The sequence below is a fragment of the Mirounga angustirostris genome, unplaced genomic scaffold, assembly GCF_029215605.1.
Source record: "Mirounga angustirostris isolate CCGP_5_RB_7025 unplaced genomic scaffold, mMirAng1.0.hap1 SCAF_5, whole genome shotgun sequence".
Taxonomy (NCBI): Eukaryota; Metazoa; Chordata; class Mammalia; order Carnivora; family Phocidae; genus Mirounga; species Mirounga angustirostris.
The window spans coordinates 164,021,045-164,134,900 of record NW_026991713.1 but is presented as its reverse complement, the minus strand read 5'-3'; the positions used below and the strand labels follow the sequence as shown (position 1 = coordinate 164,134,900).

The window sequence follows — 113,856 nt, the reverse complement described above, 5'->3', positions numbered from 1 at the left end:
TGATAGACACTGGGGAGGGTATGTGCTCTGGTAAGCGCTGTGAATTGTGCAAGACTGTTGAATCTCAGCTCTGTACCTCTGAAACAATTAATGCAATATATGTTAAGAAAAAAAAGAAGAAGAAGGTAGCGGAAGGGGAAGAATGAAGCGGGGGAAATTGGAGGGGTAGACGAACCATGAGAGATGATGGACTCTGAAAAACAAACTGAGGGTTCTAGAGGGGAGGGGGGTGGGAGGATGGGTTAGCCTGGTGGTGGGTATTGAGGAGGGCACATTCTGCATGGAGCACTGGGTGTTATGCACAAACAATGAATCATGGAACACTTCATCTAAAACTAATGACGTAATGTATGGGGATTAACATAAGAATAAAAAAATTTTTTTAATTAAAAAAAAAGGGGTGCCTGGGTGGCTCAGTCGGTTAAGCGACTGCCTTCGGCTCAGGTCATGATCCCGGAGTCCCGGGATCGAGTCCCGCATCGGGCTCCCTCCACGGCAGGGAGTCTGCTTCTCCCTCTGACCCTCCTCCCTCTCATGCTCTCTGTCGCTCATTCTCTCTGTCTCAAAGAAATAAATAATTTAAAAAAATAAAATAAAATAAAATAAAAAAAGAACTAGGTGCCCATTATAAAAGGTGGTTGCAAATTAAAAAAAAAAATGGTCCAGAACATTCTTTAGAGTGGCCATTGCCTTGGGTCTGGTTTCCTAGCAGCAGTCTGAGATGGGAATTTGGGGGCTAATGATTATTGAAGGAGGCTCTTAAGAGAAGGGGATGAGGGAAGCAAGATATAGCAGAGAAAAAAGCTAAATGATAATGAGACTGGAATCTAGCTTCAGCCTGATCCCAGGGGAAGCTCTGGAACAGGAATTGCATCCCAGAATGGGCCCCACTTTGAGACCAAGGTCTGGTCTGTGGTACTTGCTGTGTCCATTAGTCATTGACCACTGGCCATTCTTCCACCTTCTCCCCACACCCAGGGATAGAAACTGCTCCTGTTCAGCCAAGGATGATTCTCCAGAGAATGGGGCAGCTGTGAAACTAGCAGCCAACACATTCAACATAGAGAAATTGTTCTTGATCATTGTAGAGGAATGTGGGAGGGGAACATACAGCATCTAGTGATTATAGAATCATTTAATCTCAATTTCCTTTTAGGGCAAAATGAAAGAGCAAGGTGTCCTAGGAAGGTAGGGTGGGAGCACAGAACAGCAGGCATCTACTGTCTTGGAGAGAACATGGGCCAAGAGGGACTACACCTGGGAGAGGCTAGGCTGGAGACTCTTGTGGGAATTAGGGGAGGGAGAATTCCAGAGAGTAGGAGTAAGGCTGGGTCTTCAGGCTCAACTTCTATATCTTGGTCTTGGCTTGGTAGCTGGATTATTCTCAACAGGCAAATGTACATATGGCAGAAACTGGCAATCTATGCATTCAATTTTTGTTTACTCAGAGGGGCCTGGAACTTCAATGGACAGCAAGGGATGAGGGCAGATTAGGGGACTGATTTCAGCAATTGTTCAAAGTCTGTGCCAAAATGGGAATGCCCACAGAGAAACTGGAAAGGAGATGGCTGTGTTTATTTTTCTTTTTATCACAGTAACCGGACCAGGGGATTGTGGAAATAAATGAAAACTAATAAAATGCCTGTTCAGTCAAAGACTATTTATTCAGAACTTGCTCTAGCAAGAAAGTCACTTGCTAGACTATCACTTGCATTTTGACGGATACCCAAAGACAGGCAAAGAGGAATGGATAAGCTTTATCATATAAAAGAGGAAGTCTTTAGGTGTGCCTTGCCTGGAGGCTGTAGGCTCAGGGAAGCTGGAAGCTGGTTAACTAGAAGCAGGACATCCTGTGATTGGTTACGGGAGCATATTTGGCTTTCTCTGGTTGGTCCTAAGTTGGATCCAAGGACAAAGATTAGTTATTAATCAAGGCCAGTGGCTCATTTTGAGCTAATTATTACAGGTGTTATTGTTTGGCTTCCTGGACCACTTGCTGAAGATGTGACTTCCTACAAGTCTGACTTACAGGTGGCAGGCTGGCTTCTTGGTCTGAATATTGTAGTTAATGGGTGGGTTTCTTGGGCTGGTTACTGCAGATTGTGGGTCAGAGTTCTGTTTCAATGATGGACTGTCCATTACCCATTTGTATATTCATTCTCTCAAGATATAGAAAATGTGAAGTACTTGTTATGATGAGCACTGGGAATTATATGTGATGAATCACTAAATAATATTTCCCACAGGTGGGAAATAAAGAAAATGTGAAGTAGTTACATATAGCCAGATACTATATAGTACTGAAGAAATGTTTTGTACCACAGGGAAACAGATTTCTTTTTATTATGTTATGTTAGTCACCATACAGTAGGTCATTAGTTTTTGATGTAGTGTTCCATGATTCATTGTTTGCATATAATACTCAATGCTCCAAGCAATACCTGCCCTCCTTAATACCCATCAAAGAGCAAACCCATCCCGCCACACCCTCCCCTCCAAAACCCTCAGTTTGTTTATCAGAGTCCACAGTCTCTCATGGTTCATCTCCACCTCTGATTTCCCCCACTTCATTTTTCCCTTCCTTCTCCTAATGTCTTTCATGCTATTCCTTATGTTCCACAAATAAGTGAAACCATATGATAGTTGACTTTTTCTGCTTGACTTATTTCACTTAGCATAATCTCCTCCAGTCCCACCCATGTTGATGCAAAAGTTGGGTATTCATCCTTTCTGATGACTGAGTAATATTCCATTGTATATATGGACCACATCTTCTTTATCCATTCATCTGTTGAAGGGCATCTCAGCTCTTTCCACAGTTTGGTTATTGTGGACAGTGCTGCTATGAACATTGGGGTGCATATGGCCCTTCTTTTCACTACATCTGTATCTTTGGGGTAAATACCCAGGAGTGCAATTGCTGGGTCATAGGGTAGCTCTATTTTTTTTCCAAAGTGGCTGTACCAACTTGCATTCCCACCAACAGTGTAAGAGGGTTCCCCTTTCTGCACAACCTCTCCAACATTTGTTGTTTCTTCCCTTGTCCATTTTTGCCATTCTAACTGGTGTAAGGTGATATCTCAATGTGGTTTTGATTTGAATTTCCCTGATGGCTAATGATGATGAACATTTTTTTTAATTTTTTTAAAAGATTTTATTTATTTATTTGACAGAGAGAGAGTTAGTGAGCGCTAACACAAGCAGGGGGAGTGGGAGAGGGAGAAGCAGACTTCCCACTGAGCAGGGAGCCTGATGCGGGGCTTAATCCCAGGACCCTGGGATCATGACCTGAGCCAAAGGCAGATGCTTAATGACTGACCCACCGAGATGCCCCATTTTTTTAAAGATTTTATTGATGATGAACATTTTTTCATGTTATCTGTTAGCCATTTGTATGTCTTCAAACAGTCAACAAAACAAAGAGGCAACCCACGGAATGGGAGAAGATATTTGCAAATGACACTACAGACAAAGGGCTGACATCCAAGATCTATAAAGAATATCTCAAACTCAACACCCAAAAAACAAATAATCAAGTCAAAAAATGGGCAGAAGACATGAACAATTTATTATTTCTCACAGTTCTGGGCAGTTCTTTTGTTGGGCTTGCCTGTGGCTGCAGTCATCAGATGGTGGACTGGGATGGAACTCCCATGATGGCCTCAAGCATGCAGTTGTGCTGGCTGTCAATTGAGAGCCTTAGTCATCTCCCCACTGTGGCTGCTCTTTCTCTAATGAACTAGATGGGTCTCAGGATGGTGGTCTCAGGATTCTGAGAAGGTGAAAGCAGAAGCTGTAGTGCTTCTAAGCCTAGGCTCTAGAACTCCCATACATTCCTTAATCCACCACATTCTATTGGACAAACCAAGACACAAGACCAGCTCATATTCCAGGTGGTAGAGATAGGCCCCTCCACTTGACGGAAAGAGCAGCAATGTCCCATTGCAAATGAGTGGGACACAAGGAGACCAATTCACTGGGGGTCATAACTCTTTTTTTTATGTTGAGTTAGTAAGCATATCATTAGTTTTTGATGTAGTGTTCAACAGTTCATTAGTTGTGTATAACACCCAGTGCTCATCACAACACGTGCCCTCCTTAATACCCATCACCTGGCTACCCCATCCCCCTACCCCCCTCCCCTCTGTAACCCTCAGTTGTTTCCCAGAGTCCAGAGTCTCTCATGGTTTGTCTGCCTCTCTGATTTCTTCGGCATGGGGGTCATAATTCTAATGATCTTCCATGGTGGCCCAGATAAGAACCCTATTCCTAAATAAGAAAATGAGGATAGAGACTGAAGGGATCTATTTATTCTGAAGCAAGGGACCCCAAAAAGTAAAAACAAGAGCAAATTTTCCTGGGTTTGACTGCTTATCATGAGAGATTTATGGCCCTGTTTATTAGTAACTTTGTGGTCATGCTAGGGTAATTTGTCACTAGAAATTATTTATTTTCAAACCCATCATAAAACTCCTATCTGGCTGAATTCAGCACAAGCTTCCAACTCAATGATGTAAATGTGGACTCTGAGCCCACAGGACCTTAACTGTCCATTCAAAGACAGGCCCCTGCAAATACAGAGGCCCTCCCCTTTCCTGGGTCAGTTAAGAACTTCGGAGACATTAAGGTCTTTTATCTTTCAACTTAAGGAAGTAGAAAAACATTTTTCACAAATTTTGAAGTCAGAAGAGGAAATTGTGTAGACTCATCCAGAGGTGACATGCGCTATGGCACCCCCAAGGATACAAAGGACCATTGTCTTATTAGTCACCCTTTAATAACATCATATTGCACTTTGAGTAAAATTGAAACTCCTCACTCTGGCTTACTAAGTACATCTGCCCAAGCTCCTGCCCACACTTTAGCCCTGTCTGTGCTGCCTCTGACTGGAACAGTCCTGCCCCTACTTGAGTTAGGTGTTGCCTCCCCTAGGGACCCTTCCCACACCTTCCCAAGCAGGATAAGCCCTCCCTCCTTCCTATCATCTCTGTTCTTATCCTGGAACAGATGTCTATCTAAGCCATGATTGTCTATATTTTGATGAGCCCCATGAAATTGCCATTTTTGTCAACAAACATGTTGGCAATTTCATATGGTTCACCTAATATTATAACATCTAAATAACAGCCACTGTCTCCCCACACCTCCCTTGTGCCTGCCCCTGCCACAGGGCCATTCCTCAAAAGCCATCAGGACAGTAAAAGAGAAAAGCTTTGGAAGCAGACAGAGCCAGATTTGAATCCCAGCTCCATTCTATTCTTATCTGTATGACCTCAGGCAATTGGGGTGATCTCTCTAAGCCTCAGTTTTCTCATAAGTGAAATTTAGGTATTATTAAATAGCAAGTGGTGGCTACTTAGCAGGACTGGGGTGAAAATTACACTGTGCACTAAGGCCAGAGTCATGGTTACTGCATTGGCAAAGGTATGGGAGAATGGGCACCGGATGTGCTCCCCTGAGGAGGGAAGGCTATCTAGAAACAGCTATCTAAACTTTACACACCCTTGGTAGCAAGTGCTGCCAGTGCCGGGCCTGGATCCCTGTGGACCTTGCCAAAGGAGCATAGGCTCATCTGTCAGACTTACAACTAGCAGAACCTGTTATCTCTTTGGCCACCAGACCCCATTCTGTCCTCATTCAGGTGAGGTCAGAAGTGCCAGGGAATTGGTGTACAGTTGACTCTTGAACAACACAAGTTTGAACTGCACAGGTCCATTTATATGTGGATTTTTTTCAGTAACTATACATAGAGTACTACAAATGTATTTTCTCTTCTTTATGATTTTCTTAATAACATTTTCTTTTCTCCAGCTTATTTTATTATAAGAATACATAATATAATACATACAACATGCAAATTAGGTATTGACTGTTTATGTTATCAGTAATGCTTAGTTCTTGGGGAGTCAAAAGTCATACATGGATTTACAACTGCATGATGGATCAGTGCCCCTAATCCCAGCATTGTTCAAGGGTCAACTGTATACATACTCCAGTTCCTTCTGTCTTTGAGTGGGACAATGCTGAGGTTTGCATTCTACTCTGTCTCCCAGAACTCCCAATGGGGTTATGCTCCAGGGGCTCACAGTAGTGTCTCTTGAAAATACAGCCTTTTCTGGATGACTTTCCTTCCTAGCTTACATCTTTCCCCTATTTCTTGGGGCCAGTCTTACATAAACTTCTTTGACTCAAATTCTTATCTTGGGTTTGCTTCTGGGAGAACTCAAACTTCTGAGAATATATCCTATAAATTATCTTTACACATATGCAAAAATGACATATATTCAATTTATTAATTCACCATTGTTTATAATTGCTAGAGGTTGGAAATAACATATCAAAAGGAAACTGGTTAAATACATTATGATCCACCCACACAAAGGGATACTATGCAGCCGTATAAAAGAATGAAAAAATATTTTGTCTGATATAAAACATCTGAGCTATATTAATGAATAAAGCAAGATGCCGAACAGTATAAATAATATATCCGTTACCATTTGTGTAAAAAAGCTTGTATTTGTGATTGTGTTTGCATATGCCTAGAATCTTTGTGAAAGAGACCCCAAAACACACAACCTTGACAGCCCCTTATGAGGGACTTGAATGGCTGGGGGGACCATAATGGAAGGGAAACTTCACCACACATGCTTGCACATCTTTTGATTTTTGTACTATGGACAGGTTTATCTATCCAAAAATAAAAATAAAAATAACTTTAAAATAATAAGTAAATGCATAGATAAAGGGAGGTGCACCATTGCTCCTTGGACTTATATAGCTCAAGTGTAGAATGGGTGGACAGGCTCCTGGTGGCTGACCAGATCCTGGCTCCACCATGGTTCTTCCAATGTGGTCTCCATCCAGCTGCACAGGCTCCTGCACGTCTGTGTCCTCACCCATGAAAGGAAGTCTCTCTTCCCTCAGCAGGAGCAGAATCTGTTGCATTCCCTTTATGTTCACCCACAAAAGCTGCCGTCACCTCTGTCAGGAGGAAGGTCCAATGGCACCTTAACCCACACATGAGGAAACCCAAGCACTTCCCTTCTGCCTGAGAAGTTGTACTGAAGGCACTCAACCCCATCCAAGAGACATCTGAGTCATGAACACAACTCATGCACATGCTTGCACACACACTTATACAAACATACACAAACATGAATGGAAGTCCAAGCTGTTCTTTCCTGAATAAGATGCTACCACCCCACTCTCCTAATAGATGAATCTGTCCAACAGCCTGGGGACCTGCATGTTGGTCTAACCAATGTCCTAATTGCTGCAGGAGAGGCCACTCAATGGGGAAGGAGCTGTTACTGGGTCTGGGCAGCATCGGGACCAGCTTCACTCATCATGTCCTTGTACTGCCGTTTGAAGAAGCCGAGCTGTGGAGGCAGAGACAAAGTAGTAAGGACTACCAAAGCCAGGGAATTGGTGAAGGCCATGCAGACCAGGAGGGGAGACAGAAGGACCAGGAGGCACAAAGAATAATGTGGCAGAGTGTAAAGAGACCTGGGGAACATGGGGCAGGGAAAGAGATGGCATTGATGTTAGAGACAGGAAAGAGAGAAAATAAATAAAACACAGAAGAAGGAGAAGAAGAATTAATACCTATATAGTGGTCATTCTATACCAGGGGCCATTCTAAGTGCATTACATATATTGGGTTAATACCTGATTACCGTCACAAAAATGGTATTGATACTCTCATTTTATAGCTGAAGAAACAGACTCTGTGACTTGGTGGGAGTCAAAGCCAGTAATGAGCTGCTGGGTAAGAAGCAGTAATGGAGAAGGGAGCAGACAGGAAAAGGGGATACCTTGTACAGTCCAGCGGTGATGAGGGCCAGAAGCACCAGCCCCCCCACTGAGCTGCCCACTATAAGTGGTACAGGGTTGTGCACTTCATTTGGCTCCACTTTGGTTTCTGTCTGTGGCAGGGGGAGGGAGGGTACATCAGGGGAGATGATGAACTTCAGATTTCTGGGGGTTCCCCAGTCAGACCTTGTGAACTCCCTGAACCCAATGACTAACTCCTCCCTCTGCCCTCACTCCTCCTTCCTCTCCTCTTCCTCCTCCTTTGTCTCTTTCTATCTCTTTACCTAGAGATCTCCACAAGCCCAGCCTCCCTTCCTCCCTCCAATAGTCCCTCTGGGTCAGAGACAGATACCTGGGCCCTCAGAAATGCCTCCTGTCCTGGAAGCAGGGCAAACTTCGAATTATCAAATAAGATCTCTGCCGTGCTCACAACCTGAAGGTAGTTTGTTGAAGTCTATGGGAGAGAGAGGATGGAAGCTGGACACGTGGGCCCCTGAAGTATCATGTCTGTGCCCAGCTGAGCCTTGGCCCTCACATACTTTGATATACCAATCAAACGAAAGTTTGCCTTGGAGAGTGATATTGACTTTTTCCTGGATGCCAAAGGACAGGATGTCACACTGGATTCTCTGGCAGAGAGCAATGGAGCAGTTCTGGGGGAGGGAGCAGAGGGGAGAAATGACTAAGCTGGATACAGAAAACGTCCATGCACCCAGCCCACTCAGTTGACAGATGGTACTCAGCACCAACAAGGGAACAGTGCTGAGTATGCACATGGTCCTAAAGCTGGGTTAGGTTTATTCTCACCACAACCGGAGTCTTCTTCAGCTCCACCAGGAAGTCAGAGAGAGGAGGGTCCCTCTCCTTGGTGTGGCATGTGCTGGAGAGGTTCTAAGGAAAGAGAAACACTGTGAGAAGGGAGGGAATTGAGGGCTCATGGGTCCACCCTCAAGGAGATTGAAATGGCCAAGGTCCAGGAAAGGGTCAAAATGGCTCCAAAATCTAACAGAGGAAACAGAGATTTTAGGAAAGACCAGGGCTGTGGTGGTAGGAACTGGGTCACTCCTCAAGGCCAGCTAGACTTACCTTGGAAAAGGTGACCTGGGGGTTGTCCCACACAGTCAGTTGGTTCAGCTTGATAGGCACCCAGAAGACCACACTGATGGGGAGGCTCCTCTGCCCCAAGTTGTTGAACTGCACAGTGGGAGGAGGGTGGTAGATATCAGAGCTCTGGCCTTTCTGCTCCCACCAGCAACTAGAATCAGGCTCCCCACTCCTGACAGCCCAATACAACTAAATAAGGCTCAAAGACCCTAGCAGCCTGCCTCTTGATGCTTTCTGGGAGGCAGAAGAGTGTAGGTGTTAAACACACATTCCAGAGCCAGACTGGTACTAAGTAGTGGCTCTTCCACTACTAGTGCTGAGACCATGGCCATGTTCTGTTAACTTCTCTGATCCTCAGTTGTTCCATCTGTGAACTGGAAATAATGATAGTCCCTCCTTCAAAGAGTCATTGTAATGATAAAATGAGTTAATTTTGTGTGTGTGTGCGCTTGTGTGTGTACAGGGTGAGAGTGAGCTTGGAACAGAGCCCAGCACATAGAAGGCATCTGATGCATGTCTCCCATCATTATTTCCCATTATTGCATTCCCCTCACATTGATTTCCCTCTCTGGTCTCCTTCTCAGCTACCCACCTCATACTTATGCTCTATAGTGTGGCTGGTCTTCTCCGCAGCTATGAAGTTGAGATATTTGGTGGAGACCTCATGGCTGATGGGAGAAAGAAGAAAGTACAGGAGGTGTCAGGACTTCAGAGGTGTCCTGGGAGGGGTCTTGGGCTAAGTGTGTTAGGGAATAAACAGACACATGGGTAATGCTGCCCTGAGAGGGTGACAGTGGGATGGTGTGTAAGGGGCCATGTGTGTCAGACACACAGGATGTGCTAGCTTGGGTCATGCACACACACACACGTGCATACATGCACAAATACACACCCATGCACACATATGCTAGACACACATACACACAAATACACAATGGGCCGCCCATTGGTAAAGGCAGAGCTAAAGCCCTAGAAGCCAGCACCTGGTGACTACCATGAAGACTGTGTATTTCACAGGCAGCTCCAGCTGGAATTCAGTTTTGTTGGTCCTTGTTGTGTTGTTCTCACTGAAGGGAAACAGAGAGCTTTCTTGTATATCTTTTCCACTAAATTATAATCTCTGTAAGGGCAGGAACCACAGATGTCTTGTCCATTGCTGTCCCACCAGCAGCATTGGGTACAATGCCTGGCATATGGTGGATGCTTAGTCAGTATTTATTGAATGAATGAATAAATAAATAAGTGAGCTGAAGGGAGAACCAGTGGGGAGAGGGCAGTGGTCCACACTGGGCAGGGGTTTGGAACCTCAAAGCGGGGAAGCTGGGCATAGCACACCTCGTCACATTGGCCTTGAGGAGTAGTCTGTTTCCAAAGGAAGCATCAGATTCCACACCAAATGTGATATTAAAAGTGACCTGGAGTTAAAGAAAAGAGAGACAGTCGGGGCACCTGGGTGGCTGTCATTAAGCGTCTGGCTTCGGCCCAGGTCATGATCCCAGGGTCCTGGGATGGAGCCCCGCATCGGGCTCCCCACTCTGCAGGGAGCCTGCTTCTCCCTTGCCCACTCCCCCTGCTTGTGTTCCCTCTCTCACTGTGTCTCTGTCAAATAAATAAAAATCTTTAAAAAAAAAAAGAAAAGAGAGACAGTCAAAAGAATAGAAGAAACAACTCAAATGTCTATCAACTAGAGAATGGATAAATAAAATGGGGTGCATCCATATAACAGACTACTTTCAGCAGTAAAAAGAAATGAAGTATTGATACATGCTGCAAACATGGATGATCCTGGAAAACATGACCACATACTGTATAATCCCATTTCTATGAAATATCCAGAATAGGTGAATCTAGACACAGAAAATAGATTACTGGTTGCCTAGAGCTTGAAGAAATGAGAGGACTGGAGCTGATGGCTTAAGAGAGCATGGTCTTTTCTTGAGGTAATAAAATATTCTAAAATGATCATGATGATGAATGTGTAACTCTGTGAACATACTAAAAGCCATTGAATTGTGTACCTGAAATGGGTGAATTCTTTGGTATATGAATTATATCTCAATAAAACTATTTAAAAAAAAAAAAAGGAGCCTCTACCTTAAAAAAAGAGAGAGAGAGAGAAGAATTCAGAAGAAAACAAAAGAGAAAACAGGAGGACAGCAGCCTGACCTCTGAGGAGTTTGGGAAGATGGGGTGGTTTATGCTGCAGCTGCTATTCTTCAAGCGCTCAGGCCCATTGATGGAGTCATCAGCCTCACAAGTCAGGCGCCAACGTTGCCATGAGAGCTGCTTCTGGAAGGCAAGGGAGACAAAGGTAGTGATATCAAGCCCCCCCTGCAGGGACAGGGAAAGCAAAGTCAGACAGAGCCTGAGAAGAATTTGGCTACCTGGGCCACTGACACCCTCCGATAGGACAAGCCAGGTGGGTAGAAGACAGTGACCTGAGTCCTGTAGGAGTCCTCGCCCTGGTTTCTCACAGTCAGTGTCACATTGAGGTCTCGGGGACCACCCACTACCAGGGTGTCCAGGCTGTGGGAAGAACAAGCCAGGCCATGAGATGCTGAGGGCTTCCATGTGGCAAGTCTGCCGTGGTGGGAAGGAGGCACAGACACTTGGAGAGAGAAGACAGTGGATGGGGCAGCCACACAAACACCCTGAAGCAGCTGCTCTGTGCCAGGCTCCCTCAGGGGCCAGGGGAAGAACAGAGCACCAGGTTGTAGTGCAGATTTGCAGGTAGCATGAGGAAAAGAAACTCACCCCATAAAAGTGAAGGTGATGCTGAGGTCATCATGGCAAATGCCGTCACTGCCACAATTCTGCTCAAAGGGAAACTACAAAAAAAAGAAAAAAAGAATATGATGAAAGGAAAGGAAAGAATGAAATGATGTGAAATGAAACAATAAAATAAAATATTGAAATAAAATTATGTGAAATGAAATAAAATGTGCTTCAGTGATCTTGGCCTCTGGTCCCTTCCATGCCCCTGCAGGACCCCAACTTGAGGACTCACCAAAGCTGTGAAGTGTCTCTGAGCATCCACAGCCAGCACTGGCTGGAGGTTCTTGAATAAGGGCATGGGCTCCCCCACCAGAGAGAAGTTGAAGTGCAGGATGATGGGGGTCACTGAGTCCTCTATACAATACTGAGAGATAGTAGGGGTTTAAGGGTGTGCCCTCCTCAGCTTCCCAAGCCCACACCATGCTTGGAGGACCCAGAAGTGTGGCCAACCCTTGCTCACCACTAACAGTAGCTTTAGGGTTTCACATTCTCGATTCAGCTTCAAGATCCTTGTCCGTCTGCGTGTGCTGTTCTTTGTCTCATCAAAGACAACTCGGGGATGTGGGAGACGTGGGTCCAGAGCCAAGTCATATGTAACATTGCTCTGGATCTCTCCTGAGGAGACAGGGCAGCATGGTGGTGAGGAGCCCAGCTTTGGAGTCAAACAAGCATGAGTTTGAGGCCCAGCTCTATTGCTCTCCAGCCATATGACTTTGGACATGTTATATGACCTCTTTGAGTCTCCATTCCTTATTTTTAAATTGAGAATAGTAATTGTACCTTCCCAGTGGTGAAAATTAAATGAAATAGTATCCATAAAGCATTTAGCACAGTGCCTGCCACATAGCAAGTGCTCAATAAATGGTAGCTATTCTGTCACATACTAGAAAATTATATTTTCCTGGCTGCTCTTAACTTTTTTAACTTTGGTCTTCATCAGTTTATGCTTTGGTATGGTACAATGTATAATGTTTTATACATTGGTATAATATACTATGGTATGGTTTCCTTTATATGTATCCTGCTTTGATTTGGCAGAGAATCTTGATGTCTCTACTCTCCACACTGGCTGCCCCAAACTGATTGCTGTCTCCTCAGCCCAGTAAGATTACTGCTAGAAACCTAATTTTATTTCCTCCCCTTTTCTCTCTAGTACCACCATTACTATTCCTCACACCAAGCACAATGTTATTTTTTCAGAATAGAGATAAGGAGGAAGTCAAGTTAGTTGTGATAAAATGCATGTCTGAATGTTTTATGAATCTGTGTTTAGCTTCATCAATTCAACTGCCCCTTTAAATGAGTTATCTCTTGAGCTTAAAAAAAAATCCTGGTTGGTTCATAGGTGTGGGGCCATTGCTGCTCTGGAGAACTGAGAGAGTAAGGGAGTGCCACATACTCACTTTTTGGTGGGGGCCTCTCCACCCAGCCAGGAAAGTGACTGCACTCCAGCCAAGCTTGGAAAAGACTGTCAGAGCCTGTCTGGAAGTTTGCTCTGAACTGCCAGAAGGCTGGGAAGACTGAAGTGGGCCACCCATCAATGCCGCTAGTCATTTAACCCTTTCAGGCTTACCTACCCAGCCTCACCTTCTCTTAGTCGGTCCCGTGTGTTCTTGCGGACATGGAGGCAAACTCTGACCTCTCCAGCAGTCTGACCTCTCTCCACCTTTTCATGACACTCAAACACATTCCTTGCCACTTCCTTGGGTGTGAACTCCATGGTCACCTCAAGTCTCAGCACAGGCTGGGATCTGTAGGGACACCAGAGGGCTATTAAGGGCCTTCAGGCAAGAAAGCCATTCCTTAAAGGGAAGATATTTGGTGTGCTCTAAAAGAAGTTCTCACCTGAGCAGCAGCACCTGCCCATGGGCCCCCACAGCCAGGTCCACCAGTCCATCCATTGTGAGGTCCTGGCCCCCACTTAGTGACTGCCCAAAATACTGGAGCCCAGGGGAGACCTGGGAGGCTTGAATCCGCTGAGAGCAGAAAAGGGGAGAGAAAGGGTGTGGGAAAGAATATGGAAGTGTGTAACTCACTTGCCCAGAGTGACCCAAGGACATATTGTCTGGGCTCCACTCAAGTCTCATCTCCTACAACTTCTCAAGGAATTAGGGCAACTATGCAGCTTTAGACCACAGCTTTGAGATGACATTCAAAGTTTCCATCAATTACCTAGGTTTTCCAGGAAAAACAAAGTTTTACAGGAAAGAAGTGACATAGCGTGCTATTTGACTCAGCTGAATCTCATTTACATGGTCAAGATAATGCAAACACTGAATATTGATCTTACCAAAATTCTCATATAATATAAGGAGTGGAGCAAGAGGGCAAAAGTTCCTAGGTGGCAAGCTCTCTGAAAGAGAACTCAGTCCCCCATAATGGGGAGTCAATGCTAAAACAATAATGAAAAAGCAACAAAATAATCATGTCATTGGGAATTATGGAGAATGATTGAAAGAGCTGCAAGAAAGTTTCAAGAGAAAATGAAGAGGAAGTCACAGTGTGAGTGTGGTGATTGTTATTTTCATAATGATACTTTAAGAATAATTTTAACTCTTGGGGCGCCTGGGTGACTCAGTCGGTTGAGCATCTGCCTTCGGCTCAGGTCATGATCCCAGGTTCTGGGATCGAGCCCCACATAGGGCTCTCTGCTCCTCAGGAAGCCTGCTTCTCCCTCTCCCACTCCCCCTGCTTGTGTTCCCTCTCTCGCTGTGTCTCTGTCAAATAAATAAATAAAATCTTTAAAAAATAATAATAATTTTAACTCTTTATATGCAAGAATAACACTGTAACATTAAGGAGGGCACGTGATGTGATGAGCACTGGGTGTTATATGCAATTGATGAATTACTGAACACTACATCTGAAACTAATGATGTACTATATGTTGGCTAATTGAATTTAAATTTTAAAAAAAGAATAACACTGTGAGAATAACAGCCAAATAAATTAAAAAGAAATTTTAAAAGTGATTTTTGTCATGCACTTAATGCCACTGAATTGCACACCTAAAAATGGTTAAGATGGTGAATTTTATGTCATGTATATTTTATCACAATTTTTTAAAAAGTGACTGTCAACTAAAAGGAAGGATGAGGAAGCATGAGATGCTGGGAATGTGCTAAGCCTTAATCTAGATGGTGCTTACTCAGCTTCACAGATATGTGAAAATTCATCACTTAAGATTTGTGTGTTTATTGAATGTACATTATACCTCAAAGTTTTTTGAGAAAAATGTATGGTATTCTGTTGGGAGGAAGTTCTGTTTTGTAATTAGGTATAATGTTGGGAGATCCACAATATGCTTACTTATCCAAACACTGACCACTCTCATCCCTAATCATAGAGAAAAAGCAAGAAAAAATACAAACAACGGAACAGGATAGGATAGTAGAACAGTAGAAAATGATAGAATGATCTTTTTTGCATTTGTTTTTTGTTTTGTTTTGTTTTGTTTTTTAAAGATTTTATTTATTTATTTGAGAGAGAATGAGAGAGAGCACATGAGAGGGGGGAGGGTCAGAGGGAGAAGCAGACTCCCTGCCGAGCAGGGAGCCCGATCGGGACTCGATCCCGGGACTCCAGGATCATGACCTGAGCCGAAGGCAGTCGCTTAACCAACTGAGCCACCCAGGTGCCCCTGCATTTGTTTTTGATCCCTGGGTCTGGGGTGTGTGTGTGTGTGTGTGTGTGTGTGTGTGTGTGTGTACATAAAAAGCACACTCCCCTTACCCTTGTTTTCCTTTGCAGGATGAGTTATGATGCAAATAAGGGGAGGGAACTAGGGCTTTCACTGCTTACTTTAGATTGATAAATTTATACAAGTATGTCAAGTTTTTGTAATAAAATAAAGTAAAACCAGAGCCTTCACACCCCATTTACACAGAGAAGCAACAGGTGTCAGTGAAAAAAGGCCTAATTATAATATTCACACAATGGTGGAAAGAGGCTTTATGATGCAGAGAGAAGTAAGACAGTGGTTCTTAGCCCTGGCAGCAACTAGCAAGTGTCTTTAAAATACTGGAGTGGGTGTTGTATGTAAGTGATGAATCACTGAATTCTACTCCTGAAACCAATATTGCACTGTATGTTAACTAACTAGAATTTAAATAAAAATTTGAAGAAAAAAATAATAAAATAATAAAGATACAAAATGTTAAATAAATAAATAAATAAATTTAATAAATAAATAAAATACTGGAGCCTACATGGTATACTATTTCATTTATATGAAGTTCTAGAATGGGCAAAACTAATCTATGGTGGAAAATAATCAGAACAGTTTCCTCTGGAATAGAGCAGGGTCAGAAATTGACTGGATAGGAGCAGGAGGGAACTTTCTGGAGTGGTAATTATGTTCTATATCTTGATAGGAATGTGGGTTACACAGGTGTATGCATTTGTCAAAATCATTGGATGGCAAAGGATTTGTGCATTTCCTGTCTGTAAATGTTATCTTAAAAACAACAGTAAGCAAATATTGAATTCTAGTTAGTGATATTCTAACTAGATATATCTAACTAGAAAATCCAACTAAATATTCTAACTAGTGAATTCTAGTTAACTGCTTAAGTAGTTAAGGGTATTGTAACTTTGAAATGCATTAAAAACAAGATGGACTCATGGATGGATAGAAATAGGATGAATAAAAGGATGGATCTGTGATAACATAAATGTAGTCAAATGTTCATTATAGATTCTAGGTTGCAAATATATGGGTGTTCGTTGTACAATTCCTTCAACTTTGCTGTAAATTTGAAATTTTTCTAAATAAAATGCTGGAAAACTCTACTGATACCTGGGACACCAACCCCAGACCAATTAAATTGGAACCCTTACTAGCAGGGCCTAAGTATCTGTGTTTTTTTAAAACCTTCAGGTGCTTTCAGTGTGTTGATAGGATTGAACCTCTGGCATGAGGGATTTGGCAGGAGCTATGGAGGGACAGAGAGAAAAAAGACTTAAGAAAAATGTGAAGCTGGAAAAAAGCCAGAGACCCAAGGGCAGAAGACCAGATGGCCTCAGCTGTCAGTGATGGGAAAGAACCAGACTGTGGGAGTCCCTCCCAACAGTGGACTCCATCTAGCAGGTAACAGGGAGGCATTTTAGAGAGGAAACCAGTTGTAGTGACCAAGATTTCAAGTGACCAACCATCAAGATGGGCTACATAATTTGCAGGATCCAGTACCCCCCCCCCCAAAAAAGTGCAGAACACCTTGTTCAAAAATTAAGAATTTCAAGAGAGCAAGAGCAAAACATTAAACTAAGAGCAAGGTTCTTCTTATTTTCGGTACTAAAACCAGGACAACAGATCTGAACAAACCAGGACTATTGGTCTCCCTACCAAGACTGACTGAGATTCAGAAGAAAGGAATGCCTACATCCCAACACTTCCAGCTGGCCATTTACCACCTCTGAGCCTTAATCTCCTCATCTGTAAAGTGGGGATGGTGATGCCCCATGCACCTCCTATAGTTGTGGTAAGAATTTCTATGAAGTGTGTTATTACTTTTGAAGGTGCTGAAAAGTAGTACTGGGAGAACTGATCTGGCAGCTGTGGGGATGTTGAATGAGAAAGGGACAGATCAACAAAGAGGTTACTGTCATGATGGGGACAGTGACCCGACCTCACCTGGCTGTGAGACAGACTGATGCCCGGTCCTGAGGTTCCATGAAATAGGTAGACAGCACCCTTGTTCTCCTGCTCTCCTGGGGACCCGATGGCCACATCTGTCAGCTTGTCCCCATTGACATCTCCCAGCACTGTCATGGCTGCCCCAAAGCGGCCCCAGGGGTGGCCCTGCTCCCCGTGGAGAACAGCCCCACACTGCCACCTAGCCCTCTGCTGAATAAAAAGAGTGTCAAGTCCCAACCAGGGCAACTCCCCCACCCCACACCCAGGCCCCACTCTGCCCAGGCTCCAATAATCACTCACCCCTCGAGGCAAGGGGCACACAGACACCTGGCCTCCCCTTGTCTGCTTGTAGTAATGGGGGGCCCCGATGAGGACCAGGTCAGAGTTGCCATCATTATCAATGTCCACAGAGCAGAGGGAGGCTCCAAAGTAGGAGCCAATCTGAAAGAGATGAGTCCAGGATCACATCTCTTGCCACCAAAATCAAAGTGTGAGTGTTTTCTCTCTGTGAGGAAAAATCGTACCAGCTGGGGAAAGCACTTGGAAGCAGATGTGATTTTCTGTATGATTCAGATTCTCATTTGAATGTACTGCCATTCAATATGTACTACAATAAAGAATGTACTACAATAAAGAAAAATATTATAGAGTTGATGGGCAGTGGCTGAGGATTTACCAACAATGGTGTTCCAGAGAGATGATTAGTATAGCAAAGAATTTGAATTGGAAACTACACAGAAAAGCCTGTAAGAGCATACAGAATACCTTTGCAATATATTGTTAAGTCTTTAGGGGGGTAAAAAATACAAAGTTGACAGTCTGGCTAGTAAGGAAACAACTGGCTTAGGTAAAAATAACTATTGCTACAGGAATTTTTTTGCATAATATTGAGAGGTATTGTCTACCTTTTAAAATAATTTTTAAAAAATAAAAAATAAATAAAATAATTTTTAAGTATGTTCCAAAAAACAAAAATATGTTCGATGTCAATGTGTAGAATTCATCCACAAGACTCATCCATTTAGTCATTCATTCATTCATTCATTCATTCAACAAAGGTTTGCTATTTGCTAAGCATGAGGCTGGGTAGTGGAAACACAGTGCTTTCCAGGGCTCTCCATGGAGCAGGGTAGAGCAGAGGGAAACAGTAACAGACAAATAGGGAGACGTATTTGGCAATTTCAAAGTGGGCCAAGTTCTAGGAATGAAAAGTGCAGGAAATGTCAAGACATGATTCACTACAATCTGATTTCTGCCCCACACACCATTTAAAAAGGCCTCACTCATTGTCCAATAAAGGTATTTAAACCTTGAAATTGGGCAACATGATGCCCCCAGCTTTGTTTTTCCTTTTGAACATTTCCTTGGTGATTCGGGGTCTTTTCTGATTCCATACAAATCTTAGGATTGTTTGTTCCAGCATTTTGAAAAATGTGATTGGAATTTTGATCAGGATGGCATTGAAGGTATAGATTGCTCTGTGTGCCATAGACATTTTTTTTTAGGTTTTTTTTTTTTTTTAATTTTATTATGTTATGTTAGTCACCATATAATACATCATTAGTTTTTGACGTGGTGATCCACGATCCATTGTTTTCGTATAACACCAGTGCTCCATGAAGTACGTGCCCTCCTTAACACCCATCACCCCGCTAACCAATCCCCCCTCCCCCCTCCCCTCTAAAACCCTGTTTGTTTCTCAGAGTCCATAGTCTCTCATGGTTCATCTCTCCCTCCGATTTCCCTCCCTTCATTTTTTCCTTCCTTCTCCTAATGTCCTTCATGCTATTCCTTATGTTCCACAAATAAGTGAAACCATATGATAATTGACTTTCTCTGCTTATTTCACTTAGCATAATCTCCTCCAGTCCCATCCATGTTGATGTAAAAGTTGGGTATTCATCCTTTCTGATGGCTGAGTAATACTCCATTGTATATATGGACCACATCTTCTTTATCCACTCATCTGTTGAAGGGCATCTCTGCTCTTTCCACAGTTTGGCTATTGCGGACATTGCTGCTATGAACATTGGGGAGCAGATGGCCCTTCTTTTCACTACATCTGCGTCTTTGGGGTAAATACCCAGGAGTGCAATTGCTGGGTCATAGCGTAGCTCTATTGTTAACTTTTTGAGGAACCTCCACACTGTTTTCCAAAGTGGCTGTACCAACTGGCATTCCCACCAACAGTGTAAGAGGGTTCCCCTTTCTGCACAACCTCTCCAACATTTGTTGTTTCTTTCCCTGACCATTTTTGTCATTCTAACTGGTGTAAGGTGATATCTCAATGTGGTTTTGATTTGAATTTCCCTGATGGCTAATGATGATGAGCATTTTTTCACATGTCTGTTAGCCATTTGTATGTCTTCTTCGGAGAAGTGTCTGTTCATATCTTCTGCCCACTTTTGGACTTGATTATTTGTTTTTTGGGTGTTGAGTTTGACAAGTTCTTTATAGATCTTGGATACCAGCCCTTTATCTGTAGTGTCATTTGCAAATATCTTCTCCCATTCTGTGGGTTGCCTCTTTGTTTTGTTGACTGTTTCCTTTGCTGTGCAGAAGCTTTTTATCTTGATGAAGTCCCAAAAGTTCATTTTTGCTTTTGTTTCACTAGTCTTTGGAGATGTATCTTGAAAGAAGTTGCTGTGGGCGATGTCAAAGAGGTTACTGCCTATGTTCTCCTCTAGGATTTTGATGGATTCCTGTCTCACATTGAGATCTTTCATACATTTTGAGTTTATCTTTGTGTATGATGTTAGAGAATGGTCAAGTTTCATTCTTCTGCATGTGGCTGTCCAATTTTCCCAGCACCATTCATTGAACAGACTGTCTTTTTTCCATTGCATATTTCTTCCTGCTTTGTCAAAGATTATTTGACCATAGAGTTGAGGGTCCATATCTGGGTTCTCTCTTCTGTTCCATTGGTCTATATGTCTGTTTTTGTGCCAGTACCATGCTGCCTTGGTGATCACAGCTTTGTAAAATAGCTTGAAATTGGGCAACGTGATGCCCCCAGCTTTGTTTTTCTTTTTCAACATTTCCTTGGCAATTCGGGGTCTTTTCTGATTCCATACAAATTTTAGGATTGTTTGTTCCAGCACTTTGAAAAATGTCATTAGAATTTTGATCGGAATGGCGTTGAAGGTATAAATTGCTCTGGGTAGCATAGACATTTTAACAATGTTTATTCTTCCAATCCATGAGCATGGAATGTTTTTCCACCTTTTTGTGTATTCTTCAATATCTTTCATTGAGTGTTCTGTAGTTCCTAGAGTATAGATCTTTTACCTCTTTGGTTAGGTTTATTCCGAGGTATCTTATGGTTTTGGTGCTATTGTAAATGGAATCATTTCTCTAATTTCTCTTTCTACAGTTGCATTGTTAGTGTATAAGAAAGCAACTGATTTCTGTGCATCGATTTTGTATCCTGCCACATTACTGAATTGCTGTATGAGTTCTAGTAATTTGGGGGTGGAATCTTTTGAGTTTTCCACATAAAGTATCATGTCATCTGCAAAAAAGAGTTTGACTTCTTTGCCAATTTGAATATATTTTCTTTTTGTTGTCTGATTGCTGTTGCTAGGACTTCTAGTACTATGTTGAACAATAGTGGCGAGAGTGAGCATCCTTGACGTGTTCCTGATCTTAAGGGAAAGGCTCTCAGCTTTTCCCCATTGAGGATGATATTCGCTGTGGGTTTTTCATAGATGGATTTTATGAACTTGAGGAATGTTCCCTCTATCCCTATACTCTGAAGCATTTAATCAGGAAAGGATGCTGTATTTTGTCAAATGCTTTTTCTGCATCAATTGAGAGGACCATATGGTTCTTCTCTCTCCTCTTATTAATGTGTTCTACTACACTGATTGATTTGTGAATGTTGAACCACCCTTGCATCCCAGGGATAAATCCTACTTGGTCATGGTGGATGATCCTTTTAATGTATTGTTGGCTCCTATTAGCTAGGATTTTGTTGAGGATTTTGGAATCCATATTCATCAGGGATATCTGTCTGATATTCTCCTTTTTGATGGGGTCTTTGCCTGGTTTGGGGATTAAGGTAATGCTGGCCTCATAGAATGAGTCTGGAAGCTTTCCTTCCGTTTCTATTTTTTGAAACAGCTTCAGGAAAACAGGTATTATTTCTTCTTTGAATGTTTGGTAGAATTCCCCAGGGAATGCATCAGGCCCTGGACTCTTGTTTTTTGGGAGGTTTTTGATCACTGCTTCAATCTCGTTACTGGTTATTGGCCTATTCAGGTTGTCAATATCTTCCTCTTTCAGTCTTGGTATTTTATAGGTTTCCAGGAAGGCATCCATTTCTTCCAGGTTGCTCAGTTTATTGGCATATAGTTGTTGATAATAATTTCTAATAATTTTTTCTATTTCCTTGGTTGTAGTCGAACGATTATTACAAAGGAGTGATCACCAAGACAGCATGGTACTGGCACAAAAACAGACATATAGACCAATGGAACAGAATAGAGAGCCCAGATATGGACCCTCAAGTCTATGGTCAAATAATCTTCGACAAAGCAGGAAAAAATATGCAATGGAAAAAAGACAGTCTGTTCAATGAATGGTGCTGGGAAAATTGGACAGCCACATGCAGAAGAATGAAACTTGACCATTCTCTAACATCATACACAAAGATAAACTCAAAATGTATGAAAGATCTCAATGTGAGACAGGAATCCATCAAAATCCTAGAGGAGAACATAGGCAGTAACCTCTTTGACATCGCCCACAGCAACTTCTTTCAAGATACATCTCCAAAGGCTAGTGAAACAAAAGCAAAAATGAACTTTTGGGACTTCATCAAGATAAAAAGCTTCTGCATAGCAAAGGAAACAGTCAACAAAACAAAGAGGCAACCCACAGAATGGGAGAAGATATTTGCAAATGACACTACAGATAAAGGGCTGGTATCCACAATCTATAAAGAACTTGTCAAACTCAACACCCAAAAAACAAATAATCAACTCAAAAAGTGGGCAGAAGATATGAACAGACACTTCTCTGAAGAAGACATACAAATGGCTAACAGACACGTGAAAAAATGCTCATCATCATTAGCCATCAGGGAAATTCAAATCAAAACCACATTGAGATATCACCTTACACCAGTTAGAATGGCAAAAATGGACAGGGAAAGAAACAACAAATGTTGGAGAGGTGCAGAGGCCAGCATTACCTTAATCCCCAAACCAGGCAAAGACCCCATCAAAAAGGAGAATCGTGCAGAAAGGGGAACCCTCTTACACTGTTGGTGGGAATGCAAGTTGGTACAGCCACTTTGGAAAACAGTGTGGAGGTTCCTCAAAAAGTTAACAATAGAGCTACGCTATGACCCAGCAATTGCACTCCTGGGTATTTACTCCAAAGACACAGATGTAGTGAAAAGAAGAGACATATGCTCCCCAATGTTCATAGCAGCAATGTCCGCAATAGCCAAACTGTGGAAAGAGCAGAGATGCCCTTCAACAGATGAGTGGATAAAGAACATGTGGTCCATATATACAATGGAGTATTACTCAGCCATCAGAAAGGATGAATACCCAACTTTTACATCAACATGGATGGGACTGGAGGAGATTATGCTAAGTGAAATAAGCAGAGAAAGTCAATTATCATATGGTTTCACTTATTTGTGGAACATAAGGAATAGCATGAAGGACATTAGGAGAAGGAAGGGAAAAATGAAGGGGGGGGGAATCGGAGGGAGAGATGAACCATGAGAGACTATGGACTCTGAGAAACAAACTGAGGGTTTTAGAGGGGAGGGGGTGGAGGGATGGGTTAGCCCGGTGATGGGTATTAAGAAGGGCATGTACTGCATGGAGCACTGGGTATTATACAAAAACAATGAATCGTGGATCACTACATCAAAAACTAATGATGTATTGTATGGTGACTAACATAACATAATAAAATAAAAATTTTTTAAAAAGGAGGGCATGTACTGCATGGAGCACTGGGTGTTATATGAAAACAATGAATCGTGGATCACTACATCTAAAACTAATGATGTATTGTATGGTGACTAACATAACATAATAAAATAAAAATTTTTTTTAAAAAGACATTTAAGCCTTAACCTAAAGTCAGTAGAATTTTTTTATCTTTAGGTCAAGTTGATTAGGGTATAATTTACATACAATAAAATTCAGCCTTTTTAGTACAGTTTTGTGTTTTGACAAACACACAAAGTTATGTAACCACCACCAATGATCAAGATATAAGTTTCATCATTCCCAAAATATTCCCTTATGCCCTGATGTAATCAACCTCTTCCCTCAAACACCAAGCCCTGGCAACCACTGATCTGTTTTCTGTCCCTATATTTTTTCTTTTTCCGGAATCTTATATAAATGGGATTATATAGTATGTAGCCTTTCATGTCTGGCTCCTTTCATCCAGAATAATGCATTTAAGATTCAGTCAGGTTGTTATGTATATAAGTAGTCCATTCCTTTTTATTTCCAATATTTCTGATATTCCACTGTATGGATGTACCACAGTTTGTTTATTCATTCCCCAGTTGAGGGACACTTGGATTGTTTCTAGTTTTTAGCAATTATGAATAGAACCACTAGAAATAGTCACATGAAGGTTTTCAATGTGAACATCTGTTTTTGTTTCTCCTAAGTAAATACCTAAAAGTGGGATTGCTGGAATGGCAACTGCATATTGAATTTCATAAGATATTGACAAACTGTTTCCAAAGTAGGCATGCCATTTTTCATTCAGACAGCAATGTATGAGAGTTTTAGTTGTCACACATCCTTGCCAGTACTTGATATTACCACTTTATTTCTTTATGTTAATCATTCTAATAGCTATGTAGTAGTATCTAGTAGTGGTTTTAATTTGCCTTTCTGTAATGATTAATGACATGGAGGATGTTTTCATGTGCTTATTTGCCATCCGTGTATCTTCTTTGGTGAAGTGTCTGTTAAAATATTTAGCTTACTTCTTAAATGGATTGTTTCTTGTTGAGTTTTTAAGAATCCTTTATATATTCTGGGTATAAGTCTTTTGTCGGCTATATACTTTTTAAAAAGGAGGAAAATTTGCAAATATTTTGTCCCAATCTGTAGCTTGTCTGTTCATTCTCTCAATAGTGTCTTTCATAGAGCAAAAACTTTTCATTTTGATGAAGTCTTATTTATCAGTTTTTCCCTTATGGACCATGCTTTTAGTGTTATAGCTAAGAACGCTTTGCCTAACACAAGGTCACAGAGATTTTTCTCGGATGTTTTCTTCCACAAGTATTGTATTTTAGACTTTACATTCAGCTCCATGGTCTATTTTGAATTAATCTTAATATGATACAAGATATGGGTAGAGGTTTTGTTTTGTTTTGTTTTTTACTATGGATGTCTAATTGTTCCATTGAAGTCTCCACTGAAAGGTCTTTATACATAAACAATGAATCATGGAACACTACATCAAAAACTAATGATGTACTGTATGGTGACTAACATAACATAATAAAAAAGTATTCAGGAAAGAAAAAAATTAAATAAATAAAAGAAAATAAATTGACTATGTATGTCAGTCTGTTCCAGACCTATTCTGTTCCACTGATCTTCATGTCTATCTTTTTGCCAAAACCACACTGTCCTGATTACTATAACTTTATAGTAAGTCTAAAATCAGGTAGTGTATGAATTCTCCACTAAATACCTAATGATATTTGTTTAGCTTCTTTTCAAACTGTTGGATATGCAACTTTCTTTGATTTTCCATATAAATCTTAGAATCAACTTGCCAATTCTACAAAATAAACATCTAGGATTTTGACTGGGATTATGTTGAATATATAGATCAGCCTGGGGAGAATTGACATCTTTTTTTTTTATGTTAGTCACCATACAGTACATCATTAGTTTTTGATATAGTGTTCCATGATTCATTATTCTCAACAATACTGAGTCTTCCAGTCCATGAACACAGTATATCTCTCAATTTATTTAGGGCTCTGATTTCTCTAACTGGTGTTTTCATAGCTTTCAGCATACAGAAATCATACACATTTTGTTAAATTATATCTAAGTATTTCATCGTCTTTGGTGCTATTGTAAATGATATTTGTTTTCCTCTTTTTCCCTTCTTTCTTCTTTTTTTTAATTTTTATTTAAATTCAATTTAGTTAACATATAGTGTATTATTAGTTTCAGGGGTAGAATTTAGTGATTCATCAGTTGCATATAACACCCAGTGCTCATTACATCAAGTGCCCTCCTTTTTTTTTTTTTTAAGATTTTATTTATTTATTTGACAGAGACAGACAGCAAGAGAGGGAACACAAGCAGGTGGGGTGGGAGAGGGAGAAGAAGACCTCCCACTGAGCAGGTAGCCTGATGCGGGGCTCAATCCCAGGACCCGGGACCATGACCTGAGCCGAAGGCAGACGCTTAACAACTGAGCCACCCAGGCGCCCCCCTCCTTTTTTTTTTTTTTAAGATTTTTATTTATTTATTTGACAGAGAGAGACACAGGGAGAGAGGGAACACAAGCAGGGGGAGTGGGAGAGGGAGAAGCAGGCTTCCCACTGAGCAGGGACCCCGATGCAGGGCTCAATCCCAGGATCATGACCTGAGCCGAAGGCAGACACTTAACCATCTGAGCCACCCAGGAGCCCCACCAAGTGCCCTCCTTAATGCCCATCACCCAGTTATCCCATCCCCCCACCCACCTCCCCTCCAGCAACTCATTTGTTTCCTAGAGTTAAGGGTCTCTTAAGATTTCCCTTGCTCTCTGTTTTCATCTTATTTTTCCTTTCCTTCCCCTGTGTACATCTCGTTTGTTTCTTAAATTCTTTTTTTTTTTTTAAGATTTTATTTATTTGACAGAGAGAGAGACGAGGAGAGAGGGAACACAAGCAGGGGGAAGAGGAGAGGGAGAAGCAGGCTTCCCACCGAGCAGGGAGCCCAATGTGGGGCTCGATCCCAGGACCCTGGGATCATGACCTGAGCCGAAGGCAGACGCTTAACAACTGAGCCACCCAGGCGCCCTGTTTCTTAAATTCTATATGTGAGTGAAATCATATGGTATTTGTCTTTCTCTGACTGACTTATTTTGCTTAGCATGATAACTTCTAGTTCCATCCATGTCATTACAAATGGCAAGATTTCATTCTTTTTGATGGCTCAGTAATATTCCATATTGTGTGTGTGTGTGCCACATCTTTATCTATTCATCTGTCACTGGACATCTGGGCTCTTTCCATATTTTGGCTATTGTAGACTTCTTTCATTTAAATTTCCAAATGTTCATTGCTAGTATAGAAATACAACTGATTTTTATATATTGAGCTTGTATCCTGAGAACTTACTGAAATAGCTTATTGGTTATAATAGCTTTCTTGTAGATTCTTTGAGATTTTCCATGCAACATGTAATCTGCAAATGAGACAGTTTTATCTCTTCCTTTCCACTCTATGCTTTTCTCCCTCTTTTTCTTGACTTACTGCACTGGCTACATCTTCCAGTATGATGTTAAATAGGAGTGGTGAAAGTGAATATTATTTTTTTTCTCTCATTCTCATTTTTCTATTTAAAATCAATTAATTAACATATAGTGCATTATTAGTTTCAGAGGTAGAGTTTAGTGATTCATCAGTTGCATATAACACCCAGTGCTCATTACATCAAGTGACCTCCTTAATGCCCATCACCCAGTTACCCAACCCCCCACCCACCTCCCCTTCAGCAACCCTGTTTGTTTCCTATACTTAAGAGTCACTTATGGTCTGTTTCCCCTAAAAAAAAAAAAAAAAAAGAGTCACTTATGGTTTGTCTCCCTCTGATTTAGTCTTATTTTATATTCTTTTTCTTTTCTGTTATTTTTCTTCTTTTCTTTCTTTCTTTATGAAAGTGAATATTCTTGTTTTATTTCCAATTTTAGGGGGGAAATTCTCTTGTTTTTTAGTGTGATGTTAGCTAGACTTTTTTTTAGGTTTTATTTATTTATTTATTTATTTATTTATTTATTTGAGAGACAGAGTGAGTGAGAGCACGAGTGGGTGGAGGGGGGAGGCAGAGGGAGAAGCAGACTCCCTGCTGAGCAGGGAGCCTGACATGGGGCTCAATCCCAGGACTCTGAGATCATGACCTGAGCTGAAGGCAGATGCTTAACCAACTGAGCCACCCAGGTGCCCCCTGGACCTTTTTTTTTTTATTTAAAAAAAAAATCCCTCCTTCTGTGCCCCTGTCCCCCCACTCACACTCTCTCTCTAAAAAAAGAAAAGTGAGGACACAACATTCTCAAATGCAAAGCTTATTCCTGTGACTTTCCAGCTCAAAGCCCTCTGAAACCTCCTTTACAAAACTCTGACACACATGGCACCTGGTGATGTCCATCCTGGAATCTCAGCCCCCAGGGTGCCTCTGTTTGCACATTTGTGCTCCACATTCTCTGCACTTACCTGGCTGCCCTTGATAACAGTGTTGGTCTCCCAGGTACCAGCATTCTCTCTGAACATCACCACCAGGCCAGTGTGCTGATATCGAGGTGCCCCAAGAACGAGGTTTTGTACCCTGCTCCTCAAGATGACTTCAGCAGCATAACCTGAAGATGGTGATCTGAGAAGGTAAGTGCTTTCCTTCACAGGCCCTGCCCCCTCTGAGAGACCTATCCCTTGAGTAGGGGCAATGCAGTGGCCCCATGCTTAGTAGGTGGGGATAACTGGACCCTGTACAATATTCCCCTTTGTTAACATAATTAAATGGAAATTTTGAAATTTCTGTCTTTAAAGTTATTCCAAGGGCCCACGAAAAATCCAATGATATATACGTTTTGAGTTATAGCATATCCTGACCCCTTCTTAAAGTTACCCTACCCTTTCCACTTACCCAAGTAAGCATCGTTCATGTCTGAATCTACCCTGGTTGTGTTGATGAAGGTAAATTTATTCTTTGACACATGAAGAAAGGCTCCACCAGCCCAGTCAAAGCTCCCCACAGCACCTAGCAAGAGACCATTCTGGAAAACAGGGTAGAACAAGATTGAGCAGCCTGCAACTTCAGTGCAATCTTTATCAAAATTCCAATAGTGTTCTTCACGGAAATATAACAAACAATCCTAAAATTTGTATGGAACTACAAAAGACCCCAAATAGCCAAAGAAATTTGGGCAGCCACTGTGGAAAACAGAATGAGGTTCCTCAAAAATTTTAAAATAGAATTACCATTATTATCCAACAATCCTACTTCTGAGGATTTATCCAAATTAAATGAAAACACTAACTCAAAAGATATCTACACTCCCAAGTTCATGAAGCATTATTTACAATAGCCACAACATAAGGGCACCTGGGTGGCTCAGTCAGTTGGTCATCCAACTCTTGATTTCAGCTCAGGTCATGGTCTTGAGGTTGTGGGATTGAGCCCCATGTTTGGCTCCATGCTGAGCATGGAGTTTGCTTGAGATTCTCTCTCTCCCTCTGGCTCTGCCCCTCCCCCCACTCACACCCACTCGCTCTCACTCTCTGTTTCAAAATAAAACGATGAAAAAAAAATTTTTTTAACAATAGCCAAGATATGGAAATAATCTAAGTGGAAACATCAATGCATGAATAAAGAAAATGTGATATATAACACAATGGAATATTATTTGGCCATAAAAAAGAAGGAAATCCTAAAAAAAAAAAAAAAAAAAAAGAAGGAAATCCTGCCATTTGTGACAACATGTATGGACCGACTTTGAAGGCATTTTGCTAAGCGAAATAAGTCAGAGAAAGACAAATAGGGTATGATCTCACTTATATGTGGAATTTAAAAACAAAACAAAACTGAATTATATAGATGCAGAGAACAGATTGGTGGTTGCAAAAGTCAATGAATGGGTTGGGAAGGTAGGCAAAATGGGTGATGGTAGTCAACAGGTACAAATTTCCAGTTATTAAATAAATAAATGCAGGGAGGGATGTAATATAAAGCATAGTGAGTATAGTTAATAAAACTGTAATGTATATTTGAAAGTTGCTAAGAAAATAAATATTACCAAGAAGCAGTCCCAAAAGGAGGCTATAAAAATGAGAATGAATGAGGCAGAAGAGCAACTCAGTGATATAGAAGATAAAATGATGGAAAATAAGGAAACTGAAAAGAACATAGAAAGAGGGTGCGTGGATGTCTCAGTCGGTTAAGCATCTGCCTTCGGTTCAGATCATGATCCCAGGGTCCTGGGATTAAGTCCCGCATTGGGCTCCCTGCTCAGCAGGGAGCCTGCTCTCCCTCTGCCTGTTGCCCTCCCCCCCCCGCTTGTACTCTCTCTCTCTCTCTCTCTGTCAAATAAATAAATAAAATCTTTAAAGAGAGAGTGAGAACTACTGAATAACAAAGGGGGACTTAGAGAACTCAGCAGTTCCATAAAGTGAAGTAATAGCTGGATAATAGGGGTCCCAGAAGATGAGCAGGAGAGAGGGGCAGAAGGTTTATTTGAACAAATTACAGCTGATAACTCCCCTAATCTGGAGAAGGAAACAGGCATTCAAGTCCAGGAGGCACAGAGAACCCCCTTAAAATCAATAAAAATAGGTCAACACCTCGGCATATAATAATGAAGCTTGCAAATTTCAGAGATAGACAGAAAATCCTGAAAGCAGCTCGGAACAAGAGGTCCCTAACCTCCAAGGGTAGAAACATCAGGCTGTCATCAGATGTGTCCAGAGACATACAGGGCAGGCCAAAAAGGACTGGCATGACATATTCAACGTGTTAAATGGGAAAAATATGTAGCCAAGAATACTTTATCTAGCAAGGCTGTCATTCAGAATGGAAGGAGAAATAAAGAGTTTCAGAACAAACAAAAACTAAAGGAATTTGTGAACACTAAACCAATCCTGCAAGAAATATTAAAGGGGATCCTCTGAGTGAAGAGAGAGCCCAATAGTAACAAAGACCAGAAAGGAACAGAGACAATCTACAGAAACAGCAACTTTACAGGTAATACAACAGCACTAAATGCATATCTTTCAATAATTAATCTGAATGTAAATTGACTAAATGCTCCAATCAAAAGACACAGGGTATCACACTGGATTAAAGAAAACAAGACCCGGGCGCCTGGGTGGCTCAGTTGGTTAAGCAACTGCCTTCGGCTCAGGTCATGATCCTGGAGTCCCAGGATCGAGTCCCGCATCGGGCTCCCTGCTCGGCAGGGAGTCTGCTTCTCCCTCTGACCCTCCCCCCTCTCATGTGCTCTTTCTCTCTCATTCTCTCTCTCAAATAAATAAATAAAATCTTTAAAAAAAATTTTTTTTAAAGAAAAAAAAAAAAGAAAACAAGACCCATCGATATGCCACTTACAAAAGACTCATTTTAAACCCAAAGACACCTCCAGATTGAAAGTGAGGGGTAGAGAAGCATCTATTATCCAAATGGACATCAAAAGAAAACTGGGGTAGCAATCCTTATATCAGACAAACTAGATTTTAAACCAAAGACTGTAATAAGAGATGAAGAAGGACACTGTTCCATAATAAAAGGGTCTATACAACAGGAATATCTAACAACTGTAAATATTTATGCTCTGAACTTGGGATCAGCCAACTATATACACCAATTAATAACAAAATTAAAGAAACACATTGATAATAATACAGTAATAGTAGCAGATGTTAATACCCCACTGACAGCAATGGATAGATCATCTAAGCAGAAGATCAACAAGTAAACAAGGGCTTTGAATGACACACTGGACCAGATGGACTTCACAGATATATTCAGAGCATTGCATCCTAAAGCAGCAGAATACACATTCTTCTTGAGTGCACATGAAACTTTCTCCAGAATAGATCACATCCTGGGTCACAAATCTGGTCTCAACTGGTACAAAAAGACTGAGATTATACCATGTATATTTTCAGAGCACAATGCTTTAAAATTTGAAGTAAACCACAAGAAAAACTTGGGAAGGAACACAAATATATGGAGATTAAAAAATCATCATACTAAAGAATGAATGGATCAACAAGGAAATTAAAGAATTTTGAAAAAATGCATGGAACTAAGTGAAAATGAAAACATGACAGTTCAGAAGCTTTGGGATGCAGTATCTATCAATAGAGACCTTCCTCATGAAACAAGAAAAGTCTCAAATACACAAGCTAACATTACACCTAAAGGAGTTGGGAAAAGAACAGCAAATAAAGCCTAAATCCAGCAGAAGAAGAGAAATAATAAAAATTAGAGCAAAAATCAATGATATAATTAAAAAAAAAAAGGAGTAGAACCAATCCACTAGGAGCTAGTTCTTTGAAAGAATTAAGATTGATAAACCCCTAGCCAACTTATCAAAAAGAAAAGAGAAAAGACCCAAATAAATAAAATCATTAATGAAAGAGGAAAGATCACAACCAACACCGAAGAAACACAAACAGTTATAAGAACATATTATGAGCAACTATTGCCAACAAATTAGGCAATTTGGAAGAAATGGATGCATTCCTAGAAACATAAACTACCAAAACTGAAACAGGAAGAAATGGAAAATGTGAAGAGACCCATAATCAGCAAGGAAGTTGAAGCAATAATCAAAAATCTCCCAACAAACAAGAGTCCAGGGCCAGATGGCTTCCCAGGGGAATTCTACCAAATATTTAAAGAAGAATTAATACCTTTTCTTCTGAAGCTCTTTCATAAAATAGAAAAGGAAGGAAAACTTCAAACCCATTTTATGAGGCCAGCATTACCTTCATCCCAAAACCAGACAAAGATCCCACCAAAAAGGAGAATTACAGACCAAAATCCCTGATGAACATGGATGCAAAAATTCTCACCAAGATACTAGCTAATAGGATCCAACAGTACATTAAAAGGATTATTCACGGGGTGCCTGGGTGGCTCAATTGGTTAAGTGGCTGCCTTTGGTTCAGGTATGATCCCAGGGTCCTGGGATCAAGTCCTGCATCAGGCTCCCTGCTCCCCAGGAAGCCTGCTTCTCCCTCTCCATCTCCCCCTACTTGTGTTCCCTCTCTCGTTGTCTCTCTCTCTGTCAAATGAATAAATAAAATCTTTTAAAAATAAAATAAAAGGATTATTCACTATGACCAAGTGGGATTTATTACTGAGCTGCAAGGGTGGTTCAACATCCACAAATCAATCAATGTGATACACCACAATAATAAAAGAAAGGACAAGAACCATAAGATCCTCTCAACTGATGCAAAAAACCTTTGATAAAATTCAGCATCCTTTCTTGATTAAAATTCTCCACCCTTTAGGGATAAAGGGAACATTCCTCAATATCATAAAAGCCATATGTGAAAGATCCACAGTGAATATCATCCTCAACAAGGAAAAACTGAGAGCTTTTTCCCTAAGGTCAGGAACATGACAGGCATGACCACTCTCACCACTGTTGTTCAACATAGTACTGGAAGACCTAGTCTCAGTGATCAGATAACAAAAAGAAATAAAAAGCATCCGAATCAGCAAAGAAGTCAAAATTTCACTCCTCACAGACAACATGATATTCTATGCAGAAAACCCAAAAGACTCCACCAAAAAGTGCTAGAACTGATATAGGAATTCAGCAAAGTTGCAGGATATAAAATCAATGCACAGCAGTAATTTGCATTTCTATACACTAACAATGAGGCAGAAGAAAAAGAAATCAAGGAATCAGTCCCATTTACAATTGCACCAAAAACCATAAGATACTTCAGAATAAACCTAACCAAAGAGGTAAAGGATCTGTACTTTGGAAAAACTAGAACATTTATGAAAGAAATTGAAGAAGGCACAAAGAAGTGGAAAAACATTCCATGCTCATGGATCAGGAAAACAAATATTGTTAAAATGTTCATGCTACCTAGAGCAATCTACACATTTAATGCAATCACTATCAAAATACCATCAACTTTTTTCACAGAGCTGGAACAAATGACCCAAAAATTTGTATGGAACCAGAAAAGACCCTGAATAGCCAAAGAAATACTGAAAAAGAAAACCAAAGCTAGAGGCATCACAATCCAGACTCCCAGCTATATTACAAAGCTGTAATCATCAAGACAGTATGGTACTGGTACAAAAACAGACACATAGATCAATGGAACAGAATAGAGAACCCAGAAATGGACCCTCAAGGTCAAATAATCTTTGACAAAGCAGGAAAGAATATCCAATGGAAAGAGACAGTGTCTTCTACAAATGGTATTGGGAAAACTGGACAGTAACATGCAGAAGAATGAAACTGAACCACTTTCCTATACCATACACAAAAATAAATTCAAAATGGATGAAAGACCTAAATGTGAAACAGGAATGCATCAAAATCCTAGAGGAGAACACAGGCAGCAACCTCTTTGACCTCAGTCACAGCAACTTCCTGTTAGACATGTCTCCAAAGGCAAGAGAAACAAAAGCAAAGATGAACTCTTGGGACCTCATCAAAATGAAAAGCTTTTGCACAGCAAAGGAAACAATCAACAAAACTAAAAGGCAACCTATGGAATGGGAGAAGATATTTGCAAATATCTTATCAAATAAAGGGCTAATATCCAAGATCTATAAAGAACTTATGAAATTCAACACCCAAAAAACAAAAAATCCAATCAAGAAATGGGCAGAAGGCATGAATAGACACTTTTCCAAAGAAGACATCCAGATGGCTAACAGAACATGAAAAAATGCTCAACATCACTGGGCATCAGGGAAATACAAATCAAAACCACAACGAGATATCACCTCACACCAGTCAGAATGGCTAAAATGAACAACTCAGGAAACAACAAATATTGGCAAGGATGTGGAGAAAGAGTGTGGGTGGGAATGCAAACTGGTGCAGCCACTCTGGAAAACAGTATGGGAATTCCTCAAAAAGTGAAAAATAAAGCTACCCTACAACCCAGCAACTGCACTACTTGGTATTTACCCAAAGGATACAAACATCGTGATTCGAAAGGGCACATGCACCCCAATGTTTATAGCAGCAATGTCCACAATAGCCAAAATATGGAAAGAGCCCAGATGTCCATCCACAGATGAATGGATAAAGAAGATGTGGTATACATATACAATGGAATATTACTCAGCCATAAAAAAGAATGAAATCTTACCATTTGCAATGATGCGGATGGAACTAGTGGGGAATTATGCTAAGCGAAATAAGTCAGAGAAAGATAAATACCATATGATTTCACTCACATGTGGAGTTTAAGAAATAAAACAGATGAACATAGGGGAAAGGAAGGAGGGAAGGAAAAATTAAATAAGATGAAAATAGGGAGGCAAAGCATAAGAGATACTGAACTTAAGGAAACAAACTGAGGGTTGCTGGGGGGCAGGTGGGGGGGAAGGGGTAATTGAGTGATGGGCATTAGGAGGGCACTTGATGTAATGAGCACTGGGTGTTATATGTAACTGATGAATCACTAAATTCTTCCTCTGAAACTAATAATACAGTATATGTTAACTAAATTGAATTTAAATAAAGAGATTTTTAATTTTTTTAATTTAAAAAAGAAAATAAATCTTAAAGTTTTCATCACAAGAAAAAAAATTTTGTAACATATGTAGGGATGAATATTAATTAGACTTATTGTAGTGATCATTTCACAATATATACATGTATCAAATCATTATGTTGTATACCTGTATGATATCATACCATATACCCATATCCATATCATATATCCTCAACAATAACAACAAAAAAACAGGATTGATAAGGAAAAGAAAAGCGACCACTGCTCCCCATCAAAGAAGTGCCTCCCAACAAGTACTCATTGCAGATAAAAGCCCCCAAACCCTTGCACGTCTTCTCCTTCCTCTTGCCCAATCCCAATTTAATGAAGGACCACTTACAGCGGTAATGGCAGCACTGAAGCCTTCCTGAGACATCTCATGCTCAAAGGAGCTGGTACTTCCTGTCTGAGTACCTGTGAGGAGGAGAGCCTTCTACATTAAAGAAAGCAGAAGAACTGGAACTCAAATGCTATGGTGACCAGACAAAAGGAGGTTCAGATGGCAGCTATTTGAATTAGAAAGCATATACCCCTTTTAAAGAGATGGTGGCTATTTGGCTCCAACTGGTTTTTGCCACATGGGAATGCAGTCTAATCTTCCAACTTTTTAAGACAAACCATAAATCCAGATTGTATTTGACCCTTCCCCCAGTGTTTTAAATTCTTTTAATCAGTAAACATTTATTGAGCACCCTCTATGTACCAGGCACTATTCTAGACACTGGAGATACAGCAGTGAATCAAACAGACAAATGCTGGCAACATATCCAAATTCTTGGAGAAATACTGTCTGAGGTTTGGCTCCCCTACCCTCCAATTTTCCAGCCTACAGCCAAGGCTTGCAAAGTAAAGATAAAGTCTAGATCCTTTGATTTCAAAGGAAATGACCAAGTGAGGCCAGAGCTGCTGGGAACTAGAGGAAGTAGAGAAGGAGTTGAATTGATCCTGAGAGTCAGGATACCAAGGGTTAGGAGGGTCTAGTTTCTAGAAGGGAAATGCATGTTGGAGGGTAAGGGGCTGCCTCTGGAGCTGCTGCGGGAATGCAGAACCTTAGCTTACCCTCAATTGCAAAGATCTTTTCCTGAAGCTGGTTTTGAATGGTCTTCAGAGCTTCAAAGTTATTCACCCGGAACACATGATCACGAGGAGGCTTGGATGCAATGGTACTAAGCTCTTCACGATTTTTTGGAGTGTTGAAAGCATCACCCACCTGTTACCAAGGAATAGTGGCCAAATCAGACACCATCTGGGGTTAGCAGTCTCATCCAGCAAAGAAAATTCTGCAGGAAAAGAATCTGAAACAGTATCTGTCAAATGAGGGAATGCACCAGAAGGCCCCTGGGACAGGGCCACCAAGTATAATAAAACAGGTTGTGCACTGCATGAGGCATTCTGTCAAGGGAGTAATTAGCAGCTAAAATCCAGCTTTTGGTCCTTTTGCTGTGCCATGCCCAGCACATGTGTGGGGCTGACCTTTCCCCAGAGTAAAGGGAGTCTTTTCCTCTATATGAAGCAGTTTCCTACTTGTCAAGCCATGCACCAATGACGATACCTTTCTCTATGTCATACAAGGTACTGTGGTAGTTTGATTACACTGATGATCCCAATTCTTTACCCTTTCCTGTATCCAAGCCCTTTCCCCCAAAACTTTGCTGTATCCTCTTACTCATAGCAGAGTAATCTGCCCTGCTTATGTCTCTGGGTGCAGCCATGTGTCTTGATAATATCCATTAGCATAATATCCATGATGCAGAAAGAGGTTTCAAAAAGTGCTTGCAACATTTCCATTTGCTCTTTTGTTCCTCTGCCTTCACCATGAGGATATGCCCAGGCTGGCCCATGGGAGGATAACACAGGGAGCAGAAGAACCAAGTTACCCCACTTGTTCCAGCCATTCCAGTCCAGCAAACAGACATAACTGGCAACCCTCAGAAATGGAGAGAGTTCAGCCAAGATCAGCAGAGCTGCCAACCAACCTTCAAATGAATACAGATGTACGAGTGAGCCAGTCAAAACCAGAAAAATTGCCCCGCAGAACTACAGACTCATTTAGTGTTTTAAAGACTGAATTCTGAGATAATTAGTTACACAGCATCATTGTAACAATAGTTAACTGATACAGGCCCATATGGGCTAGCAATGACCCTTGGCCCACCCTGGTTTTAGGGATATTTTCAAACTGAAGGAAGGGTGTATCCAAACAGAAATGCTCCACAGAAGCATCAGGCCAGAGAGCCACATTTCCTACCCCAATGACATAGCGAATGATCCCCTCTCTGTCTGCTTCAGGGATGACATCCTTGTATTCCAAGGGATCGCCAAACTTTTCTCCATCTGTGATGACAACTAGGATCTTAAGGGCATTCTCCCGGGCTCCACTACTGCTATGAAACAGTTCTCTTCTGTCCAGGGAAGAGGAAAGAAAAGTCAACTGTGAATAGACAGAGATACTCTTAATGCTAGGGAGGGAATGTCAGCAGTCACAGACACAGATGCAGCTAAGAGGAGTTCAGGCTCCCCTGGAATGAACACTGAGATGTGGCTGCCCCAAGACCTGGAAAGGCAGCAAGAGAAAGGAGAAGCGTGGAAGGAAAGGAAATCCTCACTGCCTTTATATACTTTTGCATAGACTGATTTTTATTTAGCTATTATTCCTCTTAAATTAAAACAAAATTTACGGGCGCCTGGGTGGCTCAGTTGGTTAAGCGACTGCCTTCGGCTCAGGTCATGATCCTGGAGTCCCGGGATCGAGTCCCGCATCGGGCTCCCTGCTCGGCGGGGAGCCTGCTTCTGCCTCTGACCCTCCCCCCTCTCATGTGCTCTCTCTCTCTCATTCTCTCTGTCTCAAATAAATAAATAAAATCTTTAAAAAAAAAAAAATTAAAACAAAATTTAAGCTTAATGCACCCTCACAAACCTTTCCTGGTTTGATGCAAAAGCTCTCTAGCTCATCTTCCTGAACTTTTGTCCCAACCTCCACCCTCACCTCTGCACACACACACACACACACACACACCAGAGTGAACTTCCAAAACAAGATATGGTGACATCTTCTCACTGCTTAAAACATTCAGTGGATCCCCACTCACTTTCCAGTTGCCTTACGTGACCTGGCCTCAAATGATCTCTGTAGCTTCCCTCTAACCTTACCCTCACATCTCCCCTTCACTCCTACCTTTACTCACAACTTGTATTTCATGAGTGTACCATGAAAAGTCCCTCCTCCACCTTTACTCATGGCCTTCACCCCAACCCTGTCTGAACAATCCCCTTCATTCTTTGAATCCCAGCAAAAAAATATCACCTCCTCCTTCCATCCTAAGCAGAGAGCTTACACTACTTTGCGGATTCCTGTGGCAGTGTGTGTCCTCCCGTACAGCTGTCTTATTGATTTCACCAGAAATTCTGGGTCAGGGTTTTCCTTGAACTGATTGAAGGTGAAATGAGTCTGGAAGTCTTCAGAGAACTGCATCAAAGAAAACTGGGAACAGGCATCTGGCATTACATTGGAGAAGGTGACCCTCCTCACACTTACCCATCTCCCAGGAAGCCCTACATAAATCTTGAAACATTCCAGTCTCCAAGTCCCTCCAAATTCTACACTGTCCCCAGTCCTTCTGCCTCACCAGGACAGAGATCTGCCATCAGCTCCCACTTCTAAGTATTAGAACTCAGCCCGAGATGATATGTTTTATCTCCCATACCAACCCTTATCAATTAGTCAGAGCTGCTTGCTTTACAGAGGGCTGGAAGAAGCTGAGGCTGCATCCAGACAGAGCAGGAAAGAGAATCATGAAAGAAAACCATGATCAATTGGCAATTTGACAATGTCTGCAATAGAAGTAAAAGGGGAAAGTGGCGGCCTCGTTGCCATGTATTTGCCAGCATTATATGAGCTATTTTCTAACCTACCCATATGCCCTCACCAAGGTTTTGGACTTCTTGAATCGATTCATCACAGTTGAGACAAAGTTCTTCATCCGCTGAAAGTCATTCGGGATGATGCTACCAGAGCCATCAATCAAGAAGGCAATATCACTGTCCTGCCGAGGGCACTCTTGGGGAACAAGAGAAAGAGCATGAACTAATTAAGTACTTGAGACTGGGGTTCATTTTTTGCATGTCAGCTCTCTGCTAAGCAGTGAAAATAAAAGGTAAACAATATGCAACCCATGTTCCAAGCTTAATAAAAACATGGACACAATCCCAAGATCACAGCCACCAAGAAGAAGGCATCTGCCAGAAAATACCGACGTTACTTTTGAAGATCAATAAAAGATAAACAAATTTTCATGGAATACAAGGAGAATCCTGTAACTGAAGGAAGAAAATAGAAGTAAAAAAGAAACAACTACAAAATTCAGAAGATGCTTGTAAGGACATCATGCTTGCAGATAGATGACTACTGCTTAATGATACCTTATCAAACTGGTGATGTTTTCATTAGCCATTCACAAGAATAAACACAAGAAATGCTCAGAGAAGCAAAGAAAAATTTGCAGGAAGAAATTGATGCCTTTGAATCTGGAGTGGAATCAATTCAGCAGGTGTTAGCATATTTAAAAGTTCAATTATATGCAAAATTTGGGAGCAAAATAAACCTTGAGGCTGATGAAAGTTAAACATTTTATAATACTTTTTAAAATTTGTTTAATAAACTTGAATGTTGTTTCATACAATTTGAAATATGGATGAAGTATAGAGAATTTCGGTTAATTCTGCCCAAGGAAGTCAGGAAAAGTAGTGATATGAGAGCTAACTCTGAGAATAAGAAATAATTTGCCAGAAATACAAAGAAAGAAATATATTGTAGTAAAAAAAATGAATAGTACATATAACAATATGCTGGATGTCCTCCTCCCTTCTGTCCCCAGCCCCAAATCCACTTTCTACCCTCCTCCAATCTGCTCTGCACCCCAGGAAGTCAGCCACATGGGCCACATGCATTTTGGGTTTCTTTGCCCCCTGATTTCTATTTGGATTTGCCCAATTAGGTAGGAGCCTCAACAGAAGACTGGAGGGAGGGAAGAATGAGATCAGAGTATTCTCCCTGTACTCCCTCCCGGGAAGGTTGCTTTGGGCCAGCTGTGACCCTCAGTGGAAGATCATTGTGTGCTCCTTCAAGGAGGCACACTCCTGACAACTCTCTCCTCTTCTGAATTCTGGTTACTTCTCCCTCTCCTTGTCCAATCAGCCTAGGAGTGGAAACAGTTCTGCTGCTGCTTGCCCTGGGTTCCTGGATCATCTACTGTAGTTCCCTAAGACTCTATCAAACCTTTAAAATTAGTCCCTTTGTAAATAAACCCTTCCCAAATTATTCTAACTGGAGTGTACCATCTATTCCAGTCAAAACCCTGACTGATACAAAGGAAATGAACCTAAAATAATTCTGCAGAATTGAGGGATGGAAATGGCACTACTAAGATAAATCTGTGTGATGAGGATGGAGATGAGCCTATGTCATTAAGCACAGGAAAGTTGGGAAGGGCCTCTCTATCCAAAACAAGAAGTTTGACTTTATACCTTAGGCAGTGGAAAGCCACTGAAGTTTTCTTAGAAAAGGGGTGAGGTGTTCTTTTTTTTATTTAGAAAGATTACTGTAGCAATGAAAAGTTTCTAGCCACTCTATTCATGATTGCCAAACATTGGAAACAACCCAAACATCTTTCAATGTGTGAACAGATGAACTTGTGACTGGGACTGTGGTAAATCTATGCAATGGAATACTATTTGGCAATGAAAATGGAAAGAACTACTGATACACACAACAACATGGATGAATTGCAAATACATTATGCTAGTGAAAGAAGCCACTCTCAAAAGGTTATAATTCCATTTATGTAGCTTTCTTGAAAAGACAAACTATATTGTGATGGAGAACAGATTAGTGAGTGCCAAGGGCTAGGATGGAGGGGGAGAAGGCAACTAACTATAAAGAGATAGCACCAGGGGCCCCTGGGTGGCTCAGTCAGTTAAGTGTCTGCCTTCGGCTTGGGTCATGATCCCAGGGTCCTGGGATCGAGCCCCATGTTGGGCTCCCTGCTCAGTGGGGAGTCTGCTTTTCCCTTGCCTTCTGCCTGCCATTCCCCCTGCTTGGACTCTCTCTCTGTGTGTCAAATAAATAAATAAAATCTTTTTTTAAAAAAAGAGAGATAGCATGAAGGATTTTTTTAGGGGAGGGACAGAACTCTTGTATGCTGTTCGTGTTGGGTTTTTTTTTTTTTTTAAGATTTTATTTTTAGGGATGCCTGGGTGGTTCAGTCAGTTAAGTCTGCCTTTGGCTTGGGTCATGATCCCAGGGGCCTGGGATAGAGTCCTGCATTGGGCTCCTTGCTCAGTGGAGAGCCTGCATCTCCCTTTGCCTACTGCTCCCCCTGCTTGTGCTCTCTCTCTCTCTGACAAATAAATAAAATCTTTATTTAAAATATTTTATTTTTAAGTAATCTCTACAACCAGCATGGGGCTGGAACTCACAACCCGGAGATCAAGAGTCACATGATCTACCAACTGAGTCAGCCAGGCACCCCATGTTCATGTTGGTTTTTTGTGAAAATCTATACATACCTTAAAATTCAGGGAACTGTACATTAAAAGAAAAAAGGCCAATTTTACTGTATGATCTTTGAAAAAATAAAATTACCCCAAAAAAAGTATTGGCTTTTTTTTTTTAATTTTATTATGTTATGTTAGTCACCATACAATACATCATTGGTTTTTGATGTGGTGATCCACGATCCATTGTTTTCATATAACACCCAGTGCTCCATGCAGTACATGCCCTCCTTAATACCCATCATCGAGCTAACCAATCCCCCCTCCCCCCTCCCCTCTAAAACTCTGTTTGTTTCTCAGGGTCCATAGTCTCTCATGGTTCATCTCTCCCTCCAATTCCCACCCCCCCCCGTTTTTCCCTTCCTTCTCCTAATGTCCTCCATGCTATTCCTTATGTTCCACAAATAAGTGAAACCATATGATAATTGACTTTCTCTGCTTGACTTATTTCACTTAGCATAATCTCCTCCAGTCTCATCCATGTTGATGCAAAAGATGGGTATTCATCCTTTCTGATGGCTGAGTACTATTCCATTGTATATATGGACCACATCTTCTTTATCCATTCATCTGTTGAAGGGCATCTTGGCTCTTTCCACAGTTTGGCTATTGCAGACATTGCTGCTATGAACATTGGGGTGCATATGGAGTATTGGCTTTTTAAAAATAGATAAGCAGATTCTAACATTTATATGGAAAATATAAAAAGAAAATTTTTTGAAAATTTCAAAGATATGTTAAATGAAAAGAATCAAGTGTGTACAACATGCTACCATTTGTGGCACAAAGTGAAGACTACAGATATGTATATGTTTGTGAATATAGAGTATCTCCAGAAGACACAAGAAACCGGTAACAGTGGTTGAATCCCAGAAAGAAAACAGTAGGCTGTGGGAACCAAGAGAGAGAAGTATTATGTGCTTTGAATTTTGAATCATTTTTAAAGAACTGAAAATGTTTTTTAGAACGAAAAGTATGGAATCCTGAGAGTGAGGACTGAAGACAGAAATGTGAGGAGGGTAAGAGCTGAAGCCACAGAACTGAATGTAATTGGGCAGGAAGAACACATGGACAAGAATAGAAGCTGTAACCTGGTACCCCTACCATGCAAAAAAGGCAGAGGAAGTTGGCCTGGAGATGAAGTTTAGCAGAAGCCTTTGGCAGGGGAAGAAGCAAGAGGGAAGGAGAGAAGGGAGGGGGGAGTGGAAGAGAAGGGAGGAGAGGGGAGAAATCTGGAGCCAAGGTGTCTGGCGAAGGAAGAGATGATCTGTAGGTTACATCAGAAAAGTCAGCAAACATGAGGACAGAATAGAGATTTGGCATTTAGAGAGTCACAAATGCAATTGGCAAGAGGAAGATTTATATGATGGTTGGACAGAAGCCAGATGTCAGACAGTGAAGAATGGTGATATGGGGGAAATGGAAACAAGAGGAGAGAACTCTTTCAAGAAGTTTGGTGGTGAAAGAAAGGAGAAATAGCAGAAGATGTAGAGGAGACCAGGGAGAAGAAAGGTTATTTTCATTGCTATCAATTTTGGTGATTGGTTGTTTTTAAGTTATGGGTAAGTGTGAGCATGTTTACATTCAAAGGAGGGGGAGAAATTTAAGCTCCTGGAGAGAATTAATGATTGAGGATGTGGGCTTTGAGTTGGTGATGTGATAAAGCCTCAAAACTCCGGATAGGGGGCGCCTGGATGGCTCAGTCATTGGGCATCTGCCTTCAGCTCAGGTCATGATCCCAGGGTCCTGGGATCGAGCCCCACATCAGACTCCCTGCTCCGTGGGAAGCCTGCTTCTCCCTCTCCCACTCCCCCTGCTTGTGTTCCTTTTCTCACTGTCTCTCTCTCTGTCAAATAAATAAATAAAATCTTAAAATAAAAAAAAAAAAGCCCAGATAGAAAAGTGATTCATGGAAAGGCAGACAGTCAGGTATCCCTCTAAAACCAGTGAGACACTGCCAAAAGTGTTGCCATTGCAAAAATTTGAACAAGGAGAAGGGGTAAGCAGAGGGAGTTCATCCCTGACAACCTTGATTTTCTTTGTGAAGAAGGAAGGAAAGTTATCTGTTGAGAGTAAAGTACAAAGGAGCAGAGTTGAGGAAAAAAAAAAAAACTATAAAAGGAAGATATATCTGCCCTTGGTAAAAGAACCAACTTGAAGACAAGCAAAAGGATGGCCAAGCAGTTGAAGACAGAAGTGGCAGAAAGCAGTTTAGAAAAAAAGATACAGTCACTCACTCACTCTCTTTCAATCAAAAAATGTTTGGGGAACAAGGGTGTGATAGGCAGCCACCAAGGTGGTGCACAAGGTTCTCAACCTCCTGGAAATAACGTCCTCACATAGTCACCTTCTCTTGAGTGGGAGATGGACTTTTTGTCTCACTTCAAAGGAACATAAGATGGCAGAAGTAATGTACTATTACTCTTGAGATTAGATTATGAAAAGACTGATTTCTTTCTTGGGTATTTTTTCTCTCTCTTGCTCTCCTACTCCCTTGTTTACTCACTCTGAGGGAAGTCAGCTGCTCTAGGAGGAGCAGATGTAAGCTGCTTTATAGGGAGCCTGATGGGACAAGCAACTGAGAGAAGCCACCAGCCAACAGCCAGTGAAAACTGAGGTCCTCAGTCCAACAATCTTGTAAATGAGCTTGGAAGTGGATATTCTTCCCCCAGTCAAGCCTTTAGATGGGAGCACAGCTCCAGTTTAACAAATTAACTTCAATTTCATGAAAAACACAGGCAGAGGCACCCAGCTAAGCCATGCCCAGATTCCCGATTCACAGGAACTATAATATAATTAACGTTTATTGTTTTTAGCTGCTAAGTTTAGGGCAATTTGTTAAGCAGCAATAGATAAAAGGGCATAGAGTAATGAACAAGGTAGGCAGTATCCCTGCTATCATGAAGCCTACATTCTAGAAGAAAACAGAAAAGAAACAAGTAAAATATGTATATACCGATATGAAGATGGTAAAGTGTGACAATATGGTAGGAAGTAATGGTGGAAATAAGAGCCACTCAGGAAAGGCCTCTTTGAAGAGGTGACATTTGAGCTGACAATAATGGGTTGTCAGCTAAGATCTGAGGGAAGAGCATTCCAGGCTGAAGGAATAGTAAGTGTAAAGGCCGTGAGGCAGGGACAGCTTGGTGTCATTCTTGGAGAAGAAAGGCAGCCAGAGTGCCTGGAGCACAGTGGCTGAAGTAGAAAAGTTGGGAGAGCCTCAAAAGCTATGATCAGGAGACTCGGGCACTTACTCTAAGGATGATGGGGGGGATATCATCTCACAAAGAAGAGTGGCTATATCAGGACTTTTCTTAAAGTTCAAGACCCTTGCATCTCCCCCCACTGTCTCTGTTGGAGCCCAATTCCCTCCGGCTTCTGCACCTAGACCTCTAAGTCAACTCTCAGGCTGTAAACAGCCCCCATCCCAGTTCTGCCCTTACCTTTACATTGCCCATCTGTATTCTCTGCCAAAAGCCACCTACCTCTGAGCTTCTCTGGGAAAGTCTGGGGCTGCTGCCATAGGTTGGGTCCAAACAGGAAGCATAAGCCGTTCACATAGGTGTTCTCTTTACAAGTTTGGTGCACAGTGGGGCCACAGGCCTGGGGAAGTTGCAGGTGGGAGGGGTTGTTCCTGCTTCCTGTCCTTTCACCCCAGCACCTCTACCCTCCACAGACCACAGCCCCAGCAGCCATGGGCCCCTAACACCTTCCCTCAGGACACTCCCATGACCAAGGACAACTCACCAGCAGTCGGAAAGGGCTGGTGGCAAATGCCAGAGACAGGCCCAGAGACATGTTCACCGCTTCCAGGGGGACTGAGGAGACATATATACATGGTCACCTTCATGGAGTAAAAGGGGTTCTGTGAAGGTGAACAGAGGTCACTTTGACCTGAGAGACATGGAGACCTGACAGGTCAAGGAGGAACCCAAGTCCTAGGAAAGGAACATGAACAAGGTACCTGAGGATGTCTGAGGTAGAGTCTGTATGCAGCACAGAGGCTGGGGAGCTGAATACCTGGGCCCCCAACCATACACCCCCAAAACAAAAGGAATGCCTGGCAAGTACATACAGGTGGAAACCTAGCCCTGGGTCCCGGGGGGGGCAGTGACTCACCCTGCAGGTGGATGGACTCACACTTGCCCGTGCTGTAGTCACACTGGTAGAGGCCACCTGTTTGGTTGGCAGCCTTTATCTCCTGGGGGGCTCCAACCACAAACCTGGGGGGGGTAAGGTAGGAACAAATCACCTCAGGGACAAGAGAAAACTCTGACATGTGGGGAGAGAAGGAGACCATAGAAGTTCAGCCACCCAGAGGAAAGTGAGGAGAGCCAACCCTCACATATACTTCCCAATTCCCAGAAAGGGAAGAAAGACTCAGCAAAGAAAAAAGTGGGAAAATTTTAAATCTTGGAAGGGGAAGGGCTCTCTAAGAATGACACAAAACCAAGAAGTCATTTAAAAGTTGTTGAATCCTATATTATACACCTGAAACTGATATAACACTGTATGTTAACTATACTAGAATTAAATATTTTTAAAAATGAATAAATTCAACCACAGACCACAGTCATTTTAAATAAGTTTCTGTATGTGATATCAGGGAAATGCAAATCAAAACTCAATGGGGGGGGAGGAGCAAGATGGCGGAGGAGTAGGAGACCTGGATTTCCTCTGGTCCCAGGAATTCAGCTGGATAGGAATCAAACCATTCTGAACACCTACGAACTCAACAGGAGATCGAAGAAAAGAATAGCAGCAACTCTCTGAACAGAAAAGCGACCACTTTCTGGAAGGTAGGATGTGTGGAGAAGTGAATCCGAGGCGATATTTGGGAGGATAGACGGCGGGGGAGGGGCTTCCGTCGGCCGCTTCTGGCAAGTGATAGAACCACGGAGCACAAAATCGGAACTTTTAAAAGTCTGCTCCACTGAGGGACATCGCTCTGGTGGCTAAGCAGGGGGTGGAACCCTCCGGGACAGTGTGGTCTCAGGACCCTCGGGGTCACAGAAAGACTGGGGGTGCCTGAGTGAGGCAGAGCTCCCAGGTATTGGAGCGGGGAAACCGGCTACAGAGATGGAGCCAAGGAGCAGGCTCTCAGCTCAGGGTGGCCATAAACCATGATCCGCGGCACAGTCGGGCCCCTGCTCTTCCAGCAGGGACCCAACAAGCGGCAGATCCGGGGAGACTCCCCTTCCTCCCCCGGGAGGAGCCGCGCGGGAGCGCACCGCAGGGATCTGCTGGGTTTGGAGACTCCACCCGGGGTCGGGTGCCGGAGATAAAAACGCTCGGTCACAGGCCGGGTGAGCACGGAGTGCGGCCGGAGACCGGGGAGACAGGAGTGACTGACTGCTTTTCTCTGGGGGCTCACCGAGGAGCAGGGCCCTGAGTTCTCGGCTCCTCTGGGGCAGAGATTGGGAGGCCGCCATTTTCACTCTTGTCCTGCAAAGCTGTACGGAAAGCGTTCAGGGAACAAAAGCTCCCGAGAGCAAACCTGAGCAGATTACTTAGCCAGGACCGGCGAGGGCGGGGCAATTCTGCCTCGGGCAAAGACATTTGGGAACCATGGCAACAGGCCCCTCCCCCAGAAGATCAGCAAGAACAGCCAGCCAAGACCAAATTTACCAATCAATGACAATGGCAGAACTCCAGCACTAGGGGAATACTGCACTTAGAATTCATGGCTTTTTTCCATGATTCTTTAGTCTTCCAAAGTTAATTTTTTTTAACTTTTTGTTTGAATTTTTCTTTTTCCCTTTTTCAACCAACGTCTTATCAATCCGTTTTTTAAAAAATCTTTTTTATTTTTCATTTTTAGAGTCATATTCTATCCCTTCATAGTAGTTACCCTTATTTTTGGTATATATATAAGTTGTTCTCTCTTTAAAATTTTGGGATACAGATTCTTCTAACAGATCAAAATATACCCTAAATCTCTAGTGTATGGCTTTGTTCTAGTCTCCTGCCTGATCATATACTCTCCCTTTTTTTTTTTTAAATCCTCTTCTTTCTTTTTTCAACCAACTTCTTATCTTATCAATCCCTTTTATAAAATCTTTTGTAATTTTCATCTTTACAGTCATATTCCATTCCTTCATCATATTAACCCTTATTTTTGTACATATATAAGTTGTTCTTTCTTTAAAATTTTGGGAGACACTTTCTTCTAACAGACCAAAATATGCCCAAAATCTAGTGTGTGGCACTGATCTATGCACCAGCCTGATCATTTTTAATCATATTCTGTTTTTTTGTTTTGTTTTGGTTTGGTTTGGTTTGGTTTTATCTTTTTCTTTTCTTTTTTCTTTTCTCTTTCCCTTTCTTTTCCCCCAGTTTCAGGTCTTTCCTGATTTCTTTAGTGTATATTTTCTGGGGACATTGTTACCCTGTTAGCATTTTGTTCTCTCATTCATCTATTCTCTGGACAAAATGACAAGACGGAAAAAATCACCTCAACAAAGAGAACAAGAGGCAGTACCGACTGCCAGGGACCTAATCAATACAGACATTAGTATGATGTCAGAACTAGAGTTCAGAATGATGATTTTAAAGATACTAGCTGGGCTTCAAAAAGGAAAGAAGTTATTAGAGAAACCCTTTCTGGAGAAATAAAAGAACTAAAATCTAACCAAGTTGAAATCAAAAGGGCTATTAATGAAGTGCAATCAAAAATGGAGGCTCTAACTGCTAGGATAAATGAGGCAGAAGAGAGAATTAGTGATATAGAAGAATAAATGATGGAAAATAAAGAAGCTGACAAAAAGAGAGATAAACAACTACTGGATCACGAGGGCAGAATTCGAGAGATAAGTTATACCATAAGATGAAACAATATTAGGATAATTGTGATCCCAGAAGAAGAAGAAAGAGAGAGGGGGGCAGAAGGTATATTGGAGCAAATTATAGCAGAGAACTTCCCTAAGTTGGGGAAGGAAAAAGGCATCAAAATCCAGGAGGCACAGAGAACCCCTCTCAAAATCAATAAAATTAGGTCAACACCCCGACACCTAATAGTAAAACTTACGAGTCTCAGAGACAAAGAGAAAATCCTGAAAGCAGCTTGGGAGAAGAGATATGTAACCTACAATGGTAGAAACATTAGATTGGCAACAGACCTATCCCAGAGACCTGGCAGGCCAGAAAGGACTGGCAAGGTATATTCAGAGCACTAAATGAAAAAAAAATGCAGCCAAGAATACTATATTCAGCTAGGCTGTCACTGAAAATAGAAGGAGAGATAAAAAGCTTCCAGGACAAACAAAAACTAAAGGAATTTGCAAACACAAAACCAGCCCTACAAGAAATATTGAAAGGGGTCCTCTAAGCAAAGAGAGAGCCTAAAAGTAACATAGACCAGAAAGGAACACACACAATATACAGTAACAGTCACCTTACAGGCAATACAATGGCACTAAATTCCTATCTTTCAATAGTTACCCTGAATGCAATGGGCTAAATGCCCCAATCAAAAGACACAGGCTATCAGATTGGATAAAAAAAAAAGACCCTTCAATATGCTGTCTGCCAGAGACTCATTTTAGACCCAAAGACACCTCCAGATTGAAAGTGAGGGGGTGGAAAACCATTTACCATGCTAATGGACACCAAAAGAAAGCTGAGGTTGCAATCCTTAAACCAGACAAATTAGATTTTAAACCAAAGACTGTAATAAGAGATGATGAGGTACACTATATCATTCTTAAAGGGTCTATCCAACCAGAAGATCTAACAATTGTAAATATCCATGCCCCTAACATGGGAGAAGCCAATTACAGAAGCCAATTAATAACAAAAGCAAGGAAACACATCGACAACAATATAATAATAGTAGGGGACTTTAACACACACACCCCACTGTAATGGGCAGATCATCTACACAAAAGATCAACAAGGAAATAAAGACTTTAAATGACACACTGGACCAAATGTACTTCACAGATATATTCAGAAAATTCCATCCCAAAGCAATAAAATACACATTCTTCACTAGTGCCCATGGCACATTCTCCAGAATAGATCACATCCTAAGTCACAAATCAGGTCTCAACCAGTACCAAAGGATTGGGATCATTCCCTGAATATTTTCAGACCCCAGTGCTTTGAAACTAGAACTCAATCACAAGAGGAAAGTCGGAAAGAACTCAAATACATGGAAGCTAATGAGCATCCTACTAAAGAATGAAAGGGTCAACCAGGAAATTAAAGAAGAATTAAAAAAATTCATGGAAACCAATGAAAATGAAAACACAACTGTTCAAAATCTTCGGGATACAGCAAAGGCAGTCCTAAGAGGAAAGTATATAGCAATACAAGCCTTTCTCAAGAAACAAGAAAGGTCTCAAATACACAACCTACCCCTACACTTAAAGGAGCTGGAGAAAGAGCAGCAAATAAAGCCTAAACCCAGCAGGAGAAGAGAAATAAAAAAGATCAGAGCAGAAATCAATGAAATAGAAACCAAAAGAGCAGTAGAACAGATCAGTGAAACTAGGAGCTGGTCCTTTGAAAGAATTAACAAGATTGATAAACCCCTGGCCAGACTTATCAAAAAGAAAAGAGAAATGACCCAAATCAACAAAATCATGAATGAAAGAGGAGAGATCACAACCAACACCAAAGAAATACAAACAATTATAAGAACATATTGTGAGCAACTATATGGCAGCAAATTAGATAATCTGGAAGAAATGGATGCATTCCTAGAGATGTATCAACTACCAAAACTGAACCAGGAAAAAATAGAAAACCTGAACAGACCTATAACCACTAAGGAAATTGAAGCAGTCATCAAAAATCTCTCAACAAACAAAAGCCCAGGGCCAGATGGCTTCCCAGGGGAATTCCACCAAACATTTAAAAAATTAATAACTATTCTTCTGAAACTGTTCCAAAAAATAGAAATGGAAGGAAAACTTCCAAACTCGTTTTATGAGGCCACCATTACCTTGATCCCAAAACCAGACAAAGACCCCATCAAAAAGGAGAATTACAGACCAATATCCTTGATGAACATGGATGCAAAAATTCTCTCCAAATACTAGCCAATAGGATCCAACAGTACATTAAAATGATTATTCACCACGACCAAGTGGGATTTATCCTTGGGCTTCAAGGTTGGTTCAACATCCACAAATCAATCAATGTGATACAATGCATTAATAAAAGAAAGAACAAGAACCATATGATCCTCTCAATAGATACAGAAAAAGCATTTGACAAAGTACAGCATCCTTTCTTGATCAAAATTCTTCAGAGTATAGAGATAGGGGGTACATACCTCAATATCATAAAAGCCATCTATGAAAAAACCCCAGCGAATATCATTCTCAATGGGGAAAAACTGAGGGCTTTCCCCCTAAGGTCAGGAACATGGCAGTGATGTCCACTATCACCACTGCTATTCAACATAGTATTAGAAGTCCTAGCCACTGCAATCAGACAACAGAAAGAAATAAAAGGCATCCAAATCGGCAAAGAAGAAGTCAAACTCTCACTCTTTGCAGATAATATGATACTTTATGTGGAAAACCCAAAAGACACCACCCCAAAACTGCTAGAACTCATACAGGAATTCAGTCAAGTGGCAGGATATAAATTCAATGCACAGAAATCAGTGGCATTCCTATACACCAACAACAAGACAGAAAAAAGAGAAGTTAAGGAGTCGATCCCATTTATAATTGCATCCAAAACCATAAGATACCTAGGAATAAATCTAACCAAAGAGGCAAAGAATCTGTACTCAGAAAACTGTAAAATACTCATGAAAGAAATTGAGTAAGACACAAAGAAATGGAAAAATATCCCATGCTCATGGATTGGAAGAACAAATATGGTGAAGATGTCGATGCTACCTAGAGCAATCTACACATTCAATGCAATCCCCATCAAAACACCATCCACTTTTTTCAAAGAAATGGAACAAATAATCCTAAAATTTTTATGGAAACAGAAAAGACCCTGAATAGCCAGAGGAATGTTGAAAAAGAAAAGCAAAGCTGGTGGCATCACAATTCCGGACTTCAAGCTCTATTACAAAACTGTCATTGTCAAGACATTATGGTACTGGCACAAAAACAGACACATAGATCAATGGAACAGAATAGAGAGCCCAGAAATGGACCCTCAACTCTATGGTCAACTAATCTTCGGCAAAGCAGGAAAGAATGTCCAACAAAAAAAGACAGTCTCTTCAACAAATGGTGTTGGGAAAATTGGACAGCCACATGCAGAAGAATGAAACTGGACCATTTCCTTACACCACACACAAAAATAGACTCAAAATGGTTGAAAGACCTAAATGTGAGACAGGAGTCCATCAACATCCTAAAGGAGAACATAGGCAGCAACCTCTTCGAACTCAGCCACAGCAACTTCTTCCTAGAAACATCGCCAAAGGCTAGGGAAGCAAGGGAAAAAATGAACTATTGGGACTTCATCAAGATACAAAGCTTTTGCACAGCAAAAGAAACAGTCAACAAAACCAAAAGACAACCGACAGAATGGGAGAAGGTATTTGCAAATGACATATCAGATAATGGGCTAGTATCCAAAATTTATAAAGAACTTCTTAAACTCAACACCCAAAGAACAAATGATCCAATCAAGAAATGGGCAGAAGACATGAACAGACATTTTTCCAAAGAAATGGAACATTTTTCCAAACAAATGGCCAACAGACATATGAAAAAGTGTTCAACGTCTCTTGGCATCAGGGAAATCCAAATCAAAACCTCAGTGAGATATCACCTCACATCAGTCAGAATGGCTAAAATTAACAAGTCAGGAAACAACAGATGTTGGCGGGGATGTGGAGAAAGGGGAACCCTCCTACACTGTTGGTGGGACTGCAAGCTGGTGCAGTCACTCTGGAAAACACTATGGAGGTTCCTCAAAAAGTTGAAAATAGAGCTACCATATGATCCAGTAATTGCACTACTGGGTAGTTACCCCAAAGATACAAATGTAGTGATCTGAAGGGGTATGTGCACCCCGATGTTTATAGCAGCAATGTCCACAATAGCCAAACTATGGAAAAAGCCAAGATGTCCATCGACAGATGAATGGATAAAGAAGATGTGATATATATATATACATATATATATATATATATATGTATACACACACACACACACACACACACAATGGAATATTATGCAGCCATCAAAAGGAATGAGATCTTGCCATTTGCAATGACGTGGATGGAACTGGAGGGTATTATGCTGAACGAAATAAGTCAATCAGAGAAAGACATGTATCATATGATCTCACTGATATAAGGAATTCTTAATCTCAGGAAACAAACTGAGGGTTGCTGGAGTGGTGGGGGGTGGGAGGGATGTGGTGGCTGGGTGATAGACATTGGGGAGGATATGTGCTATGGTGAGCGCTGTGAATTGTGTAAGACTGATGAATCACAGAGCTGTACCTCTGAAACAAATAATACATTATGTGTTTAAAAAAAAAAAAGAAAAGAAAAAGATAACAGGAAGGGAAAAATGAAGGGGGGGAAATCGGAGGAGGGGACGAACCATGAGAGACTATGGACTCTGAGAAACAAACTGAGGGTTCTAGAGGGGAGGGGTGAGGGAATGGGTTAGTCTGGTGATGGGTATTAAAGAGGTCACGTTCTGCATGGAGCACTGGGTGTTATATGCAAACAATGAATCATGGAACACTACATCGAAAACTAATGATGTAATGTATGGTGATTAACATAACATAATAATTTAAAAAATTTTTTTTAAATAAAAGCATTGCTAAATCAAAAAAAAAACCAAAAAAACAATGAGATATACCTTACACCTGAAGCATGGCTAAAATCAAAAAAACACAAGAAACAACAGGTGTTGAAAGGATATGGAGAAAGGGGAATCCTCTTGCACCGTTGGTAGGAATGCAAACTGGTGCAGCCACTCTGGAAAACAGCATGGAGGTTCTTCAAAAAGTTAAAAAATAGAACTACCCTACATCCAGCAATTGCACTATTGGGTATTTGCCCAAGGAATACAAAAATACTAATTCAAAGGGATACATGCATCCCAATGTTTATACCAGCATTATCTACAATAGCCAAACTATGAAAAGAGCCCATATGTCCATCGATTGATGAATGGACAAAGAAGATGTGGTATATTGGGGTGCATGACTGGCTCAGTCAGTGGAGCATGTGCCTCTTGATATTGGGGTTGTGAGTTTGAGCCCGATGTTGGGTGTAGAGATAACTTACAAATAAAGCCTTTAAAAAAAAAAAAAGAAGTTATGGTATATACATACAATGGAATATTACTCAACCATAAAAATGAAATCTTGCCATTTGCAATGACATGGATGAGCTAGACAATATTATGCTAAGTGAAAGAAGTCAATCAGAGAAAGACAAATACCATATGATTTCACTCATATGTGGAATTTAAGAAGCCAAGCAAATGAGCAAAGGGACCAAAAAAAAAAAAAAAACAGAGGCAAACCAAGAAACAGACTCAACTACAGAGAACAAACTGATGGTGACTAGAAGGGAGAGGGGTGGGGGGATGGATTAAATAAGTGATGGGGATTAAGGAGTGCACTTCTGATGAGCACTGGGTGTTGTATGGCAGTGTTGAATCACTATATTGTACACCTGAAACTAATACAACACTGTATGTTAACCACCTGGAATTTAAATTAAAACCTTTTAAATTTTTTCTGTATGTGCAAGTGGCCAACAAACACATGAAAAAAGTGCTCTACATCACTGGGCATCAGTGAAATACAAATCAAAACCACAATGAGATACCACCTCACACCAGTCAGAATGGCTAAAATTAACAAGTCAGGAAACAACAAATGTTAGTGAGGATGTGGTGAAAAGGGAACCCTCTTACACTGTTGGTGGGAATGCAAATGGTACAGCCACTCTGGAAAACAGTATAGAAGTTCCTAAAGAAGTTAAAAATAGAGCTACCCTACGACCCAGCAATCACACTACTAGGTATTTACCTCAAGATACAAACATAGTGATCTGAAGGGGTACCTGCACCCCAATGTCTATAGCAGCAATGTCCACAATAGCCAAACTATGGAAAAAGCCCAGATGTCCATCCACAGATGAATGGATAAAGAAGATGTGGTATACATATACAGTGGAATATTACTCAGCCATCAAAAAGGATGAAATCTTACCATTTACATCAACGTGGATGGAACTGGAGGGTATTATGCTGAGCAAAATAAGCCAATCAGAGAAAGACAATTATCATACAGTTTCACTCACATGTGGAATATAAGAAATAGTGCAGAAGATCATAGAAGAAGGGAAGGAAAACTGAATGGGAAGAGGGGCACCTGGGTGGCTCAGTCGTTAAGCGTCTGCCTTTGGCTCAGCTCATGATCCCAGGGTCCTGGGATTGAGCTCTGCATCAGGCTCAGGAAGCCTGCTTCTCCCTCTCCCACTCCCCCTTTTGTGTTCCCTCTCTTGCTGTCTCTCTCTTTCTCTGTCAAATAAATAAAATCTTAAAAAAAAAAAAAACTGACTGGGAAGAAATCAGAGAGGGAGACAAACAATGAGAGACTCTTAAGTATAGGCAACAAACTGAGGATTGCTGGAGGGGAGGTGGGTGGGGGATGGTGTAACTGGGTGACTGGCATTAAGGAGAGCACATGATGTGATGAGCACTGGGTATTATATGTAACTGATGAATTACTGAACTCTACATCTGAAACTAATGATGTACTATATGTTGGCTAATTGAATTTAAATAAAAACATTTCTGTACATGATAAACTACCACAAGCAAAGTCAAAAGACAAACAATAAACTGGGCAGAGGAAGATTAGCAACTCGTGCCACAGACTACTTTCCTCAATATAGTTAAAGCTCCTACAAACCAATAAGAAAAAAAAAAGAAAGAAAAATGGGCAACAGATAAGAAAAAGGTGTTCACAGAAAAGGAAATACATCTCTCATTTAAAAATAGGTGCAGAAGAAGTCAAACTCTCTCTTTTCGCAGATGACATGATACTTTATGTGGAAAACCCAAAAGACTCCACCCCCAAATTACTAGAACTCATACAGCAATTCAGTAATGTGGCAGGATACAAAATCAATGCACAGAAATCAGTTGCTTTCTTATACACTAACAACGCAACTGTAGAAAGAGAAATTAGAGAAATGATTCCATTTGCAACAGCACCAAAAACCATAAGATACGTCGGAATAAACCTAACCAAAGAGGTAAAGGATCCATACTCTAGGAACTACAGAACACTTATGAAAGAAATTGAAGAAGACACAAAAAGGTGGAAAAACATTCCATGCTCACGGATCGGAAGAATAAACATTGTTAAAATGTCTATGCTACCAAGAGCAATCTATACCTTCAATGCCATCCTGATCAAAATTCCAATGACATTTTTCAAAGTGCTGGAACAAACAATCCTAAAATTTGTATGGAATCAGAAAAGACCCCGAATCACCAAGGAAATGTTGAAAAAGAGAAACAAAGCTGGAGGCATCACGTTGCCCGATTTCAAGCTATATTACAAAGCAGTGATCACCAAGACAGCATGGTACTGGCACAAAAACAGACATATAGACCAATGGAACAGAACAGAGAGCCCAGAAATGGACCCTCAACTTTATGGTCAACTAATCTTTGACAAAGCAGGAAAAAACATGCAATGGAAAAAAGACAGTCTCTTCAATAAATGGTGCTGGGAAAATTGGACAGCCACATGCAGAAGACTGAAACTCGATCATTCTCTAACACCATTCACAAAGATAAACTCAAAGTGGATGAAAGACCTCAATGTGAGACAGAATCCATCAAAATCCTAGAGGAGAACATAGGCAGTAACCTCTTTGACATCGCCCACAGCAACTTCTTTCAAGATACATCTCCAAACGCTAGTGAAACAAAAGCAAAAATGAACTTCTGGGACTTCATCAAGATAAAAAGCTTCTGCACAGCAAAGGAAACAGTCAACAAAACAAAGAGGCAACCCACAGAATGGGAGAAGATATTTGTAATTAACACTACAGATAAAGGGCTGGTATCCAAGATCTATAAACAACTTCTCAAACTCAACACCCAAAAAACAAATAATCAAGTCCAAAAGTGGGCAGAAGATATGAACAGACACTTCTCCAAAGAAAACATACAAATGGCTAACAGACACATGAAAAACTGTTCATCATCATTAGCCATCAGGGAAATTCAAATCAAAACCACATTGAGATACCACCTTACACCAGTTAGAATGTCAAAAATGGACAGGGAAAGAAACAACAAATGTTGGAGAGGTTGTGGAGAAAGGGGAACCCTCTTACACTGTTGGTGGGAATGCAAGTCGGTACAGCCACTTTGGAAAACAGTGTGGAGGTGCCTCAAAAAGTTAAAAATAGAGCTACCCTATGATCCAGCAATAGCACTCCTGGGTATTTACCCCAAAGACACAGATGTAGTGAAAAGAAGGGCCATATGCACCCCAATGTTCATAGTAGCAATGTCCACAATAGCCAAACTGTGGAAACAGCCGAGATGCCCTTCAACAGATGAATGGATAAAGAAGATGTGGTCCATATATACAATGGAATATTACTCAGCCATCAGAAAGGATGAATACCCAACTTTTATATCAACATGGATGAGACTGGAGGAGATTATGCTAAGTGAAATAAGTCAAGCAGAGAAAGTCAATTATCATATGGTTTCACTTATTTGTGGAACATAAGGAATAGCATGGAGGACATTAGGAGAAGGAAGGGAAAAATGGGGGGGGGGAATTGGAGGGAGAGATGAACCATGAGAGACTATGGACTCTGAGAAACAAACAGGGTTTTAGAGGGGAGGGGGGAGGGAGGATTGGTTAGCCCGGTGATGGGTATTAAGGAGGGCACATACTGCATGGAGCACTGGGTGTTATACGAAAACAATGGATCGTGGATCACCACATCAAAAACTAATGATGTATTGTATGGTGACTAACATACATAATAAAATTAAAAAATAAAAATAAGTGCAAATTATTTTACTTTTCTTTTTTTATATTTTTTTTAATTTATTTATTTTTTTTTACTTTTATTATGTTATGTTAGTCACCATACAATACATCATTAGTTTTTGATGTGGTGATCCATGATCCATTGTTTTCACATAACACCCAGTGCTCCATGCAGTATGTGCCCTCCTTAATACCTATCACTGGGCTAACCCATTCCCCCACCCCCTCCCCTCTAAAACCCTCAGTTTGTTTCCTAGAGTCCATGGTCTCTCATGGTTCATCTCTCCCTCCAATTTCCACCCCCTTCAGTTTTCCTTTCCTTCTCCTAATGTCTTCATGCTATTCCTTATGTTCCACAAATAAGTGAAACCATATGATAATTGACTTTCTCTGCTGGACTTATTTCACTTAGTATAATCTCCTCCAGTCCCAACATGTTGATGTAAAAGTTGGGTATTCATCTTTTCATATATGTTTTATTTTTTTTTAAAGATTTTATTTATTTATTTGACAGAAAGATAGAGAGTACAAGTAGGCAGAGAGGCAGGCAGAGGGAGAGGGAGAAGCAGGCTCTCCGCTGAGCAGGGAGCCCGATGTGGGACTCGATCCCAGGACCCTGGGATCATGACCTAAGCCGAAGGCAGCCGCTTAACCGACTGAGCCACCCAGGCACCCCTTCATATATGTTTTAAAGAGAAAAAGTGTAAGACAGAGACCTCCACCTGTGGTCCTTACCGGGATCCCTCAAGCTGGACCACGCTGTGCCCGAAGCTCCTTGCGTTGTCTTGGAAGATCGTTGCTTTTTCAGTCTCCAGGTTGAACCCATCACTTAGTAAGACCAAGGCTAAAGGAAGGAGAAGGGCTGAGGGTCAGGCAGGGTTAAGAAGATAAAGCAACTTGCCCTCCTGCTCCATGCATCCACCTGCTGAAATTCACCCTAACCCAGCATGGAAATGTCTGCCTCCCAGGTCCAGCTCTGTTAGCCTGAGGCAGAGATTAGCACACTTTTTCTATAAAGGGCCAGATAATATTTTAGGTTTTGTGGTCCAAAAAAACAAGAGAGAAAATGCATTTCCACAAATTTTTCAATAAGGAAATAGAAAACATAATAATTGAGTACCAATAAGGGGCGCCTGGCTGGCTCAGTCAGTAGAGCCTGTGAGCCTTGATCTCGGGTTTGTGGGTTCAAGCCCTATGTTGTGTGTAGAGATTGCTTAATAAAATCCTTTTAAAAAATTTATTAATGAGACAAATGGAATTCTTTGGGGAAGATAACCTCACTTCACTGGGATTCAAAGTTAGATTCCCTATCATGAATTGATTCTAAATGCTCATTTGAGGGGCACCTGAGTGGCTCAGTGGGATGAGCAACCGACTCTTGATCTCAGTTCAGGCCTTGATCTCAGGGTCCTGAGTTCAAGCCCCACATTGAGCTCAATGCTGGGTGTGGAGCCTACTTTAAAAAAATTAAAAATAAAAATAAATAAATATCTGAGACCTATGGCTTACAGGTCATACAAAAACAAGTGGGAGGAAGCCTCCCCCAATGCCTACAAGGCATAGTTTGCTGATTCCTGGCCTAAGGACCCCCAAAGTAGGGTGCATTCAGCCAGTCTCTGAACTCCACCCTCTGCTCCCACCCTGCTGATTTGCCCAACAATCAAGTTCCTAAAGACTCTCAATTAGGCAATTTCTTTCCTATGCAATTCCCAAGCACTTTTTTCCTTCTTTTTTTTTTTAAGATTTTATTTATTTATTTATTTGACAGAGGAAGATAGCGAGAGCAGGAACACAAGCAGGGGGAGTGGAAGAGGAAGAAGCAGGCTTCCCGCCGAGCAGGGAGCCTGATGTGAGACTCGATCCCAGGACCCTGGGATCGTGAACTGAGCCGAAGGCAGACACTTAACAACTGAGCCACCAGACGCCCCCTTTTTTTCCCTTCTTTGGTTCATTCTCCACAAAGCATAGGCATAAAAGGAAACAAAATTGAATCATTTTGGTCATTCAACAAACATTTACACCTGGATCCTTGGAAAATAGAACTCTGGGCAAAGTGAAGGTGATAAGATGGAATTGAAGAAGAAACACTCAGAATCCAATATGTGTTGTGCACCTTGGGCATACCATTCCACCTCTCTCGAGCCTCAGTTTCCTAATCTGTAAAGTGAAGGGGCCAGCCAAACCCCATTGCAAAGTCTATGAATTTAATTATTCATCCAAGCTTCTCTGGGCATTCCATCTTGGTCTGGTTCTAATCTCTGCTTCATTTTGAATCCCTTATCCTTCTCCAAATCCCCTTCATCTTCCCCCAGGCTAGATATTCTGTGCCCTCTCTCTCCACTCAGACTCAAAATATCCCTTCCTCACCTTGAGGGCCCCCCTCCAAGTCCCTGGTGTACCTGTTAACAGAAGGATTCTGTGAGTCATAGCTGGAGGGAGCAGGAACTGTGGGGCTGCATGCACCACTGAACCACTTCAAGGAAGCCACCAAAGACAGGAAGGACGGAAAAGGAGAAGTTGGTGACAGAAATCTGTTAGCGATTCAAAGGAAGAGGGCGGGGGCTCAGTGAGCATGCAAGCCCTGCTTGACCTTCTTGGGGCTACAAGCAGCCTGTGCTCCCTTCCTCACCAGACTCTTGGCTCAAATCATCAAGATCATTGTCCCAGGGGTGCCTGAGTGGCTCAGTCGTTAAGTGTTTGCCTTCAGCTCAGGTCATGATCCCAGGGTCCTGCGATCGAGCCCCACATGGGGCTCCCTGCTCTGCGGGGAGCCTGCTTCTCCCTCTCCCACTCCCTCTGCTTGTGTTCCCTCTTTCACTGTGTCTCTCTCTGTCAAATAAATAAATAAAATCTTTAAAAAAAAAAAAAAGATCATTGTCCCAAATGATGTGGGAAACAAAGGCAGAAGAAAAAATTATTAAATTTCCTTACTACCTACAGCCCATTGACAAGTCCTTGAAACATGCAGAGTGACCTTCCTCTAGGGACTCAGCTGCCTCGATGTTAATACTATGCTAAGGACAAAAGGCAATCCTAGCCTGACAAACACCCCCCCCCCCAAGATCCTGTAAGTCTACTTTAACGTATAAAACTTCCTTTGGAAACTTCCTTTATCTCTAAAACCCCCAAGATACGTTTTGGCAATCATCCCCCAAGCATATGGCCCACCAATACACATCTGAAGGGTCTCATGACTAAGGTTTTATTAGATAGTAATAAATGACCTTTTCCCAACAATAGCTAGCTCTGTCAAGGTCCTGGAAACCTTGCTTCCAAAATTCCTTAGAGACTTATGCTATCCCTAACCCCTTCCCAACTTGAGAGTATAAAATGGACCACTCCTCATGACCCCATTGCAGTTCTTTCTGCCCATGGGTTCTGTCCCCGTGCTTTAATAAAATCACCTTACTGCACCAAAGATGTCTCAAGAATTCTTTCTTAGCCTTCCGCTTCAAACCCTAACATCTTTCCTACATCACCAAAGGTGTTCTTTTTTTAAAAGCCCACCTGCTTCTAGGGTTGGCCAAGGATTATGAAAATCAAGCTAAATAGACTTAGGGCCTGCTTCCTGGACCATGTGTCTAAACATTAATACAGACCAAGTATGTGTGGGAGGTCACACTGTTTCTCCCTGAAAGCACACTTTGCAAAATGTCCTTGCCTCATGCCCAAAGAAACAAGGAGTACCCTTCAGCCAGTGCTGTCTTCCTTTTGTAGCCATCAGAAAGGACAATTCAGGTACAGAGAAACCCAGTGCTTTTTGAATATTATTTTGCTTTAAAAAAAAAAAACTAATGAATTGTTGAACACTACATCAAAAACTAATGATGTACTTACTATATGTTGGCTAACTGAACATAATAAAAAAAAATTTTTTTTTAAGCCTCAAACCCTTTGTCCAGGAGTTTTCACTTCCAGAAATTTATCCCAAGAAAGAGTTGAGAAGTACAGTCAAAAATGATGTATGTACAAGCTTGTTCATTGTGGCATTGTTTTTATAATGAAAAACAAGAAACAGCCTAAATACCCAACAACAGAGGGATGGTTGAATGATGCCTCACTCTATGATATATCCTTGCATTCCATCATGTCTACTCACTTCTAAATCTGTTTTCAAAGACATGGGATCATAATTTCATGTGTTAACCTTCAAGACAAAACTGTCAGTTATTTTATCAGCAAAACTGGGTTTATTCAGGAATAGTAGAAATTACAATTTGAGACTTACAAGCTATGGCAAAACCAGAGGCAAGTTCCAAAAACAAAGGACAGGAAAGCTCTTTTACAGAGGAAAGGAGGGAGTTGGGAGGGGCTGTTATAAACAAAAAGTCCATTGGAGTAAACTGGGAATGCCAAGTGTAGTGACTTTTCATTGCTGAATTGGGACAGTCTCTCATTGGCAGGCTGTTGGTTGGCAAGGAGAAAATCTTTTTTCCTCGTGCTGGAGGAAAAAAATATAAAGTACTGGAGGCACGTACTGCATGGAGCACTGGGTGTTATACAAAAACAATGGATCGTGGATCACCACATCAAAAACTAATGATGTATTGTATGGCGACTAACATAACATAATAATACATACATACATACATACATACATACATACATACATACATACATAAATAAAGTATAGCTGTCTTCCTATTGTGAATGTAGGTCTTTTCCTGTCGGGGTCTGCAACTGACCATGAGCAGGAGGGTGTGAAAGCTCCCCTTCCTGGCCTCCTGGCTCCATTTTAAGTGAGCTTTCCTTTATTCAGTCACACACAAATACATAGAATACCAAACTGTACCTTGTATGTGACTGCTAATGTGATTCCCCAAGCCAGTGATTTTTTCACTCTATCTCTAACACATTTTCTCTTGCCCCTAGTCCTACCTTCTTAATAGAGCAAATGAATGTTGGTCCTCTGAAAAAAATCCATAAAAATTCTATACATTTTTAATAAAATTGCTTATTTAAAAATATGTGTGTGTAAGAAAACCAAAATGTTAATAGTGGTTATCTTTGGATGGTTGGATTATGGATTTGTTCCAGTCATTTATTGCTACATAACAAACCACTCCAAATTTTAGTGACTTATTGTGTCATGGTCTTGTGGATTGTCCAGTTTCAGCAGTTCTCATTAAGGAATCTCACATGATCACAGTCAGATCATGACTAAGACTAGAGTCATCCAAGGCTCAGTTGGGCTTGACTTTCAAAATTGGTCACTCACATGGCCAGCAGTTGGTGCAGGTGGGGGCTCAGTTGGGACTGTTGACTGAAGTACCTCCATGTGGCCTCTCTAGGTTCCTTGGGCTTCTCACGGCATAGTGATTAGATTCCAAGAGTAAGTGTTCTAAAAACAATAATCAAAAGTGTCCAGTCTCATAAGATTACTATTTGAAAACTGCCACAGGGTCTCTTCCACCATATTCTTTTGGTCAAGCAGTCACAGAGCTCATCCACATCCAAGGAGAGGGGACATAGATCCCACTTCTGAGTGGGAATTGTATCAAAGAATTGTGGTCTATTTTAATCAGCCAAGGATGATTTTAATTTTCTTCTATATTTTTTGTTTTTAAAACTTTTATACAAAAAAAATAATGGCTTTTATAATCAGAAAGAAAAGAAAAACACCAATAAATAATTTTTTTTAAAAAGTGCCTATACATGTTAGCAGGAAAAGGGGCTGAGGAAAGAGGAATAAGGCCATAGGCCCTGGATGAGGGGGGAAATCAGAGGGAGAGATGAACCATGAGAGACTATGGACTCTGGGAAACAAACTGAGGGTTTCAGAGGGGAAGGGGGTGTGGGGATGGGTTAGACCAGTGACGGGTATTAAGGAGGGCACGTACTGCATGGAGCACTGGATGTTATATGAAAACAATGAATTGTGGATCACCACATCAAAAACTAATGATGTATTATATGGTGACTAACATAACATAATAAAATAAAATTTAAAAAAAGATACCAATCAGGGTGTGGAGGAATAATTTCATGAATATGCTTGGTTTGTTTGGTAAAAGCTTTCACACTCTGACCACCACAGGATGCTGCTATAGCTCAGACATCAGGGCCTATTTTTGCCCTGATCAGTGGCCAAGGGCCCACTATCTATAAAGACATGGCTAAAATTTCAGAATGTCTATCCAACCCACAGAGCCTTTCTCATTTACTCAGCAATGGGTGTGCACCTGACCAGGTGACCACAGGTGGACACCTGTCTATAGGGCCCCAGCAATTTCCTCTCATCCATTCCTCAGCCCCACTCCTGATAAAATCTTAGCTTGGGTTCCACTGTAAATGGACCCTGAGACAAGGATCCAAGTGCAAGTAATTTATTTGGGAGGTGATACAGAAAATACTGGTGCAGACATGGAAACAGGAAAGAACTCCTAAAAAATATGTGATGAAAAAGTTACCACTATAGACAATTGGAGCTCGATACCCTGAGGAACTCTGGAAGCCAGTGTAAAACATGCCTCAGAGTTATCCACCTGAGGGACAAGGGGGTCTAGATTCTTACCCACAATTCAAATCAGCTATTAGTTGAGGGGTGCTCTCTGGAGTAGCCTTAATTCTCTGGTTCTCCCAACCTGCCTGCACCAGGCAGAGAAGGCTCCAGAGGCAGAAAGAACCCTCAGGCAAGCACTTACAGGCAATGACAGCTAGAAATCTGGCCAGCTTGCATGAGAATGTTAAATACTGATGGCATATGAGTGCAGAAACTACAATGTCTGATACAGATACTCACATGTTTTTTCATAGAACTTATCATTACATGAAATTACATTATATATTTATTTAGTTTTTTTACTGTCTAACCCCCAACTAGAGTATATAAGCTCCCTGAGAGCAGAGATTCTTGTGTGTCTTGATCATCACTCTATTTCCAGTGCACAGAACAGTGGCTGGCTCATAATAAAGATTCATAATAAAAATTAATTGAGGGGCACCTGGGTGGCTCAGTCTTTAAGCATCTGCCTTCCGCTCAGGCCATGATCCCAGGGTCCTCGGATCGAGCCCCGCATCTGGCTCCCTGCTCAGAGTGGGGCCTGCTTCTCCCCCTCCCACTTCCCCTGCTTGTGTTCCCTTTCTCGCTATGTCTCTCTCTGTCACATAAATAAATAAAATCTTTTTTTAAAATTAAAATAAAAAAATTAATTGTGGCCGATGTCAAAGAGGCTACTGCCTATGTTCTCCTCTAAGATTCTGATGGATTCCTGTCTCACATTGAGGTCTTTTATCCATTTTAGTTTATCTTTGTGTATGGTGTTAGAGAATGGTTGAGTTTCATTCTTCTGCATGTGGATGTCCAATTTTCCCAGCACCATTTATTGAAGAGACATTTTTCCATTGCATATTTTTTCCTGCTTTGTCGAAGATTATTTGGCCATAGAGTTGAGGGTCCATATCTGGGCTCTCTATTCTGTTCCATTGATCTATATGTCTGGGGGTTTTGTTTTGTTTTGTTTTGTTTTTTATTATTTTTTTAATTTTTTAAATTTTATTATGTTATGTTAGTCACCATACAATACATCATTAGTTTTTGATTTGGTGATCCAGGATCCATTGTTTTCGTATAACACCCAGTGCTCTATGCAGTACCTGCCGTTCTTAATACCCATCACCGGGCTAACCAATCCCCCCTCCCCCCTCCCCTCTAAAACCCTGTTTGTTTCTCAGAGTCCATAGTCTCTCATGGTTCATCTCTCCCTCCAATTCCCCCCCCCCCCCGTTTTTCCCTTCCTTCTCCTAATGTCCTCCATGCTATTCCTTATGTTCCACAAATAAGTGAAACCATATGATAATTGGCTTTCTCTGCTTGACTTATTTCTCTTAGCATAATCTCCTCCAATCCCATCCATGTTGATGTAAAAGTTGGGTATTCATCCTTTCTGATGGCTGAGTACTATTCCATTGTATATATGGACCACATCTTCTTTATCCATTCGTCTGTTGAAGGGCATCTCGGCTCTTTCCACAGTTTGGCTATTGCGGACGTTGCTCCTATGAACATTGGGGTGCATATGGCCCTTCTTTTCACTACATATGTGTCTTTGGGGTAAATACCCAGGACTATAATTGCTGGGTCAAAAGGTAGCTCCATTTTTAATTTTTTGAGGAACGTCCACATTGTTTTCCAAAGTGGTTTCCAACAGTGTAAGAGGGTTCCCCTTTCTGCACAACCTCTCCAACATTTGTTGTTTCTTTTCCTGTCCATTTTTGCCATTCTAACTGGTGTAAGGTGGTATCTCAGTGTGGTTTTGATTTGAATTTCCCTAATGGCTAATGATGATGAACATTTTTTCATGTGTCTGTTAGCCATTTGTATGTCTTCTTCAGAGAAGTGTCTTTTCATGTCTTCTGCCCATTTTTTGACTTGATTATTTGTTTTTGGGGTGTTGAGTTTGAGAAGTTCTTTATAGATCTTGGATACCAGCCCTTTACCTGTAATGTCATTTGCAAATATCTTCTCCCATTCTGTGGGTTGCCTCTTTGTTTTGTTGACTGTTTCCTTTGCTGTGCAGAAGCTTTTTATCTTGATGAAGTCACAAAAGTTCATTTTTGCTTTTGTTTCACTAGCTTTTGGAGATGTATCTTTTTTTTTAAAGATTTTTATTTATTGGGGCGCCTGGGTGACTCAGATGGTTAAGCGTCTGCCTTCGGCTCAGGTCATGGTCCCAGCGTCCTGGGATCGAGCCCCGCATCAGGCTCCCTGCTCCTTGGGAGCCTGCTTCTCCCTCTGCCTCTCTCTCTCTGTGTCTCTCATGAATAAATAAATAAAATCTTTAAAAAAAAGATTTTTATTTATTTACTTGTCAGAGAGAGAGAGCACAAGCAGGGGGAGCAGCAGAGGGAGAGGGAGAAGCAGGCTCCTCACTGAGCAAGGAGCCTGATGTGGGACTTGATCCCAGGACCCTGGGATCATGACCTGAGCCAAAGACATATGCCTAATGACTGAGCCACCCAGGCGTCCCTCAGAGATGTATCTTGAAAGAAGTTGCTGTGGCCAATGTCAAAGAGGTTACTGCCTATGTTCTCCTCTAGGATTTTGATGGATTCCTGTCTTACATTGAGGTCTTTTATCCATTTTGAGTTTATCTTTGTGTGCAGTGTTAGAGAATGGTCGAGTTTCAGTCTTCTGCATGTGGCTGTCCAATTTTCCCAGCACCATTTATTGAAGAGACTGTCTTTTTTCCATTGCATATTTTTTCCTGCTTTGTTGAAGATTATTTGACCATAGAGTTGAGGGTCCATATCTGGGTTCTCTCTTCTGTTCCATTGGTCTATATGTCTGTTTTTGTGCCAGTACCATGCTGCCTTGGTGATCACTGCTTTGTAATATAGCTTGAAATCGGGCAACGTGATGCCCCGGGCTTTGTTTTTCTTTTCAACATCTCCTTGGCGATTTGGGGTCTTTTCTGATTCCATACAAACCTTAGGATTGTTTGTTCCAGCACTTTGAAAAATGTCATTGGAATTTTGATCGGGATGGCATTCAAGATACATCTCCAAAGGCTAGTGAAACAAAAGAAAATGAACTTTTGCGACTTCATCAAGATAAAAAGCTTCTGCACAGCAAAGGAAATAGTCAACAAAACAAAGAGGCAACCCACAGAATGGGAGAAGATATTTGCAAATGACACTACAGATAAAGGGCAGGATCCAAGATCTATAAAGAACTTCTCAAACTCAACACCCAAAAAACAAATAATCAAGTCAAAAAATGGACAGAAGACATGAACAGACACTTCTCCAAAGAAAACATACAAATGGCTAAGAGACACATGAAAAAAATGTTTATCATCATTCATCAGGGAAATTCAAATCAAAACCACACTGAGATACCACCTTACACCAGTTAGAATGGCAAAAATGGACAGGGAAAGAAACAACAAATGTTGGAGAAGTTGTGCAGAAAGGGGAACCCTCTTACACTGTCGGTGGAATGCAACTTGGTACAGCCACTTTGGAAAACAGTATGGAGGTGCCTCAGAAAATTAAAAATAGAGCTACCTTTTGACCCAGCAATTGTAGTTCTGGGTATTTACCCCAAAGACACAGATGTAGTGAAAAGAAGGGCCATATGCTCCCCAATATTCATAGCAGCAATGTCCGCAATAGCCAAACTGTGGAAAGAGCTGAGATGCCCTTCAACAGATGAATGGATAAAGAAGATGTGGTCCATATATACAATGGAATATTACTCAGCCATCAGAAAGGATGAATACCCAACTTTTACATCAACATGAATGGGACTGGAGGAGATTATGCTAAGTGAATTAAGTCAAGCAGAGAAAGTCAATTATCATATGGTTTCACTTATTTGTGGAACGTAAGGAATAGCATGAAGGACATTAGGAGAAGGAAGGGAAAAATGAAGTGGGGAAATCAGAAGGAGAGATGAACCATGAGAGACTATGGACTCTGAGAAAAAATCTGAGGGTTTTAGAAGGGAGGGGTTGGGTGGATGGGTTTGCCCAGTGGTGGGTATTAAGGAGGACAGGTACTGCGTGGAGCACTGGGTGTTACACAAAAACAATGAATCGTGGATCACCACATTAAAAACTAATGATGTATTGTATGGTGACTAACATAACATAATAAAATTAAATTAAAAAGAAAAGTTAGTTGTGGGGATGGAAGGTGGTGATGATTGCACAGCATCATGGGTATTGCTTAACTGTATATGTACAAATGGTTAAGATGGCAAAGTTTATGTTATGTGTATTTTGCCACAATTTAAACCTTTAAGTGTGCTTCTAGAATGTCTGGAACACTCTTAATCTGTGCTCTATGATAACTATTTGCTACGTCTTTTTCTTCATTGTGATAATCATTCCTCTGAACGTACCATAGAGCTGAGATTCTGTGAAACCCAACTTCAGTGAAAGAATATTGAGTTTTATAAAAATATTAGATTTAAATTCACTCCTTAAAAAGATCTCTTTCTTCATGTCTAAAACTTTGAGGAAATACTGAGAAAGCTAGAATGATACAAGAGGGTTGTCGTAGGCTATTGGCCTGGTTCCCAGAAACTTAGTCATCAAGCCCTCTGAATGGCAAATCTGTACCAAGGAGCAGTATAGCCTCTGTATTTGAATTTGGAAAGGGACAAAACTCTTATAAAAGGTGAAGGAATTCAACACAAGAATACTTTCTTTAGTTTCTCTTGATACAGGAAATATGATTCCTACTCCTACCAACTGCTATGCAAAATACTTTATATTACATTAAGAATATCCATATAGGGGTGCTTGGGTGGCTCAGTCATTAAGCATCTGCCTTCAGCTCAGGTCATGATCCCAGGGTCCTGGGATCAAGCTCCGCATAGGGCTCCCTGCTCCGCGGGAAGCCTGCTTCTCCCTCTCCCACTCCCCCTGCTTGTGTTCCCTCTCTTGCTGTGTCTCTCTCTGTCAAATAAATAAATAAAACCTTTAAAAAAAAAAAAAGGTGTGGTCCATACATACAATGGAATATTACTCAGCCATCAGAAAGGACGAATACCCAACTTTTACATCAACATGGATGGGACTGGAGGAGATTATGCTAAGTGAAATAAGTCAAGCAGACAAAGCCAATTATCATATGGTTTCACTTATTTGTGGAACATAAGGAATAGCATGAAGGACATTAGGAGAAGGAAGGGAAAAATGAAGGGGGGAAATTGGAGACGGAGACGAACCATGAGAGACTATGGACTCTGAGAAACAAACTGAGGGTTTTAGAGGGGAGGGTGATGGGGGGATGGGTTAGCCCAGTGATGGGTATTAAGGAGGACACATACTGCATGGAGCACTGGGTGTTATATGAAAACAATAAATCGTGGATCACCATATCAAAAACTAATGATGTATTGTATGGTGACTAATAAAAGATAATAAAATAAAATTTAAAAAAAAAAGATCTCAGTAAAGGTGAGTACATGCAATTATAAACACTAGTGTTATTGTAACAAGGTTGTGTTATGACTTTTTTGGTTTTCTATATGATTTAAGAGATTAATGCACTTTGTAAACTAAAAACTAATATTACTATAGCTTTGGCTGTATGTCACATTTTGTTTTCTACATATTTTAAGAAACTAAATGCATATTTTTAAACAACTGTTAGCCTATGTTTTTGGTCACACAATGTATAAAGATGTAATTTTGTGATATAAGTAAGCAAAATGGCATGCTGATGGAGCTGTATGGGAGCAGAGTTAGTATAATATTGAAGCAGAAGCTATAAATTCAAATTAGAGTGTTATAACTTTAGGATGTTAAATGTAATCACCATGGGAACCAAAAGAAACTAACTATACAATATTCACAAATGAAAATGAGAATGGAATTAAAATGTTTCACTGCAAAAAAAAAATCAACTAAACACACACACAAAAAAAATGTAATGCAGAAAGTGAAGGGTATAAAAGTTTTAAGACCTAAAGAAAATAAATAGCAACATGTCAGAAGTAAGTCCCTCCTTATCAGTAATTACTTTGAATGTAAATGGATTACCCTCTCTACAAAAGACAAGGAATGGCAGAATGAATTTTAAAAACATAAGCCAACTATATGCTGTGTGCTTTCCATAAGAGACTCACTTTAAGTAGAAAGACACAAACCAATGGAAAGTAAGCTGATGGAGGGGCAACTGGGTGGCTCAGTCGTTAAGTGTCTGCCTTTGGCTCGGGTCATGATCCTGGGGTTCTGGGGTCAAGCCCCACATCGGGCTTCCTGCTCAGCAGGAAACCTGCTTCTCCCTCTCCCACTCCCCCTGCTTGTGTTCCCTCTCTCGCTGTGTCTCTCTCTGTCAAATAAATAAATAAAAACCTTAAAAAAAAATAAGTAAGCAATTAAGTAAGCAGATGGAAAAAGATACTTGCAAATAGTAACCAGAAAAGAGCAAGGGTAGCTATATTACCATCAGACAAAATTTTTTTGAAGACTTTATTTATTTATTTGAGAGAGAGGGCATAAGCAGGGGAACAGAAGGCAGAGGTAGAGGGAGAAGTAGGCTTCCCGCTGAACAAGGAGGCTGATGTGGGGGCTCAAACCCAGGACACTGGGATAATGACCTGAGCCAAAAGCAGATGCTTAACCGACTGAGCCACTCAGGCACCCCCCCATCAGACAAAATTTTTAAAAAATTTTTGAGAGAGAGCACGCATATGCACATTCATGAGCAGGGGGTGGGGAGAGGGATAGAATCTTAAGCAGACTCCTCGGTGAGCACAGAGCCCAGCTAGGGGCTCAATCTCACAACCCTGAGATCATGACCTGAGCTGAAATCAAGAGTTGGACATTTAACCCAAATGAGCCACTCAGGTGCCCCAGACAAATTAAATTTTAAATCAAAAAGTTTACACAAGGGACAAAGATTATATATACACAAGGGACAATTATATATGAATAAAAGTTTCAATACAACAAGAAAATATGGCAATTATAAACATTTACACACCTAATAACAGGCCATCAGTATATATGAAACAAAAGTTGACAGAATTTAAGGGATAAATAGACCATCCTATAATAATAGTTGGAGACTTCAATACTCTATTCTCAATAATGGATAGAATAACCAGACAGAAGATAAGTAAGGACATAGAGGACCTGAACAACACAATAAGCCAGCTAGATCTAAGAGACATATACAGAACACATTACCCCACAATAACAGAATACACATTCTTCTCAAGTCCATATGGGATGTTCTCTAAGACAGAACTTATGTTAGGCAACAAATTAAGTCTCAATAGATTTTTTTTTTTAAGTAAGCTCTATGCCTAACGTGAGGCTTAAACTCACAACCTTGAGATCAATGGTTGCATGCTCTACTGACTGAGCCAGCCAGGTGCCCCAAGTCTCAGTACATTTTTAAAAGATAGATGTTATACAAAGTATCTTTTCCAACCACAATAAAATAAAGTTAGAATCAACAATGGAAGGAAAACTGGAAAATTCACAGATTTGTGAAGATTAAGGAACATACTCTTTTTTTAAAAGATTTTATTTATTTATTTGACAGGGAGAGAGGGAGAACAAGCAGGGGGAGCAGCAGAGGGAGAGGGAGAAGCAGGCTCTCCGCTGTGCAGGGAGCCCAATGTAGGGCTAGATCCGACAACCCTGGGATCATGACCTGAGCCAAAGGCAGACACTTAACCAACTGAACCACCCAGGCACCCCTAAGCAACATATTCTTAAAGAACTAATGGGCCAAAGAAGAAGTTACAAGGGAAATTTTAAAATATTTAGAGATGAATGAAGCAAAACCACAACATATCAAAACTTAAAATGGGATGCAGTGAAAGCAGTGCTAAGGGAAAATTTATAGTCATAAACACATTAAAATAAAAGGAAGATCTCAAATCAGCATCCTAATTAACAATTTAAAAAACTAGAAATTCAGATGGATTTTCCATCCAGACTATGGATTTCTGTATCAATAACAGGTTTTGCTGCAGTAACAAACAATACCAAAATCTCAGTGCCTAATATAATAGAAGTTTATTTCTTATTTGTCCAAAATTTACTACAGGAAAGAGAAACTCTCCCAAGAAGTTATCTTCCATGTGTTATCTCAGAAATCTAGGCACGGAAGTGGAATTGTCTCCTGTACCTGAAAACAGAAGAAAAAATTAGTGATCAGTAGTGATGGCTATCATAGAATCCTATGAAATCTTCAAAACTTGAAATAATTTGAGTGAACCAGTGTTCTTAACACCAAATAATCCTAAATAGAAAATAAAGCATATTGCTGGGGGATTCAAAAGTAAACATAACCACCATTTTTTTAAATTTTTATTGTTATGTTAATCACCATACATTACATCATTAGTTTTTGATGTAGTGTTCCATGATTCATTGTTTGTGCATAACACCCAGTGCTCCATGCAGAATGTGCCCTCTTTAATACCCATCACCAGGCTAACCAATCCTCCCACCCCCCTCCCCTCTAGAACCCTCAGTTTGTTTTTCAGAGTCCATCGTCTCTCATGGTTCATCTCCCCCACCGATTTCCCCCCCTTCATTCTTCCCCTCCTGCTATCTTCTTTTTTTTTTTTTCTTAACATATATTGCTCAAACATATATTTGTTTCAGAGGTACAGGTCTGTGATTCAACAGTCTTGCACACTTCACAGTGCTCACCATAGCACATACCCTCCCCAATGTCTATCACCCAGCCACCCCATCCCTCCCACCCCACCCCCCACTCCAGCAACCCTCAGTTTGTCTCCTGAGATTAAGAATTCCTCATATCAGTGAGGTCATATGATACATGTCTTTCTCTGATTGACTTATTTCGCTCAGCATAACACCCTCCAGTTCCATCCACATCGTTGCAAATGGCAAGATCTCATTCCTTTTGATGGCTGCATAATATTCCATTGTATATATATACCACATCTTCTTTATCCATTCATCTGTCGATGGACATCTTGGCTTTTTCCAGTTTGGCTATTGTGGACATGGCTGCTATAAACATCAGGGTGCACGTACCCCTTTGGATCCCTACATTCGTATCTTTGGGGTAATTACCCAGTAGTGCAATTGCTGGATCATATGGTAGCTCTATTTTCAACTTTTTGAGGAACCTCCATACTGTTTTCCAGAGTGGTTGCACCAGCTTGCATTCCCACCAACAGTGTAGGAGGGTTCCCCTTTCTCCGCATCCCCGCCAACATCTGTCGTTTCCTGACTTGTTAATTTTAGCCATTCTGACTGGTGTGAGGTGGTATCTCATTGAGGTTTTGATTTGGATTTCCCTGATGCCAAGCGATTAAACATAACCACCATTTGCCTAGCACTTTACAAGTCACTTTCACAGACATAATCTCTTCTGATACTCATGCTGAAACTACAAGTTAGATGCTATTATCAATTAAAATAATTGGCATTTCTCTTGGACAAGTGTTTTTATTTTTAATATGGATTATTATTACTAGCCTTTCCTGTGACTTAAGAAATCTCCAAAGTTAGAAAAAAACTTTTTCACTGATATATTCTCAAATATTTGTTTTACTTACATTATTTAATTTCTGACTTTCTGCAAAATTGTCTTAATTATTTTTTATTTTTTATTTTGGATGTATGTGGTGTGAAATAGGGAGTCCAATTTCATTTTTGTCCATATGAACAAATAAGTTCCCAGTTCCATTTATTGAAAAGATATTTTTTTAAAGATTTTATTTATTTGACAGAGAGAGACACAGGGAGAGAGGGAACACAAGCAGAGAGAGTGGGAGAGGGAGAAGCAGGCTTCCCACAGAGCAGGGAGCCTGATGCGGGGCTCGATCCCAGGACCCTGGGACCATGACCTGAGCTGAAGGCAGACGCTTAACGACTGAGCCACCCAGGCACCCCTATTGAAAAGGTTTTAAAATAAGCTTTTAGAAGTAAAATTTCCTTCTGTACTTGTCTGGGTTTTTTTCTTTATTTTTTTTAACCATTCATCTATTCTCTATCCAAGTCAATATAAAGCAAGATTCCAGTATTACATAGCACCACCAGTGCAATTATTTTCTCTTTGAGTTTGAGTTAATCTGGCACAGCTAGGAAACCGCTTCAAAGAATTGTTCTGATCATTTTGTTGACTTCCCAAGAGCAAAAATTATGGGCAGACAGTAACATCCAATCATAACTCTTTCCTGCACAAGGCATGTTCAATGGGCAAAAAGCCATTTGCAGAAAGTATGAAAATCCAAGACTGTTAACAATAACTTGTTAGAACTAATCTTATTCAGCAAGATGAACATATAAAAATCTAATCTATTCCTTATTCAGCTAAGGCTGACTAATCTTCTAATGAGAAAATATAAGAAAACACCATCCATAACATCAAAAAGCTGTAAAACATGTAAGCATAAATCTAACATGAAATATGTAAAAACTATATTTTTAAACTATTAGGCTTTCCTCAAGGACATCAAAGAATAGAAAGACAAGCCATATTCATGGATGACAAGGCTTAACACTATAAATACGTCAGTTCTCCATCAGAGTACTCAGTAATTCAGTGTAATCTCACCCAACAGCATTATTCTTGAATTTGACAAGCTCATTCTAAAATTCACCTGGAAGTGGGGCGCCTGGGTGGCTCAGTTGGTTAAGCATCTGCCTTCAGCTCAGATCATGATCCCAGGGTCCTGGGATGGAGCCCTGCAATGGAGTCCTTGCTCAACAGGGAGTCTGCTTCTCCCTCTCCCTCTGCTGCTCCACCTGTTTGTGTGCTCTCTCTCTGCCAAATAAATAAAAAGATCTTTTTTAAAAATCATAATTATATAACACCACCCACATATATATAGATATATCTAGAGAGAGAGAAAGAGAAAGAAATGTGAGAAGAAAGAAAAATGTAATAGTGGTATCTTCTGCTTGGTGGTTTTATAGTGTACAATGAAAAACAATTCCTTCTATTTTTCTGATTTTCAGAAATTTATATAATAAATGTGCATTGTTTTAAAATGAAATAAATAAATTTTAAAATAATAAAATAAAAGTAAAATTTACCTGGAAGAGAAAACACATAGAAATAGCTTAGAAAACTCTGAAATATACCTTATTGCATCATATCATTCTACAGCCAGAGGTGCCATATCAAAGTAAAACCCCAAAGCCATTGTAAGTTAAAATATGGTATTGGTTCCGGAATAAATGCATAAGATCAATGAAAACAATACTGATTGGATACACAGAAATCTGGTATTTCCATCAGAAATAATTTCTTTTAATGAAAAAGCAAATACTTTCTTTGATTCCACTTCGCCCACCAGTGCTCCATTTTTTGCTCCCTTTTTGCAAAACAGTTTCTAAAACAGTTGTCTGCATTTGCTGTGCTCAGTTCTGCTCCTCCCACTGTCCTTTAAACCCATTCCAATCAAGCATTTGCCCCACCCCATTCCCCACTCCACCAAAACTGTTTTCATCAAGGTCACCAAGGATACATGGTTAACTCCAATAGTTGTTTCTCAATCTTCATCTTAAGTGATTCTCAGCAGCTTTTGACATTTGACCACTCCTTCCTGGAACTAATTTGTACACTGGTCTTGGGGACTCTCTACTCTCCTGGTTCTCCTTCATCCCAGTCCCTCCTCCTTGTTTCTTTTGTCAATCCCTTCTTTTCTCTCAAGCTCCTAAGGAGGATCCCAGAGCTCAGTCTTTGGGCCTTTTTTATTTGCACTCTGTTCTTCGGTGGTCTCAGGGCTATAAATATCATCTATATGCTGACAATGCCAAAGTTTATATCTCCATCCCAGATGCCCCTCTTGAGCTCCAAACTCAGATATTCAACTGCCTGCTCAATGTCTAACAAGTACCTCAAAACAAGTATGTCTAAAACAGAATGCCTGGTGGCTCTCAATCTTGTTTCCCACAGCTTGCCCCATCTCAGCCTCAAGCAGACAATAAGGCTAGATCAGGCCAAGGCCTGACTGATGGATCAGTAAAGATAACAATAAGCCACTTTTAGGTTTATTACTTACCTAGATGGCAAAACTAAATTTCCACGTGGTTCTTATCCTGCAAATCAAAAAGGATGAACTGAAAAAAGGGAGGCAGGGGCACCTGGGTGGCTCAGTCAGTTAAGCGCCTGCCTTAAGTTCAGGTCATGATCCCGGGGTCCTGGGATCAAGCCCCGCATTGGGCTCCCTGCTCAGTGAAGAGCCTGCTTCTCCCTCTCCCTCTGCCATTCCCTCTGCTTGTGCTCTCTGGCTCTCTCTGTCAAATAAATAAATAAAATCTTTAAAAAAAAAAGAAATAGAAAAAGAAAAAAGGGGAGGCAATATTCTAGACTAATAGATGAGGCAATTTTAGTCTATAGCTCTTGGGGGTGGGGGTGGAGGGGCAAGAAAATTCTATACCTCTTCAGAACCTGAGAGACCACAGAAACTGGTTCATGATGGCCTCCTAAGGGAAGAAAGGCAAGCAGAAAATGGCCCCAGCGCAGCTCTTCACAGGCCTCCCATATTCTCTGTTCTGGGAAGATCACAGGCATTCTGCCAAAACTCAGACAAGCTGTTGTTCAAGCCTTTGCCTGTGTGGTCTATGTGGCAGTGCCAGGTGGCCAGGGCACCATAGTGGAAATGTTCTTACACATTCAGTCAATAGCAACAGTGCCCTGTGTGATCTGTCAACATGGGGCATATTGTCCCATTCTCCCACCCTTACCTCTCTGAGCTCATCTCCTTCTCTTTGACCCCTCACTCCTTCCACTCCTGCCATGCTGGCCTCCTTGCTGGTCCTCAGACATACCAGGCACACTTCCAGCACATTGGCTGTTCCCTCTAACTGGATTAGAGTTCCCCCCAGATATCTTCAAGACTTATTCTCTCACCTCCTTCAAATAAGTGGGGTATCACATGAGTCTCTATATTCAACTCCACAAATCCTCTTTACCATGTTTCTTCTCCCTAATTTTCTGCCTTTGCCCTCAAGAGAATGAGGAAGGTAGCAGGGTCTCCTTAATCTCCCATGCCCCACATGGCACCCAGGATGGTGGCTCCTCTCTTCCCAACACAATCTCCCAGACCCATTGCTCCAAATCTTTCCCCCACCCCCCACCTGCACAGAGAAGTTACCTCTGTCTAAACCTCTCCAATTTGCTTGATCCGCCACATTCAAAGGAACTGGCCACACAGGATCTACCCTTCTGAGAAGGTTCTGGGAAGTACAAATAACATAATATTGTTTTTCCATTACACTTATTGCTGAGAAAAGTTCCACCTGAATGTCATTCTTAGCAATCTGATTAAGCCTTTAGTGTCTGAAGCCAGACTAATGGGGTTAAAATCCTATCTCTATACATGTTTGACCTTAATTAAGCAAGTTATTCTCTGGACCTCCTTGTCCTCATCTGGAAAATGATGGCAATAATAGTACTTACCTCTTGGAGTTGTTGTGATGATTAAATGAGATTAGTAGATGTCAAAGTGCGTGTAGTGAATATTCAGTCAACATTAGCTATAATTATTCTACCCACTGTGCTTGGGTTGACCAATGATATGGCTAGCACATCCCCAATGATACATAAAGGGTATATTGGCCTCAAAGCTGCCTGTTGCTCTCTCAGAAGCATTCTAGATGGTTCCACATGCTCCCTCAGTTGTCCAAACAGAGATCCAAACTTCGGGCAGGAGAAAGAAACAGTCACACCATATGCTTTGTGGGAGTCTTAGGTATTCCTCCCCAAGATCACACTAAAACATGGTTGGCAGAGGTCACTTGCAGGGCAGAGACAAACATGCACTACCACTGCCCCTGAAATACTTCTTCCTGTTTCTCATCCTTGAAAGAAGAAGTGGTTCAGGACCTGACCTGAGCAGGACTGAGATAAGATTACTAATTTCTGGAATAGGACAGAAGGGAAGTGATACTTCCTTCACATGAAAAGAACAGAAGGAAAAGAACCACAAATTCTTTTATCTGATATTTTTGCTTTTAGAGGGAAGGGATAGACACAAATATCAAAGGGCTAAACCTTTCGCCATTTGTGGGGAGTAGATCAGATATGTCCTAAGATATATGACTCTGTTCAGTCCCTGACAGTTGAGCCAAGCCTACAAAGCCACTGTATTTGTTTTTTTTTTTTCCTCCTGATTGTATTAACATACAAAGAGTATTATGAAAATATTAAAGAAAACAAGAAAAAGCAACATGCAGTCCCACTTCCATCATATATCAGCTTTTCTGCACTCACTCCCAGCACAGATACAATTTACAAATTTGTCATGATAGGGTAGGTTTAATTCCGTATCATGGTTTTGTTATATAACATTTTAACACAAATATTTCATATTTATACCCATTTTAATGGGTATAAAGTATTCCACTGAGTTGAGAAATTTTAGTGATTTTAGGCAGTGCTGCATTAAAAAATTGTCTACATACAACTTTTTGCTTCTTTGGAATTCTTTTTTATGGATATAATTTTTAAGATGAAATGACTCAGGCAAATTAGATGCACACTCTGGGGCCTTTAAAATGACTCTCCAAATGGGTTGTACCACATGCATCCCATTTTGAGGCCAACATTTTACAGTGCTTTATAGGTTCAAAACATTTTATAAATTTTATCTCAACCATGCTGGCAGGTTTATCTAAATTCCACCTCCTGGGGCAGATACTTTATAGTAGGTTAACTCCAGCTCCCTCTCCCATGCCTCTCTCCAAGAGAGAGACTAGAAAAGCTGCTTACAGGATTCCCCAGCCTGCCTTACAGCCAGGAGTGGCCATGTGAGCCCACTCTGACCAATGAGATGTAAGGGAAACCTTGATGGACAAAGAGGATGACATTTCCCCTCCCTGAACCTTCTTCCTGAAATGTGGAAGTGATGACTGGAGCAAATTATGTTGTGAAGGAATAGAGGTCACAGGAAGGGAATGAAGTCTATTCACAGAGAGGAGCAGAGATAAGATGAGGGAGCCACACAGCCCCTGAGAGAGAAATGGAGAGTGAGTCCTAGAGCAGCCTGGATTCTGTGGGTGCTTTCCAGTTTTAGTCCAGCTCCCACACATCCTCATACCTGTTCCCCATGTCTCCACACCAAGGCCCTATTTTCTTGTAGAAATTCAGGTAGGTGTCTATTCTTTGTAAACAGGTATTACAGCAGTTCTTACAATGTGTAGACCATGTTGGTGGACTCAAAAGATAGAGGCAATTAGGACTTTTGTTCTTCCTGTGCCACACCAGAAGCCCATTGATTGCTGTCTGAACTACTTGTATCCTGCTGAGCATTGCAGGATGAGGCCGACTGCAGATGATTTCAAATTTTTTTGTTCTCTTATCAAAATACACCCCCAATTTCTGGCTACCTAAGGCCTAGGATCAAGAGGGAGAAGGGTTAGCATTAGACTTATCTTTATACCCTATTTGAAGCAGCATCAGTCAGTAGAAAGTCAACCCCTCTATGGAGATTCAAACATAAATATACCTGGTCTGAGTTAGCCATTGGAAGCCACCCAGCATCACGGTTAAGAGCATGTCAGTTAATCTGGGTTCAGTCACTAGCTCTGCTTTCTACTAGCCGTGTGACTTTGGGCAAGTTAACTTACCTCTCTGAGCTTCGTTTTCCTTATAATTGTTAAACCTTAAAAATAGAACAGTCAGTTATTTTACTAGCAAAAATAGGTTTATTCGAGAATAGCAGAGGATTGCAATTTGGGATATGGACACTATGATAAAACCACACGCAAGTACAACAAACAAAGGATGTTATTTTCTAAAACAGGAGAAGACTAGGAAGGATTGTTTTAAACAAAAGTCCATTGGAGAGAAACAGAGTTCCAGGCGATGAGTTTCCCATTGGCTGAATTGCAGGGATGGTCGATTTCTTGTAGGGGATGCAGTATACATCTTTCCCTGTTGAGCCCTATAATTTATAGCTCTTTCCTGTTGAGGATTCTTCTGTTGGGGTCTGTAATTAACAATTCTTCCTATAACTGAGGTTGAGTGGTATAGCTTCCTCTTCTAGCCTCCTACTCTAGCCTCCTGGTTCTGCTTTAGTGAGATCTCCCTTTATTAATTTTCACATAATTGGAAATCTTATTACTTACTCATAGTGGAAATTTTTGTTTTAGGCCACTCAATATCCATTCGTCCCTTGTTTTGCTAATAGCAGCCAATTTCCTTTTGATCAATTACCCCTCTACCATTGTATACATTTCTTGGTGAGACAGTAAATCAAGGTAAGTTAAGGAGCCTTTCCCCACCCCCATCTTAACTAAATGAGTAGCCTCTTGACCAAAGTAGGATCAAATGGACTCTCTGCTTTTTTTAAAGATATATTTATTTATTTGAAAAAGAGAGAGAGAGCACATGGGAGCGGGGGGGAAGGACAGAGGGAAAGAGAGAATCCCAAGCAGACTCCCCACTGAGCACAGAGCCCAATGCCGGGCTCCATCTCAGGACCCATGAGATCATGACCTGAGCCAAAATCATGAGTCGGACGCTTAACCAAGTAAGCCACCCAGGTGCCCCTGGACTCTCTACTTTATTATTTTTTTTAAGATTTTATTTATTTATTTGACAGACACAGCAAGAGAGGGAACACAAGCAGGGGGAGTGGGAGAGGGAGAAGCAGGATAAGGCAGACTGCAGATGATTTCAAATTTTTGAAATTTGAAATCCAGGTGCCTCTGGACTCTACTTTTAATTTGAATTTTGAGCACAGTGATGCAAAGGCAGAAAATTAATATTTGGCTTCTTTCTCTCCTGTCAGGACTGCCAAAGTCACAGTTTCTGTCCTCTCTGAGTCTGCTTCCCTTCCATCCTATGAGCCACTATATTTCCTTCCAGTAAATTTCATTTTTTGCTTGTTAGCCAGAGTCTGTTTCTGTTGGTTTTGCCCAATAAGCCCTAGCTGATACACTACTTAACAACCAAAATAAATTGTAAAGATTAAATAATGTAGGGTGCCTGGGTGGCTTAGTCAGTTAAGCGTCTGCCTTCAGCTCAGGTCATGATCCCAGGGTCCTGGGATCTAGCCCCTCATCCAGGGTCCCTGCTCAGTGGGGAGTCTGTTTCTCCCTCTTCCTCTGCCCCTCCCCCGCCACTCGTGCTCGCTCGCTCTCTCTCTCTCTAAAAACAAGATTAAATAATGTATGTGAAAAGCTTAGCACAGCACATGGCATGTAGGATGTACCCAACAAATGGCAATTTGTATTGGTTGAGGCTGAGGTTTCACTGCTATAATAAGATGCAAAAATCACAAAACCTTAAACCAGACTGCCTTATTGACACTCCAGGGAGGTTAGACAGGTTCCACAGGATTAGAGAGCCGGGCTCCTTCTAGCAAGTTGCTCTGTTATCCCAAGGTATGTCTTCATCCACCTCATCACAGATAGCCTACCACCATGTGGAACTTCCCACTGGCAGGAAAAATAAAGAATATGCCTCTTTCCTTTAAGGGTGTGACCCAAAAGCTACACTTACTTCCCTTCCCATCTCATAGGCCAGAACTTAGTCTCACATAGCTGCAAAGGAGGTTGGAGTTTAAATTCTGGAAAAAATTTGGGGCACCTGGGTGGCTCAGTCGTTAAGCATCTGCCTTCGGCTCAGGTCATGATCCCAGGGTCCTGGGATCGAGCCCCGCATCGGGCTCCCTGCTCCGCGGGAAGCCTGCTTCTCCCTCTCCCACTCCCCCTGCTTGTGTTCCCTCTCTCGCTGTGTCTCTCTCTGTCAAATAAATAAATAAAATTAAAAAAAAAATAAAAATAAAAATAAATTCTGGAAAAAATTAGAGTTTAATTTCTAAAGAAGAAAACAGATACCAGGAGACAACTAGGTGTCTCTGCCACATTATCATTAACATTACATTAAACATCCTCTGGTTACAACATCTTGTACAGTTTGGCAAATAACCATGATCCTTGACCTGATCTTGTATCATTACTGTCACATTCAGCTTCAGGGTCTCCATTTTCAGGGTTTTATAGGCCTAGGGGTTTGGGGGAAGGCTGCATGTATAAGAGCCTTCCTCCAGAAAAGCTCTGTGCAGCTTAAATAAGACCAAGAAACAGGGAGATGGAGACTTCATGGTTCCAAATGAAGAAACACATGTAGAGAATGGGTTAAGCCTAGAGAGGCCAAGTGAGTTGGGCATTTCCCCCTCCAAGGGACTCCTCAGCAGGGAAGGGGACCATGGTAAAGCTAAATATCACTCCCAAGAACATCTTGAACCTCAGATCCTGAAGATCATAAGAGATGGACCCAGTTTGCACCAGAGTGAGACTAGGGACACCTCTGACTACCCATAGGCAGCCAGGCACATGTTAGGAACCCTCTGCTATCTCTCCAATTCTTTCCTCCCAGTGTCTCACCCTGGAAGAGCTAGCTTTCAATTAGAAGACAAAAGAGGATCTTGGAAATCAGTGCTTTGTCTGTACTGTCATTTGCAAATATCTTCTCCATTCTGTGGGTTGCCTCTTTGTTTTGTTGACTGTTTCCTTTGCTGTGCAGAAGCTTTTTATCTTGATGAAGTCACAAAAGTTCATTTTCACTTTTGTTTCACTAGCCTTTGGAGATGTATCTTGAAAGAAGTTGCTGTGGCTGATGTCAAAGAGATTACTGCCTATGTTCTCCTGTAGGATTTTGATGGATTCCTGTCTTACATTGAGGTCTTTCATACATTTTGAGTTTATCTTTGTGTATGGTGTTAGAGAATGGTGGGGTTTCATTCTTCTGTATATAACTATCCAATTTTCCCAGCAGCATTTATTGAAGAGACTGTCTTTTTTCCATGGCATATTTTTTCCTGCTTTGTCGAAGATTATTTGACCATAGAGTTGAGGGTCCCTATCTGGACTCTCTATTCTGTTCCATTGGTCAAAGCACTGATTTCCAAGATCTATAAAGAACTTCTCAAACTCAACACCCAAAAAACAAAAATGAAGGGGGGAAAATCAGAGGGGGAGATGAACCATAAGAGACTATGGACTCTTGAGAAACAAACTGAGGGTTCTAGAGGGGAAGAAGGTGGGGGGATGGGTTAGCCTGGTGATAGGTATTAAAGAGGGCACATACTGAATGGAGCACTGGGTGTTATACACAAATAATAAATCATAGAACACTACATCAAAAACTAATGATGTAATGTATGGTGATAAACATAACATAATAAAAAAACAAATAATCAAGTCAAAAAATGGGCAGATGACATGAACAGACACTTCTCAAAAGAAGACATACAAATGGCTAAGAGACACACGAAAAAATGTTCATCATCATTAGCCATCAGGGAAATTCAAATCAAAACTACATTGAGATACCACCTTACACCAGTTAGAATGGCAAAAATGGACAAGAAAAGAAACAACAAATGTTGGAGAGGTTGTGGAGAAAGGGGAACCCTCTTACACTGTTGGTGGGAATGCAAGTTGGTACAGCCACTTTGGAAAACAGTGTGGAGGTTCCTCAAAAAATTAAAAATAGAGCTACCCTATGACCTAGCAATTGCACTTCTGGGTATTTACCCCAAAGACACAGATGTAGTGAAAAGAAGGGCCATTTGCACCCCAATGTTCATAGGAGCAATGTCCACAATGGCCAAACTGTGGAAAGAGCCAAGATGCCCTTCAACAGATGAGTGGATAAAGAAGATTGGTCCATATATACAATGGAATATTACTCAGCCATCAGAAAGGATGAATACCCAACTTTTACATCAACATGGATGGGACTGGAAGGGATTATGCTAAGTGAAATAAGTCAAGCAGAGAAAGTCAATTATCATATGGTTTCACTTATTTGTGGAACATAAGGAATAGCATGGAGGACATTAGGAGAAGGAAGGGAAAAACGGGGGGGGGGAATTGGAGGGAGAGATGAACCATGAGAGACTATGGACTCTGAGAAACAGACTGAGGGTTTTAGAAGGGAGGGGTTGAGGGGATGGGTTAGCCCGCTGATGAGTATTAAGGAGGGCACGTACTGCACGGAGCACTGGGTATTATACGAAAACAATGAATCATGGATCACTACATCAAAAACTAATGATGTATTGTATGGTGACTAACATAACATAATAAAATAAAATAAAATTTAAAAAAATAAGACAAAAGAGAAAAAAAAGAAAAAAGAGGAGTGAAAGAGCAGATCACACTCCTGTCACCTCAAAGTCTCTAGAGCTAGAAATAGACCTTATATGGTATGGTGAATCATGTATATATGTATCTTTCCCCCAGACTATTCATTCAACAAATATTTACTATGTCTCACTTGAGAGCAGGGAATATGTCCTGTTCATGGCTCTATCCCAGGACCCAACACTATATTTGGCTGGGGCTTAGGAAATGTTGTTTAAAGATTTTTATTTATTTATTTATTTATTTATTTATTTATTTATTTATTTATTTTAGAGCGCGAGCACAGGGGAATGGACAGAGGAGAGAGAGAATCTCAAGCAGACTCTATGTGGAGCCTGATGCAGGGCTCGATCTCAGGACCCTGAGATCATGACCTGAGCTGAAACCAAGAGTCAGACACTTAACTGACTAAGACATTCAGGTGCCCCAGGAAATGTTGGTTAGATGAACCACATCAGAATTTTGATTTTGTGTTGGACACTTGTGGTTGCCTCCCCAGCATCCAACTTCCATCTTCCCAGCAACTCTTTTGTTTGTTTGTTTGTTTTTATTTAGATTCCAGCTAGTTAACATGCAGTGTAATATTAGTTTCATGTGTACAATATAGTAATCCAACAATTCCACATCACCCAGTGCTCATCACAACAAGTGCACTCCTTAATCCCCATCATCTATTTAACCTTCTCAGCATCCAATTCCTTCTTCCCACAAACTCTTAATTTCTATTTGGAGAACTATGGGGTTTAAGGTTCACCACCAGCTCCAAGTGTAGAGCATATGAACTAAGTTAAGCCAATCCCAATCCATATATTCCATATCCCTGACTTCAGCAATTGGTTTAAGTGTGAACATGTGACCTAAGCCAGACCCATCAAAGTGGATCTGAGGACAAAGATGTTTTTTCTCTTTCCAGTGTAATGCAAAACCTGGAACCACTGCAGACATTTTTGCTACTGTGAAGAAAGTCCACCTGAGAATAAACCAACACAGCATAAAAGCAGAGCCAGATCCCTCTTACAAATGTGAAGCTCTGGATCAAACCACACCTGAAATGCTCTCTACATCTGAACTTTGCAGTTGAATGAGTCAATAAATTCTTTTCATTGCTTAAGTCATTGTTGGCGGAATTTTTTATTTGCAACTAAAAGTATCCCAGCAGATACAGAGATATTAAGTTTTATACAGTGGAAGAAATCCAAGCTGACATATGATACAGACTAACAGTTTCCAAAAGTCAATCCAAGACAAATAAAACAATAGGATGTATGTAAATATACATGAATTTTCAAACAGTCCAAAGAAAAAGCAGAGAATGTTGAGGACTTATTTAACTGTACTGGACAGCTTGCTGCCAAATTTGGATAAGAAGAAACAGTTCAACCCTCTAGGTGCCTTCTTTAAAATATTTCAGTATTTCCCTAACACCAACAATTAAAAGCCAAACTCTTTAGTCCCTGATAATTTAGTCCATAAATAACTTTCAGCCTCATTGCTAGCCATTTATAGTCCAAGCACACTACATCAGTTACACTTGGTATGCCCTATGTAATAGCCAGCATTCAAGATGGCCCCTTTGATCATCCTCTCTAAATATTCATTCACACCCCTTCCACACTGAGCCATGGCTGGACTGTGTGACCAATAGAATATAACAGAAGTGGAAGTGTGTGACTTCCAAGGCATTTTGGCTTCTGCCTTGCTCCCATGGATTACTCTCTCTGGAGTCTCAAGGAAGCCACCCACCATGCTGTTAAGGACATATAAAATACCCTGTGAAGAGGCCTTGATGGAAAAGAACTGAGGCCTCCCACCAACAGCCAAGACCAACTCACCCTCTGTGTAGTGAGCTACTTTGGAGATAAATCCTTCAACACTAGTCAAGCCTTTAAATGACTGCAGCCCTGGCTGACATCTGACCACAAGCTCTTTAGCTCACATTGAAAACTCCTTTCCTGGGTCATATGCCAATGAAGCCTAAGTAAGCTGTAGTGGGTGGTTCCATAGTGTCTTTTGCTTTCCAAAAGAATTACTCTGCAGATGGAAAAGTGTAAGAACTATTGCAACAGAGAACTGAAGCAATAACGTGGCCAAAAGCTGAGTGCTTGCAACATGGTGGGGGGGAGGGAAGGAGGTTAAATTTTGACAGCATTTAAAAAGAAGGAACATCTGGTTTCTGACACTTCCTGTTCACAGATAGAACAAGAAGTGGAGGGGGGGGTTAAGAATTTATTTATTTATTCATTCATTCATTCTTTTATTTATTTATTTTTAGAGAAAGAAAGAGAGCCAGCAGGAGGAGGGGCAAAGACAGAGGCAGAGAGACAGTCTCAAGCAGACTCCATGCTGAACGTGGAGCCTGACATGGGGCTTGATCTCATGACCCTGAGATCACAACCTAAACTGAAATCAAGAGTCAGATGGTTAACTGACTGAGCCATCCAGGTGCCCCAGAAGAAGTGTGGTTTAAGGGATCCACCAGTAGTGTTGCTGGAGGGGAGATGGGTAGGGAGATGTAATTGGGTGATGGGCATTAAGGAAGGCACTTGAGGTAATGAGCACTGGGTGTTATATGCAACTGATAAATCACTAAATTCTATCCCCTAAAACTAATAATACACTATATGTTAACTAAACTGAATTTAAATTTTAAAAATTTTAAATAAATAAGTAAGGATCCACCAGTGATGCTAGAAAAGCCATAGCTTGGAGTCTTTTTCCAGAATCTTGATAATGAAAGTTATTTTGAGAAGAGAGAACAGGAAGTTCTTAGAGGTAAGGCACTGAGTCTAGAAACAAACTGAAATTTGAGAAGTGGTTCGAATGATGTCCAATTAGAACCTGGGAGAGAAAGGTGGATCTTGGAAAGATTTAGAAAGTAGAAAAGGGAGGACAAGTTCAGATTTAGTTATAGATATGGGAATGAACTAATTGATCTGAACAACACAACTAGAAAGGCAGCCATTGTAGACATATGTGAAGATTAACTTTCAGAAATAAAATACAGTTTTTTTAAACACTGAAGCACATTTTACAAGAACCATTCCAATTTTATGCCACAAAAGACAAGAAATGAGGCATGCCATACTCTCTGATCGTGATACATTAAGGCAAAAAATAGAAAATATCAAAAATGGAACTAAAAATGCCAAATTTTGAAAATTGAACATTTTAAGAACATAGAACAAATAGTGAACACATAGTATGATAATATATTTTAAAATAATAATAATAGGGGCGTCTGGGTGGCACAGTCAGTTAAGAGGCTGCCTCTTGATTTTGGCTCAGGTTGTGATCTCAGGGTCAAGGAAGGAACCCCACATCCAGCTCCATGCTCAGCACAGAGTCTACTTAAGATTCTCTCTCCCTTGAACGCTCTTACACTATTGATGGGAATGCAAACTGGTGCAGCCACTCTGGAAAACAGTATGGAGGTTCCTCAAAAAGTTAAAAATAGAGCTACTCTGGGGCACCTGAATGGCTCAGTTGTTGAGCATCTGCCTTCGGCTCAGGTCATGAACCCAGGGTCCTGGGATCGAGCCCCACATCAGGCTCCCTGTTCTGAGGGAGGCCTGCTTCCTCTCCCAATCCCCCACTTGTGTTTCTTCTCTCACTGTGTATCTCTCTATCAAATAAATAAATAAAATCTTTTTAAAAATATATAGCTACCTACAACCCAGCAAGTACATTACTCAGTATTTACCCGAAGGATACAAATGTTGTGATTCAAAGGGGCACATGCACCCCTAAAGTTTATAGCAGCAATGTCCACAATAGCCAAAATATGGAAAATGCCCAGATGTCCAGTGACAGATGAATGGATAAAGAAGATGTGGTATATATATACAATGGAATATTACTCAGCCATCAAAAAGAATGAAATCTTGCCATTTGCAATGACACAGATAGAAGTAGAGGGATTATGCTAAGTGAAATAAGTCGGTCAGAGAAAGACAAATACCATATGATTTCACTTATATGTAGAATTTAAGAAGCAAAACAGATGAACATAGGGAAAGTGAAGGAAAAATAAAATAAGATGAAAATAGGGAGGGAAACCATAAGAGACATTGAACTCTAGGAAACAAACTGAGGGTTGCTCTAGGGGATGTTGGTGGGGGGATGTGGTAACTGGGTGATGGGCATTAAGGAGGGCACTTGATGTAATGAGCACTGGGTTTAAGTAGTTATAACAGTTATAAGCAACTGATGAAGTACTAAATTCTACCCGGTAACTAATAATACAGTATAAGTTAACTAAACTGAATTTAAATGAAGAATTTTCAAAAGAGAGAGAGATTCTCTCTCCCTCTCCCTCTGTCCCTCCCCCACTCTCTTTCTCAAATAAATCTTTTTAAAAATAAAATAATAATACCAAAAAACTAATTACAACTGACATTGATTGAGCATTTACTCTGTGCCAGTTCTAAGTGTGTTAACTCTTCTGATCTTCATAGAAATCCTATGAAGAAGATATTATTACCCCCATTTTCAGATGCAGAAACTGAGGCACATAAAAGTTATATAATCATATACCAAGTTTTTACAATGGAGCTTATATCTGTTGGTATGCTTTGGGTTACAAATAATAAAGATCCTAATTCAAACAATAACCAGTATATCATGTCACAGATATGATCTTTCAGAGGTGGATTCCAGAGCTGGGCACTCAGCAGCTCAGTGGCATTATTAAAAAACTGAGTGATTTCAGGGTGCCTGGCTGGCTCAGTTGACAGAAAATGTAACTCTTGATCTTAGGATCATGAGTTCAAGCCCCATATTGAGTGGGGGCTTTTATTATACAAAAAAAAATAATAATAATAATAAAATTTAAAATCTTCCTCAACCCTATAAAAATTTTTAAAATAAAATAGAATTGTAAAAACAACCCAGTGATTTCATGTCATTTTTTTTAATTCCATGATTATGTTAAACAAAATTGTTCTCAAGTTCCTCTTTACAAAGGTTCTCCTTGCTTCCTCTTTTCTATATGAAAATGAGACTCAGGGGCGCCGAGGTGGCTCAGTCGGTTAAGCGGCTGCCTTCGGCTCGGGTCATGATCCCGGGCTCCTGGATCGAGCCCTGCATCAGGCTCCCTGCTCAGCAGAGAGCCTGCTTCTCCCTTTCCCTCTGCCTGCTGCTCTGCCTTCTTGTGCTATCTCTCTGTCAAATGAATAAATTTTTAAAAAATCTTTTAAAAAAATAATAATTAAAAAAAAAGAAAATGAGGCTCATTTGCCTAAAATGTTTAGCTTTCACAATATCTAGTACTGCAGTTTGTTTAGCCTCTTGCTAGGCCCTTACAGCCGAATTCATGAATTCCTCATTTCTTCATTTTTTCATTAAAATCTGGTATTATGTATTAAGCAACTATTATGTGCCAGGCATTGGAGATCAGAAGTAAGCAAAGCACGAAAAGTCCCTGCCCTCCTGGACCTTTCTACCATTGACCCTTGAACAATACACAGGATGGGGCACTGAATGCCACACACTCAAAAATCTACATATAACTTTTCACTTCCCAGAAACTTAAATACTAATATATATATATAAATGCCAAGCCTTACTGACAATATAAACAGTCAAATAACACATTTTTGTGTTATATGTAGTATATACTGTATTCTTACACTACAGTAATCCAGAGAAAAGAAAATATAGGAAGAGGAAATACATAAGGAAGAGGAAATACATTTACAGAAATATATATATATATATTTATTGAAAAAAACTCTTGGTATAAGTGGACCCAGGCAGTTCAAACCTCTTGTTCAAGGGTCAGCTGTATTTGGGGAGTGTAGCAGATACTGTCAGCACCCTGCCCTCAAATCCCTCAGATCCTAACACCCTAGACCCTGCAGGACAACTTCCGGAGGACTTAGGCCTGCAACCCATTAAACCAAAAATGCAAAAAAAAATTAATGCCCATCTCACCCCCAAAGCAGCTCTCAACCAATAACTTTCAGAAGTTGGAATATAAATACCCTAGCTCCCTTGCAAATTAGGTGGGATAATTCTGAGATATATTTTTCATTGTTTCCCAGCATTTCCCCTCTGGATTAAGGTCCAGTCACCCACTGAGGTAGCTGACTTAACAATGCATTCTTTGTACAAAGTTTCAGTTATACAGGATGAATAAATTCTGGAAATTTAATGTACAGCATACTGACTATATTTAATAATATGATATTGTATACTTGACACCTGCTAAGAGAGTAAACACACACACACACACACACACATACAAAGAAGACGACTATGTGAGGGGTGCCTGGCTGGCTCAGTCAGAATACCGAGTAGCTCTTGATCTCAGGGTCATGGGTTTGAGTCCTGAGTTGTGTGTAGAGATTACTTAAATCAATAAACTTAAAGGAAAAAAGATGACTGTGTGAAATGATGGGTATGTTAATTAGCTTGATTGTGGTAATCATTTCACAATGTATACATATATGAAAACATCTGTACATTATAACTATATACAATTTTTATTTACCAATTATACCTCAATAAAGCTGGAGAAAATTTTTTAAATGTACCTTTTATTGGTTGCCTTTCCTCTCTGCCCCTCTGCCAGTGATCCCAACACCTCTCAAACAAACTCCTTGTACCCAAATCTTTGTCTCAGGGTCTACTTCTGGGAGAACACAACCCAAAGCAGATACAGATGATAAGCAAGAGAGAGGAAACTGCTTCAAGGAAGTCCAGTGCCCCAGCTGCGAAATGCAGCTTAGAGGTAAAAATGAAAAAAAAAAAAAAGTGCCCAACAGATTTAGCAACATAAACCTGACCCTGTAAAAGGTCATTGTAGAGGCATAGGGCATGTGGAAACCAGACTTCTGTGGCTTGAAGAATAAGTTTAAAAAAAAAGTAGATGTGGCCTCTACACCAGGAAGAGGAAGAGGTGATGGCCTTGGTGGCTGTGGCCACAGAAGACAGAGAGATAGATAAGATGCACAGATACCCCACTGCATGGAGCATCTAATATGCTTGGACATACTTAGGAGATTTAGACAACTGGTAAGGAGGTTGGCAACTGAATTAGTGGTAACCACCAAGATAACTAAGAAAAAAAAGACAATTATTAACTATAGAGAAAACAAAAAGTTACACAAGAGAGAAAAACTAATCAGAATATATTACATTGCTTGGCCATGAATAGCATTTACATAGTCATAATAATGTAAAGTCAGAACATCAATTTATTTTTTTAAGATTTTATTTATTTATTTGAGAGAGAGAGAGAGCATGTGCACAAGCAGGGGAGAGGGGCAGGGAGCCCAATGTGGGACTCAGTCGCAGGACCCTGGGATGATGACCTGAGCTGAAGGCAGACACTTAACCAACTGAGCTACCCAGGCACCCCAGAACATCAATTTAATCAAAAATAAAACTTTAATTGTATTGGGAGGATGGAATAAGGGAGGAGTGGTAAAACAAGAGAAAGCCCACCTTCCATAGCAAGAAAGCCTGATAGATCATGCCTAAAAGTTGAGAAGTCACATTATATGTGTGTTGCTTACAGTTAGGAAAATAAATGCCAAAATTAGCAAAAGTGATAGCCTGGGGTAGGCAGAGAGGGGACAAGGGACTGTAGGTTTTTGTACAAACTTTGTAGAATCATTTGGCTCTTTTTTTTTTTTTAAGATTTTATTTATTTATGAGAGAGACAGAGCACGCGCACAAGTCGGGGGTGGTTGGGTGGGCGAGGGAGAAGCAGGCTCCCAGGACCCAGAGATCATGACCTAAGCTGAAAGCAGACCCTTAACTGACTCAGCCACCTAGGCACCGCCTAAGCATTTGGCTCTTAAACCAAGGTTCTTCAAACATTTCTGAATGTAACCACAGTTAAAAAAAAAAAAAAAAGAATTTTACTTTACAACCCAGTCCATACATATGAATATTAGAGGGTTTGTGAACTGGTGGGATCTCTAATACACTGCTGGTTAGTGTGAAAACTGAAAGAACTACTTCTGAAACACAGGTTCAAACACTGCATATCCTGCCCAACAAGTCTACTTTTACATATTTGTTAAAGTAAATTTAGCACATATGCACCAGGAGACACATGCAATAATATTCGTATTCACACTGTCCATAATGACTAAAAACTGGAAATAATCCAATGTCTGTGATAAGAGAACAAACAGACACAATACATAAATAGAATATTATACAGCCAAATGGAACACCATGGATGAATCCTAGCAACACAATGTTAAGTCAAATTAGCAGGTCCCTGGTATTGCATGCTAAAGAATAATGGTTGATTTTGTCAGGTGTGATGATAGTAATATGATTACATAAAAAAAAAAGTCAACAGTTTTTAGAAATGAGTACTGAAGTATGTATAAGTGACTGTACAAGTAAATTTTTAATTTATTTTTTTAATTCAAGTATAACTAACATACAGTGTTATATTAGTTTCAGGTATAAAATATAATGATTCAACAATTCTATACACTACTCAGTGCTCATCACAATAAGTGTACTCTTAATCTCCTTCACCTATTTCACCCATACCCCTACCCACAACAAGTACAGTTTTTGACAACTGAATTACAGCCTTTATTAAGATTATTTTTACAAATTTGTATCTCCTAATATGGAAAGGCCGGCTTTTTACTTTAACACGTGCTTTGCAAATTTACATCCCCAATAGGAAGGGCTTTGGTGAAATGATAAGATATCAGATTTGCTTTAAACTATTCCAGGGAGGTTGTGGTTCATATATATAATGGAATGTTACTCAGCCATCAGAAAGGATGAATACCCACCATTTGCATCAACATGGGACTGGGGGAGATTATGCTAAGTGAAATAAGTCAAGTAAGGAAAAATAATTATCATATGGTTTCACTTATATGTGGAACATAAGGAATAGCATGGAGGATATTAGAAGGAAGGGAAAAACGAAGGGGTGAAATCAGAGGGGGAGATGAACCATGAGAGACTATGGACTCCGGGAAACAAACTGAGGGTTTCAGAGGTGAGAGGAGTGGGGGGATGGGTTAGCCCAGTGACGGGTACTAAGGAGGGCGTGTATTGCAATGAGCACTGGGTGTTATACGCAAATAATGAATTATGGAACACTACATCAAAAACTAATGAAGTACTGTATGGTGACTAACATAACATAATAAAAAAATAAATAAATAAACAAATTGCAACATGAAAAAATAAATGAACGAATGAATGAATGAATAAACAGTATGTAAGTAAGTATTCCAGGGAGGGGTGCCTGACTGGCTCAGTTGATAGAGCATGTGACTCTTGATCTTGGGGTTGTGAGTTCAAGCCCCACATTGTGTATATTTAAAATAAATAAATAAAGTATTCCAGGAAAAAAAGAAAGAAAACTGTGATAGGTGAAGCAAGAGTGGCAAAACCTTGTTAATTGTTGAAGCTGGGTGATGGGCATATTGAGGTTCATAATATTCCTCTTCTCTCTGTTTTGTGGGTTTGAAATTTTCACAATAAGAAAAATTTTAACAAACAAGCCAGTTCCCAGAAGATAGAATATTTTCATGCCACATTCATATAGTTCAAAAACAAGTAAAATGAAACTAACAATATGTGTGATAATTAAAAGAAGGAGCAGGAAAAATGAAAAAGTCAAATCCAGGTAAATGGTCACTTCTGGGGTTAGGGGAGAAGTCCATCCATGAGTAAGTTCTTTGAAATAATCTACTTGCTGGGTTAAATACTGAATTCATGGTTGCTCAGATTTTATAATAAATGGTAACAGAATACAAGAGGGGCATTCATAGGCCAACTAATGGTAGTGTACAAATGAAGCATTACACATAATTCAATTCTGTGCACTTGAAGTTTAACAAAAAAGCACAGTATATGGTTTCTCTACCAGGGATCTTACACTTCCAAAAGTGGGAGTAATATCTCAAAAAGATTTCTGAACCAGGAGTTGGGAAAGAGAGCTCCTGGCCTTTGTTCTGCCACTAACTTGCCACATTGGTTTGGGAAACTAAATTCTTGTGGCTAGCTCAGTTTCCTCACCTATAGAATGAGCAAGCAATTTGGCCATATCATTGCTGAAGTTCCTATTAAGACAGGAAGAATGAGGGGCACCTGGGGGCTCATTGTTAAGCTCCTGACTTCGGCTTAGGTCATGATCTTGGGGTCCTGGGATCAAGCCTCACAACAGCTTCTTCTCCCTCTCCTTCTGTCCCTCCCCCTCCCCCACTCATTCTCTTTCTCCCTCTCTCTCTCTCAAATGAATAAAATCTTTAAAAAATAAAAATTAACAAAAAAATTAAAAAGACAAGAAGAATGATTGGATACTGGGCTGAGAGGCAAAACACAACAAGCATCTCTGGCATCAGGCTTCCAGCCCCTCCCCACAGCAGAGTTACCTCATGGCTCACAACCTCCACGAGGGCCTCACTTCTTGCTTCCAGGACCCTGGGTCTGGCCTTCATTCTTCCCTGGTTCCTCTCTCTTGTAGAACCAGTGCTGAGCCCATTTCCTGATGTCCCCAAACCCAACATCTGCCCCTTCAACCTCCTCCCTCCTCCATGTGTGCTCCCCACCCAGAAACACAGACATCCTGGCCTACCCCTAATTATTCTTGGGAAATCCATTCTGCCTTTAGTACCTGAAGAAACAGTGCAAGGCCTGGTAGTTCGTGAAGCCACCTACACACTCCCTTCTCCAGGCCCAGAATGTTTGCTCCCTGACACGCAGGGGCAGGCAGGGCCAGAGAGTGTAACTAGGTCTTCACAACAGGGGTGACTCAGCCAAAACAGGAAACACCCAAGGGACCTGTTTTGCTACTGGGTTCCTCCTAGACCAGTTCCACGTGTCCTCCTGCTTCTCCTCTTCTGTCTTGCTCATATCCAGGAACTAAGCCCACATCCAACGCTCTCACTGCCTCCATCTTTCTCAAGAAGACTGCAAGCATAGAGACTCTAAGCCAGTCAGAGTTGGGGGTGCCCAGGTCGCTCAGTCGGTTAAGCGTCCAACTCTTGATTTTGGCTCAAGTCATGATCTCAGTGTCATGAGATCAAGCCCCACTTGGGCTCCACACTCAGCGGGGAGTCTGCTTGAGATTCCCTCCCTTTCCCTCTGCCTCTCCCCCCCAATATGGTCACCACCATAGCTGCTTCTCCCAGCCTGAGGACTTTCTCCCAAGTCTCAGAAGGTGACTTGCCCTTGTGAAAAGCAGGCTACAAGTGCAGGGGAAATATCCTCCCTTGGGGTCACCCTCTGCCAGGGGCAGATAGAAGTCAGTGTCTAAGTGCCCAGATTCTTTAACCTCATGTGGGGTGAGTGGAGTGCTTTTTGCTGTTTCTCAGTGGGAGGAAGTGCCACTCCCCACAGTGTTAACCTGACTCATAATGCACCTTCCCTGGCTCCTTGGATTACTTCCCCATAACCCATGGGTGTTTCTTGCACTTCATAAATAAGTCTGCTTTCACTGGGATCTTTGCCTTAAGGTCTGCTTCTGGGGAGAACACAAATGAAGACAGTAGTTCTCAGAGAAAACTTTAGGCCAGCCCCTTCCCACTACAGATGAGAATGAAACCTGGAGAGGAAAGATGACCTGTTCCCCCAACACCTGGTCATCACCACAGACCCCTCCACCCACATGGCCACCTCTACTTGAAAAAGAACCTGGCAAAAATATCTCAAATCCTTTAAGTAGTGTTTCCAGACTTCATTTATTCACATACCGCCTTCACAATTTTACCACAAGCCATATGCCCTGTTTTGTCATACCCACATTACCACCTGTAGTGTTTAATTAATACACTTTTAATTTACTTTTTAAATTCAAGTATAATTATCATATAGTGTTATATTTGTATCAGGTTTGCAATATAATGATTCAACAATTCCATACATTACTCAGTGTTCATCATGATAAGTGTAAATTAATACACTTTAATGGACTCTTTTTTAATTAAATTTCCTTTTTCCATGTTAACTTCTGTTTTTAAAATAAAAATTATAGGGACACCTGGGTGGCTCAGTTGGTTAAGTGTCTGACTTCAGCTCAGGTCATGATCTTGGGGTCCTGGGCTCCCTGGTCAATGGGGAGTTTGCTTCTCCTTCTCCCTCTGCCCCTCCGCCCCACCAATCATGTGCATGCACTCTCTCTCTCAATAAATAAATAAATAAAATCTTAAAAAAAAATAATAAGGGACACCTGGGTGGCTCAGTCATTAAGCGTTTGCCTTCAGCTCAGGTCATGATCCCGGGGTCCTGGGATTGAGCCCCGCATCGGGCTCCCTGCTCGGCGGGAGGCCTGCTTCTCCCTCTCCCACTCCCCCTGCTTGTGTTCCCTCTCTCGCTGTGTCTCTCTCTGTCAAATAAATAAAAATAAAATCTTTTAAAATAATAATAATAAAATAAAATTTATATTTTAATACATAATATATTCATATGATTCAAGATTCAAAAGGTACAACAATGGATACAGTGAAAAGTTTCTCTCCTTGCCCTCCCAGAATCATTGTACCAGTTTCTCATATTTCTTTCTCAAGATAATCTAGGACTATACACGTGTTCATGTGTATGTTTTCTCTAATACATGTACCCTTTTTATTTTTATTTTTCTAAGATTTTTTTTAAAGTAGACCACTCCCAGCATGGATCCCAGTGCAGGGCTTGAACTCATGACCCTGAGATCAAGAGTTAGACACTTCAACCTACTGAGCCACCCAGGTGCCCCTAAAGATTTTTTTTTTTTGAAAGCATCTTTCTTTCTTTCTTTTTTTTAGTTTCAGAAGTAGAATTTAGTGATTCATCAGTTGCATATAACACCCAGTGCTCATCACCTAATTACCCCATCCTCCCACCCACCTCCCCTCCAGCAACTCTGTTTGTTTCCTCAAGTTCAGCATCTCTTGTGGTTTGCTGATTTCATCTTATTTTATTTTTCCCTTCCTTCCCCTATGTTCATCTGTTTGGTTTCTTAAATTCCACATAGGAGTGAAATCATATGGTATCTGTCTTTCTCTGACTAAGATACCCTCTACATAATACCCTCTACATCCATCCACATCGTTGCAAATAGCAAGGTTTCATTCTTCTCAATGGCTGAGTAATATTCCATTGTGTGTGTGTGTATGTGTATACTACATCTTCTTTTTTTTATTTTATTATGTTATGTTAGTTACCATACAATACATCATTAGTTTTTGATGTAGTGATCCATGATTCATTGTTTTCATATAACACCCAGTGTTCCATGCAGTATATGCCCTCCTTAATACCCATCACCGGCCTAACCCATCCCCCCACCCCCCTCACCTCTAAAACCCTCAGTTTATTTCTCAGAGTCCATAGTCTCTCATGGTTCATCTCTCCCTCCGATTTGCCCCCCTTCATTTTTCCCTTCCTTCTCCTAATGTCCTCCATGCTATTCCTTATGTTCCACAAATAAGTGAAACCATATGATAATTGACTTTCTCTGCTTGACTTATTTCACTTAGCATAATCTCCTCCAGTCCCATCCATGTTGATGTAGAAGTTGGGTATTCATCCTTTCTGATGGCTGAGTAATATTCCATTGTATATATGGACCACATCTTCTTTATCCATTCATCTGTCACTGGACATCTGGGCTCTTTCCATATTTTGGCTGTTGTAGACACTGCTGTTATAAACATTGGGGTGCATGTGCCCCTTTGAATCATGATGTTTGTATCCTTGGGTAAATACCAGGAGTGCAATTGCTGGGTTGTAGGATAGCTCTATTTTTAACTTGTTGAGGAACCTCCATACTCTTTTCCAGAGTAGCTATACCAGTTTGCATTCCCACCAACAGTGTAGGAGGGTTCCCCTTTCTCCACACCCTCACCAACGTCTGTTGTTTCCTGATTTGTTAATTTTAGCCATTCTGACTAGTGTGAGGTGGTATCTCATTGTACTTTTGATCTGTATTTCCCTGATGCCCAGTGATGTAGAGCATTTTTTCAGTCTCTGTTGGCCATTTGTATGTCTTATTTGGAAGAATATCTCTTCATGTCTTCTGCATTTTTTTAGGGATTTTAGTTATTTATTTGAGAGAGAGAGCACATGAGCACGAGTGGAAGGGAGGAGCAGAGGGAGAGGGAGAAGCAGACTCCCCACTGAGTAGGGAGCCTGCCATGGGGCTCAATCTTAGGACTCCAGGATCATGACCTGAGCCCAAGGCAAACACTCAACCAGCTGAGCCACCCAGGTGCCCCTGTTCTGCCCGTTTCTTGACTGGATTATTTGTTTTTTGGTGTTCAGTTTGATAAGTTCTTTATAGATTTTGGATATTAACCCTTTAGTTTTGTTGACTGTTTCCTTTGCTGTGCAAAAGATTTTTATCTTGTTGAAGTCCCAATAGTTCATTTTTGTTTTTGTTTGCCTTTGGAGATGTGTCTTGCAAGATGTGGCTGGTCAAAGAGGTTGCTGATGTTCTCCTCTAGGATTTTGATGGATTCCTGTCTCACATTTAGGTCTTTCATCCGTTTTGAGTTTATTTTTGTGTATGGTGTAAGAAAGTGGTCTGCATGTGGCTGTCCAATTTTTTCGATACCATCTGTTGAAGAAACTGTTTTTTCCATTGAATATTCTTTCCTGTTTTGTCAGGAAAAAAATTTATTTTTAAGTAATCTTAAACTTACAACCCAAGATCAAGAGTCACATGCTCAACTGATTGAACCAGTCAGGTGCCCCTCTAATACATATATTTTAAAGGTTAATATGCCAAAACTATAATTAAAAAACCAGTAGCATTTGTTTATGAATAGAAGGTAATGGCAAAACATAAATTAATAAATACAAAACAAAATTAAATTCCTAGAAAACTTTGCTTATTAAAGGGTCTGAGCTGGAGATAATGCTCTTTCTCTGTTACAAAAATGAGAAAGTGTCAGAGAGGTGCTAAGTCCCAAATGGAGACTTTCTCCTGAACTGAATCAGCAGAATTATGGAAGCACCAAAAAGAAAATAGCATTCTCATGTGTCAGTCACTAATGAATGCCAAGTTTGTCCCAGTAAAACCAACTTATAATTGGTAGAACATTCCTCCCAGAGACAGAACTTACTTCATGTCCTTTAGCTGTAAACTAGCTCTGAATTAGAATCAGCTTTGCCACTTCCTACCAATGAGTATCAGTATACTCAGTATTGGTTTGAAGAAAACAACAGGGGTACCTGGGTGGCTCAGTCGGTTGAGCGGCCAACTCTTGATTTTGGCTCATATCATGATCCCAGCGTCCTGTGATAGAGACTCGTGTCAGGCATCACACTCAGTAGGGAATCTACTTAAGGATTCTGTCTCTCCCTCTCCCTCTGACCCTCCTCCCACTCTATCTTGCTCTTGCTCTCAAATAAATAAATAAAATCTTTATTTTAATTTAAATAAATAAATAAATAACTCGGGCACCTGGGTGGCTCAGTTGGTTGAGTGACTGCCTTTGGCTCAGGTATGATCCTGGAGTCCCAAGATCAAGTCCTACATCAGACTCCTTGCTCAGTGGGGAGTCTGCTCCTCCCTCTGACCTTCTCCCCTCTCGTGCTCTCTCTCTCTCTCTCAAATAAATAAATAAAATATTTAAATAAATAATTAAATAACTCCATGATACTATATCTCATACTATTTGATTCACAAAGTTTCATAATGATTTAAAGAAAAAGGAAATATATTTATATGATGGAGCTGTTTCTATCCAGCTAGGCTTTGGACAACTAAACAAGGGATGTTTCCTGAAACTGCTGGCTCCAACAGTCTTGCTAAATTCTCTACTTAGCGTCTCCTCTCAGGAAAAACCCAGAAAAACAATAGCAACAACTTAGAGTGTCTATGATTACCTTCAATTTTACTAACACAGCATTCCTTCTGAGGATCTCAGAGTACCTGTCACATCCTCCTGGCAAATTCTTCAGAATTATTTTAAGATGGATATGAAATAGACACAGGCGGAGGAAGATGGCGGAGGAGTAGGAGACATGGCTTTCGTCTGGTCTCAGGAATTCAGCTGGATAGGGATCAAACCATTCTGAACACCTACAAACTCAACAGGAGATCAAAGAAAAGAATAGCAGCAACTCTCTGAACAGAAAAGCGACCACTTTCTGGAAGGTAGGATGTGCGGAGAAGTGAATCCCAGGCGATATTCAGGAGGATAGATGGCGGGGGAGGGGGCCTCCCTCCACCACTTCTGGCAAGTGATAGAGCCCCAGAGCACAAAATCGGAACATTTAGAAGCTGCTCCACTGAGGGCCGTCGCTCCAGTGGCTAAGCAGGGGCTGGAACCCTCACGGGGACAATGTGGTCTCAGGACCCTCAGGGTAACAGGAAGACCAGGGGTGCCTGAGTGTGGCAGAGCTCCCAGGGATCAGAGCGGGGAAGCCGGCTGCAGAGGCAGAGCCGAGGTGCGGGCTCTCAGCTCGGGGTTGCCATAAACCGTGATCCACGGCACAGTCGGGCCACTGCTCCTCCAGTAGGGACCCAACAAGCGGCAGATCTGGGGACACTCTCCTTCCTCCCCTGGGAGGAGCAGCGCGGGAGCACACCACAGGGATCTGCTGGGTTTGGAGACTCCACACGGGGTCGGGTGCCAGAGATAGAAATGCTCAGTCACAGGCCAGGTGAGCACGGAGTGCGGCCAGAAACCAGGGAGACGGGAGTGACTGACTGCTTTTCTCTGAGGGTGCACTGAGGAGCACAGCCCGAGTTCTCGGCTCCTCCTGGGTGGAGATTGGGAGGCCGCAATTTTCACTCTTATCCTCCAAAGCTTTACCGAAAGCTTGCAGGGAAAAAAAGCTCCCGAGAGCAAACCCGAGCAGATTACTTAGCCTGGACCGGCAAAGGCGGGGCAATTCCACCTCCGGCAAAGACATTTGGGAACCACGGCAACAGGCCCCTCCCCCAGGAGATCAGCAAGAACAGCCAGCCAAGACCAAGTTTACTGATCAATGAGAATGGCAGAACTCCAGTGCTAGGGGAATACTGCACATAGAATTCATGGGTTTTTTACCATGATTCCTTAGTCTTTCAAAGTTAACTTTTTTAACTATCTTTTTTTTTTTAATTTTTCTTTTTCCCTTTTTCAACCAACATCTTATCAATCCCTTTTTTAAAAAACATTTTTATTTTTCATTTTTAGAGTCATATTCTATCCCTTCATACTAGTTACCCTTATTTTTGGCATATATATATATATAGTTCTCTCTTTAAAATTTTGAGAGACAGTTTCTTCTAACAGATCAAAATATACCCTAAATCTCTAGTGTATGGCTTTGTTCTAGTCTCCTGCCTGATCACATTCTCTCCCTTTTTTTTTCTTTTTCTTTTAAATCCTCTTCTTTCTTTTTTCAAACAACTTCTTATCAATCCCTATTATAAAATCTTTTATAATTTTCATCTTTACAGTCATATTCCGTCCCTTCATCATATTAACCCTTATTTTTGTACAAATATAAGTTTTTATTTCTTTAAAATTTTGGGAGGCACTTTCTTCTAACAGACCAAAATACACCCAAAATCTAGTATGTGGAACCGATCTATGCACCAGCCTGATCATATTTGATCATATTCTGTTTTTTGTTTTGTTTTGTTTTTAACTTTTTCTTTTTCTTTTTTCTTTCTTTCCCTTTTTTTCCCCCTGGTTTCAGGGCTTTTCTGATTTGTTTAGAGTATATCTTCTGGGGACGTTGTTACCCTGCTAGCATTTTGTTCCTTCATTCATCTATTCTCCTCTGGACAAAATGACAAGATGGAAAAAATCACCTCAACAAAAAGAACAAGAGGCAGTACTGACTGCCAGGGACCTACTCCATATGGACATTAGTACAATGTTGGAACTAGAGTTCAGAATGATGATTTTAAAGATACTCACTGGGCTTGAAAAAAGCATGGAAGTTATTAGAGAAACACTTTCTGGAGAAATAAAAGAACGAAAATCTAGCCAAGTTGAAATCAAAAAGGCTATTAATGAGGTGCAATCAAAAATGGGGGCACTAACTGCTAGGACAAATGAGGCAGAAGAGAGAATTAGCGATATAGAAGACCAAATGATGGAAAATAAAGAAGCTGAGAAAAAGAGAGATGAACAACTACTGGATCACGAGGGCAGAATTCGAGAGATAAGCGATACCATAAGATGAAACAACATTAGAATAATTAGGATCCCAGAAGAAGAAGAAAGAGAGAGGGGGGCAGGAGGTATATTGGAGCAAATTATAGCAGAGAACTTTCCGAATTTGGGGAAGGGAACAGGCATCAAAATCCAGGAGGCACAGAGAACCCCTCTCAAAATCAATAAAAATAAGTCAACACCCCAACATCTAATAGTAAAACTTATGAGCCTCAACGACAAAGAGAAAATCCTGAAAGCAGCTCGGGAGAAGAGATATGTAACCTACAATGGTAGAAACATCAGATTAGCAACAGACCTATCCACAGAGACCTGGCAGGCCAGAAAGGACTGGCATGATATATTCAGAGCACTAAATGAGAAAAATATGCAGCCAAGAATGCTATATCCATCTAGGCTGTCATTGAAAATAGAAGGAGAGATAAAAAGCTTCCAGGACAAACAAAAACTAAAGGAATTTGCAAACACAAAACCAGCCCTACAAGAAATATTGAAAGGGGTCCTCTAAGCAAAGAGAGAGCCTAAAAGCAACATAGACCAGAAAGACACACAATATACAGTAACAGTCACCTTACAGGCAATACAATGGCACTAAATTCCTATCTTTCAATAGTTACCCTGAATGTAAATGGGCTAAATGCCCCAATCAAAAGACACAGGCTATCAGATTGGATTAAAAAACAAGAACTATTGATATGCTGTCTGCAAGAGACTCATTTTAGACCCAAAGACACCCCCAGATTGAAAGTGAAGGGGTGGAAAACCATTTATTGGACACCAAAAGAAAGCTGGGGTGGCAATCCTTATATCAGACCAATTAGATTTTAAACCAAAGACTGTAATAAGAGATGAGGAGGGACACTATATCCTACTTAAAGGGTCTATCCAACAAGAAGATCTAACACTTGTAAATATCTATGCCCCTAACATGGGAGCAGCCAATTATATAAGCCAATTAATAACAAAAACAAGGAAACACATCGACAACAATACAATAAGAGTGGGGGACTTTAACACCCCCCTCACTGAAATGGACAGATCATCTAAGCAAAAGATCAACAAGGAAATAAAGACTTTAAATGACACACTGGACCAAATGGACTTCACAGATATATTCAGAACATAGCATCCTAAAGCAAAAGAATACACATTATTCTCTAGTGCCCATGAAACATTCTCCAGAAAGATCACATCCTAGGTCACAAATCAGGTCTCAACTGGTACCAAAAGATTGGGATCATTCCCTGCATATTTTCAGACCACAATGCTTTGAAACTAGAACTCAATCACAAGAGGAAAGTCAGAAAGAACTCAAATACATGGAGGCTAAAGAGCATCCTACTAAAGAATGAATGGGTCAACCGGAAAATTAAAGAAGAATTTTAAAAATTCATGGAAACCAATGAAAATGAAAACACAACTGTTCAAATCTTTGGGATACAGCAAAGGCAGTCCTAAGAGGAAAGTATATAGCAATACAAGCCTTTCTCAAGAAACAAGAAAGTTCTCAAATACACAACCTAACTCTACACCTAAAGGAGCTGGAGAGAGAACAGCAAATAAAGCCTAAGCCCAGAAGGAGAAGAGAAATAATAAAGATCAGAGCAGAAATCAATGAAATAGAAACCAAAAGAACAGTACAACAGATCAACGAAACAAGGAGCTGGTTCTTTGAAAGAATTAACAAGATTGATAAACCCCTGGCCAGACTTATCAAAAAGAGAAGAGAAATGACCCAAATCAACAAAATCATGAATGAAAGAGGAGAGATCACAACCAACACCAAAGAAATACAAACAATTATAAGAACATATTGTGATGGGGCGCCTGGGTGGCTCAGTCATTAATCGTCTGCCTTCAGCTCAGGTCATGATCGCAGGGTCCTGGGATCGAGTCCCACATCGGGCTCCCTGCTCGGCAAGAAGCCTGCTTCTCCCTCTCCCACTCCCCCTGCTTGTGTTCCTGCTCTCGCTGTCTCTCTCTTTGTCAAATAAATAAATAAAATCTTTAAAAAAAAAAAAAGAACATATTGTGAGCAACTATATGGCAACAAATTAGATAATCTGGAAGAAATGGATGCATTCCTAGAGATGTATCAACTACCAAAACTGAACCAGGAAGAAATAGAAAACCTGAACAGACCTACAACCACTAAGGAAATTGAAGCAGTCATCAAAAGTCTCCCAACAAACAAAAGCCCAGGACCAGATGGCTTCCCAGGGGAATTCTACCAAACATTTCAAGAAGGATTAATACCTATTCTTCTGAAACTCTTCCAAAAAATAGAAATGGAAGGAAAACTTCCAAACTCATTTTATGAGGCCACCATTACCTTGATCCCCAAACCACACAAAGACCCCATCAAAAAGGAGAATTACAGACCAATATCCTTGATGAACATGGATGCAAAAATTCTCACCAAAATACTAGCCAATAGGATCCAACAGCCTATTGGAATAAAAGGATTATTCACCATGACCAAGTGGGATTTATCCCTGGGCTACAACATCTGCAAATTAGTGTGATACAATACATTAATAAAAGAAAGAACAAGAACCCTATGATCCCCTCAGTAGATGCAGAAAAAGCATTTGACAAAGTACAGCATCCTTTCTTGATCAAAACTCTTCAGAGTATAGGGATAGAGGGTATGTAGCTCAATATCATAAAAGCCATCTATGAAAAACCCACAGCGAATATCATTCTCAATGGGGAACAACTGAGAGCTTTCCCCCTAAGGTCAGGAACACGGCAGGGATGTCCACTATCACCATTGCTATTCAACATAGTAGTAGAAGTTGTAGCCACAGCAATCAGACAACAAAAAGAAAGAAAAGGCATCCAAATTGGCAAAGAAGAAGTCAAAGTCTCACTCTCTGCAGATGATATGATACTTTATGTGGAAAACCCAAAAGACTCCACCCCAAAACTGCTAGAACTCATACAGGAATTCAGTCAAGTGGCAGGATATAAAATCAATGCACAGAAATCAGTGGCATTCCTATACGCCAACAACAAGACAGAAGAAAGAGAAATTAAGAAGTCGATCCCATTTACAATTACAACCAAAACCATAAGATACCTAGGAATAAGTCTAACCAAAGAGGCAAAGAATCTGTACTCAGAAAACTGTAAAATATTCATGAAAGAAATTGAGGAAGACACAAAGAAATGGAAAAACTTTCCATGCTCATGGGTTGGAAGAACAAATATGGTGAAGATGTCAATGCTACCTAGAGCAATCTACACATTCAATGCAATCCCTATCAAAATACCATCCATTTTTTTCAAAGAAATGGAACAAATAATCCTAAAATTTTTATGGAACCAGAAAAGACCCTGAATAGCCAGAGGAATGTTGAAAAAGAAAAGCAAAGCTGGCGGCATCACAATTCCAGACTTCAAGCTCTATTACAAAGCTGTCATCATCAAGACAATATGGTATTGGCACAGAAACAGACACATAGATCAATGGAACAGAATAGAGAGCCCAGAAATGGACCCTCAACTCTATGGTCAACTAATCTTCGACAAAGCAGGAAAGAATGTCCAATGGAAAAAAGATAGTCTCTTCAACAAATGGTGTTGGGAAAATTGGACAGCCACATGCAGAAGAATGAAACTGGACTATTTCCTTACACCACACACAAAAATAGACTCAAAATGGTTGAAAGACCTAAATGTGAGATAGGAGTCCATCAACATCCTAAAGGAGAACACAGGCAGCAACCTCTTTGACCCCAGCCGCAGCAACTTCTTCCTAGAAACATCACCAAAGACAAGGGAAGCAAGGGGAAAAATGAACTATTGGGACTTCATCAGGATAAAAATCTTTTGCACAGCAAAAGAAACAGTCAACAAAACCAAAAGACAACCGACAGAATGGGAGAAGATATTTGCAAATGACATATCAGATAAAGGGCTATCCAAAATTTATAAAGAACTTCTTAAACTCAACACCCAAAGAACAAATGATCCAATCAAGAAATGGGCAGAAGACATGAACAGACATTTTTCCAAAGAAGACATCCAAACGGCCAACAGACACATGAAAAAGTGCTCAACATCGCTCGGCATCAGGGAAATCCAAATCAAAACCTCAGTGAGATACCACCTCACACCAGTCAGAATGGCTAAAATTAACAAGTCAGGAAATGACAGATGTTGGTGGGGATGCGGAGAAAGGGGAACCCTCTTACAATGTTGGTGGGAATGCAAGCTGGTGCAGCCACTCTGGAAAACAGTATGGAGGTTCTTCAAAAGTTGAAAATAAAGCTACCATATGATCCAGCAATTGCTCTACTGGGCAATTACCCCAAAGATAAAAATGTAGAGATCTGAAGGCATATGTGCACCCCGATGTTTATAGCAGCAATGTCCACAATAGCCAAACTGTGGAAAGAGCCAAGATGTCTATCGACAGATGAATGGATAAAGAAGATGTGGTATATATATACAATGGAATATTACACAGCCATCAAAAAGAATGAAATCTTGCCATTTGCAACGACGTGGATAGAACTGGAGGGTATTATGCTGAGTGAAATAAGTCATCAGAGAAAGACATGTATCATATGACCTCACTGATATGAGGAATTCTTAATCTCAGGAAACAAACTGAGGGTTGCTGGAGTGGTGTGGGGTGGGAGAGATGGGGTGTCTGGGTGATAGACATTGGGGAGGATATGTGCTATGGTGAGCGCTGTGAAGTGTGCAAGACTGTTGAATCACAGATCTGTACCTCTGAAGCAAATAATACATTATATGTTTTAAAAAAGAAGAAGAAGAAGATAGGAAGAGGGGAAGAATGAAGGGGAGATATCGGACGGGGAGATGAACCATGAGAGACGATGGACTCTGAAAAACAAACTGAGGGTTCTAGAGGTGAGGGGGTGGGAGGATGGGTTAGCCTGGTGATGGGTTAAAGAGGGCACATTCTGCATGGAGCCCTGGGTGTTATATGCAACAATGAATCATGAAACACTATATCAAAAACTAATGATGTAATGTCTGGTGATTAACATAACACAATAAAAAAAAAGATGGATATGAAATAATGACTGTATGGGAGACCTTGCCAAAAGAGGCCACAGTTTGGGAGGAACAGACTTGGGCTCCAGGTCTGACAGCATGATTCAATTGCCATTAGGAACTACTGAGAACCTCAGTTTTCTCAAAATGGAGACATAATGCCAACCCTCCAAGAGGTTCAGATAATATATATTTGAAAGCACTCTGTAATTAAGTAAATAAATTTAATAAATTAAACATAAATTCTAATGAACTCCTTTTATAACAAAAATTAGGAATTAGGATGCTCTAAATAAGTTAAGTATCAAATTTCAAACTCCAGTTAGAAATATTTTAGGGACAGGAATTTTTCTACCAGACAGAACAGTAGTGGTATTACAAAGAGTGCATGCTTAGGATCCAGAAGTCCTGTCCTGCTGGAAGAACTCATAGTATAGAGAGAAGCATGTGTCATCATTCAGGCACTTTGAGGACAAAAAAAAATGCCCTGTTCAGATGACACTTAGGCCAGAGATTTTTAAATTCTTCCTCTAAAAACCACAAGAAAAAGAACTCCATAAAGTTAAAGGATAAGCTGTCAAATTAGGAAAAAATACTTGCTATATATATCTGTAATAGACAAAGGATAAGTAAGCGGAATATATAAAGAGCCACTATAACTCATTAAGAAAAATGAGCAAGTGATATGAACAAGCATTTTTTTTTAAGATTTTATATATTTATTTGAGAGAGAGACAAAGAGAACACAAGCAAGGGGAGGGGCAGAGGGAGAGAGAGAGGGATAAGCAGACTCCCCACTGAGCACAGAGCCTGATGTGGGGCTCAATCCCAGGACCCTGAGATCATGACCTGAGGTGGAGACAGACACCTAACTTACTGAGCCACCCAGGTGCCCCCAGGAAATTTTTTTAAAGATTTATGTATTTATTTGAGAGAGAGAGAGAACATGTGTGAATGAGGGGAGGGACAGAGGAAGAGAATCTTCAAGCAGACTCCCCTCTGAGTGTGGAGCCCAACTCAGGGCTTGATCTCACAACCCATATGATCATGACCTGAGCCAAAACCAAGAGCCAGACACTTAACTAAATGAGCCACCCAGGCACCCCTGAACAGGCATTTTTTTTTAAAGATTTTATTTATTTATTTGTCAGAGAGAGAGAGTTATGCACAAGCAGGGGAGCACACAAGCAGGGGGAGCGGCAGGCAGAGGAAGAAGCAGGCTCCCCACTGAGCAAGGAGCCCAACACAGGACTCAATCCCAGGACCCCGGGATCATGACCCAAGCCAAAGGCAGATGCTTAACTGACTGAGCCACCCAGGCATCCATGAAAAGACAATTTTGTGAAGAGAAAATATAACTGGTCAATAAATAGATGCAATGAGAAACATGTAAATTAAAATAAAAGAACAATGGGATACTATTTATTTCTTTATTTCCCATCACATTGGCAAAAATAAAAAAGAATTTGAGTTTGATAATATTGAGTGCTGGAGAAATTTTAGGGAAACTACATTCTCAAATGGCGCTGTTTGGACTGTAAATTGATAGAGTTTTTGTTTAAAGTCCCAAAGCTAAGGACAGTATGTGACTGAAACACTACCCCACATTCTAAAAAATAAGCTGCAGACACACTTTTTGAGACTTCCTGGTGAGAGGCAGGTCCAGCCCAGCAAATTCCACCATTATCACGCACCTTAATGGAAGAGAGAGTCATGGTGTTTCCCCAGCCTCAAAGCAAGTGAGAGGGTTGCTCCAAAAGAACCCCTCATGGATATTAGATGTAACTCTTCTTCCCTGGACTGCAAGAACTGAAGGCCCAGATGAAGCTTAGTGAGTTCTCGGGAGAACCTGACACATGTCCCAAAGAGTTTGGAGAGCTACAAGACCATGGAGACTAGTCCTGGCTTCTCACCTGGAGGAATCCAGAGGAGGAACAGAGTATACAAGAGCATTCCAAGATGGCCAGGCAAGGAGAGAGATAGAAATATGCCCTTGACTTATATGAGACACCCTAGGCCACGTGAATGACACTAAGGTATTTGGGCCCAAAGTGCTGTGATCGGCCCCTGCCTAAGACAGCCACCTGCCTTGGTGAAGGGACATGGCAGTAGTATAACTACTGCAATAGCATAATTGGGAGAGGGGGAGCTACAGAGCAGGAGCTGAGGGATTGTCACAAGAGATAAGCCCAAGAGTGTCTGCCTACATCATCTCTGGGGAACCCAACAACACCTCCCATGAAAGCAGCAGTATTGGGATGCCTGTCCTGTCATGACTGGGGTCCCAAATTATAGCCACACCAATAATGTGGTACTCTGCTTCTTTTCCTCTAAGTAACCTTACCCTGAGAAGCTAGCAAAGCAGAAGTGGAGAAGAAGAGTGATTGAGAGGAGAGTGAAAGATAGATTCCCCTCCCTTTTCCACTTCAAGTCACTTTAAAAGGGTGTGATGTTGAAATCTTGAATTATTCTGGACTGGACTTGTTTATATCTGAAAATGAGACTATTCTTAAAGCTGAAAATGACCAAAAAGCTGTGTAATCCACCAAAGCGTGGCTGAAACCAGTGGTAAAAGACAGTTTCCTGATGTAATCCTTCAAGTCCACTTTTTCAAACCCACCACTTTTTCAAGCCCACAATTTAATGGAAAAACCTATTCGATTTTTTTTATTATTAACATATAATGTATTATTTGTTTCAGGGGTACAGGTCTGTGATTCATCAATCTTACACTATACACAGTGCTCACCACAACACACACCCTCCCCAGTGTCCATCACCCAGCCACCCCATCCCTCCCACCCCCCTCCACTCCAGAGAGCCTCATTTTATTTACTGAAATTAATGGTTTTTCTCCCTCTCTGGTTTCATCTTGTTTCATTTATTCCTCTGTTCCCCTACGATCCTCTGCCTTGTATCTCAAATTTCACATATCAGTGAGATCATATGATAATTGCCTTTCTCTGATTGACTTATTTCACTTAGCATAATACTCTATAGTTCCATCTGTGTCGTTGCAAATGGCAAGATTTCATTTTCTGATGGCTGCACAATATTCCATTGTGTCTATATATATCACATCTTCTTTATCCATTCATCTGTAAATGGAATCATTTCTCTAATTTCTCTTTCTACAGTTGCGTTGTTAGTGTATAAGAAAGCAACTGATTTCTGTGCATCGATTTTGTATCCTGCCACATTACTGAATTGCTGTATGAGTTCTAGTAATTTGGGGTTGGAGTCTTTTGGGTTTTCCACATAAAGTATCATGTCATCTGCAAAAAAAAGTTTGACTTCTTTGCCAATTTGAATACATTTTCTTTTTGTTGTCTGATTGCTGCTGCTAGGACTTCTAGTACTATGTTGAACAGTAGTGGGGAGAGTGGGCATCCGTGACGTGTTCCTGATCTTAAGGGAAAGAGTCAGTTTTTCCCCACTGAGGATCATATTCGCTGTGGGTTTTTCATAGATGGATTTTATGAACTTGAGGAATGTTCCCTCTATCCCTGTACTCTGAAGAGTTTTAATCAGGAAAGGATGCTGTATTTTGTCAAATGCTTTTTCTGCATCAATTGAGAGGACCATATGGTTCTTCTCTCTCCTCTTATTAATGTGTTCTATCACATTGATTGATTTGCGAATGTTGAACAACCCTTGCATCCCAGGGATAAATCCCACTTGGTCGTGGTGGATGTTCCTTTTAATGTATTGTTGGATCCTATTAGCTAGGATTTTGTTGAGGATTTTGGAATCCATACTCATCAGGGATATCTGTGCTTGAATTTCTACCAAAATTTTCTTGTGATTGAGTTCCAGTTTTAAAGCATTGTGCTCTGAGAATATGCAGGGAATAATCTCAATCTTTTGGTATTGGTTGAGACCTGATTTGTGACCCAGTATGTGGTCTATTCTGGAGAAAGTTCCATGTACACTCAAGAAGAATGAGTACTCTATTGTTTTAGGGTGGAATATTCTGTCTGATATTCTCCTTTTTGATGGGTTATTTGCCTGGTTGGGGGATTTAGGTAATGCTGTCCTCATAGAATGAGTCTGGAAGTTTTCCTTCTGTTTCTATTTTTTGAAACAGCTTCAGCAGAATAGGTATTATTTCTACTTTGAATGTTTGGCAGAATTCCCCAGGGAATCCATCAGGCCCTGGACTCTTGTTTTTTGGGAGGTTTTTGATCAGTGCTTCAATCTCGTTACTGGTTATTGATCTATCCAGGTTGTCAATTTCTTCCTCTTTCAGTCTTGGCAGCTTATAGGGTTCCAGGAAGGCATCCATTTCATCCAGATTGCTCAGTTTATTGGTATATAGTTATGGATAATAATTTCTAATAATTGTTTCTATTTCCTGGCGATAGTCATGATCTCTCCCCCTTTCATTCATAATTCTATTAATTTGGGTCCTTTCTCTTTTCTTTTGGATAAGTCTGGTCAGTGGTTTATTGATCTTATTAATTCTTTCAAAGAACCAACTTCCAATTTTGTTGATCTGATCTACTGTGTTTCTGGTTTCTAACTCATTGATCTCTGCTCTAATCTTAATTATTTCTCTTCTAATGCGTGGCTAAGGTGTCATTTGTTGCTTTTCTCTAGTTCTTTAAGGTATAAAGTTAGTTGGTGAATTCAGGATTTTTCTATTTTTTTGAGTGAGGCTTGGATGGCTATGTATTTCCCCTTTAGGAATGCCTTTGCATTGTCCCATAGGTTTTGGACCAATGTGTTTCATTCTCCCTGGTTTCCATGAATTGTTAAAGTTCTTCCCCTTGATTTCCTGGTTGACCCAAACATTCTTGAGCAGAGTAGTCTTTAGCTTCCAAGTGCTTGAATTTCTACCAAAATTTTCTTGTGATTGAGTTCCAGTTTTAAAACATTGTGCTCTGAGAATATGCAGGGAATAATCTCAATCTTTTGGTATTGGTTGAGACCTGATTTGTGACCCAGTATGTGATCTATTCTGGAGAAAGTTCCATGTACACTCAAGAAGAATGAGTACTCTATTGTTTTAGGGTAGAATATTCTGTATATATCTATGAGGTCCATCTGGTCCAGTGTGTAATTCAAAGCTCTTGTTTCTTTGTTGATTTTCTGCTTAGATGATCTGTCTATGGCTGAGAGTGGACTACTGAGGTCTCCTACAATTAACGTATTGTTATCAATATGACTCTTTATTTTGGTTAACAGTTGGCTTATGTAAATGGCTGCCCCCATGTTGGGGGCATAGATATTTACAATTGTTAGATCTTCTTGTTGGATAGACCCTTTAAGAATGATATAGTGTCCTTCTGTGTCTCTAACTACAGACTTTAGTTTAAAATCTAATTTGTCATCACCACATCAAAAACCAATGATGTACTGTATGGTGACTAACATAACATAATAAATTTAAAAATAAATAAATAAAATAAAATCTAATTTGTCTGATATAAGAATTGCTACCCCAGCTTTCTTTTGAGGTCTGTTGGCATGGAAGATGGATCTCCATCCCTTCACTTTCAGTCTGGATGTATCTTTAGGTTCAAAATTAGTCTCTTGTAGACAGCATATGGATGGGTCCTGTCTTTTTATCCAATCTGCAACCCTGTGCAGTTTTATGGGAGCGTTTAGGCCGTTCATGTTGTGAGTGATTATTGAAAGCTTTGAATTAATTGTCATCATGTTGCCTGTGAAGACCTTGTTTTTATAGATTGTCCCTGTAAATTTCTGTTGTCTATCACTCTTGGGGTCTTTCTCCTTTTGTAGAATGCCCCTTAATATTTCTTGCAGGGCTGGCTTAGTGGTCACATATTCTTTCAGTTTCTGCTGGTCATGGAAGCTCTGCATCTCTCCATCCATTCTAAATGACAGTCTTGCCAGATAAAGTATTCTTGGCTGCATGTTCTTCTCATTTAGTACCCTGAATATGTCTTGCCAGGCTTTTCTGGCTTGCCAGTTCTCTGTGGATAGGTCTGACGTTATTCTGATGTTCCTCCCTCTGTAAGTAAGAATCTCTTCCCCCTAACTGCCCTTAAGATGGTTTCTTTGGTTCTAAGATGTGCAAGTTTTACTATTACATGCCGGGGTGTTGGCCTGTTTTCCTTGATCTTGGGAGGGGTCCTCTCTGCCTCTAGGATGCAAATGTTTCTTTCATTCCCCAGATTAGGGAAGTTCTCAGCTACGATTTGCTCAAATACATCTTCTAGTCCTCTCTCTCTCTCCACTCCCTCCGGGATTCCAATTATTCTGACACTGGAACGCTTCATGGTGTCACTTATTTCTCTGATTCTATTTTCATGGATTCTGAGTTGTTTTCCCTGGCCTCCTCTTTTCCCTTTATATCTATTATATTGTCTTCCAGGTCACTTATTTGTTCTTCTGCCTTAGTTACCCTAGCTGTTATATTGTGTAAATTAGATTGGATCTCACTGATAGCATTTTTAAGTTCTGCCAATTCAGCTTTCATCTCTGCCCTTAGAGACTCTATGTTGCCATTTATTAATTTCTCCAGTCAAGCTATTGTCTTCACAATTGATAGCCTGAATTCCATCTCCGACATCTTGGTTATATCTGCATCCATTTGTAAATCTGCAGCATAAGTCATAATGTCTGAGTCTTTCCTATTTTGGGGGTTCCTCCTCCTAGTCATTCTGTTGATGAGTGGTTGAGGGAATGTACAGAGTCCAAATTATTGACCAGAACCCAAACAAGATGCACCTGTTTTCTAGGGACCTTAAGGTTGCTGACCGCTTGTTCTCCCAGACTATCTTCTGGGGAAGGTGCCTGCCGTGCTGTTACTCAGGCAACCCTGTTTGGGCAGAGTTGCCCTGCCCCCCTGTGGTGGGGGATAGG

At 40.8% G+C, this 113,856-nt stretch overlaps 1 protein-coding gene, 1 long non-coding RNA gene and 1 pseudogene across 6 annotated transcripts; 1 reads left to right on the top strand and 2 right to left on the bottom strand.

Annotated features, from left to right (window-relative positions):
• Positions 1-4,417: 4,417 nt before the first annotated feature.
• On the bottom strand, positions 4,418-59,847 carry ITGAM (integrin subunit alpha M). 5 transcript variants are annotated; one of them, XM_045875401.2, is made up of 30 exons: positions 59,744-59,847; positions 58,080-58,188; positions 45,477-45,580; positions 45,105-45,175; positions 44,843-44,960; positions 38,732-38,862; positions 38,141-38,286; positions 37,054-37,207; positions 35,865-36,015; positions 35,146-35,219; positions 28,189-28,318; positions 27,762-27,904; positions 17,630-17,770; positions 17,327-17,539; positions 13,540-13,670; positions 13,282-13,445; positions 12,155-12,309; positions 11,927-12,058; positions 11,674-11,747; positions 11,304-11,445; positions 11,086-11,208; positions 10,255-10,334; positions 9,903-9,986; positions 9,512-9,587; positions 8,902-9,009; positions 8,623-8,706; positions 8,355-8,468; positions 8,168-8,269; positions 7,818-7,928; positions 4,418-7,382 (listed from the first exon to the last, which is right to left on the bottom strand). In XM_045875401.2, exons 1-30 carry the CDS (start codon positions 59,769-59,771, stop codon positions 7,311-7,313), a joined length of 3,465 nt encoding a protein of 1,154 aa, XP_045731357.1. In that variant the 5' UTR covers positions 59,772-59,847; the 3' UTR covers positions 4,418-7,310. The 5 variants fall into 5 exon arrangements, with proteins under 5 accessions (XP_045731357.1, XP_045731359.1, XP_045731358.1 ...); XM_045875403.2 differs by having other exon boundaries at positions 11,086-11,205; XM_045875402.2 differs by having other exon boundaries at positions 17,327-17,536.
• Positions 38,926-39,427, top strand: LOC123844982 (prefoldin subunit 4-like; annotated as a pseudogene).
• Positions 59,848-71,428: 11,581 nt separating the features above from the next.
• On the bottom strand, positions 71,429-78,450 carry LOC123842750 (uncharacterized). Its single transcript, XR_006790467.3, has 4 exons — positions 76,900-78,450; positions 75,805-75,841; positions 74,398-74,561; positions 71,429-71,942 (listed from the first exon to the last, which is right to left on the bottom strand). It is a non-coding gene; the product is annotated as an uncharacterized LOC123842750 (long non-coding RNA).
• Between the last annotated feature and the right edge of the window lie 35,406 nt (positions 78,451-113,856).

Bases quoted from the DNA above. Each gene is read 5' to 3' on its own strand.
- ITGAM (XM_045875401.2), bottom strand. From the start codon at position 59,771: ATGACTCACAGAATCCTTCTGTTAACAG. The intron at 44,961-45,104 runs GTGAGTTGTCCT...CAACTTCCCCAG, and splicing joins CCAGCCCTTTCCGACTGCTG to GCCTGTGGCCCCACTGTGCA. The intron at 10,335-11,085 runs GTCAGGCTGCTG...CTTTAACTCCAG, and splicing joins TCTTCCCAAACTCCTCAGAG to GTCACTTTTAATATCACATT.